General features: G+C 47.9%; 6 protein-coding genes and 1 long non-coding RNA gene across 7 annotated transcripts; 5 read left to right on the top strand and 2 right to left on the bottom strand.

Moving 5' to 3' along the window:
- Positions 1-19,529: 19,529 nt before the first annotated feature.
- Positions 19,530-31,331, top strand: LOC309541344 (acrosin-like). Its single transcript, XM_082239129.1, has 5 exons — positions 19,530-19,649; positions 21,902-22,105; positions 25,952-26,223; positions 27,965-28,113; positions 30,237-31,331. Exons 1-5 carry the CDS (start codon positions 19,576-19,578, stop codon positions 30,906-30,908), a joined length of 1,371 nt encoding a protein of 456 aa, XP_082095255.1. The 5' UTR covers positions 19,530-19,575; the 3' UTR covers positions 30,909-31,331.
- Positions 31,332-38,513: 7,182 nt separating this feature from the next.
- LOC309542455 (acrosin-like) lies at positions 38,514-45,336 on the top strand (the record flags this gene model as incomplete). Its single annotated transcript, XM_082241254.1, has 5 exons — positions 38,514-38,662; positions 40,911-41,114; positions 41,940-42,205; positions 42,688-42,833; positions 44,773-45,336. Coding segments are annotated over exons 1-5 (1,254 nt in total), but the record flags the coding sequence as incomplete, so codon positions are not given.
- Positions 45,337-45,357: 21 nt separating this feature from the next.
- LOC309541482 lies at positions 45,358-48,384 on the bottom strand. Its single transcript, XR_014223729.1, has 3 exons — positions 47,141-48,384; positions 45,746-47,005; positions 45,358-45,697 (listed from the first exon to the last, which is right to left on the bottom strand). It is a non-coding gene; the product is annotated as an uncharacterized lncRNA (long non-coding RNA).
- A 3,688-nt stretch (positions 48,385-52,072) lies between these two features.
- RABL2B (RAB, member of RAS oncogene family like 2B) lies at positions 52,073-69,321 on the bottom strand. The gene is made up of 9 exons (XM_082239309.1): positions 69,175-69,321; positions 65,375-65,517; positions 63,644-63,673; positions 62,471-62,550; positions 59,128-59,207; positions 55,716-55,827; positions 54,034-54,131; positions 53,768-53,851; positions 52,073-52,508 (listed from the first exon to the last, which is right to left on the bottom strand). Exons 2-9 carry the CDS (start codon positions 65,488-65,490, stop codon positions 52,428-52,430), a joined length of 681 nt encoding a protein of 226 aa, XP_082095435.1. The 5' UTR covers positions 65,491-65,517; positions 69,175-69,321; the 3' UTR covers positions 52,073-52,427.
- A 51-nt stretch (positions 69,322-69,372) lies between these two features.
- On the top strand, positions 69,373-82,474 carry NME6 (NME/NM23 nucleoside diphosphate kinase 6). The gene is made up of 6 exons (XM_082239320.1): positions 69,373-69,432; positions 71,663-71,838; positions 73,730-73,832; positions 77,470-77,509; positions 80,472-80,632; positions 81,311-82,474. Exons 2-6 carry the CDS (start codon positions 71,746-71,748, stop codon positions 81,475-81,477), a joined length of 564 nt encoding a protein of 187 aa, XP_082095446.1. The 5' UTR covers positions 69,373-69,432; positions 71,663-71,745; the 3' UTR covers positions 81,478-82,474.
- An 8,600-nt stretch (positions 82,475-91,074) lies between these two features.
- LOC309541387 (olfactory receptor 5T7-like) lies at positions 91,075-99,394 on the top strand. Its single transcript, XM_082239217.1, has 2 exons — positions 91,075-91,453; positions 97,872-99,394. The coding sequence occupies exons 1-2, from the start codon at positions 91,355-91,357 to the stop codon at positions 98,838-98,840; spliced, it is 1,068 nt and encodes a 355-aa protein (XP_082095343.1). The 5' UTR covers positions 91,075-91,354; the 3' UTR covers positions 98,841-99,394.
- A 4,266-nt stretch (positions 99,395-103,660) lies between these two features.
- LOC309542454 (olfactory receptor 1f45-like) lies at positions 103,661-109,413 on the top strand (the record flags this gene model as incomplete). The annotated part of the gene is made up of 2 exons (XM_082241253.1): positions 103,661-104,533; positions 108,458-109,413. Exons 1-2 carry the CDS (start codon positions 103,762-103,764, stop codon positions 109,411-109,413), a joined length of 1,728 nt encoding a protein of 575 aa, XP_082097379.1. The 5' UTR covers positions 103,661-103,761.
- Between the last annotated feature and the right edge of the window lie 2,720 nt (positions 109,414-112,133).

Here is a 112,133-nt window from a genome sequence, read left to right as displayed (position 1 = left end):
GCTTCTCAATATTCTCTGGTTGGCCTCTGTTATTTTCTCCGACCGATGGAGAACATACAAGGGACTCTATAAGGGCTCTTGTGTCCCCCATAAGGGAATAAGGGCAGATTTTTTGCTTATTACACTTTGTAAGCATTTGTATTTGTTCCGCAAGGGACAATGACAATAAAGATATCGTAAATCGTAAATTAAATCGTATGCCTCTGAGCACTTCAATAGCATCTTGGCAGCTCTTGCTGCAATTCCAAGGGGTTGGACTAGATGTCCCTTGGGGGTCCCTACCAACCGTACGATTCTATGGTTTCATCCAGACTTGCTCTTGCTCCACCTCTTTCCCCTGCCTGGCGAAACCTGATATTTACCATTGAATCAGAGCAAACATCTACAGGGTTTTCTCTGAACTGACATTTGCTCTGATTTATCCCTACAGAAGGGACACGGGTGGCGCTGTGGGTTAAACCACAGAGCCTGGGACTTGCCAATCAGAAGGTCGGCGGTTCGAATCCCCACGAAGGGGTGAGCTCCCGTTGCTCGGTCCCTGCTCCTGCCAACCTAGCAGTTTGAAAGCACGTCAAAGTGCAAGTAGATCAATAGGTACCACTCCGGCGGGAAGGCAAACGGCGTTTCCGTGCGCTGCTCTGATTCTCCAGAAGCAGCTCAGTCATTCTGGCCACATGACCCGGAAGCTGTACGCCGGCTCCCTCGGCCAATAAAGCGAGATGAGCGCCGCAACCCCAGAGTCAGTCACGACTGGACCTAATGGTCAGGGGTCCCTTTACCTTTACCTATCCCTAAAGAATAGGTTTTCCAGGGGGAAGCAGCGGGGACAGGGCAAAACCCTTGTGCTTTCTAGGTAATGCTGTTCTGCTGAGCACCTCATTGCAAGGTGCCAACAACAGGCCTGGCAAGCGCAGAAAGTTTCCCTTCTGTACATAGCTGTCAACCTCCCCTTTTTTTGCGGGAAATTCCCTTATTCCAGTGCCGTTTCCCGCTGCTTCCTGCTGCTATCCAGGATTGTTAGATACCCCGTAGACTGTCCCCGGGACAGGTGAGGCTGCTGATCCCTTATTTTTGAGGCTGCTGATCCCTTATTTTCAAATCTGAAAGTTGACAGCTATGCTTCTGTGTCAGCTCTTTGGCTTGGCATTGGGCGCCAGATTTGCTCAAAGGGGCTAGCAAATCTCCAGCTAAAGGGCTATGATTTTTTCAAAAAAAGGAATAAAAATATTAATCCTCTGCCAAACATCAGTTGGCTAAACCCACCGATCAAACAGGGAGAGCTTGCTGCTTTCTAGCATAAAGGGGAAGAAAAGGAAGGGGAAGCGGGTGAGACTCACCTGTCCGTCCAAAGGGAGGCGATTCCAGGTCAGCCGATGGAGGGGACGGGTGGCTTCTGCTGCCTTTATACCCCTCCATCTGGGGAGATCCGGCTCTCTGCAGGACATGTGGCAGATGTAACCCCAAAGCCCCCACCGCACCCAAAGCAAACAAGAGATTAGAGAGATTCAGCAAACCGGACAGACAGGGATGGCCCTCTTATCAGACAGATCAAAGGCAGGAGCTGGAGATGAAAGGAGGCGATGGGAGATTCTCTATGTCTGCATTGTCACTGCAGTCTGACCCCCCCCCTTTTTTTTCCTCTTGGGCCCAGCAGCTGGCAGCACAAAAAAGGACTATTCTGTTTTTTAAAAAATAAATAAAAGGAACAGTGCAAAGTTAAAACATGTCCAGGGACATTCAGGACATGCAGAAACTCCTTCTTTTTAAAAAATATATAATAATTTTTATTGAATGATTTTATATTACAAAAAACATTACAACCGTACTACCACAAAATACAACTGAGAAATAAAAATCACATCCATCAATATTTTGTTTGTTGTTTGTTATTTACCGTCTTATTTCCTCCCAAACATCCCATACAAGATACACACACAAAAAGAACAATCATGATAATAATGAAAATAAATATTTTATCTTACAAAATCTTTTCTTCAATTTTGACTTCCTGTCAAGTCCCTTCACATATGTTTTATCTTACAATTGAGTGTACACAAAACAATAAACCTTTCTATATAAATTTTCCAATACATTCAGAAAACATAATAAATCCTTAATTGTTATCCACCTCCTTTTACTTCCTTTGTCACTCAAATGCTAGCATGGAGTCCAAACTATTATTGTATTTTTGAACATATCTTCCATAACCATCCCATTTTCCCGCAAATTTTTGCTTTGAGTTTCCTCTGAGTTTGCTAGTCAATTGAGCCATCTCCACAAATTCCTGTAATTTATTTTGCTGATCTGTTATTTTTGGAGCCTCCTGATCTTTCCATCCCTTGGCCACGAGTATTCGAGCCACTGCAGTTGCATGCGAGAATAACTCTCTTGAATTTTTTGGGATCTCTTTGTCTAAAATACTTAATAGAAATGCCTCCGGTTTTTTTAATAAAGGTTATCCCCATCATCTTTTTTAATTCATCGTATATTTCCCCCCAACACATCTTAACCTTTTCACACGTCCACCACATGTGGATCATGTCACCGTTATTTCCTCCACATCTCCAACAACAACAACAACAACAACAACAACATAATTTATTATTTATACCCTGCCCATCTAGCTGGGCTTCCCCAGCCACTCTGGGCGGCTACCCAAAAAAATATTAAAATACTGTACTACATCAAACATTAAAAGCCTCCCTAAACAGGTCCGCCTTCAGATGTCTTCTAAAAGTCTGGTAGTTGTCTTTCTCTTTGACATCTGGTGGGAGGGCATTCCACAGGGCAGGTGCCACCACCAAGAAGGCCCTCTGCCTAGTTCCCTGTAACTTGGCTTCTCGCAGTGAGGGAACCACCAGAAGGCCCTCGGAACTGGATCCTTCAGATATACTTCAGATATACAAGCATTCGCCAAATTCTTATACATTCTTGATAATCTGGAAGGAGTGAGGTACTGACATGCAGAAACTTCTCAATGGAAGCAGACAGGTTTTGCAGAACAGCAAACTGCAGGGGGAAGGCAGCGGAGGTGTAGTGGTTAGCGCGTCGGACTGAGATCTGGGTTTATATCCCACCTCCACCATGAAGCTCCCTTGGTGACCATGGGAATGAAGATGCTTCCTTTCTTCATCTAACGTGCCTCATAGGGTTGTTGTGGGGATTACCATATTTTTCGCCCTATAGGACGCACTTTTCCCACTAAAAAAATGAAGGGGAAATGTGTGTGCGTCCTATGGGGAGAATGCAGGCTTTCACTGAAGCCTGGAGAGCGAGAGGGGTTGGTGCGCACCGACCCCTCTCACTCTCCAGGCTTCAGGAAACTCTGCGCAAGCTGCGGGAGCCCTCCCCCGGCTTGCGCAGAGCCGCCTCTTATCCCAAAGCCCTGGCGTGCTGGGCAGAGCAGCCTGTTCTGGGGGCTGGGGTCGGGGGAAGCTCGGGCTTCCCCCACCCCAGCCCCGCGCCTGGGGGGGAATAAATTTTTTTTCTTTATTTCCCCCCAAAAAAACTAGGTGCGCCTTATGGGCCGGTGCATCCTATGGGGTGCAAAATACAGTAAATGAGGAAGGGAAGAGCCATGGGTTCCAGCTTGAGCTGCTTGGGGGAAAATATGAAGTGCAAACGCATTAATAAAATAAAATCATCTCCATCTATCATCGCCACCATTCATTTAAATTTATCAGGTTTTTTTGTTGTTGTTTTTACAAAAGCATCTCCAAGTGACTAACACCATGAGATAACCCAGTGGTTTATTTTTATTACTTTAAGCCTTATTGAAAATTTTAGGAAGATTTTGCCCAAAAATGGAAAGAAGAAGAAGTCCCAGAGAAAGAAGAATGGATATAAACTATGCAGAAATATGCAGAGATGGCAAAACTTTCTGGAAAAATAAGAAATCAAGATAACAAACGTTTTTTATAAAAGGATGGAAAGGGTTTGTTGAATATTTGCAAATAAACTGTAAACAGATAAGAACATTGGCAGGGTTATTGTAATGACCTGCAGTTTTATAAGAGTATGTATTTAAAGAAGATGAATAAATGAGCAAATTAAGTTAACTTGGAATATGCAGAAAATTTAAAAAATTAATTTCAGGAACGGCAGAAAGAGGGGGAAGGAAGGCAAGTTTTGAAATGTTAAAATGAGTGTAAAATTATTGAAATGTATAAAACTGGGAATCATAAATAAAATAATAATAATGAAAAAGGATATTTTCAGAACTGATTACCAAACACAAAGTGTGGTCTTCCAAGGCTGCAAAGGAGACTTGACATCTGCATATGTATCTGCCATCCTTTTAAAAAAAAAAATCCACAAGCTGCCACGGAAAGTTCCTACAACATCTCATGATTGTGGGCATTCAGTGGCCGATCAGGGGAGAAGACTAGAGGCGCCGTGTGGAAGCATGGAAGGCAGAGCATGGATTAGTTGCAGTTTCCAGGTCACCTTCAAAGGTAGCCCCATGGAGAGCACATTGCAGTAGTCCGATCCTGCACAGAGCAAGCAGGTCTCTGTGTCTCCAGCTTCCAGCCTGGTTCCAGCTCAGCTCTCACACCCCAACTTTTGCTGTTGTTCTCCTATCTAGCAGCTAGTTGAGGGGGGGGTGAAGGAAAGCCTGGAGGGCCCCCTCACTTAGATGTAGCTCTTGAAAACTGGCTCATTCCTTTGGGATGCCGGTAGCCTTATTCACCCTCTTGAATTTGTCTTATGCTTTGCTATTTTGTTTTAGATGAAGCCCCTTGTTTGGCTACCGAAATATTGTTCACCTGCTTGTCTAGTTGGTTATATGTTTTACCATTTAAGGGTTGTCACCCGAGGTTCCCTTGGCAGGTTCTGAACTTAATAGATCAGCAATGTTGTGTCCCCACGCTCCTTTTCTTCCATTAATATTTCTCTGCTTCTGTAAACTGTTGATCTTTGTGCAACTTTTTGTAGTCGGCAACGGCCCTTCCTGTCATTTATTCTGGTTCACAGAATAAAATCAAAATACAAAACCACAAAATACGTAAAAACAACAACCCAAGAGCACCCCCCCCCCGCAAAAAACCCCACATTCTAAGAGGGCATAGGATGTAAATCAAATCAACCAAAGGCCTGGTTAAAAAGGAACGTTTTTGCCTGGTGCCTAAATGAAGGCGCCAGGCGAACTTCCCTGGGGAGAGCATTCCACAAACGGGGAGCCACTACAGAGAAGGCCCCGTTCTCAGGTTGTCACCCTCTGGAGGAGGTACATAAAGAAGGGCCTCAGACGATGATCTCAGAGTCCGGGTAGGTTCATATGGAAAGAGGCGGTCCTTGAAGTATTGTCATTTGCCTTAAGATATTGAAGATTGACATTGGGGTGTCGGCAGAAGCAGCAGTAAACTTGATTTTGAATCTTATTTTCAAGGAACAATATCACAGAATCGTACTTGGAAGAGACCCCAAGGGCCATCTAGTCCAACCCCCTGCGATGCAGAAATCTCAGCTAAAGCATCCATTTGGTGGGAGGTCAGTTGGGCTGGGTGCCTGGGCCTGAAGGGGACCTGGGGTAACCCAGCAGATGTTTAAGGCACACACACACACCCCCACACACAACACAAAGACCTCAGAAGAGGAGCCCCGCGCCCTCTTCCCAGCCATGTCTGCATTGGACGAAATTTCCAGAATGTTTGCTGGCTTTAGGATCAAAGGAGATTCCTCTTCTGAGCATCTGTTCTCGGCTGCTTTTATGAGGTTGTTTTTAAGCAGGCGGCTGATACGGTGGTGCCGTTCTGGGTCTGCTAATATCATGTTTTCATGACTGCACTGTGTGGACCCTTGTTTTGATGTGCTGGCTAACTTTAAGGCTTTGGGAATGCTTCAGAGTTCCAGACTGTGTTTTGTATTGTTGCCATGCGGGAGATTATCCCCAAATGCAGGCTAAAAAGCTATGAAGTGAAGAAATAACATGCATTATTAGTTGAGTCACTCGCCTGCAGCTTAAGGTCATTGTCAATTAAGAGGGCAAATGATATCGCTCCCTAGCCATAGAAGGATCTCCAAGATGGCTTACTCATAAAATGTTTTATGTTTTTATATATGTTATAAGGGAAAAAAACCTGCTCTTTTCCCCTTATGGGGTTTCCAAGAGCCCGTATAGAGTCCTTAAGTGGGTTCCCTATCAGTAGGAGAAAATAACAGAGGCCAAGCAGAGAATATTGAGAAGCAAAGCAGCTAGTAAGCCTGATCTTTATTGATCTGTTGCAACAGGGTCCTCACCACACGAAGGAGGGAGGAGGAACCCAGAACAATGGTGCGCAAGCCCTTATATAGACTTCTGAAATTGCCCACCCTGTAGCCCAAGACCACCTCCCTAAAGCATCAAACATACATCACTGAAGGAGGCAGTCTCCAGCAGAAATCGTGTTTGTCAGGATACCTAATATTGGTCACTGATTGCTTCACCTGGGCAGCCTGGCCATTCGTTTGTGATAGTTAATACTGATTCGTTCCTGAATCCAGGTCACAGGCTCCATACACAAATGTGGCCTTAAGACATGATTTGCAAGCAAAAAGACAAAGGAGAAATATAATGAGTTCAATTTGGGAGAGTCAAAATGGCTTCAGGATTGCTCTCCTGTACTATTTCAGACACGTGGTTTATATATGTATGTGTTTGCCTTTTACATTTATGAACTATATATATATATATATATATATATATATATATATATATATATATATATATATGCTTTCGTAGATTTTCACGGGTACAGGAATGCAGGTTTTGGTGTCTTCGGGTGTCTTCCCGTGTAAGAGTCGGGGTGTCTGTGCGACGTTTCGACGAGGTCTCACTCGTCATCTTCAGGCTGGTGCTTTCGGCTTCTTGTTACTGGAACAGAGCAGAATCTGGTGTTTGAGTTCCTATAAATACTGTTGAGGGGTGTGGTGTATAGCCTCCAACGTTCTGGGCAGAGAGGAAGTTCCTAGATTAGTGTGCCTTTTCTTCTTTTGTTCCTTAATTACTTGAGGGATATCTTGAGTGATTTCATGAGTGATATTCTGAATACCACTGGGTGGGTCATTAAGTGTAGATTAGTTGCTAAAGCTTTCGTGTCTTGACCTCTTGAGCTTGTGAAGAGTTTTTCTGAGAAGATGGCTGAGCTGCATTTAGTTGTGCTCTGGCTTGGCTTCGTGTATAGGGGCGAGCTGTGGTTTTGTGCCTTGTGCCAGCCAGATCTGTGTAGGGATTGCAGGGGGGTGCAGCATCCGGAGGTGCCACTATAGTTTGGCTACTGGATGGAGTCTGTAATATGTCTGTGGAGAGGGTCTGGGATTGGGTCTGGTGTGGTTGATTGGTGACGGCGTTCTGTGTGCCTCTGGTTCTGGTGTCGGTTTTTGTGGGGAGGGCTAATTTCCAGATGTCTGGCAGGCGGGACGTGTCGTCACGCTTGTTCATGTTGTGAGGGTGTTTCTCTATCTCGATGGCTTCCATGATTATTCTCTTGTGGTGATGTTCCATGTTAAAGAGCAATTTGGAATCTGCAAAATTAATTTCGTGTCCTGTTTCTTTCATGTGTTGGAAAAGAGAGGAAGTTTTTTCTTCTTTTTTGACGGCATTCTTGTGTTCTGCGATACGTGCATTTATTCGTCTGTTTGTTTGTCCAATGTATGTGGCTGGGCAGACTTTGCAGGGTATTTCATAGACCCCTTGGTTTTCCAGCTGGATTTTGTCTTTTGGGTTTCTGAGGATATTGGCTATTTTTTGGTTGGTGCAGAAGGCTGTTTTGATATTGTGTTTATGGAGGATTTTGCTGATTTTGTCTGTAGTGCCCTTGATATAAGGAAGGAGGGTCATGCCATTGTTTTCTTCTGTGTCTTGGTTTTTGGGGGGTGTTTCTTTTTGGATTAGCTTCGTAACCCTGTTTTTCTGGTATCCATTGGCGATTAACACATTTGAGAGATTCTGTAACTCAGTTGTCAAGTGGTCTTTGTCAGCCAGGCGTTTGGTTCTGGAGATGAGAGTCTTGGCTACGGAGTTTATTTGTGCAGGGTGGTGGTTTCCGGTAACAAGAAGCCGAAAGCACCAGCCTGAAGATGACGAGTGAGACCTCGTCGAAACGTCGCACAGACACCCCGACTCTTACACGGGAAGACACCCGAAGACACCAAAACCTGCATTCCTGTACCCGTGAAAATCTACGAAAGCAAATATCTCACCTCTACGGCGAGGAAACCTTCCAGCTGACAAGAACCTACGAGAAACTAGAAATCCGAAGAGCCACCATCTTATGTGATCTCCTGTTCCTACGCAACTGCCGAGACAACAACTTAACTCCCACATGCTTCCAACTTAAATTCCACTCTAAAACCCCAGCTACCGAAAGGATCCTGAAACGAACTGAACTATCCCTAATCAGAAACGAAATACATAAGAAAAGATACCTACTAAACCAAACCAACAAAGATCTGCTCACTCTTCACCTCAAACTATGTAACAAAATCCACCCTGCACTCTGGGACAAATGCAAACAACTAGCCGTCTGGAGAGCTGAAACTGAGACCTCACATAAGACAGACAGACACACCAACAAACTCTACAAACTAGAGAAACGCCAGAAACCCAGCCACCCTCCACAACAACCCATGAAACAAACAGTACATAACATATCAGACAGGATCCTCACCCCAACTGAAACCAAAGTACTCTCCAAAGGTTTCAACTTTGCAGTCGCCCCGAGACGCATCCCCACGGAAAACATCATATGCGGAGTCGAAGCTAGCCTGACCAAAATCGACCCAGATGAAGCCAATAAAATCAGACTTGAAGTCACCAACATCCTCTGCTCCAGCAAACCACCCAGAAGCAATTTACACAAAGAAGAACAGAAAGCACTCACCAACCTGAGGAAAGACAACAACATAATCATTCTCCCAGCAGACAAAGGCAACGCCACTGTTGTGATGAACACATCGGACTACCAAGCAAAACTATCAAATCTACTCCAAGACCCTACCTACCAACCTATAAAAACAGATCCCACCACCTATCTGGAAAAAACCACCAAATCCAAAATAAAAGCCTCTCCTATCAGTGAAGAAATCCAGCTAAGAATCATCCCCAGAGAAAAATCATCCAGATGCCCCAAACTCTACGGTCTCCCCAAGATACACAAAGAAGGAACACCACTCAGACCAATAGTCAGCTCCATAGGCTCACCTCTACAAAATCTCGCTAAATTTCTCGCTAAGCAACTTCAGCCCTATGCAGAATCCATCGCTTCACACGTTACTAACTCCTTCCAGTTCATAGAAACAATAAAGAAGCAATACCTACATCCCGATGACCTACTTGTGAGCTTCGATGTTGTATCTCTCTTCACTCAAGTGCCCATTAATGAAGCCTTGACAGCCATTCAAAACAAATACAACCCCCCCAAATACATCCTGGACCTGACCAACCACTGCCTAACCAACACGTACTTCATCCACAATGGACAAAGATACAAACAGATAGAAGGAGCACCTATGGGATCACCCCTCTCACCGGTCATCGCAAATTTGTACATGGAACACTTTGAAACCAATGCTTTAGACAAGTCAGAACACAAACCCAAACTTTGGCTCAGATATGTTGACGACACCTTTGTAATTTGGCCACACGGGAAAGAAAAACTAGATAGCTTCCTCACACATCTCAACAGCCTACACCCCAAAATACAATTCACTATGGAAATAGAAGACAACAACCAACTCCCCTTTCTTGACGTCCTAATCTACAAAAAACCTGATGGCTCCCTAGGACACACTATCTACCGGAAAAAAACACACACCAACCGCTACTTACATGCACAATCACACCACCACCCTGCACAAATAAACTCCGTAGCCAAGACTCTCATCTCCAGAACCAAACGCCTGGCTGACAAAGACCACTTGACAACTGAGTTACAGAATCTCTCAAATGTGTTAATCGCCAATGGATACCAGAAAAACAGGGTTACGAAGCTAATCCAAAAAGAAACACCCCCCAAAAACCAAGACACAGAAGAAAACAATGGCATGGCCCTCCTTCCTTATATCAAGGGCACTACAGACAAAATCAGCAAAATCCTCCATAAACACAATATCAAAACAGCCTTCTGCACCAACCAAAAAATAGCCAATATCCTCAGAAACCCAAAAGACAAAATCCAGCTGGAAAACCAAGGGGTCTATGAAATACCCTGCAAAGTCTGCCCAGCCACGTACATTGGACAAACAGACGAATAAATGCACGTATCGCAGAACACAAGAATGCCGTCAAAAAAGAAGAAAAAACTTCCTCTCTTTTCCAACACATGAAAGAAACAGGACACGAAATTAATTTTGCAGATTCCAAATTGCTCTTTAACATGGAACATCACCACAAGAGAATAATCATGGAAGCCATCGAGATAGAGAAACACCCTCACAACATGAACAAGCGTGACGACACGTCCCGCCTGCCAGACATCTGGAAATTAGCCCTCCCCACAAAAACCGACACCAGAACCAGAGGCACACAGAACGCCGTCACCAATCAACCACACCAGACCCAATCCCAGACCCTCTCCACAGACATATTACAGACTCCATCCAGTAGCCAAACTATAGTGGCACCTCCGGATGCTGCACCCCCCTGCAATCCCTACACAGATCTGGCTGGCACAAGGCACAAAACCACAGCTCGCCCCTATACACGAAGCCAAGCCAGAGCACAACTAAATGCAGCTCAGCCATCTTCTCAGAAAAACTCTTCACAAGCTCAAGAGGTCAAGACACGAAAGCTTTAGCAACTAATCTACACTTAATGACCCACCCAGTGGTATTCAGAATATCACTCATGAAATCACTCAAGATATCCCTCAAGTAATTAAGGAACAAAAGAAGAAAAGGCACACTAATCTAGGAACTTCCTCTCTGCCCAGAACGTTGGAGGCTATACACCACACCCCTCAACAGTATTTATAGGAACTCAAACACCAGATTCTGCTCTGTTCCAGTAACAAGAAGCCGAAAGCACCAGCCTGAAGATGACGAGTGAGACCTCGTCGAAACGTCGCACAGACACCCCGACTCTTACACGGGAAGACACCCGAAGACACCAAAACCTGCATTCCTGTACCCGTGAAAATCTACGAAAGCATATATATATATATATATATATATATATATATATATATATATTGTTGTTGTTGTTTAGTCGTTTAGTCGTGTCCGACTCTTCGTGACCCCATGGACCAGAGTACGCCAGGCACTTCTGTCCTCCACTGCCTCCCGCAGTTTGATCAAACTCATGCTAGTAGCTTCAAGAACACCATCCAACCATCTCATTCTCTGTCGTCCCCTTCTCCTTGTGCCCTCCATCTTTCCCAACATCAGGGTCTTTTCCAGGGAGTCCTCTCTTCTCATGAGGTGGCCAAAGTATTGGAGCCTCAGCTTCACGATCTGTCCTTCCAGTGAGCACTCAGGGCTGATTTCCTTCAGAATGGAGAGGTTTGATCTTCTTGCAGTCCATGGGACTCTCAAGAGTCTCCTCCAGCACCATAATTCAAAAGCATCAATTCTTCGGCGATCAGCCTTCTTTATGGTCCAGCTCTCACTTCCATACATCACTACTGGGAAAACCATGGCTTTTACTATACGGACCTTTGTTGGCAAGGTGATGCCTCTGCTTTTTAAGATGTTGTCTAGGTTTGCCATCGCCTTTCTCCCAAGGAGCAGGCGTCTTTTAATTTCGTGACTGCTGTCACCATCTGCACTGATCATGGAGCCCAAGAAAGTAAAATCTCTCACTGCCTCCATTTCTTCCCCATCTATTTGCCAGGAGGTGATGGGCCCAGTGGCCATGATCTTCGTTTTTTTGATGTTGAGCTTCAGACCATATTTTGCGCTCTCCTCTTTCACCCTCATTAAAAGGTTCTTTAATTCCTCCTCACTTTCTGCCATCAAGGTTGTGTCATCTGCATATCTGAGGTTGTTGATATTTCTTCCGGCAATCTTAATTCCGGCTTGGGATTCATCCAGCCCAGCCTTTCGCATGATGAATTCTGCATATAAGTTAAATAAGCAGGGAGACAATATACAGCCTTGCCGTACTCCTTTCCCAATTTGGAACCAATCAATTGTTCCATGTCCAGTTCTAACTGTAGCTTCTTGTCCCACATAGAGATTTCGCAGGAGACAGATGAGGTGATCAGGCACTCCCATTTCTTTAAGAACTTGCCATAGTTTGCTGTGGTCAACACAGTCAAAGGCTTTTGCATAGTCAATGAAGCAGAAGTAGATGTCTTTCTGGAACTCTCTGGCTTTCTCCATAATCCAGCGCATGTTTGCAATTTGGTCTCTGGTTCCTCTGCCTCTTCTAAATCCAGCTTGCACTTCTGGGAGTTCTCGGTCCACATACTGCTTGAGCCTTCCTTGTAGAATATTCTTATAAAATATATTCTTATAAAATATATGTTGGAAGCTGCCCCGAGTGGTTGGGGCAACCCTGTCAGATTGGCGGGGTATGAATAATAAAATTTTGTTGTTGTTGTTGTTGTTGTTGTTTAAGATGTCCCTATTTTCATTTGGGGAAATGTTGGAGGGTATGCTTGTGAATGTCAGAATGACTGGCAGTGGCCGGGATATATCTGTGTGCTGAGGTCAAGCGCCTCCTCCCAGGTCGCAGTTAGTGCAAAAAAAATGGTACCTGTCAGGTTTGCAGGTGGTTGCTCATGAGTAAACAGCCAGGACTCCGACCTGCTTTTTACAGGTTTTATTTAGTGCAAACTATGTACAGTGTAAAGGGACGCAGGTGGCGCTGTGGGTTAAACCACAGAGCCTAGGACTTGCCGATCAGAAGGTCGGTGGTTCAAATCCCCACAATGAGGTGAGCTCCCGTTGCTCCGTCCCAGCTCCTGCCAACCTAGCAGTTCGAAAGCATGTCAAAGTGCAAGTAGATAAACAGGTACCGCTCCGGCGGGAAGGTAAACGGCGTTTCCGTGGGCTGCTCTGGTTCGCCAGAAACGGCTTAGTCATGCTGGTCACATGACCCGGAAGCTGTATGCCGGCTCCCTCGGCCAGTAAAGCGAGATGAGCACTGCAACCCCAGAGTCGGCCACGACTGGACCTAATGGTCAGCTGTCCCTTTAATGTACAGTGCAGAAACTCAAAGTTCATGTCTGTCTCAGTCACTTGCAGATTCCGGGAATGGCCTCTTCCTGTACCCCCCCCAGCATAAAAACTTAGACACCCCAAATCTCCGCCTCCCCTCCTGACGTTTGACCCCCTTGCGAAAACTGGGTGACCGAAGCAGCATGTCTGTTTCCCGTCCAGCCTGGCTGAGCACGGTGCTTCGGCTCACAGTACCGTCTTTGCCTCGCTTTGCCCCTCCTTTCCCCCTCTGCTTCGCCAGAGGCGTGACTCTCTCCACTGCCTGACCAAGTGCTACTGCTCAGCTACTGTGCTCTTCTGCCCCCCTCTCCCCTTTCGATGGCAGTCCCCTGACAGCACCATTTGGCAGGCTACAAAGTAGGACTCTTGACTATAAGGAAGGAGAGCAATGAGCCATGTGGTCCCAGGTCCTGTTCTCACAGTGGCCAACTAGGTACCCATCATGGGAAACCTGCAAGCAGGATTCAAACCCAAGATCCCTCTCTTGTCCTGCAGTTTCCAGCAGCTGGTGTTACTCGGAGACATACCAGCTCCAACCACAGAGGAAGAACATAGTCGTCTTGGCTACTAGCCGACATAATAGGTGCATCTTCTAAACTCTGAAGTTACAGGTGGTAGATGGAAGGGGGGAAAACGCTTCCTAGATATCACTTTCAGTCAACAAAGGCCTGGTTACTTTGGGGATTTGAAGAGCAAACATCCCTGCTCCTTCAGAACTGTCTGCTGGACAATGGGGATCCTTATCCCTAGTGTTTACTCTCTGATAACACTCATACCATCCAAACTTTCTCCAGAACCAAAGCTTTCTTCTGAGCCTACTCTGCAGCTGTGCTGATGGCACCAGGAGGCGTATCAAAGGTTCGGTGGTTTAAGGAGGACTCCCAGAGGTCTTGTAAAATGTTCCTGTAGGAGGGAGGAGATATCTGTCCAGCTGTCAGGAAAGATGAAAGCTAAAACCATCAAGAGAGAAAAGGATCTGAAGGAGGTAAAAAAAGTGACTCCTGATGTACACATTGAATGAAGAACACGTCATCTATAGGAATAAGCAACCTGAAATACCTCCTGGAATATCAGAAGGTTGTAAACTATGCCCCGAGGAGGTGGAGTTAATCTCTAGCAAGGACCATCAGGTTTGCCGCTGCATTTATTATGTGACAACAACAGTCTTCTTTTGACAGCAGGCAAATCTGATGGCAGACTAGGGCTGGATGAACCATGAAGCAAAATAAGCACGGGCTTACGGCATCAAGGGAAATGGGGCAGCACATACCATATTTTTCCGTGTATAAGATGCCCCCCCCCCTATTTGGGGGGACTGAATTTAAAGAAAGTGAAGGGAGATGGCCCAAAGTTGTTGCACTTTTTAAAGGGGGAATTGCATGTGCACCATCTCCCAGCAGACCTCCTCTCTAGCATAACTGGACAGATTCTGGGGTTTGTCTTTGCCCCTCCCCTCACCAAAGAACTGTTAAAAAACAAGGTTCTCAGGTTTTATTTCCCCTGGTGATTTCTCCTTTAGTCAGAGAGTGTGTGCAGGTCCCGTGGGTTAACTGTGAGGCAAGGTCCGAGTCCAGTCTGAGGTCGAAGGTGCAGGATGGAGACAGTCTGTCAAAGCTGAGTGCATCACCAGACTCTGATCTGGCTCTGCTGTCCATCAAATGGGGCTTGTCCACACCTCAGCTTAATGTGGATCATGAGCCCATTGCACCCACTTCCATTCCTCCTCTGCAACAGCTGCTGCCCCACACGTTCTCCTCAACTGATCTGGAGAGTCCCTGCATGGTGAAAATTTGAATAGGAGAGCTTGGGTCCCCAAGGGTGAAAAGGAACAAGTAGGGAGACTTTGGCCACCTCATGAGAAGAGAAGACTCCCTGGAAAAGACCCTGATGTTGGGAAAGATGGAGGGCACAAGGAGAAGAGGGCGACAGAAGACAAGATGGTTGGACAGTGTTCTGGAAGCTACCAACATGAGTTTGACCAAACAGTGGGAGGCAGTGGAAGACAGGAGTGCTCTGGTCCAGGGGATCACGAAGAGTCGGGCATGACTAAACGACTAAACAACAACAACAACAGGGAGACGCCATGGACTAACTTAGGTGCATTAATTTCACTGGGTCTTTTTTTGGTTGAATTCAACCCTAACCCTTGACTCCAACACTGCAGGCACCCCTGGCCAAGTCTCCCAGGGCGTTGCATGAATGCAGTGGGCATGCCCCAAAGTTGGCCTGCCCACCTTGCGTTCTCTCTCACATAGTGGACACACGCAAATATGTGCATGCATGCACACACACACAGATCCATCAAGCAGTCTTAGATGGCCCCTGGATTATATAGTCTGCTAATAAATGCAAGCATTTGGGATTGTAAACTCTCCTTTAGGAATAGTTTTTTCCAGGCTATGTTGACTTACAGTCTCTCTGCTAATGCTGAAATGCTCTGAAGCACCATAGAGGTCCGCAATAACATGGCGAAGAATCTTGAGGTGCCAGCATACCTTATCAGATGCCTTCTACAATGCAAGTGTGGGTTCCTCCAACTGTAGACGCAGAAGCAAAGACATAATGGCTGGTAGATTTCCAGGTATAGATAGGGTGGTGTATAAATTGAATGAATGAATGAATGAATGAATGAATAAATAAATAAATAATGATAAATAAATAGCACTCGCTTCCATGAATTTGTCAGATTTTCCTTTAAAGCCATCTAGGTTGGTGGCCTTCTGTCAGGAGTCCAGTCCCTGGCTTGATCACACAGTAAGCGAAGTTAATTAAAAGGGATGATTTATTGTCAAAACATCAGATAGCTCCAGACGGCTCTAACAGAGCCTCAGTCATGGTGACAAGGCATTTTCATGGGTTATGAGAAAGGTCAATACAGAGTTTTATTGCCTGATTCTGACACAGTGGTTCTTACTAGGAATGTAGAATGCACTCCATGACGGGAGAGTTTCTCCACAGTTTCCCCATAAATGCCAACACACATATAGATTATGACATTGAGAGGGACACTGAAAGCACCACTGAGAGTTCTGGTACAGATGACACGGTTATTGAGAGAGGTACACAAGCAAAGTCCAGGCCATCGTCTGAGGCCGAACTGGAATTGCCAGAGCCACTGTTTACTGTTGGTCATGGTTCTCCCAAAAGTCCCAAGGAAGAACCAGCCAGCAAAGAGGATTTGCACCTGATACGTAGATCTGAGAGAGTCACAAAGGGATTGCCACCCAAGAGGTCTTGAGTGAGTACAAGGTTTGTCCACAGGAGAGACAAAGCCACACCTGAAGGTTGCAAGAGTCAACACTGTTTCCTCAGACCAAGATAGAGCAAAGACTCTAGTCCCACGGAAGACAGGTAACCAGAGGTTTGAACTGGTCAATCCAATTGCTGGTAGTTCCAAGAATGGAACTGGTACAACAGGGGTATACTATGTGTATGACAAATGTTTCTGTCTCTTGATGCTGCAGTAGCTTTCACAGTGAGGGTTACCTAAAAATGGGGGAGTGATGTTAGGATTTTTATCCACCCGTCCTGCTCCAGTACGTAGCACTATGTTGTTTATATCATGTGAGTGTCTAAGAGCGCGAGACAGGAAGTCTTAATACTGTTGGAACTTTAGTTTCACTTCTGTGTGTGATGTTTTTCTTTACTGCTGCTGAGAGAGCACAGACATGCTGATGGATTCTTTGTATATAGACCGTAAAATAAAGTAGTTTAGAGCTACTGAACGACTCTTTCCTCTGCAATGAGATGCCAGAAGACGAGCGTGCTCCTCTGAACTATACTCAGAGTCAAGAGTGGATTTCATGCTCTTTATTCAGTTCATAGAGGTGAGGAGGAATGAAAGTCCCCTCAAAGTATCTGCTTTATATACATTATTTACACAATGGGCTGCACGTGATTGGCTAATTCCGGGATTCTCCTGTAGACCAATCAGGTTGTGGATTCACTTCCATCTGGAGCTGGATTGGGTGGCTCCTGCAGACCAATCATACCGCTGCATTGTTCTAGGACCAATCAAACTGCTGCATTCTGAATCCTATTGTTCTGGGACCATTCAGACTGCTGCATTTTGGATCCTATTCAACTCAGTACATAACATCCTCTCAGGAGGGAGGGGTTGCTTATCACCGGTCTCTCTGGACTGCAGAAGATTTACAGCTGGAGAGTAACCATCGGAGAGACGCCCCGGTGTCTTGGGAAGGTGGCGGCCTTCCCGGGCGTTTTTCCAACACTGAAGACCCCTTCCGTTTACAGAAGATATTGAACTTTCTCACTTTGTGCCTCTTGCTTTGTTTCTGGTCTAACAGCCCTCCCCTTAGCCTAGTCTTAGAAGGGATTGGCTCAGCTCCAATCTCTTCCCATTCTGACAAACTGCTTCCTTCTCTGGCAGTTAACCCTCTCTGTTCCTGGCTGCTTTCTTCAGCTGGTTGCAAACCTTCACTGGGATCTGGCTGCAAACTTTCCCTGGGGGTTGGCTCATTCATGACACCTTCTCTGCCTCCTGTGGGAGGGAGTTCCATAGTTTAACTATGCGCTGGGTGAAGGGGTTTCTGTTTATCTGTGCTGAATACTCCAAAATTCAGCTTCATTGGACGCCCATGACTTCTGGTGTTAGGAGAGAGGGTGAAAAACTTTCCCCTCTCTTCAATTTCTCCTTGCCACTGGACAATGGCCTTGCAAATTCTTTCTTTTTTAAAATATTTTTTTTATTACATTTTCAAATACAAAGTCAGAAATATGAGAGCCATAGAAAAGAAATAAAAGAAACAAAGAAAGAAAAAAGAAAAAATCCAACTTTCAAAAACATTTTTACATAGCCAACTAGACTTCCTCACATCTCCCCCACCATGCGTTCTTTACAATAAAAGTATCAGCAAATTCTTACCTTGTTTCATATCTTATTTTGTACCTTTCAGATATTATATTTTTAAATTTAAAATACCTTTTTATCAATTACTTATACCTTGAATCAAATATAATATTACTTTAAATTTCAACCTTTTCTTGCTTATAACTTAGTTTCCTGTTTTGCCAAATCTAATTGCTGGAGCTAAAATTTCCAAATCATGCAATTTTTTAACATTCAAACAACTTATAATATTTTTGTAAATAGTCCTTAAATTTGGCCTTGCAAATTCAAAGGGGTAATGGGCACCAGGAAATGTGCTGCACCCAGAATCCTTTGCCACTCATGGGGGCTCCAAGGCAGAGGGGCTGGTTGAGAAACCCTTTTTCTGACTGGAAGACATTTGAACTCCAGAGGCCTCAATCACGAAAGTTATTTGAGGTGATCTTGTTGCTGGTCTTCAAAGTTGTTTGGCTTGAGACCATGCCGAACCCACGGAGGCAAATGCAGTGCCAGATTTTATATAAGCTAAACAAGCTATAGCTTAGGGTCCCGCAAAAAAGTTTAACGGGGGGAAAAACTGGATGTACATTTCCAACATATAAGATTTTGTTGTTGTTTAGTCATTTCCTTAAGAATGGAGAGGTCTGATCTTCCATGGGACTCTCAAGAGTCTCCTCCAGCACCAGAATTCAAAAGCATCCATTCTTCGGCGATCAGCCTTCTTTATGGTCCAGCTCTCACTTCCATACATCACTACTGGGAAAACCATGGCTTTAACTAGACAGACCTTTGTCGGCAAGGTGATGTCTCTGCTTTTTAAGATGCTGTCTAGGTTTGTCATTGCTTTTCTCCCAAGAAGCAGGTGTCTTTTAATTTCGTGGCTGCTGTCACCATCTGCAGTGATCATGGAGCCCAAGAAAGTAAAATCTCTCACTGCCTCCATTTCTTCCCCTTCTATTTGCCAGGAGGTGATGGGCCCAGTGGCCATGATCTTCGTTTTTTTGATGTTGAGCTTCAGACCATATTTTGCGATCTCCTCTTTCACCCTCATTAAAAGGTTCTTCAATTCCTCCTCACTTTCTGCCACCAAGGTTGTGTCATCTGCATATCTGAGGCTGTTGATATTTCTTCCGGCAATCTTAATTCCGGTTTGGGTTTAAACAAATAAAATAAAACCTACATACAGAAACAGTGTTTTGTGTGGTGTGGGCTCCTATTTTGTTATGTGCAAATGGCTTTAGATACCTATTAGGTCCATCAATGACAATATAGCTTATATTCAACACAAAAAACAGCAACCATTTGTTGTTGACAAAGGACAGCTGGACATATCAAGGGCCCCATGACCTTCAGGAGCTTAGGGCCTCATCAAACCTAAATCCGGCCCTGGGCATATGGGAACCTTGGGCCCGGACTCTTGGGCATCATCCATTCCAGGGAGGAAAGAGAAAACCCAGAACGTCATTCTACCATGTGTGATGTCATATTGGCTGCGAGCTGATTGGCCAGACCCCAAAAGGACAGTTTGTGATGTCGCGAGCAATGGGAAGAGCTGGTGGAACCCGTCACGCGCTGCGCCATGTAGGATGTTGTGGCTGCTTCTCCCCATTTTGGCTCTTTCCGCATTGTGGTCCACGCATGCAGAGGATGAGACATGCACGTAAGTGACACCAGAATCATGGAGAGGGGGAGGAGGACTCATCCGTCCATCGCCAGTTAGCGCCAGTGATGTTCTGGGGCCTCCAGGGCAGTCCGCTAGTGAACAAATAACGCCTTTTCCGGGTGCACAACAGAGAGCCAGTGTGGTGTAGATGTTAGAGGGCTGCACTATGGGGGATCGGGGTTCATATACCCCAGGGGTCAGCAAACTTTTTCAGCAGGGGGCCACTCCACTGTCCCTCAGACCTTGTGGGGGGCCGGACTATATTTCTTGGGGAAAAGAAAGAATGAATTCCTAAGCCCCACAAATAACCCAGAGATGCATTTTCAATAAAAGCACACATTCTACTCATGTAAAAACATGCTGATTCCTGGACCATCTGTGGGCCGGATTGAGAAGGCAATTGGGCTGGATCCGGCCCCTGGGGCTCAATTTGCCTAACTATGATTTACCCCCTACTTGGCCATGGAGCTCATTGGGTCATTTTGGGCCACACAGTGTCTCTCAGCCTAACCTACCTCACAGGGTTGTTGTAAGGGGAAGAGCTATATATACACCATCTTGAGCCCCTTGGAGAACAGGTGGGAAATAAATGGAAAAACCCTTTTAATCTGTCCTGCTGACCTGACTATTCTCCTGCTGATGATGGATGCTTCCGATCTGAGCTGGCTGCTCTCTTGATCTGCTCTTGTTTTTAAAACTATTTCTGTGTTTTGACATTGCATGCATTTGGCTTCATTATTGGATTATTATTATTTTTTTTAAAAAAACAATGTTGTTAGTTACTGCTGTGGGTACCCGAGGGGCAGAGAGACAGGGTGGAAATTTGCATAAGCATAAATTAGAATGTAGTTATCCTCAGAATATGCAGTTATTTTAATTGCATTTTTATGCATGAACATTCAAAATGCATTTACAGTTTTGATATCCCGAAGATGCTTTCTATTTATAACCTCAGTGAGAAAGCTTTAAATAATTCAGAATCACATTTCTGTTCCATATAGTTAGTAAAAGGACACCAGAGTCTCTCAGATTGCTCTTGACGGTACCAGTTTGCCTATGCGGAATGGCAAGATACCATCTTTTTGCTGCAAGATTAAAGAAAGGACTACTTCACGCAGTGCATAGTTAAACTATGGAACTCCCTGCCACAAGAGAGGCAGCAATGGCTTTAAAAGAGGATTAGACAATTGGTGGAGGAGAAGAAGGCTATTGATGGCTACTAGCCAGGATGGCAATGTTTCTGAGCCTTCTTCTTCTTTGGCAATCCCTCGTGGCCAAGTAAGATTGTCTTCCATAAACACAGTTTTAACAATGAGTCCATAAGTGACGCGGGTGGCGCTGTGGTCTAAACTTCTCCAAGTCTAACTACATGGAAATGGCGGAAATAACTGGCAGAATCCAAGACCAGGGAGAAGAGTTGGTGGAAGAAGATTGGAGGAAATTTAAAACTTATTTACAGAAACATTGCAAAATTTTTGAATGTTGATGACGTTGAAATGAATTGAAGGGGTTCTAGCAACAAGGTAAAATGTAAGATGGGATTGATAATAGATAAACTAAATTGGATATGAATTTGCTGAACCAATTTTTAAAAAAGGGATACAAAAAAGGGAGGCGTGAGGAAGTCAGGAAAATAAGTTAACTAAAGATGAGTTAAAAAAGAGGGAGTTTTGTTTTTTCTTTATGTGTTCTTCTTTTTTCTTCTTTTTTGTGCTTAATGTTTGTATTTTTGTATTTTGATTTTGTATTTTTCTGTTTTTGTATTCTTTCTGAATTTTTTCACTGATAAAACTTAATAAAATATTAATTACAATTCCCTCTAAACTTCTCCAAGTCTAACAGGGTCCCTGTCATGTGGGGCTGCAGTTCTGATGTAGCCAGTGTGGTGTAGTGGTTAGGAGCGGTAGTCTCGTAATCTGGTGAACCGGGTTCGTGTCTCCGCTCCTCCACATGCAGCTGCTGGGTGACCTTGGGCCAGTCACACTTCTCTGAAGTCTCTCAGCCCCACTCACCTCACAGAGGGTTTGTTGTGGGGGAGGAAGGGAAAGGGGAATGTTAGCCGCTATGAGACTCCTTCGGGTAGTGATAAAGCGGGATATCAAATCCAAACTCTTCTTCTTCTCTTCTTCATCCACTGGAAGGGAGCTCATGAGCCACGATGCCTGCACAGCGTCACCTGCTTCCTCCCACCTGCACCTACAAACCGCGCCTTCCTTGTCTGTCTCCCTGATCTGCTCTCTTCTTCACAGGAGGGTGTGCGGAAGCCGCCCGCTGGCTATGAGCCATGGCAACTCGCTGAGGATCGTGGGCGGCTCCAACGTTTTGCCGGGGACATGGCCGTGGGTCGTCAGCTTCCAGTTCCCGACGAGCCAGGGGCCAAAGCACTTCTGCGCAGGCTCCCTCATCAACGCCCAGTGGGTCCTTTCCTCCGCTCACTGCTTTATGATCCAAAAGTAAGCAAAGCCAAAGTTTTATGAATGTTGGGAAAATGCTGAAATGAAATTATTTGGCTCTGGCTAAAATATTTTAAGAATCTGGTAAAAGGGTTGGTTTCGAGAAATTGATAAAAAAAGATTTAAGTTTTAAACTTTAAGGTTGTTTTTATAAGATAAAATGAGAATAGAGTAAGATAACATAATGATAAAATATTATGAACTATGGAAAGGATTTGCTGGGACAATTACTAATCAAGATACAAGAGATGGGAGGGGGAGGAGGTCAGGGAAAGAAGGTAATGAAATTTGGAGAATTTGAAAAAAATGGTTTTAATTTTTTTCTTTCACTTTTTATGTTTTTATTCTTTTTTCTTTCTTATAATTGTGTTTTTTTCCTGTGTGTATTTTTTTTTAAAAAAATTCTTTTGTCTTAATAAACATCATTTAAAAAAACAAAAAACAAAAGTAAGCAAAGCCAGGCAGACAAACCGCCCCATTTCGACTTTACTCAGCTTCTCCCCATGCCCACATCAGTCAGAATGAAAATTCGCAAGCGTTTTCTGTATGAAGGTTCATCTAATGTTCCGATCTATAGGGATATACCGTATTTTTCGCTCCATAAGACTCACTTTTTTCTCCTAAAATGTAAGGGGAAATGTCTGTGTGTCTTATGGAGCGAATGCGTGGGCCCTGAAGCCGAATTGCCCAGGGGCAAAAAGCAGATCGTGCTTTTTTTTTTTTTTTTTTAGAAAGAGGGAAGGGGGTGTCAAAACGAAGTTGCTGAGCAGCTGATTGGCAAGTGATCAGGAGGGTGATGAACGACGCTAGAGATAAAGGAGGCTGCCTGGGAGGGGGGAGGTAAAAGCCCATGGATCCTCAGGATTTTTGCACTGGGTCACCCCAAATTCACCATCAGATCACATAGCATGTCCATGGCTACAGCCTGCACCAAAAAAATAACGCACCCACTGTTTCATGGGGCCACAATGGCGCAAAAACATGGTTACAAAGCATGGGTCCACATGGATCCTCAGGATTTTTGCATTGGGTCACCCCAAATTCACTGTCAAATCACATGTCTGTGGCCACAGCATGAACCACAAAAATCACACATCCATTGTTTCGTTCAGAATATTTTTTTTGTGTGTTTTCCTCCTCTAAAAACTAGGTGCGTCTTATGGAGTGAAATACGGTACATATCTTGGCAAGGAATTTCCCCGTACACATTAGTTTCACAAAGACAAATGTTTGTTTGAGTATGCCTTTCACTAATACAGGGTACGTCTTTTAAGAGAGGCCCCGTGGAACATGTGTACTCTGTAGCCACGGGGGCCTCGTTTAAAGGACTCACCCCGTATTTGCTCTTGGGGGGGGGTTACACTTTTTTTGTTTGTGCAACTCCTACCAGCCCAAGCCAGCATTGCAGTTTGTTGGGGAGGACAGGGCATCCTGTTGGCTAGATCAATGAGCAGCTGTTATTCCTTTCCTGTTCCAGACCCCAAGTGGTCCCTTTTGGCCCTCCCCCCACTTTCGCTTCATGTTCCTTGGACTCTGACCCCAGGGCCACTTTCTGAACACACCATTCTTTCCATTGTGCTACACACACACACACACACACACACACACACACACACACAACCACACACCAGAGATTTCCCCAAAACATTCAGCCCCTTGGGTGAGTCCTGGAATGCTCTTCAAAGTTCTGTCCTGATCCTGGTGTTGCGTGGTGAGTTCCCGCCCCAGCCCAGTGGAAATAATGACACATGACACAATTATTAAGGTTAATGGGCTAAATAAGGCCACGACCTCATTGGTTACAGGGGATGAGCGGTATTGGCTTAGGCATTGGTCCTAACTGACTATATCCGACTTCAGCCCATCTGCTTGAAGTCCAGGAAGGGTTAACCACCAGTAGGGGGAGTCCTGCTGATGCACATCAACTAGGAACTCTCCCGGGGTCACCAATAGGGGGCGTGCCTTAGGCCCTCACCTCCCTAGGCTTCGGACAAGGCCACACCCCCTGGAATCCTTTATCGGACTACCCTTCAAAATGTGGGGCAGGTGATGGTGCTACCTTACCTCTTCCATCTACAGAACAATACCAATGCCTAACCACCAATACCCAGAAAGTTGTGACGATTTGCTACAAGGTAGGTGAAAACCAGCAGAGACATCACCTTGCCAACAAAGGTCCATATAGTTAAAGCCATGGTTTTCCCAGTAGTGATGTATGGAAGTGAGAGCTGGACCATAAAGAAGGCTGATCACCGAAGAATTGATGCTTTTGAATTATGGCGCTGGAGGAGACTCTTGAGAGTCCCATGGACTGCAAGAAGATCAAACCTCTCCATTCTGAAGGAAATCAGCCCTGAGTGCTCACTGGAAGGACAGGTCCTGAAGCTGAGGCTCCAATCCTTTGGCCACCTCATGAGAAGAGAAGACTCCCTGGAAAAGACCTTGATGTTGGGAAAGATGGAGGGCACAAGGAGAAGGGGACGACAGAGGACGAGATGGTTGGACAGTGTTCTTGAAGCTACCAGCATGAGTCTGACCAAACTGCAGGAGGCAATGGAAGACAGGAGGGCCTGGCGTGCTCTGGTCCAGGGGCTCACGAAGAGTCGGACACGACTAAACGACTAAACAACAACAGGTGAAAACCAAGTGGCTGGTGCCAATTTGCCAAGTGGAAAAATTCCTACCAGGCCCCTCAACGGCGACCAACCAAGGTCCATAGCAAGCTCAAAAAATGAAAACATTATAGGGCGGGAGGGTGGGAAATGCAGGAACAGCTGGTAGGTGGCAAAGAGGGAGCTCCCTTGCCATGTCTTGCCTTAAATAGGGCAGGCCACGCCCCCTGAGCCAGCCGATTGGCTGGCCAGGTGACGACGCGGCCGGGAATCCCCCCAATTGCACAGCGACTGGTTCCAGCCACCGCGCACATGTTGGGGCCATGACGCCCGCAACCCCACCTCCTCCGTAGGGCGAAAGTGGCTTTGCCTAGCCCCAATCATTCATAAATGACTTGGATGAAGGAATTGAAGGGATGCTAATCAGATTTGCACATGACACCAAACTGGGAGGGGCAGCTAATACTACAGAAGATAGAATCAGGATTCAGGATAACTTTAACAAAATGAATTTCAACTGTGCCTTGGCAGATCCACAAATATAGACTGGGGGAACACAGGGCTTGCCAACAGTCTAGGTGGAAAGGTTCTAGGTGTCTTAGTAGACCACAATAGTGTGATGCAGCTGTATCCACAGAAGTCTAGTCTCCAGATCAAATGAAGTAACAGTCCCACTCTGTTCTGCCTTGGTCAGACCACACCTGGAATATGGTGTCCAGTTCTGGGCACCACAATTTAAGAGGGATGTTGACAAGCTGGCAGGTGCGCAGAGGAGGGCAGCCAAGATGGTCAAGGGTCTGGAAACTAAGCCTGATGAGGAACGGTTGAAGGATCTGGGTATTTTTAGCCTGGAAAAGAGGAGACTGAGAGGTGATAGGAGAGCCGTATTCCAATATCTGAAGGGCTACCACACGAAAAACGGAATAAGCTTGTTTTCTGCTGCTTGAGTCAATGGCTTCAAGTTGCAAGAAAGGAGAGTCCGCCTAAATGTCAGGAAAAAAGTTTCTGATGGTAAGAGCTGTTTGACAGCGGAAAAGACTTTCTCAGAAAGTGATGGACTCTCCTTCATTGAAGGTTTTTAAGTAGATGTTGGATGGCCAACAGTCAGGGATACTTTAGCTGTGACTCCTGCATTGCAGAAGAGCTGTCCTAGATGACCCCCGAAGTCCCTTCCAATTCTACAATTCTGTCGTTCTCTGAAATCTCATTCTAAGTCTCCCCTTCTCCCCACCAGGTTTGTAAAAGTTGAGTATTTGAGGGCGCACATTGGCGTCACGCAGCGTTCCAACCCCGGCCCCGATGCCCAGGTCCGCTCCATCAAGAGAGTCGTGGACCACGAACATTTCCGCCACGAGGGGTATATCAACGACATCACCCTGATTGAGCTGGACAAGCCGGTGGTCTGCAACGACTACATCCAGCCCGCTTGTTTGCCGGACGAGAACCTGGAGGTGGATTCCCTGACCCATTGCTACACCTGTGGTTGGGGCATCACACAGATAAAGTGTGAGGACCACCCCCCTCCCCTCCCCACAGAGAGACGTGGTTTGCAGGGGCCTCGCGTGGTCCGTTCTCCATCACCCTGCCAGCCTCAGGTCTTGAGGTAGGGCTGGGAGCCAGCCAGCCACTTGTGATCAGGATGCTTCCCTGCTGGAAGTTTCAGAAGCGAAGGCGAGGAAAGGAAGAGGGATTGAATTGTTGCTTTGGAGACTCTTAAGGATATTAAGCTGAGCGCAGGAATTGGGGGAGGGGGGAATGGCATAACAGAGGGCAGCACTTTTGCAGAAATTGGAGGGACAAGTCCAGGTGTGGGGGAACCTGCAGTCCCCCAAATGTTACTGGACTACAATCCCCATCAGCTTTGGACATTGTTTGGGGCTGGTGGGGCCCAAAAACATCTGGAGGTCCTTGCACCCCCACCCTTGTACTAATCACTTAGTCAATGGATTGTTCCTGTAATAATAATAATAATAATAATAATAATAATAATAATAATAATATATTTATACCCCGATTATCTAGCTGGGTTTCCCCAGCCACTCTGGGTGGCTTCCAACAAAAGGTTAATACGTTAAAACATCAGTCATTAAAAACTTCCCTAAATAGGGCTGCCTTCAGATGTCTTCTAAACGTCAGGTAGTTGTTAATTTCTTTGACATCTGATTGGAGGGTGTTCCACAGGGCAGGTGCCACTACTGAGAAGGCCCTCTGCCTGGTTCCCTGTAGCTTTGCTTCTCGCAGGGAGGGAACCGCCAGAAGGCCCTCGGAGCTGGACCTCAGTGTCCAGGCTGAGTGATCGGGGTGGAAATGCTCCTTCAGGTCTACTAGGCCCAGGCCATTTAGGGCTTTCAAGGTTAGCACCAACACTTTGAATTATGCCCGGAGCCAATGTAGGTCTTTCAAGACCGGTGTTATATAGTCTCGGCGGCCGCTCCCAGTCCCCAGTCTAGCTGCCACATTCTGGATTAGTTGTAGTTTCCAGGTCATCTTCAAAGGTAGCCCCACGTAGAGCATATTGCAGGAGTCCAAGTGGGAGATAACTAGAGCATGCACCACTCTGGCGAGACAGTCTGCGGGCAGGGAGGGTCTCATCCTGCATACCAGATGGAGCTGGTAAACAGCTGCCCTGGACAAATGCACGAAGCTGCCTTGTCTGTTGGCCCAACCAGCCCAGTATCCTCTCTCCTGATATGCAACAGCTGTGCAGCATCTCTTCCACAGCTGCCTCCCATCACCTGCCACAGCCTTCTCCCCAAAAAGCTAAGAGTTCTGTCATGGCATCTTTGAAGGGAAGGACCAGAACTCAACTGTTGAGTGAATTCCTTCCCATGCAGAAGAGACCAGATGCCTGGATTTCTGGTCAAATGCTCAAGCAACTAAACTATAAGCCTTTCCAAGCTTTCTCCCTGGCTCGAGATATTGTGGTCCTGAGCTGTTTAAGGCTTTATAGGTGAAAACCAGCACTTTGAGTTGGGCCCAGAAGCTAATTGGCAGCCAGTGCAGTTGGGTCAGCGCTTATGTTGATATCACAAAGTATCTCTTGGGTAGGTGGAGCAGAGTGACCTTCTCTCACTGAGGAGAGAAACCCTCAGCCCACCTCCGTAAACCCAAATTTTGGGACTGAGGCTCTCACCAGGTCAGGCACTGTCAGTTCTTGATGAGCTTTGCCCAGAAGACCTCTTGCGTTAGAAATTAAGGTCCAGCAGGCAGGTACCAGCTGGGCCTTCTCCCTGCTTTCTGCCCACAGGGCGTGCCCCGTACGCTGACATCATGCAGGAGGCCAGAGTGACCATAATGCCCTCCGACATCTGCAACAGCAGCAAGTGGTATGACGGACAGATCATACAGGAGAACATCTGCGTCATATCTGAGGAAGCAAAGGTGGACCGATGTAAGGTAGGTGCGAGCTAAAGCCCAGCGTCCTCATTCCCCATCATGGTGTTTCTGGTCTTCCGAGCTCCACCCTGGCCTTCTAAACTGAGGTGTCCTGTTCCAAGCCAAGACCTGCTGGGGAGGTCCAGTGGAGGCCAGCGGGAGTGTGAGGAAGATGCCTGCTGTGGAGCAGAGAGTATTTAGACTACACACTGAGCAACCAGGATCAGGAGATAATGGAGGTCTCAAGTTTGGTGCTCTTGATAGTGCAGAGATCTAAGGAGGAACTTGCAAGCTCAGAGCAGGCTCCCTGTTGCAGAAGCTAAGCTCAGGCATGTGGGAAACTGGGAGGAGCCACTCAACAGGGGGAGGAGCCTAAGGTGTGCCCTCCCCCATGCTCCCATTAAAGGTCCTTTGCTCAAGTAAAACGTGCAGGGGTCTGCTGGTGCCTGGCTAACAGATTCGTTCAGAGTAGGGAGTTGGTTTGGGTCTCCAAGATGGATATAGCAGTTCTGCTAGTGCAAAGAGTAACCTTCGATGTTGGAGACTCTCTTCAAAGGAGGCTGGGTGGCCACCTGCAATGATCCTTTAGCTGTGATTTCTGCATCACAGGTAGTTGGACTAGATGACCCTCGGAACCCCTTCCAAGCCCACCTGATTCATTTCCTTCCTGTCAGTGGCAAAATTGTGGCTGGCTGTGCGTTGTCCCGTGTTAGAGTGTTGTTGGGCAAATACCATTGAAAGCGAAGGCCATTGCAGCTGCAGTTCCTGAAAGCAAGGATCTCCGGCCAGGGCTGGCGCATCCCATTTTGCCACCTGAGGCAGAATGGGAAGGTGCTGCCACGCCAGGCCTCCCCTCCAAAAACCTCCTTTAACTGGGTTGTGCAACAGCATTCGCAAAGCGGCGGCACTGGCAGTGGATTCCAGCTATGGGAAGCTAGCCCTTCCCTGGCTCCTCAGGGGTTGTGAATGGCTGAGTCTCCTTGCCCAGGGCCAGCCCATCCATGAGGCAGGCTGCCTCAGCTGGCAGAACCCACAGGAACCGCCACCACCAGATAAGGGAAGAGAAGCAGCAATGGTAGGTGCTAGGTTCTGGCAATATCTCAGAAGACTAGGCATTTTTCCCTTGCTTGCTCAGGAAGGTCAAGGGAAGCCTCCATGTGATCGCAGGAGGCTCTTGAGTGATCTGGCAGGGACCTTGTGTGATGCCACCAGAACCTGGAACCTTTTAAGCTTAAAAATTAATATGCAAAAGTATAAAAGGCACAAGGAGATAGGATAATATTATATTAAGGATTGAATAACAAATAAAGTGAGTAACGCAAAAATAACAAAAATAAGAGTAAAGAATATCGCACACGGGTGGAGGGAAGTACTGGGTTGTGGGGAAGGGAGGTGAAGGGATTAATTGAAATTGTTAAAGATTGGTATGGGATTTAAGAGATTTAAATTTCCATAAAGATTCTATAAGGAAAGCAGAAAGCAGCAAGAATTATCAAGTAAAGGTATTGGAACTGTAAAGGTAAAGGTAAAGGGACCCCTGACCATTAGGTCCAGTCGTGGACAACTCTGGAGCTGCAGCACTCATCTCGCTTTACTGGCCAAGGGAGCCAGCGTACAGCTTCCGCGTCATGTGGCCAGCATGACTAAGCCGCTTCTGGCGAACCAGAGCAGCGCACAGAAATGACGTTTACCTTCCCACCTATTTATCCACTTGCACTCTGACGTGCTTTCGAACTGCTAGGTTGGCAGGAGCAGGGACCGAGCAACGGGAGCTCACCCTGTCCCGGGGATTCAAACCGCCGACCTTCTGATCAGCAAGTCCTAGGCTCTGTAGTTTAACCCACAGCGCCACCCGCGTCCCAGAGATCAGTGTAAATGAAAACATGAGACTTGCGGTTTTGCTATATATGATTTTTATTTAGGAGTTGTCTGTTGTAAAGAATGTATATTATGTGAATAATAATCAAAAAAAGAACCTGCAACCTGCAACCAGGGAACCCATTCAAGCAAGGCTTTGGTGGGGGTATCAAGGGGGGTGGGAATGGACACGCAGTGTGGCACGACCCCTCTTTGCCCCTGGTGGCAAAATGAGACGGGCCGCCTCTGCCCTCGCTCCTCACGCCGCTTCCCTCTTCCCGCTCCAGGGCGACGGGGGGAGCCCCCTCATGTGCAGGCCAGCGAGATCCGAGCGCTTCTGGGTCGTGGGTCTCAACAGCTGGGGCAGAGGCTGCACGGTCGGGAAGGTCCCGGGTGTCTTCACCGCCACCCAGCACTTCTACTACTGGATCCAGAGAATACTGAAGAACCCTCCCGCCTCCGCTCTCGTCCCGCCATTCAAGCCAACACCGCCCCCGACCAAGCCCCCCACCACTGCCTCCACCCTGTTTTCACCCCCAGCCTGGGCAACGGCACCCAATTTAAAGAGACCCACTCATATGTTGGTGAACGGCAAGTATTACGGGTACGGGGGCAAGGCCCGGCCAACGTACTCGTTTGAACGCCCCGGTTATGTTGCAACCACGACCTCCCGGCCTCGTAGCACGTGGGGCTGGTACACGGGCCCCAAGAGGACTTTCCCCCCCTATAAGTTCACTTTCCCCCCCTATAAGCCGACAACTCCCTGGTATCTCACCAGCACAAAGTTCCTGGGCTGGAATGTGCGGCCTAGCATTATTTACAGGCTGCCCAAGCGGAAGCCGCCCACCACGGTGAAACCAACGACCCAGTGGCAGTACCAGCCCTGGACCACCAAGGCGCGACCACAGACCCAGTGGCAGTACACGCGCCGGACCAGGCCCAGTAACTGGGGCAAATAGGCCTTCAACCACACACACAGACCAGAGGTCTTGGCCACAGGTTCAAAGCATAGCTATGGGCCTGACTCTGATCCCATCCGTTGCCATGCTGCTGTCACTCAGAGAGATTGCAGCTGGGCTCCAGCACAAATTGATCCTCAGTTCGCCCTTTTGCAACCGTCTTGGGAAGCAAAAGATGGCAGGAGGTTTCTGGATGATGGCGACTCTGTCTGAGCTCATGAAGACCGGCTGTCAGAGCCAGCCTGAGAATGAATTCCACCCGAGGAACCAGACAAGATCCTCAAAGTATCTGGAAGCTCCTCGACTCACGGCACATTCTTGGTGAGAAGACCCTCTTTCTTCTGTGGGTGGGTCCAGCCCCTTCTCGCTTGTGGGAACTTCTTGTACAAACATGTTAGAAATAAAAGTGGTGCCAGCCTTCTACTGAGCTCGTCCTGGTCATTCCTCTCCGGGCAGTGCATAGTGGGAAGGCAGGGGTAGGTAGGAAAGGGACTTACCCCATGTCAGGTCTTCTTCCATCCATCAAACCCAGGAGTGAGGGACCCTTTGCAGCTCAAGGGCCACACTTCCCTCTGAGCCCCTCCCCAAGGGCCATATGCCAGCAGTGGGCGGGGCCAAAGCAAAAGTGGGCGGGGCAGCAAAATAAGTCCTGCTGTTCCAGAGGGTCAGACTCAAACCAATGGATTCAAATGACAAGAAATGAGATTACGACTAAACACTGGGAAGAGTTTTCTGGCGGCAAGAGCTGTTTGGCCGTGGAATGGACTCCCTTAGAAGGTGGCAGGCTCTATCCCTTCATTGGCGCTTTCTAGGCATTGTTTACCCCCTATGATTTTAGCTGTGTCTATTTTATCTGTAAGCTGCATTGAGTTCCTGTCTTGGAAAAGGGAGGGACATAAATAAATATAATCATAATATCTACTCACTTTTAACGGGCCACTGGAAGGTCACTTTGGATGGAGGAACACACAGATGGTTTCTTTCCCCTGACACAACTCCATTTTTAACAATAACAATAACAATAATAGTTTTATTATTTATACCTCACCCATCTGCCTGGGTTGCACCAGCCATTCCGTTCTTTTGATGGGATAAACTTCGACTCTTCGTTCCATCTCCTTATTGTTTACAAATATACAGTATTTTTATATTCACCCATTTACTGCTCCTTGTTCCTGTTAGGAATCAAGCCTTTATCAGGAGAAACTGGCTACTCTCCAGGCACCCGGCTTGATCTCCGGTTGACCTCCCTGTCTGCATTCCCCGGCAGGATACAGGCTAGGTCGCGATAGGCGATCCTTCTCAGCGTGAGAAGAACACACCCCTCTTTCCTGCCTCCCCGGGCAGGGGAAAGAGATAGACAGAAACGTATTTACATGCCTTTATTTCTGTCTTTGCAGCGTTACAGAAAACACGTCTGCTCTCTTCAAACTCCAACAGCAGAGAGACAAACTCCTCCTGTACTTCCTGTACAGCTCATATTACACTCTGAGCTAATTCCGGTGCTTCGCACTGAATAGACTGTCCCCGTTTCCCACGGAACAGTCCCAACATTCCCATTATGTTTTGCTTTCAAGCTAGCAGCAGCTCACGGCCGCATTGCTTCTATATCGTAACAGTTCCTGCTCTGCTAGTCGTTTTTTTGTACCATCATCATCGTTTATTGCTTGATTGCACTGCATTTACCATACTTTTCTGTGTACAGTGGGTGCTCGGGTTGCGAACGTGATCCGTGCGGGAGGCACATTCGCAACTCGCAACGTTCGCAACCCACAGCGCCGCGTCTGCGCATGCGTGGGTTGCGATTCAGCACTTCTGCACATGCACAAAGCGCGATTTAGTGCTTCTGTGCATGTGTGACCGCCAAAACCTGGAAGTCACCAGTTCTGATACTTTCGGGTTTTGGCACGTCTATAACCCTAAAAAAAGGAACCTGAAGCGTCTGTAACCCGAGGTATGACTGTATAAGATTGGGTTTTTTTCTTTAGAAAATATGTTTAAAAGTGGGAGTTGTATTGTACACGGATAGTGCATAGGGTGGGCTTTGATGGGTTGTTGCCACGGCTGTCAACGGCTATTGGGCTTGTTATTGGTTGCTGCACCAAGGGCTGTTGTTGATCGGCTGACTCTGTGGCAATTGGGCGGTCGATTGGCAGCTTCTGCCAGCGAGGGGACAGACGAGAGGCTGATTTTGTGTGGGTGAGCAATTTTTGGCAATTCCCCCTCAAAAAAGCTCAACAACCCTGTGCAACACCCCCCCCCCAAAAGCTCAACAACTCTGAGCCATCTCTCCCCATTTTCTTAAATTTGAGTCCCCCAAAATAGGGGATGTCTTATACACGCGGGCAATACACGGAAAAGTACGGTATACACGGAAAAGTACGGTATTTCCTGCCCTACCTCAGCAAGGAGCACAGGGCAGCATTCGCCTTTGGGCTAGGCTCTGGGTTATTTTACCTGATTCAGAGTAAGCAGCAGATGGCATTGTGGTGTGGCAGAGCCAACTCACTCCTGGTTGCCTGAGTTGCTGCTAAAAATACCGGGACAGAGGAGGGGTTCAAGGAGAGAGCAAGTTCAGCGTGGTGCAAACACCCTAGCAGAGCTGTCCCTTGGCTCCTGCCCCCTGCATTGCACCATGCTGGCCTTGCCCCCAGCTCACCCCTTCCCCTCTCCATTCTGACATGCTGCAGCAATGCAGGCGACCAAAGGGCAAGTCATCTCTGCCCCTCCATCCCACCATTCATGACAACCGGCTCCTGTCTTAACACTTTCCCGCTTGCATGGCAAGTTCCCGACCCCCCGAGGTGGAAATAATGACACATGACACAATTATTAAGGTTAATGGGCTAAATAAAGCCACAACTTTATTGGTTGCAGGTGAAGAGTGGTATTGGCTTAGGCATTGGTCCTAACCGACCCTTCTGCTTGAAGTCCGGGAAGGGTTAACCACCAGTAGGGGGAGTCCTGCTGATGCACATCAACTAGGAACTCTCCCGGGGTCACCAATAGGGGGCATGCCTTAGGCCCTCACCTCCCTAGGCTTCGGACAGGGCCACGCCCCCCAGAATCCATTAACTAACGACCCTTCAAGATGTGGGGCAGGTGATGGCGCTACCTCCCCTCTTCCATCTACAGAGCAATACCAATGCCTAACCGCCAATACCCAGAAAGTTGTGACGATTTGCTAAGAGGTAGGCAAAAACCAGGTGGAAGGTGCCAATTTGCCAAGTGGAAAAATTCCTACCAGGCCCCTCAATGGCAACCAACCAAAGTCCATAGCAAGGTCAAAAACAAAAACCTTATAGGGCGGGAGGGTGGGAAAAGCAGGAATAGATGGTAGGCGGCAAAGAGGGAGATCCCCGGCTGCGTCCTGCGTTAAATAGGACAGGCCATGCCCCCCGAGCCAGTCGATTGGCTGGCCAGGGGATGATGCGGCCGGGAATCCCCCAATAGTGCGGGGCTGGCTCCGCCTGCTGCTCACTTGGAGGGGCTGTGAAGCCCGCAACCCCACCTCCTCCTTGGGCAGAAGTGGCTTTGCTGTTCTCTTTTCCCTGGAATTCCTCCTTCTGACCCAACTCAGGAAGGGGGCAGAAATTTAACACAGTTTGCGTTTAAAGGTGAACCTGGCCTATTTGCATCCCCCCCCCCCGAAACAAAGCACAAACAGATACCTAGCTGCACTTCAAAATCCGCACTTCTCTGAATTTTGCAGTGCAGGTTTCCAGTCAATGTACGTGCATGAAAAATGCACATCCCGGAGCCAAACATACACAGAAATGTGTGCCTTGGTGAAAGTAACATGCAAGTGTTGAATTACATGCTTTGCGAAAATGTGTACATTAGGCAAAATTTCACACAAACTTTGGAGAAATTCACAGTGATGAATTTTCACAAGGACTTAAAAAAAATAAAAGAATCTCAAACTGATGTACAAAATGTGAAGAATGGAAGGCTGGGGAAATGAAGAAGAAAGAGAAACGAAAATGGATAGATCTGCCTGCACCTTCTCCCAACATGCCTCTCACACCTTGTCACAACCAGATGGGCGGGGTATAAATCATCATCATCATCATCATCAATAATCACCACCAATACCACCATCATCATCACCATCATCATGTGGTGGGTGTGGGGGACTCCCTGGTCCTGAATGGGGCTACTCTGCCCCTGAAGGAATAGGTGCGCAGCCCGGGAGTCATTATGGACTCACAGCTGTCCATGGAGGTGCTGTTCAATTCTGCATCCAGGGCAGCTGTCTACCAGCTCCATCTGGTACGCAGGATGAGACCCTACCTGCCCATGGACTGTCTCACCAGAGTGGTGCATGCTCTGGTTATCTCCCACTTGGAATCCTGCAATACACTTTACGTGAGGCTACCTTTGAAGGTGACCCGGAAACTGCCATTAATCCAGAATGCGGCAGCTAGACTAGTGACTGGGAGTGGCGGCCGAGACCACATAACACTGGTCTTGAAAGACCTACACTGGCTCTCAGTACTTTCCCAAGCACAATTCAAAGTGTTTGTGCTGACCTTTAAAGCCCTAACCAGCCTCAGCCCAGTATATCTGAAGGAGCATCTCCACCCCCATTGTCCAGCCCAGACACTGAGGTCCAGATCCAAGGGCCTTCTGGCAGTTCCCTCCTTGCGAGAAGTGAGGTTACAGGGAAGCAGGCAGAGGGCCTTCTCAGTGGTGGCACCCGCCCTGTGGAACGCCCTCCCATCAGATGTCACGGAAATAAGCAGCTATCTTATTTTTAAAAGACATCTGAAGGCAGCCCTGTTTAGGGAAGTTTTTAATATTTTATGCTGTATTGTTTTTAAACTCAATTGGGAGCCGCCCAGAGTGGCTGGGGAAACTCAGCCAGATGGGCGGGTTATAAATAATAAATTATTATTATCTATTATTATCATCGGTTTCCTTGGCCTCAGGACACCCCTTCCCCTTCCTTTATTTCTAAGGCTAATGGTTGTTAGAATTTGGCGCAGTAGCAATTTATGTGTGATTTACTGTACTTAAGTGATTTCGCAGGCAGGAGACAAATAAATAAATAAATGGGGAGCTGGTGGGTGGGGGGGAAGACAGTCAGAAGGGGCTGTCTGGGATCTCATGAGATCTTGCAAAGTCCCAACAAGATCTCATGTAGCCTTCCCAGAGCCCCGGAAGGCAAGGATAGTTAAACGGGATGTGTACATGTGTGGTTCCAGGGGTCTTCCTGCTTTTGCACGATTTTACGAACTCCTGGAATAATAATCCCACACGTGGGATGTGGGCCTGCTGTAAATATATCGCAGCATTGTGCACACCAAAGAAGCCCAATAAGGTTGAAAGGACAAAGGAAACTGGAGGTTTATTTGTTGTGCCAAACAAAGGCATTCCGAGCACAGGTTTCTCACACGGCCAAGATGGAGGCACTAGCGCACATTGACTAACTCATGCTGACCTGGAGAAGGAAGAGGGAGGGAGGACACAAAGTCAGAAAGGAGGTCAGCTGCTTTGCCAACAAATAGCTGCTGAAAGAGAAGGAACCGGCGAGAGAAGAACAGGTTGCCTTTCTGTCTATCCTCCCACCCAATGGTCCAGGTAACTTATTGCAACCAGGTAACTTATTGCTTGGACCATAAAGAAGGCTGATCGCCAAAGAATTGATGTTTTTGAATTCTGGTGCTGGAGGAGACTCTTGAGAGTCCCATGGACTGCAAGAAGATCAAACCTAACCATTCGTAAGGAAATCAGCCCTGAGTGCTCACTGGAAGGACAGATTGTGAAGCTGAGGCTCCAATACTTTGGCCACCTCATGAGAAGAGAAGACTCCCTGGAAAAGACCCTGATGTTGGGAAAGATGGAGGGCACAGGGAGAAGGGGACGACAGAGGGCGAGATGGTTGGATACTGTTCTCGAAGCTACCAGCATGAGTTTGGCCAAACTGTGGGAGGCAGTGGAAGACAGGAGTGCCTGGCGTGCTCTGGCCCAGGGGGTCACGAAGAGTCGGACACAACTAAATGACTAAACAACAACAAACTTATTGCTCCCAACAAAGGCCACTTCCCATTGGCGCTGCCTGAGGCTGATGGGAGTTGTAGTCCAAAACATCTGGATCAGGGAAGGCTGGTCTATATTCTATACCCTAAGCCTGGCTCACTGTGCAGGAATCAGAATCTGGTGGAGAATGGATTATGCCACTTTGAATCACAGCTGTGGGGGAGAACCCTTATTTTAAAATGCTCTTCCACATGAAAAATTCAGTGCAAAACAGGCAGGGAATGACCTGAACTAGAAGACCACTCTTCTGATGTGAATTTATTATTACATGTGAATTTACATGCAGAGGATTATTTATACATGGGTGAACATGTGAAACCGGCACTCTCTACCTCCGAAGTTCTGAAAAGGAAGAGTCCCCCCCTCCTATCTCGGAATTCTAACCACTTCATTCTGCTGGGTGTGTCAAACCGGTGCCTTTGGTTCTCCTGAGTGCCAGGCAATGTGTCTGACCTTATCTCTTAGGGTACCCTAGCAAGGGAAAATGCAATGGGTTAAGGGGATTCTCGTACAGACTAGGAGTACCAGAACAGCGTGCTGTGTAGAGTTCTGGTCACCTCACCCCGAAGAGGATATTGTAGGGTTGCTAAAGGTTCGGAAAAGGGCCATCAAAACAATCGAGGGGGGGAATGACTGCCCTATAAGGAGATTTTGCAGTGGCTGGGGCATTGCAATAGGCAACGTGTTAAAGGTTTGTACAGAGAAAGCAGATGGAGAAAAAGTTATTCTGTCTCATAACGCTAGAGGTTGTGGGCATGTAATGATGCTGAAAGTGGGAAGATTCAGGGTGGATAAAAGAAAGTCCTTCTGCACACAGGTAAAAAGGTAAAGGCAAAAGACCCCTGGACGGTTATGTCCAGTCAAAGGCGACTATGGGGTTGTTGCGCTCATCTCACTTTCAGGCTGAGGGAGCCGGCGTTTGTCCACAGACAGCTTTCCAGGTCATGTGGCCAGCAGGACTAAACTGCTTCTGGCACAACAGAACACTGTGATGGAAACCAAAGCACATGAAAATGCTGTTTACCTTCCCGCCGCAGCAGTACCTATTTATCTACTTGCGCTGGTGAGCTTTCGAACTGCTAGGTAGGCAGGAGGGGGGCAGAGCAACAGGAGCTCACCCCGTCGCAGGGATTCGAACCGCCAGCCTCTACAGCCAGAGGCAAAATGTTTCTGAATACCAACTGCTGGAAACTGCAGGAACAGAGAGCGCTCTTGCGTTCCAATCCTGCTTGACGCTTTCCCACCATGGCATCTGGTTGGCCACTGCAAGAACAGAGTGATGGACTAGACGGGGCTCCTTCGGCCTGATCCAGCAGGTTCTCCCGGTGGTCTTATGCAAAGGAGGTCAGGCGCAGAACACACTTCCTCCTGTGCCTGCAGCCAGGGTTCCTCCGAGACACATCTCCCAGGGCTGGGAGCTCAGACCACGGGTGATGCTTTGAGGACCACTCCACCCTTGGGCTCGGGGGACCTTCTATTAATGTTGGCAATGCATTCCGCATCAAAAAAGAACATCCGTTCCGTGTGATGTCATACTGGCTCCCTGCTGATTGGATGCGGCTCGGCAAAGTGCATTTGTGAGGTCAAGAGCGGTGGGAGAATGCGGTGATAGGAGTAGCATCTGGAGCCAAGAGGAGGATGAGATGGCTGCTCCTGCTACTCCAGATCCTTGCCACTGTCTGGCCCAGCCGTGCCATAGTTGATACTTGCGAGTAAGTGACGGGAACAGACAAGAGTCCGGCAGGAAGCTTAATGCTGCTTCACTTAGTGCCTAGTTAAACAATGGAACTCTCCCACAGGAGGCAGAGATGGCCACCAACTTGGGTGGCTTTCAAATTCATGGAAGAGAGGACTATTCATGGCTATTAGGAAGGCTCTGCTCTGCCTCCAGTGCCGGAGGAAGCAATGTTTCTGAATACTAGTTGCTGGGAACTGCAGACATGGAGAGGGCTCCATGTGCCTGGGTCCTGCTTTCCAGTGTCCCTTTGGGGTATCCTGTCCACTGTGAGGACAGGATGATGGACTAGATGGCCTGATCCAGCAGGCTCTCTTTGTTTCATTATGGAAAGGAGGACCCTTTTCTTCAGATCTCCACACTGAGGATCCCATGGGACAAATGTTACAGAGTTGATCTCAACTCAGTAGACGTGGCCATGGCTGCAGAATTATTGTTGTGTGAATATGTGTGTTCAGGGCAACAGAAGGATGTCCTGCGAAGGGAAAAGACACTCGTGTAGATAATAATAATAATAATAATAATAATAATAATAATAATTTATTTATATCCCACCCTCCCCAACCGAAGCCGGGCTCAGAGCGGCTAACAACAGTAAAGTAATACAGCATTCTAAAATCAATTCATTCTAAAATCAGCTCAAATCAAATCAATGGCAACCGTTGGGCTGGAGCTCTGTGAGGATCACCAAAGGAGGGGGTCAGGCTGCGCCTTGACCAAAGGCCTGGTGGAACAGCTCTGTCTTGCAGGCAGAAAGATGTCAAGTCCCGCAGGGACTCTTGGGACAGAGCGTTCCACCAGATCGGGGCCACAGCCGAAAAAGCCCTGGCTCTGGTTGAGGCCATCCTAACCTCTCTGTGGCCCGGAACCTCCAAGATGTTTTTGTTTGAAGACCATAAGGTCCTCCATGGGACATACCAGGAGAGGCGGTCCCATAGGTACGAGGGTCCTAGGCCGTATAGGGCTTTAAAGGTTAAAACCAGCACCTTAAACCTGATCCTGTGCTCCACTGGGAGCCAGTGCAGCTGGTATAGCACTGGGTGAATGTGATCCCACGGCGAGGACCCCGTAAGGAGTCTCGCTGCGGCATTCTGCACCCGCTAGAGTTTCTGTGTCAGTCTCAAGGGCAGCCCCATGTAGAGTACACCCCCACCTTGAGGATGGATGTAGATGGGCGAGCAGCAACAAAATTAAAGACCTGCATGGACCCAAAGGTTCATGGATAAAGGAAGAACAGTGTCTAAGGATGGTAGGAAGCAATTTAGGTGGGAACATGAGCCATGCCATTTCATGCAGTGAAAACATTAGCTGGCACCAGGCAAGATGTTTATTGCATTTATGAATCTTTGATCCAATGAGCTCTAGGTGGTGCACATGGTTCCCCATCACGGTCCTTATTTAATCCCCACAACAGCCCTGTGGGTTAGGCTGAGATTGAGTGTCTGACCCCCAAGGTCACCACCAGCAGTGAGCTTCGTAGTTGAGAGGGCTAAGACCCTCCCTGCCTGCAGACTGTCTCGCCAGAGTGGTGCATGCTCTAGGTATCTCCCGCTTGGACTACTTCAATGCACTCTATGTGGGGCTACCTTTGAAGGTGACCCGGAAACTGCAATTAATCCAGAAAGCGGCAGCTAGACTGGTGACTGGGAGCGGCTGCCAGGACCACATAACACCGGTCCTGAGAGATCTGCATTGGCTCCCAGGACGTTTCCAAGCACAATTCAAAGTGTTGGTGCTGACCTTGAAAGCCCTAAATGCCCTCGGCCCAGAATGCCCGAAGGAGCGTCTCCACCCCCACCATCCAGCACAGACACTGAGGTCCAGCGCCGAGGGTTCCCTCATTGCAAGAAGTGAGGTTACAGGGAACCAGACAGAGGGCCTTCTCGGTAGTGGTGCCCACCCTGTGGAACGCCCTCCCATCAGATGTCAAGGAAATAAGCAGCTATCCTATCTTTAAAAGACATCTGAAGGCAGTTCAGGGAAGTTTTTAATATTTAATGCTGTATTGTTTTTAACACTCGATTGGGAACTGCCCAGAGCGGCTGGGGAAACTCAGCCAGATGGTTGGGGTATAAATAATAAATTATTATTATTATTATTATTATTATTATTAGAACCCTGCTCTTGCCCCAGGCTGATGCTCTAACCATTGCACCACACTGCCTCTCGACGTGCAGAACGGACCACTGGGAGCGAGGAAGCACTGACCACGACTTCTCTTTCAGAGTCTGTGGAAGGCGCCCCTTGGTGCCAGGCCATGGTGGTGGCACAGGGCGGACTACGGGTGGGGCCGACGCCCTGCCGGGGGCCTGGCCCTGGATCGTCAGCTTGCAGCTGCCAACGTTGACGGGGCACAAGCACACCTGCGGAGGCGCCCTCATCACTGCCCGGTGGGTCCTCACAGCCGCCCACTGCTTTGGAAGCAAAAAGTAAGCAGGAGCCAAAGTGGTTGGGGATGGATGAGGCGAAGGAAGATGCCCCCCTGACTGGCCATATGTCCTGACCACTGGGAACCGGGCCATGTAGGGGGCAATGGGGAAAACGGGTGCGGGTCCCCAAGTATAAGGAACAAAAAACACAAAGCCGCAGGTGATCCAATAGAAATACAGCGATACCTCGGTTCTTGAACGTAATCCATTCTGGAAAACCGTTCAGCTTCCGAAATGTTCGAAAACCGGGGCACGGCTTCCCATTGGTTGCAAGAGCTCCTTGCACTCAGCAGAAGCGACATCGCATGTTCGGGTTCCGTAAAATGTTCGAAAACGGAAGCATTTACTTCTGGGTTTTCGGCTTCCAAAACATTTGATAACGGAAGCTTTCGGGAACTGAGGTACCACTGTATATATAATCGTACGTGTAATTGTGACTTCTGAAACGAAGGTTGGACGAGGATGACCTTACACTACAATTCTACGATTCTACGATTAATAAGTATACCTGCATACAATTTAGTATTACAAAATATCCAAGCTGTGTCCACTGAATATAAAACAAATAAGTTCTCCATGCCTGAAAGTCTGATTACAAAGGAATGCCTTTCTGCCTGGTGCCTGAATATATGTAATGATGGTGCCAGGCGAGCCTCCCTGGGGAGTGCATTGCACAAAAGGGGAGCCACCACTGAAAAGGCCCTATTCTCCTGTTGCCGCCCTCTGGACCTCCTGGGTCCAGGTCAGTTCGTAAGGGGAGAGGCAGTTCTTGGGGTACTGGAGTCCTGAGCTGTGCTCGGCTTCACAGCTCCTTCTGCTCTCCAGGAGCCTTCCGCACTGGCGCGCAGTGATTGGTGCTTCGAAGCTCTCTGTCCTCGGCTCGGAGGTCCACGTGCGCTACATCAAGCAAGTGGTGGTGCACGAAGCCTACCAGCCGACCACGCAGGTCAACGACGTGGCGCTGATGGAGCTGGACCAGCCCATCATCTGCAGCGACTACATCCAGCCGGCTTGCATGCCCGACAGCACTGTCAGCGTGGCCGCTCTGTCTTTCTGCTACATCAGTGGCTGGGGACTCAGCAAAGCGAAAGGTGAGAGACCGGCCGAGGCGGCCTCCCTGGCGCACCCTGGCACCTGAGTAGACAAAGCAGGTGGGGAAAGACAGCTGAGAGGTTCCTCTGGGGACCTTGGCTGACCCCCTTTTACAGCAGGGAGAAAGAACTATTTGAGCTTGGGAGCCGTAAGCCCTTCTGGGCAACTTTCCATGTTTTATTGTAATTTATATTCTGTGTTAGCTGCCCTGAGTCCAGCCCTGGCTGGGGAGGGTGGGGTATAAATAAAAATTTGCAATGATGATGATGATGATGATTATATCCGCTTGCCTCTGTTCAACACCCCCAAAGTGGCAGTCCCGGCGATGTTGCTCCTTAAGGATCCTGGGGTCAGGTTGAGGCACTTCCTTTCCTAGGTGGGGCTTCGGTTGCAGCTGAAGTTCCAGCATCAAGCTGTCTAGGAACAGGTCTGGGGGGCACACACACCACAGACTAAAGAGTTGCTCTTCCCCTGCCAACAGGGATGGAGGCGTCAGACAAGATGCAGGAGGCAAAGGTCAATCGCTTTTCCACCCAGACGTGCAACAGCAGCAGCTGGTACAATGGGACCGTAAGAGAGAACAGCCTCTGCGCAGGGTACGAACAAGGAGGCACCGACAGCTGCCAGGTAAGGTGCCAATATCCTTGGCAGCTTCAGATATGTGGAACTGGGTGTCAGATTCGAGGTTGCGTGGCGAGTTCCCGCCTCCCCCCAAGAAATAAAGACACAGGACACAAGAATTCGGGTTAATGGGTCAAATTAGGCCACAACTTTATTGATTACAGGTATTGGCCTTAGGCATTGGTCCTATCTACTAACCGCCTAAAAGCCGGAAGGGTTAATCACCAGTGGGAGGAGGCCTGCTGAGGCACATCAACTAGGACCTCCCCCCCCGTGTCACCGCGTGGGGGCGTTCCGTGGGCCCACACTTCCTTAGGCTTAGGACAAGGTCACGCCCCCCGGAATCCTTTACCGGACTACCCGTGTTTGGGGGGAGGTGATGGCGTTCCTTCCCCCTTCATTTGTGAAACAATAGAGCTGTATCCCCATCAATGCCTAACCGCCAATACCGAAGAGTTGTGACGATTTGCTACGAGGTAGGCGAAAACCAAACGGCTGGTGCCAATCTGCCAGTTGGAAAAATTCCTACCAGGCCCCTTGACCAACCGTAGTTCATAGCAACGTCAGAGAGCCTAACCTAAATGGGTGGGATGGGAGGGAAAACTGTGTCAGCTGTAGCGAAGGAGAGTAACCCTTCGCTACCGTGGGCGGGTTAAATAGCCGAGGCCCTGCCCCTGGAGCCAGCTGATTGGCTGCCCCAGGATATGAGATGGACGGGGATTCCCTTGTTATCGCGGGGGCTGGAGCCATCCCCCGCGTGTGTGGGGGAAGGGCGTGAAGCCCGCAACCCCACCTCCTTGGCCAGCACAGAAGTGGCTATGCAGGAAACAGCCTTGTTCTGAGGATATAGGGGCCCAGCTCCTTTGGCTCACATCATCATTTGGGGTCATCAGCCCAGAGGCGTAGTGTTGGGGGGCCGGGGGCGTGGCCCCATGTGCACATTTCTGAGGAGGCACCCCCACGACAGGGTGGCCACAGCTGTGGGGAGGCAAGCCAAGCTGCACCCACGCTGGGTCCTCAGGGGATGGGATGGAGTCTCCTTCTCCCCTTGGCTGGCGCATGCCCTGCCCATGGGCCAACTGAGAGAGAGGGAGGGAGGGAGAAGGCACTGCCACCCACACCCTGGGAGAGGTGAGAGGCTCCACCTGGATGGGGAGGGAGAGGCAAGCAGGAGAAGGGCAGCTGTGTTCTCCGGGACTCCAGTATGGTGTGGCAGCAGGCAGGTTGGTCTAGTGGGCAGGTGGATGGAGGCAGAGGGCGAGGAGTCTGTTGAAAGCGGGCTGTGTTCACCCTCGGCACGGGCCCCACACGCCCCCAGCGCCTGCCCCCCAGCCGACCAGGCAGGGCAGCCCACACCTAGCCACTGTGAAAGTGGCAAAGCACAAGTGGTAAGATCAGAGCCAGTGGTGGTGTAATGGTCAGAGTGTCAGACTAGGACACAGGAGACCAGGGTTCGAATCCTCATTCATTCATTCATTTCATTTAATTGCATTAGCATACAGCCATAGCAAAATAAGACAATACAAAAATGTTGGAGACAATACTATGGAATCCTCAGTCAGCCATGGAAAATATATCTGTGCCTTATGTTTCTATTTAGTGACCACTCCTCTGTTGCAATACCTAAAGGGTTTGGGGAGCCCCCAATACACTTCAATTTGCCCTTTAGAAAAACCACACTCACTTTGGCCACAGGCTGGCTGAGATGCGGCCTCCAGAGAGCTGAGCATGGGCCAATGTGGCTCTCGCTTGCCACCCACCGCCAACACCCTTGACTCACCCATGGGAGACAGTTAGCATCTCTTTGCCCCGTGCAGCCCTTCAGCTGCCCAGCGCTTCTGGAAACCCCGCAACGCCCCAGTGGCCAGCCCTTTCTTCCCTCCTTTTGAGACAAATGCAATCGGTTGCTCACCCCCCACTTCTTCTGCGTGTCTTGTTGCTGCAGGGAGACAGTGGGAGTCCCCTCATGTGCAAGGAAGATGCATCTGAGCCATTTTGGGTGATTGGAGTCACCAGCTGGGGCCAAAGCTGTGGCAAAGCACACCGGCCGGGAGTCTACGCCGCCACACAGCCCTTGTATGCCTGGGTGAAGGGGTGGGCAGGACCCATGCCCCAGCCCCCACCCACCCCAGAGCCTGCCCCTTCGGCACCCCGGAAGCTGAAGACACCTCACGTCACTATCTTATTCCATCCTCCAACAAACCCTTTCCATTGGTCTGAGACCAGCAGCAAGCCCACAGCCTCATCGCAGCCGAAGCCACAAGAGGAGACCACATCCACAAGCACATCTCAACCCACACCCACTCCCGAAACCAAGCCTGAAACCACATCCCAACCCACGCCAGAAACCAAGCCTGAAACCACAACTCAACACAAACCCACACCAGAAACCAAGTCTGAAACCACATCTCAACCCACGCCAGAAACCAAGTCTGAAACCACATCTCAACCCACGCCAGAAACCAAGCCTGAAACCACAACTCAACACAAACCCACTCCCGAAACCAAGTCTGAAACCACATCTCAACCCACGCCAGAAACCAAGTCTGAAACCACATCTCAACCCACGCCAGAAACCAAGCCTGAAACCACAACTCAACACAAACCCACACCAGAAACCAAGCCTGAAACCACAACTCAACACAAACCCACACCAGAAACCAAGCCTGAAACCACAACTCAACCCAAACCCACACCAGAAACCAAGCCTGAAACCACATCCCAACCCACGCCAGAAACCAAGCCTGAAACCACATCTCAACCCACACCAGAAACCAAGCCTGAAACCACAACTCAACCCAAACCCACACCAGAAACCAAGTCTGAAACCACATCTCAACCCACACCAGAAACCAAGCCTGAAACCACAACTCAACACAAACACAAACCAGAAACCAAGCCTGAAACCACAACTCAACACAAACCCACACCAGAAACCAAGCCTGAAACCACAACTCAACCCACGCCAGAAACCAAGCCTGAAACCACAACTCAACCCAAACCCACACCAGAAACCAAGCCTGAAACCACAACTCAACCCAAACCCACACCAGAAACCAAGCCTGAAACCACATCTCAACCCAAACCCAAACCCAGAACTCCAACCAAGCCCACAATCACAATTCATTTCAGGCCTGCAACTCAAACCAAGCCTGAAACCCAAACTCATCCCAAACCCACGTCAACACCTCCAACCAAGCCCACAATCACAATTCATTTCAGGCCTGCAACCCCAACTCAAACCAAGCCTGAAACCCAATCTCAACCCAAACCCACGTCGACACCTCAAACCAAGCCCACAATCACAATTCATTTCAGGCCTGCAACCCCAACTCAAACCAAGCCTGAAACCCAATCTCATCCCAAACCCACATCGACACCTCAAACCAAGCCCACAATCACAATTCATTTGAGGCCTGCAACCCCACCCAAACTAAGACCCCCACTTCCACCGCAGGCAAAGCCAGAACACATACCTCAACCTGAGCCAGAGACCCCTCCTCTGCCAATGCCCAAAGTCCCACCTCAGGCTAAGATACCAACCACACCTGAACCAAATATCACAGCCTCACCTCAAAGGAAGCCAGAAACCACAACTCAACCAAAGAGCACACCTCCAACAGACCCAGAAATCATACCTCAGCCAAAGCCCGCATCCCCTCCTCAAACAGATCCAGATGGCATACCTGCATCTCAGCCACCTCCCAACCCCCCAACTCCACCTCAACCTGAGAACAGCACTACGCCAGAAGTGAAGCCCCCGTCCCTACCTCAAACTGTGTCCAACACCTCACTTGAACCCAATAATGAAACACAACCTGAGATGGAGCTAGATGTATCACCTGAGCATGAGCATGAACATGAGCACAAGCCTGGAGGACCAAATGTGTATGAGTATGAACATCAACATGAGCATGAGCATGAACATGAACATGAGCATGAACATGAGCATGAACATGAACACGAGCATGAACATGAGTATGAACATGAGCATAAACATGGGACAGGAGAGCCTTATGCATATGAGTACGAGCATGAGTATGAGGCTGGAGGGCCACCTGAGCATGAAACCCCACTGGAGCCCATGACGGAAGTGCCATCGGAACCTGTGACAGAAGCCCCATCAACACCCACAGCAGAAGCGACATCGAAACCCACAACAGAAGTCCCATCAAAACCTACAACCGAAGCTCCATCAACACCCACAGAAGTCCCATCAAAACCCACAACCAAAGCTCCATCAACACCCACAGAAGTCCCATCAAAACCCACAACCGTAGCTCCATCAACACCCACAGAAGGCCCATCAAAACCCACAACCGAAGCTCCATCAACACCCACAGAATCCCCATCAAAACCCACAACCGAAGCTCCATCAACACCCACAGAAGTCCCATCAAAACCCACAACCGAAGCTCCATCAACACCCACAGAAGTCCCATCAAAACCCACAACCGAAGCTCCATCAACACCCACAGAAGTCCCATCAAAACCCACAACTGAAGCTCCATCAACACCCACAGAAGCCCCATCAAAACCCACAACCGAAGCTCCATCAACACCCACAGAAGTCCCATCAAAACCCATGACAGAAGCCCCATCAACATCCACAGAAGTCCCAACAAAACCCACAACTGAAGCCCCATCAACACCCACAGAATTCCCATCAAAACCCACAACTGAAGCTCCATCAACACCCACAGAAGCCCCATCAAAACCCATGACAGAAGCCCCATCAACATCCACAGAAGTCCCAACAAAACCCACAACTGAAGCCCCATCAACACCCACAGAATTCCCATCAAAACCCACAACCGAAGCTCCATCAACACCCACAGAAGTCCCATCAAAACCCACAACTGAAGCTCCATCAACACCCACAGAAGCCCCATCAAAACCCATGACAGAAGCCCCATCAACATCCACAGAAGTCCCAACAAAACCCACAACCGAAGCCCCATCAACACCCACAGAAGTCCCATCAAAACCCACAACCGAAGCTCCATCAACTCCCACAGAAGTCCCATCAAAACCCACGATGGAAGCCCCATCAACACCCACAGAAGCCCCATCAAAACCCATGACAGAAGCTCCATCAACAACCACATCCGAAGCTCCATCAACCACAGAAGTCTCATCAAAACCCACAACCAAAGCTCCATCAACACCCACAGAAGCCCCATCAAAACCCACGACAGAAGCCCCACCAGAACCCACCACGAAAGCCCCAGCACCTCAGCCCAAGACAGAAGCCCCAGCTGCCCCCAAGCCCCAGAAAAATACCAATACCACAGTGGCCTCTTTCTTCAGACTGCTTCAGAAATTCTTGCATGCTGCCAGGGAGGAGAAGTTGACCGAGCTGGAACTCAAGAAGAAAGGTGCAGATTCAGGAGCGGAGAAAAGGAATCCTTGCGCGCAGGCGAAGAACTCCAAAGTGCCCCTGGCTCGCGAGTGCCTCACCAAAGTCAGTAGGTCTTAGCAGAGTGACTGCCAAATAGTACCCCTAAAAGGAACTCTTGCGTCAGATTTTGTATTGAATCCAGAAGGAAATAAACTTTTATGTTTGTTACCTGCGTGTGATGCTCGTCTTGCCACACACAACCACCCTCCTGAGGCCAGTTCTGCTCAGCACCACACTCTGGTGCTGTTGGCCACCTGGAAAACTGACTGCTTGTATTCTTCCTCGCTGTATTGTAAATTGTAAGGTGCGGGGGAATCCTACGATTGCGTGCAAGCAGACAGGAGGAAACAGAGGCAGCCCTAGGGTTGTCTTTTACGACCGTTAGGTGGTGACCCCACTGGGCGCGGTAATCCAGTCAGGGGAAAAGGGAGGCAGACTATGTTTAGGGCACTGTTTCCAGCCCCTTCCCCTTTTCAGGGTGAGCAGTCTGGATCCTAAAAAGAGCTGCTCAGTCATGGATGCAGCTGCTGAGCTGCTTAACAGCCTCATTCCTTGACTGAATCTGTGTCCACCACTCATGTGCCGGTTCATGACTAGGGGGTTCCAGATTTCACGATCCTGCCCCCGGTACCATTTGCCGATCGCCATGGGACTTTGGGGGTTTGGGTTGGGTTTTTGGAAGACGCCTGTGCGTGAATTTGTTTTATGTGTGTAGATCAGTGCACGCTGACCAATGCACAGTCTTCGCATTGTTCTGATGGCATGGAGTGGCCACGACAAACCGATAGATTCCTATCTGCTGCAGCCTTGACCCGCCTACACAGGCGTTGTAACATACCACTTGTTATCATCCGCCTGTTCTGCCGTTGAGGACTTCTTGGATCATTCTTTGTCCAGCTCCTTCCCTTTGACCTTACCGCCTTGGGTGACCCTGCTGGGAGTGCAAGATTCCCAACGGCTTCGCTCACAAGGGTCATAGGAACATACAAGCCCACTCACCACAAGGTGATGATTGAGTGAGTGGATGTCTAATATGGGACACAGGTGGCACTGTGGTCTAAACCAACGAGCCTCTTGGGCTTGCTGATCAGGTTGGTGGTTCGAATCTCAGTGATGGGGTGAGATCCCGTTGCTCTATCCCAGCTCCTGCCAGCCTAGCAGTTAGAAAGCACACCAGTGCAAGTAGATAAATAGGTACCGCTGTGGCAGGAAGGTAAACGGCATTTCCAAGAGCTCTGGTTTCTGTCACGGTGTTCAGTTGTGCCAGAAACAGTTTAGTCATGCTGGCCACGACCCGGAAAGCTGTCTGTGGACAAACTCCAGCTCCCTCAGCCTGAAAGCAAGATGAGCGCTGAAACCCCATAGTCGTCTTTGACTGGACTGGACCATCCAGAGGTCCTTTCTTTGTCTAATCCTCTTTCACAGCCACCTACGCTAGTGGCCAAAATTGTGGAAACCTTTTGGGGAAAGTTTCTTTCCGAGGTTTGATGGCTCAGAACATCACTTTCTTTTGGAGCAATACCATAAAATTATATGTACAGATAGGTAGCCGTGTTGGTCTGCCATAGTCAAAATAAAAAAATTCCTTCCAGTAGCACCTTAAAGACCAATTAAGTTAGTTCTTGGTATGAGCTTTCGTGTGCATGCACACGAAAGCTCATACCAAGAACTAACTTAGTTGGTCTTTAAGGTGCTACTGGAAGGAATTTTTTTATTATAAAATTATATATCAACAGAAAGATAATTTAATGAAGAATGTAGTGCAATAACTTTTATGAAGGATTATTTATTACAACAGCAGTCATAAAGAAGAAATGTGAAGCACATAGAAAAAAACGATATATACAAAAATTCTCACCATGTCAGTTAATATTTAGTTTGGTAACCTTTAGCTTTAATTACGGCCTTACAACGCCTTCCCATGGAGTGAACAAAGTTTTTTCTGCATCTGTAATAATGTGAAACCAAGATTGAATTATTGCCTCTATTAATTGGGTTTTAATGCTGGATTGCTTTTAACAGGTTTCTTCAGTCAGTTCCACAGATTTTCAGTTGGGTTAAAGGTCTGGGCTATGTATTTTTGGGCATTTACATTCGCATTAATGATGCAAATTCTGCCCACACCTTTTGCTGTCATACAGCCCCAGATCATAACACTAACTGGGTCTTTCATGGTAGATGTAATGCAAGTAGGATGTAAATCTCTAATTCTTCTCCTAGCATATTTCATGCCATCACTACCAAGCAAGATTTTGCTCTCATCACTCCAAATAACACTGTCCCAGTGTTCCGCTGTCCAGTTAACATGGGTTTTAGCCCAGTTTAATCTTTTTAACCTTTGTCTGAGAGATAACAATGGCTTTTTCCTTGGAATTCTAGCATTTAGACCATATTCCTGCAGTCTGCGCCGAACAGTCCTTGCACTCAATTTCATATTACAGTGGTGCCTCGCAAGACGAAAAGAATCTGTTCCGCGAGTCTCTTCATCTTGCGGTTTTATCGTCTTGCGAAGCAAGCCCATTAGCGGATTAGCGCTATTAGCGGATCAGCTGATAAGCGGCTTAGCGGCTTGGGAAAAAGGGGGGGGAGGAAAAAACCCCCGCAGGAACTCCCAAGACATTTTCATCTTGTGAAGCAAGCCCATAGGAAATACGTTTTGCGAAGCACCTCCAAAACGGAAAACCCTTTCGTCTAGCGGGTTTTCCGTCTTGCGAGGCATTCGTCTTGCGGGGCACCACTGTACACTGCACCATGTCATCTTGTATATACCCAGATGATTTTCTTTTGTCACGTAGGCACAATATCTCAATTCTTCTATCATCACTTCTTGTGCATCTTTTCAAGCCTTTACTAGTCTGATTTTGTAGTGACTGGGTCTCCTTATACCTCTTGGTCAAGTTTCCACCAATTTTTCTTCATAACTGTAGCCTTCTTCACTTAATAGCACTATTTTACATCGCTTCCTGGGTGACCAGTCAACTCTTTGCACCATTTCTTTAATTTTATTATGTTTTACAAGCTCACTATATGAAAGAACACCAAAAAATAACCCAAAGAACTTGAAAGCAATCACATAACACACTGACAAATGTCCTCCTCTCAGCTCCAGTACATAACATCAATAGCTGAATCCTACTGTGACCTGATTGGATCACTGCCAAAAGAAGATGACACCTGATGGGCTCTCTAAACACATGCTCATTGGCTACATTTAAATGAAGGAAAGCTACTGCATTATCAACCTAAGCAAGTTGTGCTTCCTTTTTCTGGTTATTTGGCTATAACTTTTGATAGAATACAGATAATTGAACATTACATTCTTCATGAAATGATCTTCCCATTGATAAAGAATTTTACGGTATTACTCCAAAAGAAAGTGGTGTTATGAGCCATCAAACCTCAAAAATACATGTTTTCCAAAAGGTTCCCCCAGTTTTGGCTGCTAGGGTGGGCTGGTGGCCATCCCTGCCTCCTGAGGTCTGATCCAGCCACAGGGCTCTTCTTGCTTACGCCAACCTGACTTCCTTTGCTTCCTTGGGGAGAATGCAAGAAAACAGGGGTGTCCAACAAGTAGATCTGGATCCACTGGTCAATCCCCTGGAGATTTCCAGCCCCTCCCCCATCCTGTAGATCACTAGAACGGAAGTGATGCTGTCTCCTTAGCGACCGATCGCTGAGCACTTTTCATTCATTAAACCTGAAAACACCCCCCAAAAAGGGATTTTCCTCTCTAAAAAAAGCTCAACAACTGACCCCCCCCCCGAGGTTGATCATAATCATGTGAGTAGATCGCGGTCTCTTCGAAGTTGCATGTCCCTGCAAAAAAGTTCTCCAAACTCTGCCGCAAGTCCTTCAAGTATTTATTTCTGAAGGCAGACGCCGTCCACAATAGCTCATGGCTGAAGATCCCCAAGATGTGGGGCGGGGGGGATCCGTGAGCCCAACTCCCACCAAACCATATATTCCCCCCACCTCCCCAGCATTCTTAAGGGGAGGGAACTGCTACGGGTTCTCTGCCTGGTCACCCACACCACAAGGATCCAGAGGAGCAGAGCTGATCTCTGTCAGGTTGCCTCCCTTAGGGAGGGAGGGCCGGCACCTCTGTGCAGGGACCACTGCTCCCCACCCCCAAGTCCCTGCCAAACTGGGCGCCCCTAGCTACTCGAGGAAGTGGATCTAGGCCACCCCATTCCCTGGCCTCAGGTTGACGGGGGATTTTCTTCTGGGCTGTTCTCCTCTTTGTCAGTCGAGTCCTCCCCCTTCTTCTCCAGTTCGAAGTTCTGAAAGAAGACAAGAGAAAGTTGGAACAGCAAAACATCAGAGAAAAAGGCCAGTCCACCTCTTGGGGGGCTCCGGCATGGAATCTTTCCTTCCAAGTCCTTCTCAGTTCCAACAGTCACTACAGGCAGCAGCAATTGAGGCTTCTGCTGTCCCAGTTTGCATCTGCCTATCTGAGTTTGTCCATAAAGAAGGCTGATCGCCAAAGAATGGATGCTTTTGAATTATGGTACTGGAGGAGACTCTTGAGAGTCCCATGGACTCCCAGAAGATCAAACCTATCCATTCTGAAGGAAATCAGCCCTGAGTGCTCACTGGAAGGACAGATCCTGAAGCTGAGGCTCCAAGACTTTGGCCACCTCATGAGAAGAGAAGACTCCCTGAAAAAGACCCTGATGTTGGGAAAGATGGAGGGCACAAGGAGAAGGGGACGACAGAGGATGAGATGGTGGGACAGTGTTCTTGAAGCTACCAGCATGAGTTTGACTAAAATGTGGGAGGCAGTGGAAGACAGGAGTGCCTGGCGTGCTCTGGTCCAGGGGGTCACGAAGAGTCGGACATGACTGAACGACTAAACAACAACAATGTAAGTTTGAGATTGTCTTCACTGTATTTAAATTACTGTTCTTGTATTAATTTTTTTTGCAAAGTGCCAATTGAACACAGGGCATATACTAACTATTAAGTACGACTACCACCCATCCCAGTAAGGAGGAAGCCACTGCTGACATCACCCTGTTCCTCTTGCCGCAGCACCTGGCTTTTTCATCACAGAAGAAACAAGGGCCTTGCTGCTCTGGCTGTTTTTTATTGCTCGATCCCTGACAGCAGCTGCTCTCACCTGCAGCCAGAAGCGAGAGTAGCAGGGAAGAGCAGGTATGGCCACAGAGGAAAAGGAAAGCAGCTGGAGTCCGTAGCTGCTGACAGTGGACGTGCGGCAGGGGTGGGACTGGCAGCTGGGCCCATGAGCCAAGGCGAGGGGTGGAAACGGCTCTTCGGCCGCAGCCAGCTGTAGTGACTGTCAAAACCAGAGGTCACTACAGGCTTGCGGGGGCTTCAAAGCAGTTCAGTTAAAAGGCAGTTCAGTTGCTGTGATCCCTGCATTGCAGGGGTTTGGTCTAGATGACCCCCCTGGGTCCCTTCCAACTCTATAAAGTGCTGGGTTCTATGCTCTCCCAAAGGAATGCGGTGCAAGTCTCCAAGGGCTTGGGTGCCTCACAAGGAGAGGGTGCGGGAACACACAGGGGAGATTTGCTCTTACTTCCAGTTCCTTCAAGACTTCATCCATAAAGTCTTCTGAATTCTGTTTGTAGGCCACAGCCAGCTTGATGGCATCGTTGAAGACCTGGTGGGAGAGGAAGGGAGACCACTGAAGAGGTAAGAAGGTGGGCTCTGGGTTTCTCCCACCCCTTTTTCCACAGTAGGAGGGCGGCTGCCAAGCCGATTCCACCACCCATCAGCTCCTCCCCCCAGGAAGCCTGCCAGCCTCAGGTCCTGCCTCCCTCCCAGGCGAAAGCTCTCTCCTACCTTCACCACATTGGTGCCATCTGCAGCAGACACAAAATAGAAGGGAAGGTTGAACTTCCGCGGAAAGCTGAAGCCTTTCTGAGTCACCTTCATGTCGGCTGGAGGAGCAAAAGAGGAGGTCATTGCTCAAGGAGCCATTGTGGGGAAGGCACACTGCCTAGGTAGCGCCCGCTTGATCGTTTTAAAAAGCAAGGCATGCAAGTTTAATAAAGCGCTCATCTTTCTCCCTGTGATTGCTATTGTTTAAAATACAAAGTCTAGTACAATGATGTTGAAAAACTGCTCCATGAATAGGGGGCAGGAAGGAAGGTGGTTAACGTCACTAATGCTAGCCACTCAGTGCTGTGCCCAACCAGCTTCTGCAGAACTACCTTCCTCCACTGGCTTCGACCCAGGAGAGAAAGCAGATTATTTTCATTACTGCATTCAGAAAAGAACTGGCTTTCTGGGCAGGATTGACGCCAGCGGAGCAGTGGGAGCTGGTCAACTCGGGCAAATGGGGCACTGCCCTGCCAATCAGTTCACCCTCAGCCAGCCGCCTGTCAAGGATTCTGAAGTCCAGAGGCTGAGTGCTAAGTTGAAAACCAACAAGTTAAAGTGGCCTGACACTCCCCTACACTTTTTGCCCCCCCCTTCTCTTTGATATGAGGGATTTCTCTGTTCCCCTCTTTAAGTGTGTGCTGCAGGGGAGCACGGCAGGGCCTTTGCAGTGGTGGCACCCCATGCGCAATAGCCTCCCTTGCTGCAAGATTGTCACAAGAGTGCCTGGGCTAAAATTTTCTATCAAAAACTTCACTCTTGTGGTTTATCACAACAGCTACTCACTTTGGGTTTTAGTAAAGCAAACAGTCTAATTTGTCAGCTCCTACGATAACGAGTGTCAGAACAACTTGGCCACAATAAGGAAATTCTGCCCGTGGTAAGACTTTTTTCCACCTTCCCATTTCGACTCTCTGGCACCCTATCTGCATAACCTAGCAATTTTAAAATACAGACACGCTTTTGCTCTCGCAAGATTGAATGTATTGCCCTCGGCTGTACTTGAGGGACGATTCCAACAGATTTCTCACGAGAAACGCTTCTGTCCCTGTGGAGATGGCAGTACTGATTCGGTGGCACATGCCCTTTTGGCTTGCACTCTTTATAAAGACTTGAGGAATAAGGTTATCACCCCTCTTTTATTGTCCATTCCGGGTCGCCTGACCACTGCCACAGCATCCTTTCTCTTGGCAGATCAAGAGAAGCAGGCCAAATGTTGCAAGGTTTTTATCTGGGGCAGTTGGAATAAGATCCACTATTTGACCATTGATTCAAAACCCTAAAATGTATTTTATATAATTGACTTTTTATTTCTGTTCTTTGTATATTGTATTGTTGTTTCATTGCTATGACTGATGGCTGACGCAAATAACGATTCATTCATTCATTCATTCAATGGCCCTACCTTAGGAAAGCCTGCCTGGCCACCACACGGTGTGCCTTGTGGCAGCCAGCAGGAATTTCTGCTTCTTTGCTATGCGGGAAGGGAAGGGATTCTCCGACCACTGAACTCATCCTGCTGCCCAACAGATGCTCCTAATTCATGTGGTTGCTGAGGCTTGTGAGCTTTGCTTTTACAACTACAGGCCAGCACACATCTGATCTCTCCCCCAGTGATCCTCCAGAGCTCCAAGGAGACCCACCATCGATTTTGTTGGCAACCACAATGCAAGGGATCTGGGGGCGGAACTCCCGCAGCTCCTTGTACCAACTGTTCAGGTTCTTGTAGGTGACCTTTCTCTGGACGTCAAAGACCTGGCAAGAGAGAGGGGAAGAGCCCATTGCAGACACAGGTGGCACTCTGGCCTGAAATAGTCAAGAATCCAGTCCAGACCCCGGCAATCACAGCTAAAGAATCCATTAAAGATGGCTATCCAACTTCTGCTTAGAAACCTCCAAGGGAGGAGAGTCCACCACCTTCCCAGGAAGCCCGTTCCACCATTGAATGACTCTTACAGCCAAAAAGTTTTTGGTGTTTCGCAACTTTGACCTGTTGCAGGACCTTAGCCAGACCTTAGCAGAGCATATACCTGAAGGAGCGTCTCCACCCCCATCGTTCAGCCCGGACACAGAGATCCAGCGCCGAGGGCCTTCTGGCGGTTCCCTCATTGCGAGAAGTGAGGCTACAGGGAACCAGACAGAGGGCCTTCTCGGTAGTGGCGCCCGCCCTGTGGAACGCCCTCCCATCAGATGTCAAAGAGATAAATAATTACCTGACATTCAGAAGACATCTTAAGGCAGCCCTGTTCAGGGAAGTTTTTAATATGTAACGCTGTACTGTTTTTAACACTGATTGGGAGCCGCCCAGAGTGGCTGGGAAAACTCAGCCAGATGGGCGGGGTATAAATAATAAATTATTATTATTATTATTATTATTATTATTATTATTATTATTAGCAGCAGCAGCGTTCCGAAAAGCAATCAGTTGCAGGCAGGATGGACGAAGCAGGAACAAAATGCTGCTACCAGTAACTTGTTTACTTAGAGGTGTTTATTATTTACAGCAGACTTCAAGTTACTGTGTACAAGAACAGAACAGATACGGATCTTAACTAGCTCTCTCTTAACAAACGCCAAACGACTCCACACTGACCAACAACCTTTCCAGTCGGTTAGGTCATAAGTCATCATGCCTGTGTGAGACCTCAACCAATGGTAGAGATGTACCTAAGGTCTCATATCTCCAGGCAGAATTACTCCTCTGCTCAGTACCCTTGGCTTTCGGCCAACTCTTAATTGACTTCGTGCGAAGCTGCACGCAGAAGAAAAATCTCAACACTCCCTCACAGCTCACACGGAGCAATTAACTTCTGAGCACATACAAAGTATTCATCCTAATAAAAAAATTCCTTCCAGTAGCACCTTAAAGACCAACTAAGTTAGTTCTTGGTATGAGCTTTCGTGTGCATGCACACTTCTTCAGATCTGAAGAAGTGTGCATGCACACGAAAGCTCATACCAAGAACTAACTTAGTTGGTCTTAAGGTGCTACTGGAAGGAATTTTTTTATTTTGACTATGGCAGACCAACACGGCTACCTATCTGTAGAAGTATTCATCCAACTTTGCAAACCCAAACATTCACACATTTGCTTGTTTTTTACAAACAACAACGGTTTCGTCAAGATGTCAGCAATGTTTAACGTCCCCAAAAGTTTGACCTAGTTATGGAATCACAGAGTTGGAAGGGACCCTGAAGATCATCTTGTCCAATCTCCTGCAATGCAGAAATTTGCACCCTCCCTATACAGGGATCAACTCGACCTCATGTTTAGTTGGAATCTCCCTTCTTGCAATTTGAAGCCACTGCTTTGGGTCCTCCCCACAGGAGCAGCAAAAGAGGGTAGGCCCCGAACCAGTAACTTGAGGGGCTGGCTGGGGGGGACGGGGGCGGCAGAATTGCAGGGTCCAAATGCCTCCAGGGAAAAGCATGCTCTGCGGGAGCTAGCAGGAATGCCAAAGGCCTCCAGTCTTAAACAAGGTCGTGTTTTGCAGCATGCGAAGAGTGATTCCCTGCCCCACGGCTGGCCAAGAGAAACCACAGTGCAACAGACCCATAGCTGGGGCAACAGATGCCTCCACCCAGCAACTGAGCTATTGGGAGCTCTTTATTTATCCATTTTATATTATTTATTTATTTATTTATTTATTTATTTATTTATTTATTTATTTAATTTCTATACCACCCTATACTCGAAGGTCTCAGGGCGGTTCGCATAAAATATCAAATACATAAAATCAAAACAAAAGCAACCCAATAAAAAAGCTCTAAAAGAGCCAGCATTTTTTAAAAAGAATATACTGTATTTTTCGCACCATAGGACGCACCGGACAATAGGACGCACTTTGTTTTAGAGGGGGGAGAACAAGAAAAAAAAATTCTCCCCCTCTCTGCCCAGCGCCCCTTCAGTGAAGCGGCAGGAGGCGCTGCACAGAGAGGGGGAGAACTTTCCCCCTCTTGTTTTCCCGCTCTAAAACAAGGTGCCGTTCAGGCGGCTACCTTGGAAGCCTGGAGAGCGAGAGGGGTCGGTGTGCACTGACCCCTCTCGCTCGCCAGGCTTCAGGTTCCTTTCGACCTGCTCTTTGGGGCTGGCGGGGGCAAGCCCACCACCAGCCCCATAGAGCAGGTCAGGGAGCAGCGGAAAAGCGCAGCGGAGAGGCTCCTGCCATAGCCGCGCGTCACCTCTCCAGCCGAGAGAGGGTCGCGGGGCTATGGCGTCTTCGCTCCATAGGACGCACACACATTTCCCCTTCATTTTTGAAGGGGAAAATGTGCGTCCTATAGAGCGAAAAATACGGTAGGATGTAGATCAAGTTCGGCAAAGGCCTGGTTGAAAAGGAACGTTTTTGCCTGGCACCTAAAGGTGTATAATGAAGGCGCCAGGCGAACTTCCCTGGAGAGAGTATGCCACAGATGGGGAGCTACTGCAGAGAAGGCCCCATTCTTGTGTTGCCACCCTCCTGACCTCTCGCGGAGGCGGCACATGAAGAAGGGCCTCAAAAGATGATCTCAGGGTCCAGGTAGGTTCATATGGGAAGAGGCGGTCCTTGAGGTACTGTGGTCCTGAGCCGTTTTAAGGCTTTATAGGTCAAAACCAGCACTCTGAATTGGGCCCAGAAACTAATTGGTCACCAGTGCAGCTAGACCAGGATTGGTGTAATATGCTCAAACTGTCTTGTTCTGGTGAGCAACCTGGCTGCTGAAATCTGCAACAGCTGAAGTTTCCGAACTGTCTTCAAAGGCAGCCCTATGTATAACGCATTGGATGTGCAAAATTCTGCACAGGATTTCCTACTGTAGAATCCCGGCTCTGCAGAATACTCACATCCCATAACACGAGTCGCATACGGAAGTCTAGGCTGACCCAGAACAAGCAGGGGGAAAGACGCAGCTCCGTGGAAGAGCTTGGCGAAGAACACACAGCACAGCACAGCACAGCCCAAGCCAAAGCCTCGCCCGAACTTCTCAAAGCCACACCAGGCTTCCCCGCTTCCAGCCTGCCACCCCTGGTGCCCCCTCTGCAGCCCCCGCCCAAAAGGCAGCCCACCCACTTACCATGATACAGGCGTGAGCCTTGTAGTAGTAGGAAGCATGCATGCTCTGGAAGCGCTCCTGCCCAGCCGTGTCCCAGAAGTCTGAAAAGCAGGAATGGCCCATGGCTGCATTAACCACAGCGGGGAAGAAAGCTCCACTTCTAGCTTACCCAGGGGTTTAGAAAGTTGATCATAGAATCATAGAATCATAGAGTTGGAAGAGACCACAAGGGCCATCGAGTCCAACCCCCTGCCAAGCAGGAAACACCATCAGAGCACTCCTGACATATGGTTGTCAAGCCTCTGCTTAAAGACCTCCAAAGAAGGAGACTCCACCACACTCCTTGGCAGCAAATTCCACTGTCGAACAGCTCTTACTGTCAGGAAGTTCTTCCTAATGTTTAGGTGGCATCTTCTTTCTTGTAGTTTGGATCCATTGCTCCGTGTCCGCTTCTCTGGAGCAGCAGAAAACAACCTTTCTCCCTCCTCCATGTGACATCCTTTTATATATTTGAACATGGCTATCATATCACCCCTTAACCTCCTCTTCTCCAGGCTAAACATGCCCAGCTCCCTTAGCCGTTCCTCATAAGGCATCGTTTCCAGGCCTTTGACCATTTTGGTTGCCCTCCTCTGGACACGTTCCAGTTTGTCAGTGTCCTTCTTGAATTGTGGTGCCCAGAACTGGACACAGTACTCCAGGTGTGGTCTGACCAGAGCAGAATACAGTGGCACTATTACTTCCCTTGATCTAGATGCTATACTCCTATTGATGCAGCCCAGAATTGCATTGGCTTTTTTAGCTGCTGTGTCACACGGCATCACCCTGATGCAGGGTTTAATCTGCTCCCAGCCTATCTTAACTTTTAAAGTTAGCGCTGAGGAGGTCACTTTGTGATAATTCTATCACTTTACATTTCTTGGAAACCTGAAATCCCTCTGAGGTTTTCTGATGATCAATGTGGTGTGCAATTGAATAAATAAAGGAATAAATCTCTAGATCAGCGGTTCTCAACCTGTGGGTCTCCAGATGTTGTTGGACTACAACTCCCACCATCCCTGAGCTCTGGCCTTGCTAGCTAGGGGTGATGGGAGTTGTAGTTTAACATCTGGGGTCCCACAGGTTGAGAAAGGCTGCTCTAGAGACAAGCGCACACTGGTCAGAATCCTTCTTGAGAGATTAGCAGGTGAAGGAGGATATAGAAGCTCTTCCTGCATCGCCAAGGGCAACAGGAAAACAAGGCTTCCTGTCTGTGATCTGCCTGGCTTATCTTTTCCCGGCCCCAGCTAGCCCACCCCTGGTAGCTCACTACTGGGTGGAGTGGGGGTGGGGGAAAGGAGGAAGCAAAGAAAATTTAATATCTCACCCATCTTCTGTATTTACTCCTTGATGATGAGCCTGAGTAAACCAAAACTCACTGGGTGTGAAACTTTTTCTCTTACCTGCTTTGCTTTCTGTGCTCCTCCTCCCCCCCAAAAACAAAACTTGCCCAGGGTCTCCTCCTCTTTATTATTATGTATTTCATAAAAATTATGCACTGCTTGATTATAAAACAAACAAACAAACCTCAAAGTGGCTTGCAAAAAACTTATCAACAAGAGAAGTTAAGAATAATTTGAGACTTTCGAAAAGTGAAAATAACAATATCCTGAAAACATATTAAAACTCGCATCAACTGGGTTTTTAACATCTATATGAAGCCGCTGGGAGAGATCATCAGGGGGTTTGGGCTGGGTGTTCACCAGTATGCGGATGACACCCAGCTCTACCTCTCTTTCAAATCAGAACCAGTAGAGGCAGTAAAGGTCCTGTGTGAGTGTCTGGAGGCAGTTGGAGGATGGATGGTGGCTAACAGATTGAGGTTGAATCCTGACAAGACAGAAGTACTATCCTTGGGGGACAGGGGATGGGTGGGTATGGAAGACTCTCTGGTCCTGAATGGGGCAACTGTACCCCTGAAGGACCAGGTGCGCAGCCTGGGAGTCATTTTGGACTCCCAGCTGTCCATGGAGGGGCAGATCAGTTCTGTGTCCGTAGTAGCTGTCTACCAGCTCCATCTGGTATGCAGGATGAGATCCTCCCTGCCCGTGGACTGTCTCACCAGAGTGGTGCATGCTCTGGTTATCTCCCGCTTGGACTACTGCCATGCGCTCTACAAGGGGCTACCTTTGAAGCTGACCCGGAAACTACAATTAATCCAGAATGCGGCAGCTAGACTGGTGACTGTGAATGGCCGCCAAGACCATATAACACCGGTCCTGAAAGACCTACATTAGCTCCTAGTACGTTTCCGAGCACAATTCAAAGGGTTGGTGCTGACCTTGAAAACCCTAAACGGCCTCGGCCCAGGATACCTGAAGGAGCATCTCCACCCCCATCGTTCTGCCCGGACACTGAGGTCCAGCGCCAAGGGCCTTCTGGCGGTTCCCTCGCTGTGAGAAGCCAAGTTACAGGGAACCAGGCAGAGGGCCTTCTCGGTAGTGGCACCCACCCTGTGGAACGCCCTCCCACCAGATGTCAAAGGAATAAACAACTATCTGACATTCAGAAGACATCTGAAGGCAGCCCTGTTCAGGGAAGTTTTTTAATGACTGATGTTTTAACGTATTTTTAATCTTCTGTTGGAAGCTGCCCAGAGTGACTGGGGAAGCCCAGCCAGATGGGCGGGGTATAAGTAATAAATTATTATTATATTATTATAATGCTAAATACATCATAAATGAGCCACCATAGCTGCTAGAGGACCATGAACGTTTGTGTCCCAAGCTTTTTAGAGTTGTTGAAACGCAGGGGGCGCTGTGTGTTAAACCACAGAGCCTAGGACTTGCCGATCAGAAGGTTGGCGGTTCGAATCCCCGCGATGGGTGAGTTCCCATTGCTCGGTCCCTGCTCCTGCCAACCTAGCAGTTCAAAAGCACCTCAAAGTGCAAGTAGATAAATAGGTACCGCTATGGCGGGAAGGTAAGCGGTGTTTCCGTGCACTGCTCTGGTTCGCCAGAAGCGGCTTAGTCCTGCTGGCCACATGACCCGGAAGCTGCACACCAGCTCCCTCGGCCAGTAAAGCGAGATGAGCGCCGCAACCCCAGAGTCAGCCATGACTGGACCTAATGGTCAGGGGTCCCTTTACCTTTACCCATATACGAAACCCAAGGGGCATACTGGTTGCCACATGTCATTTCCCTCCCCAGCTCTCCTACTACCCCACTAAACTTTGCATGAATCCACTGGGAGGTTTCCTGATCTGAAAGGGGCAAGATGCAAGCAGCTTCCCCCAGAGCTGGTGCCACTCCGAAAGGGAGTAGGAGAGACCCCTGTTCCCGAGTCCCACGGGGCCCAAAGCTGCCCTGCCCAGCAAGGCTCTCACCCACGAGGATCGTCTTGCCATCCACGGTCGCTGTGTGCTTGTAGAGTGTCAGGGCGAAGGTGGAGAGCTGGTGAGGCTTGCTGCGGGTGCGAGTCAAGGCGCCTTTCAAGCAATGTCACCGTTTTTAAATCTAACCATGTGTGCACCAGAGAAACTTGATATCAGATGGCCGTCATTCCACCATTAAGCAACGGATGCAGCCATCAGCTACCTGCCAGGACACCTCCCTGCCCTTTTATTGCTTATTTATTTTATTTATCTACCACTCTACATCGAAAGATTTCTGGGCGGTTCACGGGAAAAATACAGGATAAAAACAAGTAAGTGAAACAAAACAGCAAAACTATAATGCCCCCCAACACATTTAAAAGGCTGTAGAATATTAATCCGCCAAAACCCTGGTTGAAGAAAAATATTATAAGCAAAATGACTATTAGGTATTTAAACCATTTCCGCTCCCTATCAAAGAAAAGTGTCCGCCCAAAACACCTAATACTTCATTAATTAATATAAGAGAAGCTTATATTATACACCTATTGCTCAGGCGAGGGGGTTCACTTAAAAGGTGAAACTAATATATGAGATATCACACTTATAACAAATAAAGGCCTGACATATCTCGCTTTGCATGTCATGAGTCTATCTCATATATTAGTTTCACCTTTTAAGTTGAATTACTGAAATAAATGAACTCTTCCACGCTATTCTAATTTTTTGAGTTTCAGCTGTATGTGGGGGAGGTGTATACAGTATGCAAAAACGGATAAGCTGCAGACAGAATTGCAGAAGGGACCCTGGGGGTCATCAATTCCAACCCTCTGCAATGCAGGCATTTCGCAGCTCTCCCATATGGGGATCAAACCTGCAACCTTGGCATTATCAGCATCGCGCTCTAACCCAGGCTTTCCCAAACTTGGGTCTCCAGCTGTTTTGGGACTACAATTCCATTCCCATCATCCCTGACGACTGGTCCTGCTAGCAAAGGATGATGGGAGTTGTAGTCCATAAAGCGGCTGGAGGCCCAAGTATGGAAACTGCTCTAACCAGTAAGAGCCGTTGCCGTGAGTGCAAGGGAGTTTTAATCTCAAACAAGCAAAGGAATTAAATGCCGCCAACACCCCCACCCCTTTCTGGGCTGCAGTTTATGTAAGTTTGCAAGATCTCAAAGGATACAACCCATCCAGGAGAAAGCGTTCCATTAACCTGAAAGAGAAGGAAACAGAAGCCTAGTGAGGAATGGGCCCGTTCAGAAAAATCACAGAGGTGTAAAGATAAAAAGGCTTTGTTGGCCACAGACTCTTCCCCCAACTCTCAGAATAATCTGCATCCTCCATTCTGAGCTGCGCCACAGAATACGGACTTTTTGGCTACTTGCCACAATGGCTGCACTCTACTTCTGGGGCCAGTGGGAGTTGTAGTCCCAAATCAGCGCCAGATTTATGTATAAGCTAAACAAGCTATAGCTTAGGGCCCCACTCTCTTGGGGGGGGGGCAAAAATTGAAAGGCAAAAAACCCGGATGTACATTTCCAAAATAGAAGATGAAAAACCAATAAAATAAAACCTACATTCAGCAACAGTGTTGTGGTGTTGTGCAGGGTCCTATGATGTAAGTCATGGGCCCCGCCTGCTAGCCTGCTCCCTAAAATATCACTGGTTTAATATACTTCTTCTTAATTGTATTTCACTATTTATATTTTAGCGGCAGCTAAAAAAGCCAATGCAATTCTGGGCTGCATCAATAGGAGTATAGCATCTAGATCAAGGGAAGTAATAGTGCCACTGTATTCTGCTCTGGTCAGACCTCACCTGGAGTACTGTGTCCAGTTCTGGGCACCACAGTTCAAGAAGGACACTGACAAACTGGAACGTGTCCAGAGGAGGGCAACCAAAATGGTCAAAGGCCTGGAAACGATGCCTTATGAGGAACGGCTAAGGGAGCTGGGCATGTTTAGCCTGGAGAAGAGGAGGTTAAGGGGTGATATGATAGCCATGTTCAAATATATAAAAGGATGTCACATAGAGGAGGGAGAAAGGTTGTTTTCTGCTGCTCCAGAGAAGCGGACACGGAGCAATGGATCCAAACTACAAGAAAGAAGATTCCACCTAAACATTAGGAAGAACTTCCTGACAGTAAGAGCTGTTCGACAGTGGAATTTGCTGCCAAGGAGTGTGGTGGAGTCTCCTACTTTGGAGGTCTTTAAGCAGAGGCTTGACAACCATATGTCAGGAGTGCTCTGATGGTGTTTCCTGCTTGGCAGGGGGTTGGACTCGATGGCCCTTGTGGTCTCTTCCAACTCTATGATTCTATGATTCTATGATTCTATATACAGTGGTACCTCTGGATACGCACACCTCCAGTTGTGTATCCTTCAGGATGCAGATGCTGCAAACCCAGAAGTATTTTTCCGGGTTTCGCCGTGCGCGCATGCGCAGAAGCGGTCCCTCTGGTTGCGGAAACCTCGGGATCCAACCAGAGCTCTGGAACGGATCCTGTCCGCAACTGGAGGTACCACTGTACTACTTCTTAATTGTACTTCAGTTCAACAATTACTTTGATAAAATACATATTTTGTAATGTGCAAATGGCTTTAGATACCTATTAGGTCCATAAATGACCACATAGCATATATTCAACACGAAAAAACAGCAGCAATTTGTTGTTGGCAAAGGACAGCCGGACACAGAAAGGGCCCCATTACCTTCAGGAGCTTAGGGCCTCATCAAACCTAAATCCGGCCCTCTCCAAAACACAGAGAGGGTGCCATATATCTATGCTGCCCGTCCAAAGAAAACCTCTGTAAAGGAAATGGAAACGTCAGCGACGGAAGCAAAGCGCAGAACCTCCGGGCGGGAATAGTCAGATAAGCCAGACATCCTTTGGGACTTTTTCTCGGCCACTCACTTGGACTTCCCCACTGCGCTGTCCCCAAGGCAGATAATCTTCACGTTCTCATCAGCGTCGTATTTCTCCTGATCCAGCTCCAGGCTGGCGTCTCCATCGGCCATCTCCTCAGCCATCGGACTTTGGCAGGATCAGCGCGGCACCTGTAAGGCCAGAGGGACAACGGTGGAACTATGCATCCTCTTAGGCCTGGTACCTGGCAACCCTCTTTTCCATTGGTAGGCAAACTAAGGCCCGGGGGCCAGATCCGGCCCAATCGCCTTCTAAATCTGGCTCGCGGATGGTCCGGGAATCAGCGTGTTTTTACATGAGTAGAATGTGTCCCTTTATTTAAAATGGATCTCTGGGTTATTTGTGGGGCATAGGAATTCGTTCTTCTTTTTTCGTTCTTTTTTAATAGTCTGGCCCCCCACAAGGTCCGAGGGACAGTAGACCGGCCCCCTGCTGAAAAAGTTTGCTGACCCCTGGAGTCTTTTCCCTGCTCAGACTGGAGCTTGCCACAGGGCAAAGGGGATGCCAAATACTCCAGTCAGGGTTAGGTTTTACCGTAAAGCCTTGAAGCGATTTTGACTCAATTTTTAAATTTGAAATGGCAATATTAATTGATAATGAAATTAAAGAAAATCGCAGCTTCCTAAGAGCAATAGGCAGACAGCCTTTGCAATCTAAAAGACATGGCACAAAAGGGAAACAAATTAAATTGATTAGGTTTCCCACGGCTTTTCCCACTAAGAAAGTTTGGAGGCAATTTACAAATTGCATAAATGATATTACTGCATTTATAGCAGATTTAATTTTGCAGGCATGCCACTGGTGCAGACCCTATTCCAAATGGCAGCCCTTTTATTGTTTTTATATAATGTGGTTTCTTTGGCGGGGGGGGGGGCGTGTTACCGGATTGTTGCTTTTATTTTGATTTTATATATTGTGGTTTTTATGTTGATCTTTTCTGTGAACTGACCTGAGACCTCCAGGTATAGGGCGGTATATAAATTCAATAAATAAATAAAAATAAACCGGGTGGGGATACAAATAACAAAAATGTTTAGGGGTACTCTCATTTTCCGACTTATATTGAAATACTGCCCGTCAATGAGGCCAAATTTAGATTCATCAAATGTTTAGGGGTATGCGTACCCCAGCTTCCCCTCAGAAAAAAAGCACTGATGATGATGATTATTGACTGCTGGCACCAGCGCCACCACCAGTGAATCATGGAGCCCACCTGGCACCAGAATGAGCCCCCCAACAAGGCTCTAAAAAAGGTTTAGGGGACTCTCATTTTCTGACTCATAGTGAAATACTGCCCCTCAATGTGCCAAGCTTAGATTTACCAAATGTTTAGGGGTATGCGTACCCCTGCGTCCCCCCAGAAAAAGGCACTGATTATTATTACTATTGACCGTTGGCACCACTACCAGTCAGGACCACCTGTGCGTCATGGGCACAGGCATGCAGAGCCCACCTGGCACCAGAATGAGCCCCCAGCCCAAGCAGGCATCTTTCCTGGCTGTGCTGCACCCCATTATTATTATTGTTGTTGTTATTATTATTATTAATCGCTGGCACCACCACCAGTCAGGACCATCTGTGCGTCGTGGGCACAGGCATGCAGAGCCCACCTGGCACCAGAATGAGCCCCCAAAAAACCGGCATCTTTCCTGGCTGTGCTGCACCCCATTATTATTATTGTTGTTGTTATTATTATTATTAATCGCTGGCACCACCACCAGTCAGGACCATCTGTGCATCATGGGCACAGGCATGCAGAGCCCACCTGGCACCAGAATGAGCCCCCAGCCCAAGCAGGCATCTTTCCTGGCTGTGCTGCACCCCATTATTATTATTATTATCGCTGGCACCACCACCAATCGGGACCACCTGTGTGTCATGGGCACAGGCATGCAGAGCCCACCTGGCACCAGAATGAGCCCCCCAAAAAACCAGGCATCTTTCCTGGCTGTGCTGCACCCCATTATTATTATTATTATCGCTGGCACCACCACCAATCGGGACCACCTGTGTGTCATGGGCACAGGCATGCAGAGCCCACCTGGCACCAGAATGAGCCCCCCAAAAAACCAGGCATCTTTCCTGGCTGTGCTGCACCCCATTATTATTATTATTATCGCTGGCACCACCACCAATCGGGACCACCTGTGTGTCATGGGCACAGGCATGCAGAGCCCACCTGGCACCAGAATGAGCCCCCCAAAAAACCAGGCATCTTTCCTGGCTGTGCTGCACCCCATTATTATTATTATTAATCGCTGGCACCACCACCAATCGGGACCACCTGTGTGTCATGGGCACAGGCATGCAGAGCCCACCTGGCACCAGAATGAGCCCCCCAAAAAACCAGGCATCTTTCCTGGCTGTGCTGCACCCCATTATTATTATTATTAATCGCTGGCACCACCACCAATCGGGACCACCTGTGTGTCATGGGCACAGGCATGCAGAGCCCACCTGGCACCAGAATGAGCCCCCCAAAAAACCAGGCATCTTTCCTGGCTGTGCTGCACCCCATTATTATTATTATTAATCGCTGGCACCACCACCAATCGGGACCACCTGTGTGTCATGGGCACAGGCATGCAGAGCCCACCTGGCACCAGAATGAGCCCCCCAAAAAACCAGGCATCTTTCCTGGCTGTGCTGCACCCCATTATTATTATTATTAATCGCTGGCACCACCACCAATCGGGACCACCTGTGTGTCATGGGCACAGGCATGCAGAGCCCACCTGGCACCAGAATGAGCCCCCCAAAAAACCAGGCATCTTTCCTGGCTGTGCTGCACCCCATTATTATTATTATTAATCGCTGGCACCACCACCAGTCAGGACCACCTGTGCATCATGGGCACAGGCATGCAGAGCCCACCTGGCACCAGAATGAGCCCCCCAAAACCAGGTATCTTTCCTGGCTGTGCTGCACCCCATTATTATTATTATTATTATTAATCGCTGGCACCACCACCAGTCAGGACCATCTGTGCATCATGGGCACAGGCATGCAGTGCCCACCTGGCACCAGAATGAGCCCCCCGCCCAAGCAGGCATCTTTCCTGGCTGTGCTGCACCCCATTATTATTATTATTATCGCTGGCACCACCACCAATCGGGACCACCTGTGCATCATGGGCACAGGCATGCAGAGCCCACCTGGCACCAGAATGAGCCCCCCAAAACCAGGCATCTTTCCTGGCTGTGCTGCACCCCATTATTATTATTATTATTATTAATCGCTGGCACCACCACCAGTCAGGACCATCTGTGCATCATGGGCACAGGCATGCAGTGCCCACCTGGCACCAGAATGAGCCCCCCGCCCAAGCAGGCATCTTTCCTGGCTGTGCTGCACCCCATTATTATTATTATTATCGCTGGCACCACCACCAATCGGGACCACCTGTGCATCATGGGCACAGGCATGCAGAGCCCACCTGGCACCAGAATGAGCCCCCCAAAACCAGGCATCTTTCCTGGCTGTGCTGCACCCTATTATTATTATTATTATTATTATTATTATTATTATTAATTCTTATTATTATTGGCTCTTTGCACCCCTCCCTTTGCCAGCCTCTAGTAGGGCAGCCCCCCTGCCCATAGGGGACCAGCAGAGACCCCCCCAAACTGGGGGGGGGGTAATCTCCCCACCTCCTAAGGCGAGGCAGCCCCCCCCAATACTGCCCCCTTGAAAAGCGAACCCCCCCCAGGGCCGGTTCCTCGGTGCCCCCCCAGCCCCCCAAGTGGGCAAAGCGGAGTGGGCCTCTCTACCCCCGCGCGCCCCCGCACCTCTCCGAGCCCCCGAGGAAGAGGGAGGCGCCTTCTTCGCCCCCTTCCCCGCCCAGGCGCCGCCTCGCCGGGCACAGAGGCTACGCGAGGCCGGGGCGCCCGCGCGGGAAGGTAGGCCTCGCCGGAGGAGGAAGAGACGGAGCGCCGCGTCGCCAAGGAGACCAGGGAAGGAGGGAGGGAGGAGGAAGAGGAGGAGAGAGGAAGGAGGGAAGGAGGGAAGGAGGAGGGAGACGCAGCCGCCGCGCCGGGGACAGGCAGGTACCGGAGCAGGATGAGGCCTCCTCCCTCCCTCCCTCCCCCGGGCAGGATCCTCTCGCCCCCCAAAAGAGACCCCCCCGTCCCTCACCCCCCCCCGCCAGCCCCACTCACGAGGCTTGGCTTCAAAACCCCTCTGTCTTCTTTCCCTTCTTCCTTCCTTCCATCCATCCTTCTTTCCTTCCTTCCATTCCTTCTTCCTTCCCTTCTTTTCATCCTCCCTTCCATCCTTCCCTTCCTTTCTCTTCCCACCCCACTCTTTCTTTCTCTCTCTCTCCTTCCTTCTTTCCATCCTCCCACCCACCCTTCCATCCCCCCTCCCTCACCCCCCGCCAACCCCACTCACGGGGGGGGGAGGAATTTGGGGGCCCCCACCCCCGTGGCTTAGCTTCAGAGCGGAGGGGGAAACCCCTCTGCCTTCTTTCCCTTCTTCCTTCCTTCCTCCCTTCCATCCTTCCTTCCATCCCTTCTTCCTTCCCTTCCCTTCTTCTTTCCATCCTCCCATCCGCCCTTCCATCCTTCCCTTCCCACCCCAGTCTTCCTCTCCCTCCCTCCCTCCCTCCCTCCTTCCTTCCATCCATCCATCCATCCCTTCTTCCTCCCCTTCCCTTCTTCTTTCCATCCTCCCATCCGCCCTTCCATCCTTCCCTTCCCACCCCACTCTTCCTCTTACTCTCTCTCTCTCTTTCTTTCCTTCCTTCCTTCCTTCCTTCCTTCTTCTGGTGCCCTCCCACCAGGTGCCAAGGGGATCAGTGAACCGCCCTGAGACCTGCAGGTATAGGGCACATAGCTGTCAACTTTCAGATTTGAAAAGAAGGGATCAACAGCCTCGAAAATAAGGGATCAGCAGCCTCACCTGTCCCGGGGACAGTCTACAAGATATCTAACAATCCGGGATAGCAGCGGGAAAGGGCACTGGAATAAGGGAATTTCCCGCAAAAAAAAGGGAAGGTTGACAGCAATGATAGGGCAGTAGACAAATTCAAACAACAACCACCGCCTTCAGAAGACATTTGAAAGCAAATCTGTATTCGGAAGTGTTTTGGATTTTTTTTAAAAAAAATGTTTAATGTTTCATTATGCTTTTATATTTGCTGGCTGACTCCTCTGCATCCCATAATATCTGGAGCAGAACTGCCCACCTCTGTGCACCATTGCTTTTTATATTACTTATTTATTCAGTTTATGTCCCACCTAAAAGAGCAATAATAATAATAATAATAATAGAATTTGTTGTTACTGTTTTGCTTGCTTTACTTTCATGTACTTTGTACAAAATGTAGGAACTCAATACATACAATTTTAAGAGAAGGGTAATATTTTTTGCAATGTAGGGTCCCCACTATGGACCTGCTTGCCACCAACATTGCAAAAAAGATTACGATTATTATTATTATACTGCCCTATACCCACAGGGTAGGCCACAGCATAAAACCACAAAGAAATAATAAAGTGTTAGCTCCTACAAATAATCTTTTTACAAATAATAAAGATTTACAAAACTAAAAGCATTCTCCACCCGCTGTGAGTCCCGTTGTTACTTAGAATAAATGTTTCATATAGTCTTAAATGGGAAATTGGGATGCAGAAAGGGGAGGTATGGGGAAGTCGGTGAAGTAAGGTTTAAGAAAAAAGGGTTTGAAATTATACATGTTTGTTTGTGTGTTTGTTTGTTTGTATTGTATAATGTTTGTGTTTATAAAAATTGTGAAAAACTAATAAAAATTATATATAAAAATATATATAGTCTTAAATGAGCCAGGCATTTTGCATACATGGAAGGCACTGATTGACTTCCATGTGCCTCAATATCTAATTCCCACACATGGGGTGCCCCTAATATGCTCCCTGTTTTCATCCTTTCAACAGCTCCTTGTATATTAATTCAGGAATCTTTAACCTAGCCTGGTAGAGCAGCCAGGGCAGAATTTTGAGCACTCAACAGCTGAGACTTGTGTCCTCTTGCTGGCTGTTCAGTGCTCTCCAAATCTTGCCCTTCTTTTATTTATTTTCTTCTCTTTTTTTGTCTTTATTTTCCTCCAAGGAGCTCAAAGTGGCACACGCGGTTCTCCCCAGTCCCCACAACCCTTTGAGGGAGGCTGGAGAGGCAGTGACTGGCCCGAGATCGCCCATTGAGCTTCATGGCTGGCCGGGATTCGAACCCTGGACTCCCAGGGCCTAGTCGGACACACTCTAACCACTACACCGCACTGACCTGACTTTATATTGCCAGGCTGATGCTTTGGGGACGGGCCACCACGAGACGGACAGAGCACCCGCCAGCCCCACCCAGGGCATGGGAAACCTGTGAGCAGGATGAGGGCCGTTCTGCATGCTCCACGGCGGGTCCTGCAACTCACCCTTGCCATCATCAAGCCTGATGCCGTGGCTCACCCTCTCTTCCTCGAGGTAAGGACCAAAGAAGGTAAGGAGAGCCAGCAGGATCCGGCCAATGGCTCTTCCAGCTTCCTGTGGCCGACCAAATGCCCCAAAGCAAAACCCACAAGTAGGACATCAACACAGCTAAAAGGTAAAGGACCCCTGGATTTTTAAGTCCAGTCAAAGGTGACTATGGGGTGCGGCGCTTATCTCGCTTTCAGGCCAAGGGAGCCGGTGTTCGTCCGCAGACGGCTTTCCAGGTCATGTGGCCAGCAGGACTAAACTGCTTCTGGAGCAACGGGACACCGTGACGGAAACCAGAGTGCATGGAAACACCGTTTACCTTCTCGCCACAGTGGTACCTATTTATCTAGTTGCACTGGTGTGCTTTCGAACTGCTAGGTTGGCAGGAGCTGGGACTGAGCAACGGGAGCTCACCTTGTCGTGGGGATTTGAACCGCTGACTTTCTGATCAGAGGGGGTCTACTTTGAAGGCCTATTAGCGGGGCACCCGGGCGCCGGGCTCACAGGGGTGCCAGGCTGAGATTCCAGGGCCCGAGAGGTGGAGCTAAGTTAAGAAGAACAACGTGTAGTAATAAATTATTATTATTATTATTATTATTATTATTATTATTATTCATTTCTATACAGTGGTACCTCGGGTTAAGTACTTAATTCGTTCCGGAGGTCCGTTCTTAACCTGAAACTGTTCTTAACCTGAAGCACCACTTTAGCTAATGGGGCCTCCCGCTGCGCGATTTCTGTTCTCATCCTGAAGCAAAGTTCTTAACCTGAAGCACTATTTCTGGGTTAGCGGAGTCTGTAACCTGAAGCGTCTGTAACCCGAGGTACCACTGTACCGCTATATGTTTTAAAGAAAAAAATCTCAAAGAGGTTTACATGTAAACATCAAACAAAACAATCCAGAATAAAACAAATTAAATGTCGATTTCCCCCCAAGGTTTCCCATTGCTGGGCTGTTGAAATCCCAGCTGCATTTCACATCCATGTCATAAGCTCTTGCGTGTTGTTGGTCCACATATTCAGCAGTGACAGTTGGAGGGGGGAGGGAGGCCTGAACAGGTGATTTAATTATTTTAGATGCTTTCTGCTCCAATATTTCACAGTTGCCACACCCCAAAGGAGAGACCTAAAGGGGCAATTTGCCCTGTGTGTCTTTCCCTTAGGGGCTGCCCCACTGTCTGGTATTAGAAATAACTCTGAGCAGCTGCTTACGGAGCAGTTCCGGAGCACAGCTGTCAACCGTCCCTTATTTGGCAGGAAAGTCCCTTATCCCAGCACCGTGTCCTGCTGCTGTCCCTTATTGATGATGTCCCTTAAATTTCCCGGGTTTCAAAGGAAGCAGCTCCTCTCCCTCCCTCCCAGGGAGGAGGGAGGCTCCAACTGTGTTGCTTGGCTGCGTTGCTCACCCAATAAGGAGTCTAAGAACGACTGGGGGGTGGAGCTTGCATGCCTTGTGCCGATCAAATCGGCCGCGTTGCCTGGGGACTCGCCTTTGCTCAGCGCTTCCCAGCGCAGAGGTGACGGTGGTTTTCCTTGCTGTGTCCCCTTTGCCGGGTTGCTGCGCTGTGGGAACCACCGCTTGAAGCTTCATTTGGCTGCTGGCTGGGCTTTCTGCCTTTGGCTCCGAGGGGCTCAGAAGTTGAACCTACCTGTGCTCTGAAAATCCCTTATTTTGGCTGCCGATCCCTTATTTTCGAGGCTGCTGGGCCCTTATTTTCAAATCTGTAAGTTGACAGCTATGTTCCAGAGAGCTTTGCCGTGAGATACGCTCGAGGTTGTGGCCAGTAGACTCAAACCTGGCTCCCAAGGCTGCAAAAAGTCTACCCACTGCCCCCTTCTGCCCTTCTCCTTGTCTCTAGCGTTGGCTTCAGACCGACTCGTCCTCTTCTCTTCCCAGGCTGTGCACCAGACCATCCTGGACAACCGGTTATTGATCGTCAGGAGCAAGGATGTGACGTGGAGCAGGCAGGAGAGCCAGAAGTTCTACCAGGAGCACTCAGGTCAGGACCCCACCCCACAAAAAATATACCCCGTTGCTAAGTCCAGGAAGTAGGTGGGGTCAGCAGAGAATCCAGGGAGGGGCACTTAGATGGCTCTAATCCGGGGAAAACATGGAAGCTGTTTCCTTACTTAGAACCATAGAATCTTAGAGTTGGGACCCCCAAAGGTCCTGTAGTCCAACCCTCTGCATTGCAGGAATGTCAGCTCAGACGCCCATGACACATGCAACTCATGGCAGTTACCCATTGGTCCATGCAGCTAGTGGGGCAAGTTAGGAGCCCACTGCAGGTACACAAAGAATTATTATTATTATTATTATTATTATTATTATTATTATTATTATTATTATCGAAAAGCTGACAGAATATGCAGAATTAGACGGCCTATCAGAAAAAATAAAGAATAAATCAAAACGGGAATTTGCTTCAAAATGGGAGGTTTTCAAAGACTATTTGAAATATAAATATAGGAGTTTAAATTCGGTTGCAGCATTCGAGGAACTTCAGTAATAGTTGCAAGGCAGATATAAGAATTAAGATATATTAAGAAAAAGTTCAAGAATGATAAAAGTGTGTACTGGCAATAAGTTATATAAAATGGAAATATGGAACAGACGGGAGGTTGGGTCTTTAGTGTTAAGACCAATTTATGTCCTATTGTTTGTTAAGAAAATTCAGTATCTACTGTTACTCCTGTGTGTAATTTGGTATTTGTGTTTTCCCGTTTTTGTTTTCTTGCTGTTTCAATTAAAAGAAAAAAGAAAAAAAATATTATTATTAGTGATTTTTTTAACAATACTTTTTAACAGTTTCCAAGTATAAGAATCCAAAAGACACCTCAATATATCCATATCAAATCACAATACCAAGTCAAATATCAATTAATCAAATATCCAGTTGTATCATTTTGGTCCGGTCCCCCGTCCCCCACGTATTACAGGTTTAATGATTGATTGATTGATTGATTGATTGATTCTGCTTCCAAAGCCTTATTGAATCCAGTTGTGTTCCAATCATAATAGTAATCCTCTCAACAGCTGCAGTGTTTATAACTTCTGCCCGTATTAACACATTCAATAATCCACCTCTGTGATTCTGTTATGATTAATCACCCGCACCCAAAGGTCTCAGGGCAGGCTGCAACATTGAAACGCAATCTTGTGGGCTCTCCTTCCTTGGAGGTTTTCAAGCAGAGGTTGGATGGCCATCTGTCAGGGATGAGGACCTTGAGGTCCATGAATAACCATAGTTTAGAGGTCCCTAAGGAAGTTAGATTATCCTCCACCAGGGCCAGGGCCTTCTCAGTGGTGGCTCCGACCTGGTGGAATGCTCTGTCCCATGAGACCAGGGCCCTACAGGTTTTAACTTCCTTCCACAGGGCCTGTAAGACAGAACTATTCCACCTGGCTTTCAATTTGAACTTAGCCTGATCTTTTATTCCCCTTCCTTTCCCTTCTGCCCCCCTTTTATGAAGATCACCCGCTCTGAGACCCCACAGCTAATTCTCCCCTGGTCTCCTCGCTGGCCCAAATAGGACTAATTTAGCCAGCTAGCCCTGGGGATCATCTAATGGTTATTGGATGGATTTCCCCCCTAAATTGATTTTTGAATTCTGAATTGATTGTTACTCACATTTTATACTGTATTTTATGCTGTTTTTTGTTGCATCAATTAAGTGTTTTAAATTTGTTGTTAGCCGCCCTGAGCCCAGTTTTCTGAACCGGGAAGGGCGGGGTATAAATAAATTATTATTATTATTATTATTATTATTATTATTATTATTATTTAGTTGAGATTCCTACATTGCAGGGGTTAGACTAGATGACCCTCGGGGGTCTCTACAATTCTGATTCTGTGGTCTTGAACACAGTTTAGAACAAGCTCGCACGCGATGTCCTTCATACTGGTTATGACAAGTGTCCTACATGGAATTAATGCATCCAAGTAGGAACTGTGTCTTGTCCGGGGTAGACATGAAACTTTTCGTGTGGAGCCTAGGAAGCTAGCTTTTACTGAGCCCAAGGGCCAGATTTCGGTTTGATGAGGCCCTCAGCTACTGGAGGTAATGGGGCCCTTGATATGTCCAGCTGTCCTTTGTCCACAACAAATTGCCGCTGTTTTTTTTCTGTTGAATATATGCTATATGGTAATTGATGGACCTAATAGCTATCTAAAGCCATTTGCATGTGTTGCCCTGCAACCAGTCCATGCAGAATGTAGGCACCCTATATATAGAAAGGAGCAAACCATGGATATTTTAGGGAGCAGGCTAGCAGGTGGGGCCCATGACTTACATCAAAGGAGCCTACACAACACAAAACACTCTTGTTGTATGTAGGTTTTATACTTACTGGTTTTTCATTTTATATTTTGGTAATGTACATCCAGGTTTTTTTCCTTTCAACCGGGGCCCTAAGCTATAGTTTGTTTAGCTTATACATAAACCCGGCGCTGCTGAGTCAGACCATCAGAGCATCTCACACAAAGCTGCCAACCCTCACTGACAGCATTTGCACGCCAGGGTTTTAGGTAGGAATAATAATAATAATTTATTATTTATACACTGCCCATCTGGCTAGGTTTCCCCAGCCACTCTGGGCAACTCCCGACAGAATTAAAAATAGAATCAAACATTAAATACTCCCCTGAACAGGGCTGCCTTCAGATGTCTTCTAAAAGTCAGATAGTTGTCTATTTCCTTGGCATTTGATTGAAGAGTGTTCCACAGGGCAGGCGCCACCACCGAGAAGGCCCTCTACCTGGTTCCCTGTAACTTGGCTTCTCGCGGTGAGGGAACCACCAGAAGGCCCTCGGTGCTGGACCTCAGTGTCCGGGTAGAACGATGGAGTCTCTCGCGACCTTGCCTGGAGATTGAATTTGAGACCTTCTGTATGCAAGGCAGGCGGTCTGCAACTGAACTGGGGCCCTTCTCCAAGAGTGTGTGCTCGGGGCCCTGGTGGCCTTCAAGAGATGGAAGTCACACGAAACAGGAAGGCTCTTGCAGTTTGTACACAGCGCAGGTGGAGAACCGCAGGCTGGGGCAGATGCGAGTTGGAGTCCAGCTCTGGTGTGCCACCCATGGGAAAGTGTTGGATTCTCAGGCCGCAGTCAGAGGTAACTGGCCACACTCCAGGCATTCGGCCTGAGATCCTTGTTGACCTCCCCATCTGCGTCCCCGGCAGGATACAGGCAAGGTCACTATCAGCGATCCCACTCAGCGTGAGAGGGACACACCTCTCCTCCCTCCTCCCTGCTTCCCTCAGGGAGGGGGAAAGAGACAGACAGAAATCTATTTACATGTCTTTATTTCTGTCATTGCAGCAGTACAGAGAAACACGTCTGCACTCTCCAGTCTCCAACAGTAGAGAGACAAACTCCACCCCTGTACTTCCAGTACAGGTCAGATGACACTCTGAGCTAACATCCGGTGCTCAGTACAGTGAATAGACTGCCCCTTTGTTCTCACGGTACAGTCCCCAACAGTCACATCCTGTTTTGCATTCCAGCCAGCTGCAGCTCGCTCTGGCATTGCTGCTTTTTCCTGACAGAAAGGACGGCAATAACTCCCGGGAAGGGTGCTCTCAAGACCTCTCCCAGAAGCGTGTCTTGGTCTCAGGGCTCTCGATCTCTTTTTCAGGACGTTTCTTCTACCAGAGGCTGGTGGAATTCATGGCCAGGTATGTCCGCGGCATAAGTATGTCTTTTAATTAATTGAGATTTTTTCAAGGAAATAAAATTTGCATAATACAAAACACATAAGACATAACAGAGGCTGGTGGGAATTGTAGTTCAAAACATCTGGATGATACCAGGTTGGTGCCCTAATTTTTATTATTATTAATTATTATTATTATTATTATTATTATTATTATTATTATTATTATTATTACTATTAATACTATTACAGTGGTGCCCCGCAAGACGAATGCCTCGCAAGAAGGAAAACTTGCTAGACGAAAGATTTTTCCGTTTTGGAGGTGCTTCGCAAAACGAATTTCCTATGGGCTTGCTTCACAAGACAGCAATGTCTTGCGAGTTCCTGCTGGGTTTCCCCCCCCCCCTTTTTCTAAGCCACTAAGCCGCTTATCAGCTGATCCGATCAGCAGATAAGCCGCTAAAAGCCGCTAATAGCGCTAATCCGCTAATCCTTCAATGGGCTTGCTTTGCAAGACGAAAAAACCGCTAGACGAAGAGAATCACAGAACGGATTCTTTTCGTCTTGCGAGGCACCACTGTATTATTATTTTCCCATTTCTATGCCACTTTATATTTAAAGAACAAATTTCTCTTTTTTTGAAATCATTTTTATTTGGTTTTTACAATGCAAAATTATATTTTAAAAATTCAATTACATATCCATATAAAGAGATTCCCCTGAGTCTCAGGATTTCTCTCCCCCCCCCCTTCCCTGGAGTCCCTTTTAAATCATTGAAAACTGCATCTCCTCCAAACTCTACAACTATTATATCATTCCTTGTTTTCCATGGTAATTGTTACACTACAAGTGAAATCAAAATCCTGCCAATGTTTCCATCTGCTTACGGCGGCCTCTTTAAAAAGTTGTAAATTTCGCCCATTCTTTTATAAACTTTTTGTCCTCTCGGTTCCTGAGTTTTCCAGTCAGCTTTGGCATTTCAGCACAGTCCACCGGCTTCTTGGTTTGCCATTAACGAACAAATCTCAACGTGGTTTACAACACCTGGATAACTCAGTCGGGTAAAGCATGGTGCTGATAATCCCAAGTTTGCAGGTTCGATTCCCGTGTGGGACAGCTGCATATTCCTTCATTGCTGAGGGGTTGGAGTAGAAGTGGTGTCCAAACTTTTTTCAAAGAGGGCCAGATTTGATGAAGTGAAGGGCTGTGAGGGCCGACCGAAGGGTCAGCCAAAGTTGTTAGCCTTTTTTTGGATTGAACTTGTTGAGGTTCGACAGTTGAATTTGCTGCCAAGGAGTGTGGTGGAGTCTCCTTCTTTGGAGGTCTTTAAGCAGAGGCTTTACAACCATATGTCAGGAGTGCTCTGATGGTGTTTCCGGCTTGGCAGGGGGTTGGACTCGATGGCCCTTGTGGTCTCTTCCAACTCTAGGACTCTATGATTCTAGGTTTTTTTAGCATTGAAGTTGTTGAGGTTTGTTTAGGATTTTACCCCAGGAAATAAACTGCTACAGGGGCCAAGTTAAACTGACTGGACTGGATTAGGCCCCCAAAACAGGCCTTGGACATGCCTGGGTCCCTTCTAACTCTGCAATTCTATCTATGGAATCATCAGATAAAACAACCCAGACTAAAACTTTCTTTCTTTCTTTCTTTCTTTCTTTCTTTCTTTCTTTCTTTGCACATTAAAATGCTTAGCAAATATACAGCTTGAGCATAGGCAGAGAGAAATTAAACCATGAGTAGGCAACCTAAGGTCAATGGGCCGGATGCAGCCCAATCGCCTTCTCAATCTGGCCCGCGGACGGTCCAGGAATCGATTTGTTTTTACATGAGTAGAATGTCAACTTTTATTTAAAATGCATCTCTGGGTTATTTGTGGGGCCTGCCTGGTGTTTTTACATGAGTAGAATGTGTGCTTTTATTTACAGTGGTGCCCCGCAAGACGAATGCCTAATGCCTCGCAAGACGGAAAACTCGCTAGACGAAAGAGTTTTCCGTTTTGGAGGTGCTTCGCAAAATGAATCTCCTATGGGCTTGCTTCGCAAGACGAAAATGTCTTGCGAGTTCCTGCGGGTTTTTTTTCCTTCCCCCCCCTTTTTCTAAGCCGCTAAGCCACTTATCAGCTGATCCGATAAGCTGATAAGCCGCTAAAAGCCGCTAATAGCGCTAATCCTCTAATCCGTCAATGGGCTTGCTTCGCAAGACGAAAAAACCGCTAGACGAAGAGAATCACAGAACGGATTCTTTTTGTCTTGCGAGGCACCACTGTAAAATGCATCTCTGGGTTATTTGTGGGGCATAGGAATTCGTTCATTTTTTCCCCTTCAAAATATAGTCTGGCCCCCCCACAAGGTCTGAGGGATGGTGGACCGGCCCCCGGCTGAAATATTTGCTGACCCCTGAATTAGACACTCCATCAGTACACTGCTCCCGTGTTGAATCTCCAGAGACACACTATTCATCCTTTTTTTTATAACTTTATTGCAAAACACATATAACAACATGGACAAACAAAGAGAGTACCTCAATGACAACTAAACATTAACAACACATCGTCTAACATCACACACACTTTTGACTCCCGATTCACCTCATTGTGCTTTCTACATATTCTTCACCTTTTCGCCTTTCCTGTTACATCTGTTACATGCAGACGAAAACTATTTTCAAGCTCCGAGGAAAATATTTCCGAGCCTTCTCTTAAGTGACGTTTTGCTTTCCCCAGTCGACAGCCTGCCATCCAGAGACCGTCACTTGGTTGCAATTGGACCTGTGCCAGTCGCAAAAGGCAACTGGCGCCTGGCCAGTTTTGAACACTGGAAGGGAGATATCCTGGGCCAAGGCCACCTAGGGCTTTTAAGATTTATCGCCTGTGCTTTTGACTTGTGCATGGAAGCCAGTTGGTCGCCAGTCCGGCTTCTTGCAAGATCCATGTGACGCGACCCCCCTGACCTTCCTTGCGCCTTCTCTCTCCTCCTTTCCAGCGGCCCCATGAGGACATACATCCTTGCCCACGAGGAAGCCATCCCGCTCTGGAGGTCTCTGATGGGTCCCACCAGGGTTTTCCGTGCCCAGCACACAGACCCAGAGTCCATCCGCGGGTCGTTTGGCCTCACGGACACTCGGAACACCGTCCACGGCTCAGGTGAGTCCGGGAGGGGCGGGAAATGGGGAGCAGGAGAACTTTGGACAAGCTCTCCAAGCAACTTGTAAAAGATTCCTTTGCAAAGGAGCCCCAAAGTCTGGGCCCAGCAAAGAGGGCTAAGGAATCGTCGTAGCCAAGGGAGCGGGATTGTACCAAGGGATCCTTTGGAATCCACCATAAGATTCCTTCGTTGCAGGGGGTGGGACTCTCCTGGTCTGCCCTGCAGAGGACCTTAAGGTTCATGAATAACCATAGTTTAGAGGTCCCAGGCCCTAAGGAAGTACATCCTCCACCAGGGCCAGGGCCTTCTCAGTGATGGCTCCGACCTGGTGGAATGCTCTGTCCAATGAGACCAGGGCCCTGCAGGATTTAATCTCCTTCCGCAGACAGAGCTATTCCGCCTGGCTTTCAACTTGAACTTAGCCTGATCTTTTATTCCCCTTCCTTCCCTCCATCTCCCCTTCTTATGAAGATTACCCGCTCTGGGATCCCACAGCTAATTCTCCCCTGGTCTCCTCGCTGACCCAAGTAGGACCAATTCAGCCAGCTAGTGATTTCTAACACCTTGAAATCGAAGTGGGATTTTTACTGGCTGCTGGTGCAGCCAGCTGATTTCGAACTCCGCTCCAAAGGTCAGCCTGGCCCCACACTCGCTCAAATTTCTCTCCTCCCTTGCAGATTCGGCAGCATCAGCCAGCAGAGAAATCGCCTTCTTCTTCCCAGATTTCAATGAAGAGCAGTGGTACCAGCAAGAAGAGCCTCAGCTGCGGGAGAGGGAGGTCGGCCGTGACACCAAGGCGATCCCTCACCACGTGCCCAGAGATGGCTGGGCAGCGGCAGACTGAAGGACGCTTTGCACGGGAGACACTGCCAGAACGGATGCAGGGATTCTGCTTTGGAGATGGGGGGTCTCCTCCTCTCTTCTCCAAAATGAGTGCCAGCACTAAATGTGTCACAGCTTACTCAGGGATGGCTGCTGAGGTGTGTACGTCTCCCCACTGGATAAGAGCAGACATCTGCCAGGCTGTGCCAGACAGCCAATTTATCGCTTGCCCAGGCTGGGTTCAAGGATGCCCATGATATGGGGGTCAAGTAGAAGCTCTAAATTTCTTATTGACTTTGTTGTTGTTGAGTCGTTCAGTCATGTCCACCTCTTCGTGACCCCCTGGACCAGAGCACGCCAGGCACTCCTGTCTTCCACTGCCTCCCGCAGTTTGGTCAAAGCTTTGAGAACACTGTCCCACCATCTCGTCCTCTGTCGTCCCCTTCTCCTTGTGTCCTCCATCTTTCCCAACATCAGGGTCTTTTCCAGGGAGTCTTCTCTTCTCATGAGGTGGCCAAAGTCTTGGAGCCTCAGCTTCACGATCTGTCCTTCCAGTGAGCACTCAGCGCTGATTTCCTTAAGAATGGAGAGGTTTCATCTTCTTGCAGTCCATGGGACTCTCAAGAGTCTCCTCCAGCACCATAATTCAAAAGCATCCATTCTTCGGCGATCAGCCTTCTTTATGGTCCAGCTCTCACTTCCATACATCACTACTGGGAAAACCATAGCTTTAACTATACGGACCTTTGTCTGCAAGGTGATGTCTCTGCTTATTCACTTAAGCATGCCTTTTCTCTTGGTTGCAACTGCCATTTCCACAGGTCTGTGCCAAACTATGTACCCATGCCCACGTGCCGTCTTCACTGTGACCCACAAATTCCCAGTAACATTTACTGGGCAAGGGAGGGGTGGGGGCGTCATCAGGGTTTCATTGCCAAAGGGAGAGGTGCCTTGATTCCAGGTTGTCTGAAAAACATGATTCCTAATAGCGATAAACTCAACTTTTGATCCACAACGTGTGTCGGCTTCCTGTCATTTCTTGGTGAAGATAAAGGCAGATCCTCTGCACATGCCCAGACGTACTCTTTCCTTTTTGTTTTCCATGGTAGAGAACCAACTCTGGAAACAAACTCAGGAGCTGAATCGCAGGCAGTCTTGCTGCTGTCGGGGGTGAGGCTGGGGCACAATGCTTAGAAAGTCCTGCTGGCAACCAGGTTAAGTGGAAGCGACTTGGACACAAATGCAGAGATAAAAGTATAAGAAGATCCTGTTGGGTCAGTATCCCTGAAGGAGCGTCTCAACCCCCGTCGTTCAGCCCAGACACAGGTCCAGCGCCGAGGGCCTTCTGGCAGTTCCCTCCCTGTGAGAAGCAAAGCTACAGGGAACCAGGCAGAGGGCCTTCTTGGTGGTGGCGCCCACCCTGTGTAACGCCCTCCCACCAGATGTCAAGGAAATAAAACAACCTGACTTTTTTTCCTATATAAATATAAGTTTTTTAACATATCATTTTCCACAGTAATTAAACATACTTTTACATCTTATACAATTTTTGACTTCCATCAATCTCGTCTGAAAATTTTCCAGTCTAATCTCTTAGTATACATTTCTTACTTTCCCTATTACATTTAAGTCTCATAGCTGATATCTCTATTCTTTTTCTACTTTGTAACCTTTCATATATTTCTCCTTACAAAACTTCTTGTAGTCCTACTGGCGTAATTAAAACTATCTGACTTTTAGAAGACATCTGAAGGCAGCCCTGTTCAGGGAAGTTTTTAATGTTTGATATTTTATTGCTTTTATTATTATTATTAATACAGTGGTGCCCCGCAAGACGAGTGCCTCGCAAGACGGAAAACCCGCTAGACGAAAGGGTTTTCCGTTTTGGAGGTGCTTCGCAAAACAAATTTCCTATGGGCTTGCTTCGCAAGACGAAAATGTCTTGCGAGTTCCTGCGGGGTTTTTTCCTTTTTCCCAAGCCGCTAAGCCATTTATCAGCTGATCCTAAGCTGCTAAGCCGCTTAACAGCTGATCCCCTAAGCCGCTTATCAGCTGAGCCGCTAAGCCCACTAAGCCGCTAATAGTGCTCATCTGCTAAGCCGCTAATGGGCTTGCTTCGCAAGACGAAAAAACCGCAAGACGAAGAGACTTGCAGAACGGATTCTTTTTGTCTTGCGAGGCACCACTGTATTCTGTTGAGAGCCGCCCAGAGTGGCTGGGGAAGCCCAGCCAGATGCACAGGGAATAAAGTATTATTAGTAGTATTGGTATAATTATTACCCATCTAGGGCAGCATTCTGTTCTCGCAGGGGCTTAACAGAAGCCTACAACAGGATCTGACAACGAGCCCTCTCCCCTCCTATGGTTTCCAGCATAACTCTCCAACTGTGGTTAGTAAGTGCTGATAAAACCTTTCCCTTGTGAAGCTGCCTCATCCTCTTTCAAAGCAGACCAAGTTGGTGGCCTCTGGTACGTCTTGTAAGAAGTGAATCCCGGAGTGCTTTGATTTAGGTACCTTTCAGTTTACACTGGGAAACAAAAATTTGTTGCATTGACACCTGCAGTTGTAACCTAATTTCGACGTGCTGATTTCAGATCTGAAGTTGGTTTTTGTTCTGTAAGCCCTCGTTTTTTTGCAATTCATGTTTTTCACTTTTCACCATAATCTTTGTTTTTCACAATGCAAGTATTCAATATTTTATTAAACACATAGGCAAAATAGTACAATATGAGTATAAATGTAAATGACTTATATAGCATTGAACATGACGTGTATAGCATTGAAAATGACATGTTTATCTAGGAACAGTTGGAGGTATGCAAAAAAATGTATTCCCTTGTTTACACATTTTTGTCTACTTGAAGAAGCCATGGTCTGATCTGAAAAATACAAATATTTAAGTTACAAATAAAGAAAAATTAAGTTTGCAAAACAATAATTACCATGTGGTTGGGGTAGATCAACGTGTCAGTGTCCACTTATCCCCAGTGTAAATATGACATATCGGCAAAAGTCGGAAAATTAAAGATAACTTTAAATTACACGAAAATTGATTTCAGATTTGAAACTAGCATTGAAAGAACATATAAGAACAGTTGAAAAATCTCATGCAACAGAAAATGAAAAAAAAATTGTTCCCCAGTGTTATGGATGAATTAAGGAGAAAGCGAATGGAGAAAAAGTCCTTCTCCCTCTCTCCTAACACCAGACCTCCTGGACACCCAACAAAGCTGAATGTTGGAAGATTCAGGAGAGGTAAAAGCAGCACATCGTCAAACTGTGGAACTCACTGCAGCAGGAGGCGGTGATGGTCGCCAAATTGGATGGCTTTAAAAGAGAATTGGACAAATTCAGAGAGAAGTGGGAGAGGACAGTCAATGGGTACTAGCCACAATGGCTCTGCTCTGCCCCACAGCTGGAGGCTGGAAACCGCAGGAGGGGAAAGTTGTCCTTGCTTCCTATGATAGGCATCTGTTTGGCCACTGTGAGAAGAATAGGATGCTGGACAAGATTGGCCACTGGCCTGATCCAGCATGCTCTTATGTTCTTAATGAATAAGTTTGTTTGTTTGTTTGTTTGTTTGTTTGTTTATAGCCCACTCATCTGGCTGGGTTTCCCCAGCCACTCCGGGCAGCTTCCAACAAACACTAAAACTACGCTAAAATCTCACACATTAAAAACTTCCCTGAACAGGGCTGCCTTCAGGTGTCTTCTAAAGGTCTGGTAGTTGTTTTTCTCTTTGACATCTGGTGGGAGGGAGTTCCACAGGGCGGGCGCCACTACCAAGAAGGCCCTCTGCCTGGTTCCCTGTAACTTGGCTTCTTGCAGTGACAGAACCGCCAGAAGGCCCTCAGCGCTGGACCTCAGTGTCCGGGCAGAACGATGGGAGAGGAGACGCTCCTTCAGGTATACTGGACTGAGGCCGTTTAGGGCTTTCAAGGTCAGCACCAACACTTTGAATTGTGCTCAGAAATGTACTGGGAGCCAGTCTTTCAGGACTGTTGTTATATGGTCTTGGCGGCCGCTCCCAGTCACCAGTCTAGCTGCCGCATTCTGGATTAGTTGCAGTTTCCAGGTCACCTTCAAAGTTAGCACCACGTAGAGCGCATGGCAGTAGTCCAAGCGGGAGATAACCAGAGCATGCACCACTCTGGCAAGACAGTCTGCAGGCAGGGAGGGTCTCATCCTGCATACCAGATGGAGCTGATAAATAGCTGCCCTGGATACAGAATTAACCTGCGCCTTTGTGGACACCTGGGAGTCCAAAATGGCTCCCAGGCTGCACACCTGGTCCTTCAGGGGCACAGTTACACCATTCAGGACCAGGGAATCCCCCACACCCGCCCACCCCCTGTCCCCCAAGATCAGTACTTCTGTCTTGTCAGGATTCAACCTCAATCCATTAGCCCCCATCCATCCATGAAAGGTACTGACATGTAAAGTGGGCTCAGAAAGATTCGGAATTAAATGTCTTCCTGATTTTAACTGCTTGGGGCTGCAAAAACCATGGTTTTCAAACACTTGGCTATTATGGTTCTGCAATACAACCATTCTGCTTGGCCCGAGGCTGCTGAGAAAGGCAGCCTGGATGAATTAGAATGGCATCTGCCAGAAGCTGATGGAGATTTCGGGGGCATGTCAGAAATCTGGAAGTTCCAGGGTGAAAAGTAATAAAAAGCAAATGACATTTCATCACTTGAAACAAGGGTGCACAACTCAATTATGTCAGCATTGATTTGGGTCGATTATGTCAGCACTGATGTGGGTCACAAGGGGGTTTAATAATGAACGCGCTACAGTCTCCTGAACGCCCTGCTGTGATTTCTGCTCCGTGGGGAGTGAACTGAATGACCGGCGGGAGCAATAATGTAACTTCACACAGTTGCAAGATGAAAATGATGAAATTAATTGCATCTCTCATCAAAGGGCGCTTCTGACAAGGGCGCAACCGAACAGAGGCGCAGCGGTGCAGCCTGTCTCTGGAGAGCAAACTTTTAATGGCTCCCTTGGCCTCTCGTTTGATTGTTATGGAAAAATATCCTGGCTAACGAACCCCCGACGGCGATGCCAGCTCCTCCCCATAAGCGCACCTCAGTGATCTGCCCCATAGAGACACCTCCCGGCTTTTGGGTGCAGGTCCCGAGGGGAGAGATTCAGCGATGGGAAATTCCATGCTGAGACCAAACCTATTAAACTGCTATTTAGAATAACCAGTTAATGACACCGGGGAAGAACTTTTAGAACTAAGATGTTCAGCAAACTCTTCTGGTTGATTTGCAAATGTTGAACGGGTTGCATGAATTGTTTGATGCAATACCACCTGGACTATTTGGAGACGGGGGCGTCAAGAAAGCTTCTCATGTGGTGGGGTTTGCTGCTTCGTTTGACAATGTCCTGACTCAGTCCTTGAGTAAAAGAAAGTCCTTTATCATAGAATCGCAGAGCTGGAAGGGAACCTGGGAGTCATCTAGTCCAGCCCCCTTAAATGCAGGAATCTCAGCCATGACAGATGGCCACTAATCTCTGCTTAAACACAGCACCCAGTTAAAGTATGGCACTTTTTGAAGGCCTAGATGGCTTTCAAAGGGGATTAGATTAATTCATGGATGAGAGAGCTATCGATGGCTACTATAATAATAATAATAAATACAGTGGTGCCTCGCAAGACGAAAAGAATCCGTTCTGTGATTCTCTTCGTCTAGCGGTTTCTTCGTCTTGCAAAGCAAGCCCATTGAAGGATTAGCGGATTAGCGCTATTAGCGGCTTTTAGCGGCTTTTAGCGGCTTTTAGCGGCTTATCTGCTGATCGGATCAGCTGATAAGCGGCTTAGCGGCTTAGAAAAAGGGGGGGAGGGGAAAAACCAGCAGGAACTCGCAAGACATTGTCGTCTTGCAAAGCAAGCCCATAGGAAATTCGTTTTGTGAAGCACCTCCAAAACGGAAAACTCTTTCGTCTAGCGGGTTTTGCGTCTTGCGAGGCATTCGTCTTGCGGGGCACCACTGTAATAATTTTTTCTTTATACCCCGCCCTTCCTGGTTCAGAAAACCAGACTCAGGGCGACTAACAACAAATTTAAAACACTTAATTGATGCAACAAAAAACAGCATAAAATACAGTATAAAACGTGAATAACAATTCAGAATTCAAAAATCAATTTGGGGGGGAAATCCATACAATAACCATTAGGCGATCACCAGGGCTAGCTGGCTAAATTAGTCCTATTTGGGCCAGCGAGGAGACCAGGGGAGAATTAGCTGTGGGATCTCAGAGTGGGTAATCTTCATAAAAAGGGGAGGGGGAGGGAAGGAAGGGGAATAAAAGACCAGGCTAAGTTCAAATTGAAAGCCAGGTGGAATAGCTCTGTCTTACAGGCCCTGCGGAAGGAAGTTAAATCCTGCAGGGTCCTGGTCTCCTGGGACAGAGCGTTCCACCAGGTCGGAGCCATCACTGAGAAGGCCCTGGCCCTGGTGGAGGATAGTCTGACTTCCTTAGGGCCCGGGACCTCTGAACTATGGTTGTTCATGGACCTTAAGGTCCTCTGCGGGGCAGACCAGGAGAGGCGGTCCCATAAATATGAGGACCCTATGCCACAAAGGGATAGCCAGAATGGAGCTTGCAATCCTCCTAGCTCAGTTGGTAGAGCACGAGACTATAAATCTCAGGGTCTTGGGTTTGAGCAAACCCACACTGAGCAAAAGATTCCTGCAATGCTGGGGGTTGGACTAGATGACCCTCGTGGCCCCTTCCAACTCTATCATTCCATGTGTCTTACCAGTTTCTGGAAGCTGCAGGATGGGAGGGTGCTGTTGTGCTCAAATCCTGCTCCTTTGGGGCACCTGGTTGGTGACTAAGAGCAAGATGCTGAAATAGATGGGCCACTGGCCTGATCCAGATTGTGGAAGTCAAAGGATGTTGCCTCTAGCACAGCAAAATCACATTTATTTTATTTATTTTTAATGAAAACGTTAATTTCTGGTGCAGAATCAGATTTTGGGGGGAAATGCAACATTCTTTCTCTATGAGGCATTGGAGGGTCACATCACAAGAAATCTTATGCCTGAAAGACACACCTATGTATTTATAGATTGATTGATTGATTGATTGATTGATTGATTTATACACTGCTTGGTTGCAGTGGAAGCCCAAAGCAGTTTACAAGAAGGACTAAAGCAGCAGAATCCCTGATTATGAAATTAAATATACAAATTATTAAATGTTACTTACTGGGCTGTTACATTAACTTGGTTTTCAAAAAGTCTTGATTTTATTTATTTTTTAAAACGCACCCAGAGGCCTTAATTCTAAGGAGCAAAAGAGTCAATTCAATAAAACATACCTGATTTAACTATATTTCCCTCTCTCCTCTTTCCACTTTTGAGCGCCAATGTTTAATTTCAATGTACTGTATATTATTATAGAAGAACAAGCCCTGCTGAAGCAAAGTCAGCATGGTTTCTGCAAGGGAAAGTCCTGTCTCACAAACTTATTAAGAGTTCTTTGAAAGTGTCAACAAGCATATAGGGAGAGGTGATCTGGTTGACATAGTGTACTCGGATTTTGAAAAAGCTGTTGACAAAGTCCCTCACCCAAGACTCCTGAGTAATCTTAGCAGTCAAGAATAAGAGGAGAGGTCTTCTTGTGGATTAGGAATTGGTCAAGTTTCAAGAAACAAAGAGTAGGGACAAACAGATAGTTCTCCAAATGCAGAAATGCAGAAAGAGGAGTCCCCCCAGCTATTGGTATTGGCACATGTGCTTTTAAAGTTGTTCATAAATGTTCTAGAGTGAGCAGAGAGGTGCCCACATTCGCTGATGACGCTAAATTATATTTAGGGTTGTTAAAACAAAAAGTGATTCGAAAGAGCTCCAAAAAGACCTCTCCAGATTGAGTGACTGGGCAGTAAAATGGCAAATGCAATTCAATGTAAGCAAGTTTAAAGTGATGTTGGAGGGGGGGGGATTCTTAATTTCACATACACACTGATGGGGTCTGAACCAGAAGTGATGGACCAGAAAGAAGACCTTGAGGTCACAGTAGAAAGCTCAATGTAGATGTTGATCCAGTGTGCTACAGCCGTGAAAAAGGCAAATTCTATGCTAGGGATCATTAGGGAAGGAATTGAACATAAACACTGCCATTATCATAATGGTAGCTTCAAGAACACTGTTCCAACCATCTCGTCCTCTGTCGTCCCCTTCTCCTTCTGCCCTCCATCTTTCCCAACATCAGGGTCTTTTCCAGGGAGTCTTCTCTTCCCATGAGCTGGCCAAAGTATTGGAGCCTCAGCTTCAGGATCTGTCCTTCCAGGGCTGATTTCCTTCAGAATGGAGAGGTTGGATCTTCTTGCAGTCCATGGGACTCTCCAGAGTCTCCTCCAGCACCAGAATTCAAAAGCATCAATTCTTCGGCGATCAGCCTTCTTTATGGTCCAGCTCTCACTTCCATACATCACTACTGGGAAAACCGGAGCTTGAACTATACGGACCTTTGTTGGCAAGGTGATGCCTCTGCTTTTTAAGATGCTGTCTAGGTTTGTCATCAATATGCCCTTCCATATTTTAGGGCCAAGTGAGTTCCAGAACTTCCCTCTTCCCCCAGCATAAGAAAAGACCACACATTTGGTACATTAAAAAATGACTTACTTCCTAACTCTTAAAAGGTCAGGTTCCTGTGCTTTTACATACATCAGCCAGAAAAATCACACAGGCAGTAAAAAATGGCTTTTCTACAAAATGATGGCAATTCCTAAATGATTGGCATAGGAACTCAAGAGTGGTTGGAGAGAGAGATGTAAACTGGAGGAACCAGCTCAGACCTCCTCACACATTGAGCTTCTCAGATACACTGAAGGAGAACAACAACTTGATTACCTAGTTCAGGGGTCTGCAACCTGCGGCTCCGGAGCCGCATGTGGCTCTTTTACACCTTTGCGGGACGGATACTAGTGAGGGAGGGAGGCGCATTGTGCGCCCCGACACTCCCCACTGTGGCGGGCGCTGTACTGGCTGTGACGTCGCATGGGGGTGGTGCGTGCGTTAGTCACGCACCGTCCCGACATCGCCCGCCCGCCCGCTACATTGTAAGGGGCATGTACACTGGTCACTGCATTGAAAGGGGGCATGTACGCTGGTCACTGTTTTGAAGGGGAGTGAACAACACACACACACAAAAAAGGTAACTTGTTAATTTAACGTTTATTTCTATGAGGAGGAGTAATTCTGAGGGGTCAAGCAAAGAAATAATAAAAAAGTGACAAAAAAGTTATTTTTATAATGACGAGTTTTGCGGCTCCCAGTTTTTTTTTTCCTTCGGAAACGGGTCCAAGTGGCTCTTTTTGTCTTAAAGGTTGCAGACCCCTGACCTAGTTCCTCCCCAGATGAGGGGGAAGTGGACAGAGCTAAGCCTGGCAGGACAGCTTACTCTATGGTATTAACCCCTTCATGCACTAATTAGACTTAAGCATGTTGGTTATATGAGGCTGGTTGTCATACAAGTTGGAGGCTGTACTACTTCTGAACACCAGTTTCTGGAAACCAGAGGAGAAGACAGTGCTCATGTACTCATGTTCTGCTCCCTGATTTTCCAGAAGAGGCATCTGGCTGGCCATTGTGAGAATAAAATGCTGTTCTAGATGGGCTATTGTCCTGATCCAGTTGGCACTTCCTTTGTTCCTATTTGCTTTAATTTATTTTGAACTGTTCTTAATGCTGTATTTTATATTGCTGAAGCCCTCACTGGGGCCTTCTGGAGAAGGCTGGGTAATAAATCTGTTGAGGAGGATAAGGATGATGACATCTTCTGGAGAACTTTGTCTACTTTGTGATGGGTCCCGCTGACATCAATTCCACTGGGCTGTGTGCGTTTCCCCAGATTTCTCACCACCGCTGGCAACGGGAGCATGTTTCCCCTGGGCCACACAAAGCATGAAATACCTGCTCCAGCTCTTAGCAGCTTCACAGCTCAGGGAGCACAGGACCCGATTCCTGACCTTGTGCAGGTAAGACGAGGGCAGCGATAGGGGGCTGCTGAGGTGAACTTCTGGCCAGGAGTCTTAGGGAAAGCTGGGATGCTGTTCTCACCTCTTAAGTGTCATTTGCAATGGGGAAGTCTTTGTGCGCACACAACTGAAGGATCTAAGCCAGGGCCGGATTTAGGTTTGATGAGACCCTAAGCTACTGAAGGTACTGGGGCCCTTGATATCTCCAGCTATCCTTTGTCAACAACAAAGGGTCACAGTTTTTTGTGTTGAATGTATGCTATATGGTAATTGATGGACCTAATAGGTATCTAAAGCCATTTGCACATGTGGCCATGCAACAAGTCCATGCAGAATGTTGTTGTTGTTTAGTTGTTTTGTCCTGTCCGACTCTTCATGCCCCCCTGGACCAGAGCACACCAGGCACTCCTGTCTTCCACTGCCTCCCACAGTTTGGTCAAACTCATGCTGGTAGCTTCGAGAACACTGTCCAACCATCTCGTCCTCTGTCGTCCCCTTCTCCTTGTGCCCTCCATCTTTCCCAACATCAGGGTCTTTTTCAGGGAGTCTTCTCTTCTCATGAGGTGGCCAAAGTCTTGGAGCCTCAGCTTCAGGATCTGTCCTTCCAGTGAGCACTCAGGGCTGATTTCCTTCAGAATGGAGAGGTTGGATCTTCTTGCAGTCCATGCAGAATGTAGGCACCCTATATATATAGAAACGAGCAAATGTGTGATATTTTTGGGAGCAGGGTAGCAGGGAAGGCCCATGACTTACATCATAGGAGCCTACACAACACAAAACACTGTTGCTGTATCTAGGTTTTATTTTATTTGCTTTTATATTTTGGAAATGTACATCCAGGGTTTTTTTCCTTTAATTTTTTTTAAGAGAGGGGGCGCCTAAGCTATAGCTTGTTTAGCTTATACGTAAATCTGGCACTGATCTAAGCAGATCCTTGGATGGCTTTCAAAGAGGATTAGACAAATTCAGGGAGGAGAGGGTTCCTAATGATTGCTAGCCAGGATGCCTAAGTGCTGCCTCCACAGTTGCAGGCAGCGATGCTTCTGACACCAGTTGCTGGAAACCACAGGAGGGGAGAGACTGCTCTTGTGTTCGAATCCTGATTGATGGTTTCCCACAGGCATCTAGCTGGCCCCTGTGAGAAGAGGAGGCTGGGCTCAGTGGGCCATTGGCCTGATCCAGCCGTCCCTTCTGATGGGAGTTATAGTCCAGCAACACATCTTTGATCAAGGGTTTTCTCCAGACAAGCTGTTTATTGTGTGTTCATCCTACTTTGGCTGCAGAAAAGCATATGCAGAGGTCAGATTATATGCTGGTCTTTATGGAGCGTTTGTTCTGGTATGCTTTAGCAGGGCGTTGGCATGGCAATGCTCATTTGCCCTCACTTCCCTGCTGAGTGTTTATGCATCTTCCTGTTAGACACTCATTCCCCTCCTCCTCCCCCCCCCCCGTACTGCCCTATCGGTTTCCAAACCTCAGCTTCTTCTTTAAAGATAAGATAAACTTTATTCGCATTAGCCAATGGCCATGGCAACATAAGGGACACGGGTGGCGCTGTGGGTTAAACCACAGAGCCTAGGACCTGCCGATCAGAAGGTCGGCGGTTCAAATCCCCGCAACAGAGTGAGCTCCCGCTGCTCGGTCCCTGCTCCTGCCAACCTAGCAGTTCGAAAGCATGTCAGAAGTGCAAGTAGATAAGTAGGTACCGCTCCGGCGGGAAGGTAAACAGCATTTCCGTGTGCTGCTCTGGTTTCGCCAGAAGCGGCTTAGTCACGCTGGCCAAATGACCCAGAAGCTGTACACTGGCTCCCTTGGCCAGTAAAGCGAGATGAGCGCTGAAACCGCCGAGTCGGCCATGACTGGACCTATTGGTCAGGGGTCCCTTTACCTTTATTGCAACATAAAACAAGCAATATATACAAATAAAAAGACCACAATGGGTAAAAAGAGCAATCAAATGACCAAGATTATCGTTTAGATAGTGGCCCTTAATCTCACTGCACCCTCGATAAACCTAGCAACCTTTGCTGTTGTCTGATCATTTTGATCTGATAAAAGAAAGAACAATGTGGCCGCAGATGGGCGGCCTGGGATGGTAAGTAGGAGTGGGGTGATGATCTCATTCCTCAGATCTTTGCAAAGGGGACAGGGCAGGAGAACATGAGCCACTGTTTCCAGATGGGGCAGAGCCGTTTCTCAGTTGGAATCTTTTGGTATCTGCCCTCAAGTACGGCAGAGGGCATCACATCCAATCTGACCAGTGTGAAGAAGGCACATCTGTATTTTGGGATAGTTAATTTATACAAATATGGTGCCAGGGAATCAAACTAAGAAGGGGGGGGGGAAGGCATACCAAGGACAGAATTTCTTTATAATCTTCTTTAAAGTGGATGAGTTGTGCTGGGGCAACAGAGTGCTTTAATCCACTTTAATTGCACAGATTTAAATTCAGGGTCTGTGCTTTAATCCCTCCTGCAAAAGAGCAATAGTCTGGAGATGCCCTTGAAGCAGCCTTCATCCATTTAGCACCTTCCAGATGTTTGGGGCTACAACTCCCATCATCCCTGACTACTGGTCCTGTTAGCTAGGGATGATGGAAGTGGATGAAGGCTGCCTCGGAGCAGGGTTTCCCAAACTTAGGTCTCCAGCCATTTTTTGACTACAACTCCCATCATCCCTGATTGTAGTCCAACAACAGCTGGAGACCCTGCCTTAGAAATCCTGCATCTGAACCTTTTTCCAGTCCACGTTTTTTTCACCTCTGCCTCTAGTCGTGACATGGTAAATGTATTGTTCATTGCAAATAACATCTTATCTTGAACAGAAACACTATTTGACTATTTCCTCTTTCCTCTTTTTTATTTTTTTATTTCGATTCAGTAAAGCAAACCAATATATCCATAAAGAGATATTCATACCATTAAAACAGGTTGAAAGCAGCATAAGGCTTTTATCAGTAAACTTACTGTTCCAAAACATTCCAAAACATATCAATTTCCCCAAAAATCTATTAGGTTGATTTATGCTAATTTAATCATTGTTACTATATGCTAGGTTTCCCCCTAAACCATTCCCATGCCCCTCATTTTTAGCCATCACAATCTTTGCAGCTGTTATAATGCTGATTACTATTTCTCGGTCATTTTCTGGGGTAACATCCTGGGGTAACGCAGTAGAAATATTTTGGCTTCTAATGGGATATGATGTCCTAACATATCAGAAATGCTAGCCTCAACAGGTTTCCAAAATATTTGCATTTGAGAGGAGTTCCAAAAGTTGTGTACATCGTTTGCTTTATGCAATTCATTATTTATTCTTTTCTAAAATTGTGTCCGGTCCAGTCCCCCATTCATTCCACATTCCACAAAGGCAACAATAACAAAATGTCAGCTGAAACAGCAAAATGAAAAGTACAGACAGGCGCAGTAGATGAAAAGAGCTCAAAGGAGCGTTCTCCAGCATAAGAGCTTTAACCTGTCTAGGCAAATCCTTGCTGACATAAATAGATGTTAAGCTATGAAAAGGATAAGGGAGTTGGGACGACTGACTCTTCTGTGCAAGATGTCCCACAATCAAGGTGTGATTGCAGAAAAGACCCCTCTCTCACATCCTGCCATGAGGACATGAGGAAGAGCCCCTTTTCTTCCAGCATCTCTAAGGGAGCAAGCAGGCTGATGTGGAAGAAGATTGTAGGGTTGGAAGGGACCCAAGGGTCATCTAGTCCAACCCCCTGAAATACAGGAATCACAGCTAAAACATCCATGACCAACCTCTGTTGAAAAATCTTCAACAAAGTCCACCACCTTCTGAATGCGGCAGCTAGACTGGGAACTGGGAGCGGCTGCCGAGACCACATAACACCGGTCCTGAAAGACTACGTTGGCTCCCAGTACATTTCTGGGCACAATTCAAAGTGTTGGTGCTGACCTTTAAAGCCCTAAATGACCTCGGTCCAGTAGACCTGAAGGAGGGTCTCCACCCCCATTGTTCAATCCGGACACTGAGGTCCAGCTCTGAGGGCCTTTTGGCAGTTCCCTCTCTGCAAGAAGTGAGGTTACAGGGAACCAGGCACAGGGCCTTCTGGGTGGTGGCGCCCACCCTGTGGAACGCCCTCCCACCAGATGTCAAAGGAATAAACAACTATCTGATGTTTAGAAGACATCTGAAGGCAGCCCTGTTCAGGGAAGTTTTTTAATAACTGATGTTTTAATGTATTTTTAATCTCCTGTTGGAAGCCGCCCAGAGTGGCTGGGGACGCCCAGCCAGATGGGCGGGGTATAAGTAAAAAATTATTATTATTATTATTATTATTATTATTATTATTATTATTATTATTCTCATTATTCTGAGAGAGTCCATTCCACTCTCACGCAGCTCGCACCGCCCAAAGAGTCTTCCTAATATTTAGTTGGAATCTTCTTTCTTGCTATATGAATCCATTGGTTCTTCTGGAGCAGGTGGAAACAAGTTTGCTCCATCCTCCATGAGAAGCCTCTTCAGATATTTGAAGATGGGTTCCATAGCACCTCTCCTCCAGGCTAAACACCCCCAACTCCCTCAACAGTTCTGCACAAGGCTTAGTTTCCAGACCCTTGATCGTCTTGGTCGCCCTCCTCTGCACACCTCCTAGCTTTTCAATATCCTTGTCAAATTGATGGAGGAGAGGGCCTTGGAAGGCTGATAGACACCATGGCTATGTTCTGTCTCCACAGGCATGAAGAGCAGGTCATGTTGTTTTCCATGAGCTTAGGATGACTGAACAAGGAAGGAATGTCTTGGCGTTTGGAACAGTTTTGTGCAGTTTGTGCAGAGGCAGATTATAAGCAAGACTTCCCAGGATGCAAGAGAAAAGGAGCAAGGCTTCCCCATAATGCAGCAGTTATGGGCAGAAGGAGAACCAACAGCTATGTGCAGAAAGAGGACTTCCCTTTAATTCTGCTTGGATCTTGCTTGTGGTTTCCCATTGGGGCATCTGGTGGACCACTGTGAAGACAGCATGCTGGACTGGATGGGCTGTTGGCTTCATCCAGCAGGCTCTTCTTAGATTCTTATGTACTTAAAAGACAAAGAAGAGGAGGAGGAGCAGAGGAAGGAGCCACTGGGTTATCCCTGCAGGTTCAAGCTATTGCTGCCTGCCAGCCCGGTGGAGCTTGCGGCGGATGTCTCCTTTGTTCCACCTATGGGTTTGCTGAAATAGTGTGCATATTATTGATAGAGGGATATATCTGTGCTTTGTGTAACACTGTAGCCTTTCAGACCTTTCCCATTGGTTGGGTGTGCATTGCTCCCGGGAGGGAGTGCAGCAGCTGCTGGAAAAATAGACAGCACCAAGTGCTCTTGGTCAGCAGGGAGGAAGGAGCCAAAAAGACACCGAGGGTTGGTTCAGAGAAAGAGTTTATTTCTGCTTTCCAGATAGCAGAAAGGCACTGCGTGATCGGTTCACAGCAAGCACACTGAAAGAGCAGTTACATACAGTATATATCCCCTTTAGGTCCCCTCCCCCCCTCCCCAGGAATCCAGCCTCATGCTTTTGTACACGTAGGTTTACATCCTTGAGCATAAACAGATATTCCTGTTCCTGTACTCTTATCTTGGGGTAAGAAGGTCACTTAACTATAGGAGAACTCTTGGCGCCATCCCCGGGTGTGGGGGCTGACAGGATTGACAGGACTGTCTTACAAGGTCTATGCGTCAGCGTGGTCAGGATATTTACAACCTATAAGATAAGACCCAGATCTGCCATCCCGTCTCCACTCGGAACTGACAAGGCCATCCATTAAGCCTTCATGGACTGATAAAGGAGACGGCTCTGTTTATGCAGCTGGGTTTGTGTTAGTCATACAGATCAAGCTAATGGATTTTAGCTAATGGATCCTTGAAGGAGGAATTTGGGAGTTCTGGGGCCTGGTTCGGGTGACTGCACAGTCAGGTTTGGGCAACCTGTTCCTTCAACATGACCGCCTTGTATATTTTCCCTGGTACTGGGGATCACCCCCCATTGCTATTAGTCAGCAACCACATTGATGTATACGTGGGGAAAAGCAGGATTGTATGATCTTCATATCCGGGACCAGCAGGACATCTCTGGGAAGTGTGGGGTTGTGAGGTGGGTTGTGGAACAGCAGTGGTTGTACTTTCACTAACTTTGGACTATGCCGCACTCTCCATGTCCCTACCAAGTGTGTCTGACCAAGGGCATACCCCAAAGATCTCAGAGCCTGGGCAGGTTCATATGGGACATTGCAGCCCTTCAGATAGTCTAGGGCTAAGATGTTTGAGGGGTTATGAATCATTACCAGCACTTTGGATTGTGCCCAGAAACAGAGTGCTAGGCAACGGAGCTTTTGTAACAAGGGAGGTGAGCGAGGAACCTCCATCCTGTTTCTTCCACACTTCTTGTTTCTCCTTCTCGACACAGATTAACTTTCCTATGGAGATCATGAATCAGACCCAGGTGAAGGAGTTCATCTTCCTGGGCTTCTCAGGCATCCCACATGGCCAGATTTACCTCTTTGTCGTGTTCCTAGCAATTTACTTGGTCACTGTTCTTGGAAATACCACAATTGTCACCTTGATCCAACTGGATTCGCGCCTCCACAGCCCCATGTACTTTTTCCTCAGCCATTTATCCTGCTTGGACGTCTGCTACTCAACCGTCACAGTCCCCAAGATCCTGACCAACTTTCTGCGCCAGAGGCATACCATTTCCTACAACCAGTGCATGACCCAGATGTTCTTCCTGATGACCTTTGCGGGCTCCGAGTGCGCCCTGCTGGCCGTCATGGCCTACGACCGCTATGCCGCCATTTGCCAGCCTCTGCATTACAGCAGCCTGATGAGCAGCCAGGTTCGAATCCCGCTGGCCATTGCTTCTTGGATCTGGGGCTTCCTGGACTCGGCCATCCACACCGCTCTGGCCACCCACTTGTCCTTCTGTGGGGCCAACCAGATTGACCACATCTTCTGTGATGTCCCGCCTCTCCTGAAGATTGCCTGCAGCGACACCTACATCAACGAGATCACGCTCCATTTGGCCAGCATCTTCATGGGCCTGAGTCCCTTCTTGCTCATCCTCCTCTCGTATGTCTACATCCTCTCCGCCATCTTGCAGATTCGCTCGAATACTGGCAGGCACAAGGCCTTCTCCACCTGCGCTGCTCACATGATCGTTGTCACCGTCTACTTTGGCATGGCCAACGTGAACTACAACCGCCCGAGCGCAGGCTACTCCTTGGAGGTTGACACCCTGATCTCCACACTCTACTGCATCATCACCCCTATGCTGAACCCCCTCATCTACAGCCTCCGCAACAAGGAGGTGAAAGAAGCCCTGAAGAAGGTTCTGGGGGGGCAGAAGAACGAATACGCTTCTACACAGAGGAAGTGAGAGGTGGACTTTGACCAAGGCATCTCTGTTCTCCTCTGACCCTGCCATTGCCCTTAGTGAGTTCAAAGTAATCCTCTAAGACCACAGAGAAACCCACTTCCTGAAATACGGATTGAGTAACAGAAGTTCTGAAGACTTGCTGACATGCTGATGGGTAATTTTACTTACATTATTAAGCACTTGTTCCCCCAAATATGCCACCTTTGGGCATGCCCACCACAAATGCCTATAGTTCCCATATTCAGAGAACTGCAGGCAACTGGTGAGACCCGTCAAAACTCATTATTCCAACCAGAGACTCTAAACTGTGGATTGCTGTATTTATTTACATTGAAGGGTTCTTCGTGAACAATTGGCTCTGTAGGAGCCAATACATGCTAATTTCCTTACATGTTCTCCTGTTTTCATAGGCCTGTTTCTTTTCACAGCTTGGGCCACAGCAGTGGTGACAGCGAAGTAGAAACAAACTTTGGGAGACCTAAGAAGAGGAACTCAAAGGTGAAGAGGTTGTAGTGGGGCTGCCCCTGTTCTGTGGGACAGCGTTTCTGTCAAGATAGGAGCCCACTATCTGCACTTTCCGGAGGTGGGGAAACAAAGACATTTTTCTTCTGGTAGCTGGATAAATGGGTCTTTACAGTGAGTGTCCATTTGCTTAGATTTCAGCCCCATTTAAATATATTTGTTGTTTTTGTTTTAGAATTTTATTTATGCTTTTCAGGTTTATTTGTTGTTTAGTTGTTTAGTCATGTCCGACTCTTCATGATCCCATGGACCAGAGCACACCAGGCCCTCCTGTCTTCCATTGCCTCCCGCAGTTTGGTCAGACTCATGTTGGTACCTTTGAGAACACTGTCCCACCATCTCGTCCTCTGTCGTCCCCTTCTTCTTGTGCCCTCCATCTTTCCCAGCATCAGGGTCTTTTCCAGGGAGTCTTCTCTTCTCATGAGGTGGCCAAAGTCTTATCATGCCGACTATAATAATAAGGCCAGAAGGAGCTTGGGTTTCACTTTTCTCTCTTTCGGTCTCTTTTTCTGTATGGTGTGGTGTTCTGTACATAATGTTAAGGTTTAGACTTATTCTAAGTTGTTCTAAGTTTAAGTTAAGTCTGCTGCAACTGGATTCCTTATGGTCAGTGCCAATCCTGAATTTTTGGGCTTTGTGACCATGATGCTCATTTGCCTTCAGTAGCAGTGAAGCTCTGCTGAGTGAAATACAATTGCCTCTGGTCTATTTTCGGGGAATCCTGCAACGTGTTCAAGTTTTTACTCGGCTAACTATACATTGGAATCTACCCTGGATCAATATTGAGTAGAATTTTCAATGACACATCCAACATTCCATATTCCCTTTATGCATTCTTTGAATTAAAAGGTGGGGTAGGAATACGTCAAGTGTGTAAATCAACATCTAGCCGCTGAGCAATTCTTCCGATGGGACTCCCATTGCTCCATTCCTCTTGGCTTCCAGAAAATCCCCGGGGAGAGTGGCTTTCTTTTCCCAACCCTCCTTGTTAACTTGCGTGTTGCAGTTGCAACGAGAGCATCCCCTGGGTCCCGCCTGGGCATAACTCCTCTCTCCCTGCCAGGGCTCCGCTAGTTGGATGCAATGCAGAGGGAGTCACCTGGCTCACCTGGGAAGCAGGGATCTCCCTTCCAGAGCCCCGATGGCAGGCCCTCTCTTGCCACTCGGATGCCAGTGTGCTCTGGCCCCGTGAAGGTGGAGCAGGCAGGTGCAGGGAAAGGCTGGTGCAGAAGAAGCCCGAGGCTGAAGGGGAAGGACGACCTGGAGCTGAGCATCCTGACGGGGGCAGGAGCAAGCGCCCAGCCTCACTGGGCTCCCATTGGGGGGGTCTCCAGGTTAGTAGCTTCACAGGACACAGAGAGGACTGGGGATGGGGAAGCAATTCAGTCTGGTCTGCATTTGAACGCGAATCTGCCCCATTCACACTTGCTGAAATGATACGAGAACAAGAACTCTGCTAGCCGCCGAAATTTGCACTTCTCTGAATGTTGCAGAAAAAGGTGGGTTATAAATGCAATAAATAATAAATTCATTTATGGGACAATATATATCGGGCTAGGGATGTGGGTGGTGCTGTGAGTTAAACCACAGAGCCTAGGACTTGCTGATCAGAAGGTCAGCGGTTCCAATCCCCGTGACGGGGTGAGCTCCCGTTGCTCGGTCCCTGCTCCTGCCAACCTAGCAGTTCAAAAGCACGCCAGCGCAAGTAGAGAAATAGGTACCGCTCAGGCGGGAAGGTAAACAGCGTTTCCATGTGCTGCTCTGGTTTGCCAGAAGCAGCTTAGTCATGCTGGCCACATGACCCGGAAGCTGTACGCCGGCTCCCTTGGCCAGTAAAGCAAGATGAGCGCCACAACCCCGCGACTGAACCTAACGGTGAGGGTCCCTTTACCCTTTACCTATATATGGAGCTGACACAGCAAGAGATTTCTCCCCCCACCACCGCCCCTCCCCCAAATCTTATCCAATACATACTTTTCAATGCACAAAGGAGTTTATAATTCTGGGCTTCACATCCCAATCCCTCAGCAGTGAGATATTTGGGAGTGCAATGTTCACTTATGGTTGACTTTCTTTGGAATGGGAGGTTACTGGAGAGAGAAACTACCATGGAGTTACTGTCTCCATGCCATAACATAGTAGCTATGGAACATATAAGACTACATGAAGCTGCCTTATGTTGACTCAGACCTGGTCTCTGGTCTCTGAAACATTTGCTTTATCTGCAAATATAGAAGCAGAATAGAAGTGGAGGCGAACAAGCCCTCTTTCTTCAGCAGACAGCACACCGCAAGAGATCATCTTGCTGCCCCCATCTGATTTCCAGTCTCTTCCAACTAGAAGTGTCACAGCAAAAGTGGCCCTGCAAAAGTCATCTTGTCCAATCTCCAGCAATGCAACAATCTCAGCTAAAGCATCCCTGACCGAGGGCCATCCAACCTCTGCTTAAAAACCTCCACGAAAGGAGAGTCCACCACCCTCTGAGAGAGCCCCTTCCACTATTGAACGGCTTTTACTGTCAAATAATTCTTCCCAATGTTTAATTGGAATCTCCTTTCTTCTACAGTGAGCCCAAAGCCTATGTGGGGGTTACAGTCTGGGAATTGCACCAGAAGCCAAAATCACATATAGTCAAAACACGCTGCGTCCAATAAATAGTGGAATTGCCAAGGTCATTTGTTCCCTGGGAACCTCCCCCCTTCTTTCCACACCCTTTTTATTTATTTTTGTGATTTTGGGTCATGTGCGTAAAGCCTAATGCGCACAAATTAAATGCCCATAAGTTGTGGGCTTACTGTAATTTGGAGCCTCCCCTCTGGAGCAGCAGAAAACAAGTTTGCTCCACCTTCCATATTCAGATATTTGGAGAAGGCTCTCAGACCCCCGCTCAGTCCTCTGTTCTCCAGGACACAGACACCCTGCTCTCTCCCTTGGGGTCCATTCCAACTCCCCAAGCCTATGATTATGTCTTCAGCCCTAGTCAGAACACTCTAACCACCACATCCCATTGGCTTCCCCACATCCTCAAAGCAGAACAAAAGGTTCATTGCGTTGCCTCTTCCAAGGCAGAGGAGGAGACATCAGCTTGCTTGTGGTGCTTGTCATTCCAGGCTCCTCTCCGCCTTCCTTTCCTGACCAAGGCAGGTCCTGAAGAATAGAGATGGGAATTCTGGGAGTGGAGAGGAAATGTCATGGCCACCAGCCACTTGGGGATGTCTCCCACAGCACCTCTTATTTGCCAAAGCAGGGTTGTTCCCATCCCCCTTTGAAGGGAGAGGAGAGCCGTCCAACCATCCCTGGAGAACCCTAACCCACCCACCACTGATTTGTAACAGCTGGCCTTGACACCAGACTATTGGGTGGGGAGGTTAAAGGAGAAAAACCGTTAGTTCGATGTGAATGCTTTTTGGACTAGGGGGAGATGGAGGTTCATTTGCTTATTAGTGGGTCAGAGTGTTACTTAGTTTATTATTTGCATGTGGTCAGGGAAATAATAATAATAATAATAATAATAATAATAATAATAATAATAATTTATACCCTGCCCATCTGGCTGGGTTTCCCCAGCCACTCTGGGCGGATTCCAACAGGTTATTTAAAACACAATAGTGCATCAAACATTAAAAGCTTCCTTAAACAGGGCTGCCTTCAGATGTCTTCTAAAAGTCTGGTAGTTGTTCTTCTCTTTGACATCTGTTGGGAGGGCATTCCACAGGGCGGGTGCCACCACCGAGAAGGCCCTCTGCCTGGTTCCCTGAAGCTTTGCTTCTCGCAGTGAGGGAACCACCAGAAGGCTCTTGGAGCTGGACCTCAGTGTCCGCCCTGAATGATGGGGGGTGGAGACGCTCCTCCTGTTTATATGGCTGGTTTCCCTCCCCTCCAATAGAATTTTAAGTGAAATATCAACATATAATATGACTCCCCCCCCTCTCCACATGGTATTATGTATTGTATAATTTTCCTTTGCCATAAGTCACTTGGAGACCTTCAGGTGACAAGAGACTAAGAAGTTTAATCAACAACAACACTGAATTAAATGGATCAATGGTCTGAGTGGGTAGAAGACCACTTACGATCATAGAATCACAGAACTGTAGCATTGTAAAGGTCCTCTACTCTAACTCCCTGCAATTCAGGAACTTCCTCTCTTTCCCTTCTCTGCCTGGCAGCCTTTCCCTCAAACGCCATCCTTCTTTCTCTACAGATAATCTCCGCATTTCCCATGGCTGGCAGCAGCAACTGGACCCAGGTGACGGAATTTGTTCTTCTGGGCTTCTCCGGGATCACGCATGGTCAGACATACCTGTTCCTGGTGTTCTTGTTGATCTACTTGGTCACCCTGTTGGGGAACCTCACCATAGTCGGCCTGATCCTGCTGGATCCCCACCTTCATAGCCCCATGTACTTCTTCCTCAGCCATTTGTCTTGCATGGACGTTTGCTACTCCTCCGTCACTGTCCCCAGCATTTTGGCCAATCTCCGCCGCCACCGCCACACCATCTCCTACCACCCGTGCCTGGTCCAGATGTTCTTCCTGATGGCTTTCTCAGGTTCTGAGTGCTGGCTGTTGGCCGCCATGGCATACGATCGCTATGCCGCCATTTGCCAGCCTTTGCGTTACTCGCACCTCATGAGCCCGCGTGTGTGCGTGCAGCTAGCCACCACCATCTGGGTCTCAGGCTTCTTGGACTCAGTGGTCCACGCAGCCTTGGCCTCCAATTTACACTTCTGTGGGGCCTTCCAGATCCACCATATCTTCTGCGACCTCCCGCCGCTGCTGAAAATCGCCTGTGGGAACAAGAGCCTCAACGAAATTGTCATTCAGGTAGCCACCATCTTTGTGGGCCTGAGCCCATTCCTGGTAGTCGTCATCTCCTACGTCTACATCTTGGCTTCCATCTTGCAGATCCGCTCCAACACTGGGCGGCGCAAGGCCTTCTCCACCTGCACCTCCCACATGATAGTGGTTGTCCTCTACTTCGGAAATGGACTGGTGAACTACTACCGCCCCAGCGCAGGTTACTCTCTGGAGATAGACACCCTGCTCTCCACCATGTATTGCATCATCACCCCTATGCTCAACCCCCTCATCTACAGCCTCCGAAACAAGGAGGTGAAGGGCGCCCTGAGGAAGGTTCTGGAAAGCCAGAGGAAGTTCTGCACTTCCTCTCGCAAGCAGTGAGAGCGCAGGTGAGCGGGAGGGAAGGAGAAGGTGCCAGCTGTCTTCCCTGCAAAGCCCAGTGGCCCCAAAACAGGGCATGAAAGGAGGTGCTAGGTTCCCTCAGTCTGTGGTTCTCACTAGGCTACCGGCCTTCCAGACTCCTTGGTTAACTCCTTAGTGGAAGGAGACAAACAAGAGGGGCAGTAGGGGAGACAGAAGCATGTGGGGTGAGAGGGAGTTAGTCCAAGAAAACTTGGGTTTTATTTGAAATTGTCCTAGACAAAGATACTCAACAGGCCTTTGGGGCCAGCTAATATAAATAGATAAACCCATTTTATTTCCCCAGAGAATCTTGGAAAATACTCTTCATTTTAAAATCTTCATTTATTTTCCATTGCCGCTGACAGCTTTTGTTATGACTAAAGCTTTGTATTTTGTTGCTCACAGCTGTGTTTCTTTTTAATGTAAGTGACCCAGAAAATGTTGTCAATAAATATTGTCAATAAAGAACAAATACACAAACAAAACCACCAGTGCTTGTGCATTATGCTTGGATGCTGAGTTAAGCCAAATCTTGAACTCTGTTGCAGTGAGTTGGGTGGGTGGGAAGAGGTGGGATTGGTAGGTTCATGAGCAAGTGTAAATCTGCGGGACCCTTCCCCAACTGCGTGAAGAAGCTTGCCAGAAGAAGAGTATCTTCAGCTGTTTCCAGAAAATACAAATAAGGGGCATCTGCCCCAACTGAACACGGATGTTGTACCAGCAGCAGGGCCTTGTCAGTAGTGGCCCCTGCCCTGCGGAATGCCCTCCCATCAGAGGTCAAGGAAATAAAAGACTATCTGACTTTTAGAAGACACCTGAAGGTAGCCTTGTTTAGGGAAGTTTATAATGTTTGATGTTTTATCGTGATTTTAATATTCTGTTGGGAGCTGCCCAGAATGGCTGGGGTGTAAACAACAACAACAACAACAACAATTCTTACTACACAAAACAGGAGCAGCCACTCTGAAGGCACTGCTCCAAACTGCCATGGACTAAGCTTTGGATATTTCAGGGACTTCAAAGATAGCCTCTTCTGCAGAACATGGTGACCTCCTGGGACTATAAGGGATAAGGTGGCCTCAGACAAAGTGTTCCTTGCTGGTGGGAGCTTGCTCCCACAACCAGCTTAGCTGCTGCAACCGGCAGCCTCCAGAGCAGCCTTGAGAGTAGCCTCACATGGAACCATAGAGCTGGAAGGGACTCCAAGGGTCCTCTAGTGTCCACCCTCTGCAATGCAGGAATCTCAGCGAAAGCATCCATGACAGAAGGCCATCCAACCTCTGCTTAGAAACCTCCAAGGAAGGAGAGCCCACCACCTACCAAGGGAGTCCCTTCCACTGTTAAGCAGTTCTTGTCATCAGAAAGCTCTTCCTGATGTTGAGTCAAAATCTCCTTTCTTGTAATTGAAGCCTTGGGTTTTAGTCCTACCCTCTAGCGCAGGAGTAAACAAACTTGCTCCATCTTCCTTGGGAGAGCCCTTAATGTCTGGACCTCCTCCATGGAAGAAGACTCTCTTCCTCTCTGGTCCAGGCACAGCCCAGGACGCTGGCAGTCTCCCAAAAGCTGTGCCCTTCCACATCTCCTGTGTTGGCTTTCCACATTCTTACTAGCCACGGTCACTAGAGTCTCCTCCTCTTTGTCCTAAGTGCCTACAATGTTGGTGGCTGGCAGGTGAGAGATAGAATTTTAATTTCCCCATAGCTCTTCCTTCCTTGATTTCTCACCTGGCTTAACAACATCCACACAGGAGCTCCAATGGTGAAAATGAGTCTCAAAGGGAATTTAAATCTCGCCAGGAGGACACACTTTCCATAACATGACTTAATAACTCTGAGGTTACTGCTGGCCTCCAGCCCCCTCCCTACCAGCAATTAAGGGTGCCCCAATTAAAGGACACCATCCATTGCGCTTGGCTCTAGCATACCTGCAAAAATATCCTACCCCCATGGGACATTTTGATTCACTGCAACTGCAGCCTTCCTCTCTGTGGATTCTCTGTGCACAGATATCCCCATGGTCAACACACAAGGCAACAATTGCTGCCCTACAAGGAAAGACAGCCAGCAACCCACAAGGCAGACAACAGAGAAGTTTGCTCACAACGAACATGGGCCCTGGTGTCAACATGAGATCTTCAAGGCCCTTCCTTGGTGTCACATTTGGAGAAGAGATTTTGCCCAAGCTGCCTCCTCACAACTGGTTGTATTCAGAACTCCTAGTGGTGGTAAATTAGGGCCTTAATGTATCTTCTTCCCAAGGTAAAGTGAAGTTCAAGGTCTCCATTTCCCAAGGAGGAGAAGGAATCCAGAGCTGGCCAGCCATCAGCAGCTAACTAGTTAGCAAGAAACGGTGAGTTGCCTAGCTGTCATTTACCCACCTTCCAAAAGACTGGAGTCTTCTTTGATCGAGGGCAATGCAAGGAATGTGTTACCATGAAAGGAGAAGGGAGAGAGAAGTTCAAAGAGGGACTGGAGCTCATTGCCAGAGCAGCTGCATTGCAAGCAGAATGTCCTTGGGTCAATCTTTTGGGCATCTCCAATTTAAAGCATCTTGGGTACCAGGCAGGGGGAAAGTCCTCGCCTCTGTGCCCAACCCTGAGAGCTGCTGCCAGCCAGAGTCAGTTGTGCAGCTTGGGCTGGACTTTGGAGCCATGGGGACTCCCAGATGACCACCCAGAGAGTGGTATTTGGTGGGGGCACCAGCAAACAAGCCCCTCCTGGTCCCTGCAGCATCCTTCCATTTATTTGCTCTTTTTAAATTCATAGTTAGCAGCTAAGCATATGCAAGTACTCATTAACAAAACAAGCATAATAGAGCTTTAAGCCACCGGTGTCAATGTGGTATTTTTTTTAAAAAAAATCTTTTTTTATTGAGTTTTGCCACTGAGTCCATTCACACAGGGGATCGTACTGAACTTTCTAGTGAAAGATTGTCATGTTTAATTATTCCACTGAAATCAGTGGGAGTTGAAATTGTCTAATGGATATCTGCCATACTCCTGTTGCCAGACAACAGCATGCAGAGCTTGGTGGAGTGTGTGGCCAAAAATAAAAAATAAAACCAGAAGAGTCTCTGAGTTATGCTTGGCATACAAAGTGAAGACTGTTCTGAGGGTCGGGCAAACAGCAATCAACCTAGTCAGGTGAGCCAGAGGTCAGGGATGACCATGAAGCCAAGAGTCCAGACAGAGAGCAGGAAGCAGCAAAGTATGGCCAGGAACCACAGGCACTGTTTCCAGCATCTAAGTCAGGCGTAGACAAACTCCGGCTCTCCAGATGTTTGGGACTACAATTCCCATCAGCCCTAGCTAACAGGACCAGTGGTCAGGGATGATGGGAATTGTAATCCCAAACATCTGGAGGGCAGGAGTTTGCCTATGCCAGATCTACGTGCTGCTGGAAGTTCTACCTAAGAAGGCTGAAGCCGGCTGGTTCTCATCAGTGCCTTCTCCTCTGTGACCTGGAAGGCTGATCAGGTGCAGGTGGAGTCACTCTGCCATCTCCCCCTCCAGGCAGGTGAAGCTGACTCCTGGCCCAGGACAATATCAGAGTCACCCCTCTTTCCCCCCATCCTCACCCCTAAGTTTTAGACTTCGTAAAGGACACCGGGATAGTTCAAGGCAACCCGAATGCACCTCCTTGTTTCGGGTGGAGATAAGAGACGTGTGGATTTAGGGTTTTACCAAAATGGTGCATTTGAGGAGACATTTGAAGGGGGGGGAGTATAGTTGCCTCTTGGTATTATTTTTGAAATAAACACTGGGGAATGCAAATGAGAATGGAGGGGGGGAATCTTCTTCTGAATTGAACTTGATAGTACAGATATCTTTCTATAGCAGAGTGACCCCTGAAGCCTTTTAACGTCCCTCAACACCGCATTTATCTCTCCTCAGATCCCCCTCTTTTCTTCTTCATGGACACAAAGAATCAAACACAGGTTGGGGAGTTTATCTTCTTGGGTCTCTCCAGAGCCCCAGGTGACCAAGTTCCCCTCTTCTTGGTCTTCCTAGCTGCCTATTTGGCCATCGTCACGGGCAACCTCGTGATATTAATCATGGTCCTGATGGATTCCCGCCTTCACAGCCCCATGTACTTCTTCCTCAGTCACCTCTCTTGCTTGGACATTTGTGTTTCTTCTGTCGTCGTGCCAAAGATCCTGGTGAACTTCCTGCGCCAGAGTCACACCATCTCCTACAACCAGTGCCTGGCACAAGCTTTCTTTCTGATTGGCTTTGCTGGGTGTGAGCCTGCCCTGTTGGCCGTCATGGCCTATGACCGCTATGCCGCCATTTGCCAGCCATTGCACTACAGCCATCTCATGAGGAACAGGCTGTGCATCCATCTCGCTGTGGCCTCCTGGGTCTGGGGCTTCCTGGACTCAGCGATTCACACTGCCTTGGCCTCCAGGCTTCACTTCTGTGGAGCCAACCAGATTCCCCAAATCTTTTGCGATGTGCCTCCGCTGTTGAAGATCGCCTGCAGTGATACGAGCATCAATGAATTGGCTACTCACATCACCAGCATCTTTGTAGGCCTGGCTCCCTTCCTCTTCATCATCTTCTCCTGTTTCTACATCCTGGCCTCCATTCTGAGGATTCACTCCAACACTGGCAGGAAGAAAGCCTTCTCCACCTGTGCCTCACACTTGGTTGTGGTCACCCTCTGTGTCGGAAACGGGTTCCTAAACTACAACCGCCCAAGCACTGGCTACTCTCTGGAGATAGACACACTGATCTCCGCGATGTTCTGCATCGTCACCCCCATGCTGAACCCCCTCATCTACAGCCTCCGCAACAAGGAGGTGAAGGAAGCCCTGAGGAAGGTTCTGAACTGCCGGAGGACAGTTTGAATCTCATTTCTGGCTGTCTATATTGCAGGGTCTCATTGGAACATGTCTGCTGAAACAGGGAAATTGATAAGTGGGAATTAATGAAGAGGGAGAAACTGTAGACACTGACAAATCCAATGAGAGAGTCTTTCCTTAATATTATGGGTGGATAACACCTTCCAAGGCATGACTGGAATGCCAGGGTGGGAAGAGAGGGAGGAAGCGTAGGTGGGCTTTGCTTACTGAGGGACCTCATTTGTTTCCAGTCCAAGGCAAAGAAATCTCATCTAACAGCTCTCCGGTTACAGTGTTTGGAGTGGGGCAATGGTAGCATCTTGAAACCAGGAACATTTTTTCCACTGGCTCCATTGTTTTGTTAGTTTTTTGAGAGATAGAACATAGGGAGATGATAGGGAAAAGGTGTGTTTGTTGGAGACTCTAGCAGGTGGCAGCAGAGGGCAGCTTTGATGGCTCTGCGGCGTCAAGCCAATAGGAATTGCTAGGGTTGCTCTAGGCTTCCCTTCCTAGGTAAATTTCAGCAATAGTGATTTCAGTCAGCAGTGCTTTGTCCCATGAAACATCTTAGAAATACAACATAATTCCAAAAATCCAAACTGTGTTTCTCCCTTACAGCCTGCATTTCAGTCTCCATTGACCTTAGACTGGGCAGCTCTTGGAGACCCATTTATGTCCTTTTAATTCTCTGCGGCATTCATAGAAACAGCCACCGTGCTTTCAAGTGGCGGATTTGCAACTCCATAGCTTCATCACATGATCAAAGGTTACACACAGTTTAGAGTAAAACAACAAACAGGTAATTATTAGCACATTTAGGAGCTTAGAGTCCCTTAAAAAACTACTGTGGAAAAACCCCATGTTAGCAAGACATATTTAGCCACTTTTTCCATTTTAAACCTTCATTAATACACAGGCATTTTCCATTTCTGTGGCAATTAAACCAATTATACTTAAGAGGCCCCATCCTACAACATTGCTTCCAACCTCTTCTGTTGGGGGGGGGGGAGAGATGAATTTTTCTGGGCTTTTTCACCTTTCTTCCTTAGGGGATATGACAATATCTTTAGCACAGAGGGGCACCCATAATCTGGGACCTTTCTTTGGGCAGACTCATAGAGTTGGAAGGTGTCCCAAGAGTTATCTAGTGCAACCCCTTGCAACATGAGTGCCAGGACCGGTCTGCATTTTCTCCTGACAAGGTGGGCCTTGCAACACAACCACTCTCTCTACTCCCCGCTCACCTTCTCTGGCCCTGGGATCCTCCCACCTGGCTCTCCTCACCGGATCACCTGGAAGCAGCAGTTGACATTTCCATTCCACCTTAAGCAGCAGACGTGTGGAATTGTTGTGTGTCAAATGTCTGTTTACATTCTGGCACAGCTCGCTGGGAACTTCTGTTGTGTGTGTAGCTTTTGCTTTTGGCTGTTCTCTCTGAGACGACATGAGAGAGAGACGACATGTTTCTTTGTCCTGATTTATGCTTAATAAATCTGTAGTTGTAGTATGCTTCCACAAGCCTCACGCCTATTCTGCGTGCGCAGGTCGATCTGCTGATAGTGTGCCCTGGCTCAGAAGCCTGGGCTGCTGATTTACGTCAGGGCAGAGGTGATGGTCTCCAGAGCAGGATAGCTGGAAGGAGATGACCCAGCCGGGGCTAGCCAGCTGGCCTCCCAGCCCTCTGCATGCCAACACTGTGGTCCTGGGATCCTCCCACCTGGCTTTCCTCACCGGATCTCCTGGAAGCAGCAGCAGATTCCCCAACTGAATGTCCCCACACCAGCTGTCAGGGACCACATTGTAGCTGCTACATCAATCATTGAAGTTCACTCCTACCAGAGCAAACATTTTGGGTTGGAGAGAGTGGGGAAGAAGGAGAAGTGGGGTTTGCTTAGTGAGACAACTTGCTTTCTCCTAATCCGAGGCTCATCCAACATGCCTCCAAGCAAAGTGTTTGGATGGTGACATCTTAAAACCATGAAGTTTTTATAACTGGCTTCACTCTTTTATAAGTTCTTTGAGAGATAAAACACCTTGCTGCAGTTGACATGGCTGCCAATAGAGGACTATGCCAACTGTGTTGCTTGATGACCTCTTACATGTTCATGTATATGGCAAGATATATGTACAGTGGTACCTCAGGGTACATACACTTCAGGTTACATATGCTTCAGGTTACATACACTTCAGGTTACAGACTCCGCTAACCCAGAAATAGTGCTTCAGGTTAAGAACTTTGCTTCAGGATGAGAACAGAAATCGGGCTCCGGCGGCGCGGTAGCAGCAGGAGGCCCCATTAGCTAAAGTGGTGCTTCAGGTTCACCCCAAGTTCACCATCAGATCACATAGCATGTCTATGGCTACAGCCTGCACCAAAAGAATCATGCACCCACTGTTTCATGGGGCCGCAATGGCGCAAAAATGTGGTTACAAAGCACAGATCCACATTGATCCTCAGGATTTTTGCATTGGGCTACCCCAAACTCACCATCAGATCACATGTCTGTGGCCACAGCATGAACCACAAAAATCATACATCCACTGTTTTGTTCAGAATTTTTTTTTCTTGTTTTCCTCCTCTAAAAACTAGGTGCGTCTTTTTGTCAGGTGTGCCTTATGGAGCGAAAAATACGGTAGCTATTCCCTGACCTCCTCGGGTCCCACCCTGCACTCTTGGCACCAATGTTTTCTACCAAGACAAATAAACCCCGGGGGAGAGATGTCTT

The sequence above is a fragment of the Podarcis vaucheri genome, assembly GCF_965113315.1.
Source record: "Podarcis vaucheri genome assembly, chromosome: 10".
Classification (NCBI taxonomy): domain Eukaryota; kingdom Metazoa; phylum Chordata; class Lepidosauria; order Squamata; family Lacertidae; genus Podarcis; species Podarcis vaucheri.
The sequence above is the reverse complement of the archived record's forward strand: the minus strand, read 5'-3'. Positions and strand labels throughout refer to the sequence as shown.

Coding starts and splice junctions, on each gene's coding strand:
- LOC309541344 (XM_082239129.1), top strand. CDS start 19,576: ATGTTGTGGCTGCTTCTCCCCATTTTGGCTCTTTCCGCATTGTGGTCC. Junction 19,650..21,901: donor GCAGAGGATGAGACATGCAC/GTAAGTGACACC, acceptor TCTTCTTCACAG/GAGGGTGTGCGGAAGCCGCC. Junction 22,106..25,951: donor CACTGCTTTATGATCCAAAA/GTAAGCAAAGCC, acceptor TCTCCCCACCAG/GTTTGTAAAAGTTGAGTATT.
- RABL2B (XM_082239309.1), bottom strand. CDS start 65,490: ATGGCTGAGGAGATGGCCGATGGAGACGCCAGCCTGGAGCTGGATCAG. Junction 63,674..65,374: donor AGCGCAGTGGGGAAGTCCAA/GTGAGTGGCCGA, acceptor CTTCTCTTTCAG/GTTAATGGAACGCTTTCTCC. Junction 59,208..62,470: donor TGGCAAGACGATCCTCGTGG/GTGAGAGCCTTG, acceptor CCTGCTTTTCAG/ACTTCTGGGACACGGCTGGG.
- NME6 (XM_082239320.1), top strand. CDS start 71,746: ATGAGGGCCGTTCTGCATGCTCCACGGCGGGTCCTGCAACTCACCCTT. Junction 71,839..73,729: donor CTCACCCTCTCTTCCTCGAG/GTAAGGACCAAA, acceptor TTCTCTTCCCAG/GCTGTGCACCAGACCATCCT. Junction 73,833..77,469: donor GTTCTACCAGGAGCACTCAG/GTCAGGACCCCA, acceptor TCTCTTTTTCAG/GACGTTTCTTCTACCAGAGG.
- LOC309541387 (XM_082239217.1), top strand. CDS start 91,355: ATGTTTCCCCTGGGCCACACAAAGCATGAAATACCTGCTCCAGCTCTT. Junction 91,454..97,871: donor CGATTCCTGACCTTGTGCAG/GTAAGACGAGGG, acceptor TTCTCGACACAG/ATTAACTTTCCTATGGAGAT.